This window comes from Panthera leo, chromosome B2 (genome assembly GCF_018350215.1).
Source record: "Panthera leo isolate Ple1 chromosome B2, P.leo_Ple1_pat1.1, whole genome shotgun sequence".
Lineage (NCBI taxonomy): Eukaryota > Metazoa > Chordata > Mammalia > Carnivora > Felidae > Panthera > Panthera leo.
The window spans coordinates 24,248,079-24,392,257 of record NC_056683.1 but is presented as its reverse complement, the minus strand read 5'-3'; the positions used below and the strand labels follow the sequence as shown (position 1 = coordinate 24,392,257).

Here is a 144,179-nt window from a genome sequence, read left to right as displayed (position 1 = left end):
TATCATACTGTTTTTATTACTATAGCTTTGTAATATCCTTTGAAATCAGGGAGGATAATGCCTCAAGCTTTGTTTTTCTTTCTCCAGTTTGCTTTGGCTATTTGGGCTCTTTTGTGTTTCCATACAAACTTTAGAACTATTTGTTCTATTTCTGTAAAAAACAAATTGGAATTTTGATAGCAATTGCATTTAATCTATAGATTGCTTGGGACATTTTAACAATATCAATTCTTCCAGTCCGTGAACACAATGCTGTGTTCTTTCCACTTATTTGTGTCATCTTCAGTTACTTTCATCAATGGCTTATATTTTTCAATGTACAAGTCTTTAAGCCCCTTGGTTAAATTTATTTCTAAATATTTTATTCTTTTTGATGTAATTGTATTAGGATCATTTTCTTAATTTCTATTTCTGCTGGTTTGTCACTGATGTATAGAAATGCAACAGATTTTTGTATCCTAAGTGTGTACTCTGATACTTTGCTGATTTTTTAAATTTGTTCTAACAGTTTTTTGGTCAAGTTCAGGGTTTCCTTTTTTTATTTTTTTTAATGTTTATTTATTTTTGAGAGAGAGAGACAGCATGAACAAGGGGGTGGGAAGAGGGGTACAGAGAGAGAGACACAGAATCCAGAACAGACTCCAGGCTCCAATCTGTCAGCCCAGAGCCTGATGGGGCCCAAACCCATGAACTGTGAGATCATGACCTGAGCTGAAGTCAGCCCTTCAACTGACAGAGCCACCCAGGCACCCCAGGTTTAGGGTTTTCTATATATAATATCATGTCATCTGCAAATAGGGACAATTTAATTTTTCCTTTCCAATTTGGGTTCTTTTATTTATTTTTCTTGCCTAATTTCTGTGGTTAAGACTTCCAATACTATGTTAAATAAAAGTGGTAAGAATGGGCATATGTATCTTGTTCTTTTTTTTTAATTGTTTTAAATGTTTTTATTTTTGAGACAGAGAATGAGCAGGGGAGAGGCAGAGAGAGAGGGAGACACAGAATCTGAAGCAGGCTCCAGGCTCCGAACTATCAGCCCAGAGCCTGATGCGGGCTTGAATTCACAGACTGTGAGATCATGACCTGAGCTGAAGTTGGACGCTTAACTGACTGAGCCACCCAGGCACCCCTGTATCTTGTTCTTAATCTTATAGGAAAAGTTTTCAGCTTTTTACTATTGAGAACACTGTTAACTGAAAACTTTCCATATATGGCTTTTATCATGTCAAGTTAGGTTCCTTCTGTACCCACTTTGTTGACAGTTATCATAAATGAAGGTTAAATTTTGTACAATGTACAATTTGCATCTATGAAATGATCATATGATTTTTATCTTTCATTTTGTTAATGTGGTATATCACATTGATTGATGTACCAATATCAAACCATCCTTGCATCCTTGAAATAAATCCTACTTGATCATGATGTATGATTCTTTTAGGATACTGTTGAATTCAGTTTCCTAATATTTTGTTGAGGATTTTTTGTATCTAAGTTTACTAGAGATATTGGTGTATAATGTTCTTTTCTTGTGGCATCCTTGTCTGGCTTTTATATCAGGATAATGCTGTCCTAGTGAATGACTTTAGAAATGTTCCCTCTTCTATCTTTTGAAAGAGTTTGAGAATTGGTATTAATTCTTTAAACATTCATAAAATTCAACAGTAAAACCATCTGCTCTTGAATTTTTTCTTTTTGGGAGGATTTTGATTACTGATTCAATATCCTTACTAGTAATTGGTCTATTCAGGATTTCTATTTCTTCCTGATTCAGTCTTGGTAGGTTGTATATTTCTAGGAATTTGTACACTTTTTCTCTGGTTTTTCCAATTTGTTGGTGTATACGTATTCATAGTAATCTCTTATAATCTTTTGTTTTCTGTGGTATCAATCATTTCCCTCTACTAACTTTGGGCTTTCTTTTGTCTTCTTTTTATAGTTCTTTGAGGTATAAAGTTAGGTTGTTTATTTGAGATTTTTCTCACATAAAGTAGACATTTACCACTACAAACTTCTCGCTTAGAATTGCTTTTGCTACATCCCATACATTTTGATATATCATATTTCCATTTTCATTAATCGCACGGTATTTTTTTAATTTATACTTAGATTTCTTCTTTGACTCATTGGTTGTCCAGTAGCATTTTGTTTAACTTCCAAATATTTGTGAATTTTTCAGTTTTCTTCTTGTAATTGATTTCTAATTTCATTTCATTGTGGGCAGAACAGAAGCTTGATATGATATCCATCTTCTTAAATTTATTAAGGCTTGTTTTGTGGCCTAACATATGATTTATCCTGGAGAATAAATGTTCCATTTGCATTTCACAAGATGTGTATTCTTTTGCCTTTGGATGGAATGTTCTATTTATGTTAAGTCCATCTGGTCTAATGTGTCATCTAAGACTTATGTTTTCTTATTGATTTTCTATCTGGATAAACATTCATGTAAATGAGGTATTAAAATCTACTGTTATTATATTGCTGTCTATTTCTACATTTAGATCTGTTAGTATTTCCTTTATATATTTAGGTGCTCTTTTGGTTGCATAAATACTTATAGATGTTATATCCTCTTACTGGATTGGCCCCACTTATTATTGTGTAATGCCCTTCTTTGTCCCTTGCTATAGTTTTTTATTTAAAATCGATTTCTCTGATTTAGGAATAGATACCCTAGTTTTCTTTGGGTTCTATTTGCATGGAATATCGTTTTCCAATATTTCAATATTCAGTATGTGTGCTCTTACATCTGAAGTGAGTATCTTGTAAGCAGCTTACATGGGTCTTATTTGTTAATTCATTCAGCCACTCTACTTTTGATCGAACAATTTAGTCCATTTACATTTTTTTTTTACATTTATTTATTTTTAAGAGACAGAGCACAAGTTAGCGAGGGGCAGAGACAGAAGTAGACACAGAATCTGAAGCAGGCTCCAGGCTCTGAGCTGTCAGCACAGAGCCTGACATGAGGCTCGAACTCACAAACTGTGAGATCGTGACCTCAACTGAAGTCAGACACTCAACCGACTGAGACATCCAGGTGCCCCATAGTCCATTTACATTTAAAGTAATCATTGATACGTATGTATTTATAGTCACTTTGTTCATTTTTTTGTGACTGTTTTGTAGTTCCTTTGTTCCTTTATTCTTCTTTTGCACTCTTCCTTTGTGAATTGATAGTTTGCCTTAGTGGTATGCTTAGATTAATTTCTCTTTATCTTTTGTGTATCTAGTATAGGTTATTTTAAAGTTTTTATTTAAATTTCAGTTAGTTAACATACAATATATCATTAGTTTCAGGTGTACAATAAAGTGATTTAACACTTCTATACAATGCCTGGTGCTCAACACAAGTATACTCCTTAATCCCCAACACCTATTTAACTAATCCCCCCCACACCTCTCCCTTCTAGTAACCATAAGTTTGTTCTCTATACTTAAGAGTATGTTTCTTGGTTTACCTCTTATATATTTTTTTTTCCCTTTGCTCATTTATTTTCTTTCTTAAATTCCACATATGAGTGAAATCATATGGTATTTGTCTTTCTCAGGCTGACTTATTTCACTTACCATAATAGCCCCTAGCTCCATCCATGTAATTGCAAATGGCAAAATGTCATACTTTTTAATGGCTGAGTAATATTCCATTGTGTTTATATATAACCTCTTCTTTATCCATTCATCAATGGATGAACTCCTGGGCTCTTTCCATAATTTGGCTATTGTATGTAATGCTGCTTTTAAGATCAGGGTGCAACTATCCCTTTGAATTAGTATTTTTGTATTCTTTGGGTAAATACCTAGTAGTGCAATTGTTGGATCGTAGGGTAGTTCTACTTTTAACATTTTGCGGAACCTCCATACTATTTTCCAGAGTGGCTGCACTGGTTTGCATTCCCACTAGTAGTCCAAATGGTTCCTCTTCCTCCATTTCTTTGCCAACATCTTTTGTTTCTTGTGTTATTGATTTTAGCTGTCATGACAGCTGTGAGGTAATATCTCATTGTAGTTTTGTTTGCATTTCTTTGATGAACAGTAATGTTAAGCATCTTTTCTGTTGGCCATTTGTATGTCTTCTTTGGAAAAATGTTTTTGTCTTCTGCCCATTTTTTAATTGGATTATTCATTTTTGGGATGTCGACATCTATAAGTTCTTTATAGATTTTGGACACTAACTCTTTATCAGATATGTCACTTGCAAATATCTTCTTCCATTTTATATGTTGCCTTTTAGTTTTGTTGTTTCCTTTGAGGTGCAGAAGCTTTTAATTTTGATGTAATACCAATAGCTTATTTTTGCTTTTGTTTCTCTTGCCTCAGGAGACCTATCTAGAAAGAAGTTGCTATGGCCAATATCAAAGAGGTTGATATTGAACACTGTCTGTGTTCTCCTCTAGGATTTTGATGGTTTTCTGTCTGACATTTAGGTCTTTAAATCATTTTGATATATTTTTGTGTATGTTGTAAGAAAGTGGTCCAGTTTCATTCTTTTGCATGTAGCTGTTGACTTTTCCCAACACCATCTGTTGAAGAGGATGTCTTTTTTCCCATTATATTCTTTCCTGCTTTGTTGAAGATTAATTGACCATGTAGTTGCAGGTCCACTTCTGGGTTTTCTATTCTGTTCTATTGATCTCTCTGCCTATTTTTGTGCCAGTATACTTGGTGTTTTGATAGCTACAGCGTTGTAATATAACTTGAAATCCAGAATTGTGATGCCTCCAGCACTAAGATTGCTTTGGCTATTTGGGGTTTTCTGTGGTTCTGTACAAAATTTAGGATTGTTTGTTCTAGTTCTGTGAAAAAAAAATTAATAAGGATTGCTTGAAATGTGTACATTGCTTTGGTAGTATAGACATGTTAACAATATTTGTTCTTCTAATCCATGAGCATGGAATATCTTTCCATTTCTTTGTGTCATCTTCAATTCTTTTCATAACTGCTCCATAGTTTTTAGAGTATATGTCTTTAGCCTCTTTAGTTCAATTATTTCTAGAAATCTTATGGTTTTTGATGCAATTGTAAATGGGATTGATCCCTTAATTTCTGTTTCTGCTGCTTCATTATTGGTGTATAGAAATCAAAAGATTTCTGTATGTTTGTTTGTATTCTGTGATTTATCAAGTTTGTCTTTCAGTTCTAGCATTTTTTTTATGGAATCTTTGGAGTTTTCCATATATAGTATCATGTCATCTACAAATATAGTGAAAGGTTTACTTTATTGCTGATTTGGATGCCTTTTATTTAAAATATAAGAATCTTAAATTTACGTTTATATTTATGTCTTTAGCACTCCACCATTCTAATGTTCACTCTGTGTTACTTAAATTTACACAATGTAGCTTAGATTCAGCATTGCTGGGAAAAAGACAATGTTCCTAAGAAAATTCTACTACTGATAATAAAATATTATCTACTACCTATTATCTATGAGAGCAGTCAGCAAGGTTAAGAAACTTTTTGAAAAAATTATGAACACATATAACCATAGAACACCTTATAATGATTCAATAATCCTTAGAATAATGCCAATATTTCTATGTAACATATCATTTTCTAATTCCTCTGTTGGAGCAGATTACAAGTAAATTTATTCATCATATACAAAAACCTGTCACTTATGTTATAGTCATACCTCTTTCTTAAAATAATAATTTGGCATTATCCAGTTTAATCACTTGTGTTATAAAAAGAATTAACTCTGACTTTTTGACTATCTGCAAAAATCAAATCCAATGTTGGCAGATGAAGATTTATCAACATTGACAATATTTTTAAAAATACACTTAAGTTTCTGAAGGCAATTTCTTTTTTAAAAAAAAGTATTAAATGTTTCAAAAGACTTCAGATTGTTAGAAAAAATAGCCTTCAGCTGGCATTTATTGAGTATTAATATGTTGGTCAATGTCTTGCTGAGGCAAATGGCTCATTCCAGATATAGAAATGTAATTTTATTCATTTAAAAAACAGACCCATAATTTTATGAAATGTTACTAAAGTAAATTTAAAGGGCATAAGTTATTCATCTTTTGGTTCTAAAGTGAAGCTAAAGTGAGTATAGATGCATAATTCAGCTTATACAATAATGACATTGGCCAGAAGTGGACAAAGCATATAGGTGAGCAGGGTAGAATCATTCTGTACAATCCAAGGTCATCTATGAGTAAAGCATTAAACACTTATTCAATCCAGGAACTTCTCTTTCTTCAAACTTACCCTTGATTTTGTGCCAGCCCTGCTGTTGCTATGCTTTGTTGGGTTAAGTCTCCTGCATAGAGGTTCTTTCCCGAGAGTAAAAGAAACGTACTATATGAGAACAAAATAACAGGATAGAAGAACTGGAAAAGAGGAAACAGGAATACAAAAGAAGAACTTTTTATGCAGCTGACTTGTATTTCACTCACTGGATAACATCGGTGTATGTAGATGTTAGTCATGAAACAAATATGTTTTCATTGCATATGGCTTAGAAACCTACATTATTTAATAACTTCATCAGGAAATTATTGAACTCTAGTTAATAATAATAAGAATGTGTTATATACTTGTAATTATTCCTAATGTACCAATAATCTAACCGTGAGACTTCAAGAAGCTGAATGATGCATTCCATTAGCCAATAAATTTATCTCTTGTGTTTTTATAAAAAAAGAAACCACATTTTCCTTCACTAATTAATTCAGATGAAGTGAGATTTTTTCTCCTTAACTAAAATGGTGCTATTGTGCCTTTCAAAGAAAGAAAGAATTAAAGATTTTATATTCATGAAAGCAAAAATGTGACCCAGAAAACTACCGTGTTGATATTATTAACATTATGGAATTATAAATATGCCCAACTCAGTTTATTAACACATCTTTTTGAAGCCCAAATGTCTACATATAATTTCTGAATAAATATCTGTCCTATTTACTAGTCCAAGGACATAATTTCAGATTTTAAAGAGCTCACTTGTGACATCCTTTAGGGCTTTCAACAAGTATGTGCTCATGGGGTAGTTGCTACCCACGTACACAGCACAAGACCACATAGATTCTTAATTATGCTCAAGTTTCTAGCATGTTGATGACAAGTGTTTGTGACAGTACTGAGGAAAATTTATTTTTTCTTGCAAAGTAACTTCCTCAGTTAAAGAAGTATACTAGTTTCCTACAGCTTCCATAACAAAGGACCATAGACCAGGTAGATTAAAAAACAGAAATTTATTGTCTCACAGTTCTGGAGGCTAGGAGTAAAAAATTAAGGTGTCATCAGGGTTGGTTCCTCCAGAGGTCTGTGAAGGAAAGATTTGTTCCAGACCTCTTTCCTTGGTTTGTAGATGACCATTTTCTCCCTATGTCTCTTCACATTTATACATGTCTGTGTGTCCAAATTTTCCCTATCTGTATGAACACCAGTTATATTGGATTACTACTCATCCTAATGACCTCATTTTAACTCGACTACCTCCTTAAAGTCCTTATCTCAAAATAAGGCCAGACTGAAGTGGGGTTAGGATTTTAACATATAAATGGAGGGGGGGGGATGGAAGGGACAAAACTCAATCCATAATAAGGAGCTACAATATCTACAATGCATCTCTTCCAATTGACTATTCCTTCACAATAAACTAGTAATAGTAAAACCTTTTCCTGAGTTGCTGTGAGTCATTCCAGTGAATCGTTGAACCTGAGGGAGTGGGTTTGTGGTCAGTGGGACAGAGATGTGGGTTGCCTGGACACTCCATATATGGCTGGCTTCTGAAGTGGGTCAATCTTGTGGGACCGATTGCCCAATCTTCTTCAGCTTGTAGAATCCAAAGCTTATTCCAGGTCGGTAATGTCAGAAGTGAACTGAATTGTTGGACAGCCAGTTGGTGTCCAGAGAATGGAGAATTGGCTGGTGTTGAAAAAGAGACCACAAATTTGGTGTCAGGAGGATTAGATGGAAGAAAGGGCTTCTGTGACAAGTAAGGGAGGTTGGTGGTGTTAGAGTTCAGAGTACTCCATGGAGTTCCCTGAGTCATTTCAGGTGCACTCATTTCAATTCACAGTCTTGATTTTTCCTAACTCTATGTTCTAACTTTTACTTACATGATGTGGTGGCTTTAACTAATAGAGTAATTTGACAACCCTAAATTTCAAATTTTGAGTTTAGTGTTCAGCTACTTCATCATTAGGTTTCCAGCATATAAAAGGACTTTTGTGTTTTTGTGTTTTTAGAAATCAAAAAATAACATTGAGAGACCACAGCACATAAAATCAAATCAAATCAAAAGGATTAGAAAGGATTGAAGATGACTTTAATTAGAGGATATTACCATTTTAACAGAAAATCACAAAGAATCTACAGACAGGATGCGAGAAATAATAAAAGAATTTAACAAGGTGGGTAGGTATAAAGATTGTTATACAACAGTTATCTGTACTTCTTTATACCAAAAGACAGTCTAGATGTAGACTCAGATATACAGGGCATGTGAATGTGACAAAGGTTGTATCTTATACCATGGGAGAAATAATATTCCATAAAGGTGTTAAGACAATGGTTAATTGTTAAGGGAGAAAAAACATATAAATCTGAATTTAATGTAATCTGTTAACATATACAAAGATTTTTTTTAAACAAGGTCATTTAATCCATTACTTTACCATGATTGCATCATACTTATACAAAAGTTCCTCGTTAGTCTCCTAAGAGAGCATTTAACACATTGCCATTTTACTGCTGCCAATCCCTGAAAAGTTTTGATTCAGTATTTGCAACTCATCTCTTGTAAAATGTTACCACTATGTAGGTTAGCCTCAAGAATTAACAGGATTCCAAAAGCGCACAACACTCAATTTCAGTCAATTGAGTACGATTCCTCATAAATTCTTTCTTGTTTGGGTCATTATTGCACATATTGGAAAGCTAGAAAGGAGAGGGAATGTTAATGGAAGGCATAGATTCATATCTAAAGAACTGCAATGCGTTTACTTGAAGACTGGCCATTGGAGGAGATTTAGGAATGGAACAGTGTGAGCTCTAGATCCATATCCACCCTTCCTGTATCATCACTCTCTTCCACAACTCTTCACAGAATCTTACTTTCCTGGCCTATTTTCACAGACTTTCAAAATAATGCCATGAAACTACAGAGCAAGCCAGGAGATGTTACTTTAACAAAGCAATATTGCCATATCTGATATATTTTCCCTCTTCTTTTGTGGAATATAATTGTGAGAAGTGAGATGATTCATTTTCAGATACCAAATAAAAGCTGTTGTTTAGTTAACCATAGGTTTGCAACCTATTGGAAATATGTATGAACACTGCCCCACCCCCATGGAGTCCCAAACCCTTAGCTGCTTCACTTTCTGGTTCTTCTTCCCCTCACCATTTAGCAGGCTTATTTTTCATAGGCTTTGCAATGAGCATTGGCCAAAGAACTGAAGTCTCTGCATCACTTCAAGGAAAGTACATTGGTTCCAATCAGACTACTTTTTGGCCTTATATGGGCATAAGTGACTTCCCAGTAAGGCCATAACCTCTGTAATACTTAGCCAATGAGGAATCAGGAGAGGGACTTCATGCTAGGAGATACATTGCCTGCTGTAACTGCCCACACGTGCCTGTCCATCAGACGCCTGTTCTTGCAAGAACATTGATTAAAGCATCCCTTCCCTGTGCTCCAAGTCTCCATGTCCCTCCTTTGATTGGGGCAGTGGGCTTATTTCTCACAGTAATTAATCATTTCTTGCCTTAACTTCTGTTGACTGAGCCATGGAAGCAAAAGCTAGCACTTCAGTTCTATAAATAGTTGATTCAATATTACAAAAATGTACTTTGATTCCTTATTCAAATGAAAACTTCACAAATGTAGCATACTTAGAGCTCTTCCTTTATCCATGTGGACTTTATCCAATTACTGCTACCATCGGCATTTATAAATATAAATCCAGCCTATCTCTTTTTCTTCCCAATGATTGTCTGGGTCCTGTGTGTGTGTGGCTGATTTCAGTGTTCTAAATTAAAAAGTGCCATTATGATGCAAATAAGTGATGCCTTTTTCTTTGAAATTTCCAGAGGTCTTTTTCTTTTAAAAGTTGGGTCAAAGTCCATCAAGTTAATCCTGGCAGTCAACTAGTTTAAAATCTAGGCCTCTCCACTTTTGATAATCTGCATTGTGAATATCTCATGGAGCACACTATAATCAATTTGAACTATTACCATTATTTTGATGAAAGGGCCATGGCAAAAAGTTGGGATAATGTTAGCCTGCTATGCCCTTTGTCCTTGAGAACAAAGTATTTTTTAAGTATTTTTAAGGAATTAGTGCTATTTAAGCTGGTGCAAGTGTGAGGCACATAACTGGAGTGGCAGCAAGTTTGCTTTGTGAAGAATATTGAGGGGATGTTTACTTCTATGGAGAGCTTCCATGAAGGAGGAGGAGGAGGAGGAGGAGGAGGAGGAGGAGGAGGAGGAGGAGGAGGAAGAGAGACGTGAATCCTGCCCAAAGATGGGTAGGCTGACCTCTTCAGGTCCATTCTATCTTCTGGTCCCTTTAAATCCATGCAGAAATAAGGCCATAAGTTTTGGTGTTTAACTGGGAGGAAGGTGGAGACTTGCTGCCCCAAATTGACTTATTTTATTAGTGGTTTGTCCTTGAATTCGACTTTGATTAAACTTCATACTAGTCATCATTCTCTCCTGGGACTGCACCTCACCTCCTTCCCTTCTGCCAGCTTTCCCACCTGGTCTTCACTCTGGACAATGTGTGTAGGAAATGCTACACTTGATGCTTAGCTTTGCCTTCCTTCCCCTGTTCTTTTCTGCTTTAATCAAGTCAAGAGCCCAAATTCTCCCTTAGAGATTTATCCTTTTTCCTCCTGGCACATCAGATATTTTCCCAGTACCTTATCTATAGAGTTCCAGCTTAATACTATAAAGTCTGTCAGAGAGATGAGAACCTGAAGCTGGGGTTTTCCATAGGACAAGACAGACCACTACACAAACACTGGCTCCTCTTTTTTCTGGCTTTTTCATATGGGGCACTATTGATGATAGTCCAGCTCATACCCCCTATCATTCATCGAGGCCTATTGGGTACCCATACCAAAGACTTCTAAAAAATATATAAGTATTACAAAAAATAAACTTAAATATTTTTATAATGTTGGAGCAAGGAGATTTTCATAAGCACATCAGGAAACCCAGGAGTCACAAGGGAATCTGACCACTTAAACAATTTGAAGCTTCTTTATAGCACAACAAACACAAACCCTCCTTGAAGTTAAAAGATAAAAGACAATCTGGAAGATAACGTCCTATCACAGCTTGTGGTGTGCATTTGGTTGTCAGTGAGACCTGTTTGAAGGCCAGCTCTAAAACTGTGTGAATTTGGGTAAATTCCTTAATCTCTCTGAACTCCAGACTTCCTCGTATTAAAAGTGAGAATAGGGGCGCCTGGGTGGCTCAGTCGGTTGAGCGTCTGACTTCAGCTCAGGTCACGATCTCGCGGTTCGTGAGTTCGAGCCCCGCGTCAGGCTCTGGGCTGATGGCTCAGAGCCTGGAGCCTGCTTCCGATTCTGTGTCTCCCTCTCTCTCTGCCCCTCCCCCATTCATGCTCTGTCTCTCTCTGTCTCAAAAATAAATAAACATTAAAAAAAAAAAAAGAAAAGTGAGAATAATACCAATATTCTACAAGACTGATATAAGGCTTAAATGGGATCATGTACGTGAAGTATTTAGCACTGGGCATAGCACATAATAAGCATTCAATAAATTCAGGGGAGAAGATCTGTAATATTTGACAAAAGCAATAATTACAAATTAATAAGAAAAAACAGTTCATGTTTTAAAAAGGACAAAGTATGTAACCAGTAAGCTCGAATAAGCAGAAATAACATCAGTTAATAATCACATGAAAATATATATATAAGCTACTAATAAAAATGCAAAGTAAGACAACAATAAGACACATGATTATACTGTTCATGGAGGAAAATAAACTTTAATTTGACCTTTCATCATCCCTTGCTGTGTCTGAAAATTAAATCAGCAAAGACTGATTAACAGGAGAAAAAAAACATGCACATTTATTTAATCTGAATTCTATGTGACATGGGAGCCTCAAAAGGAAATGAAGACCCAAAGAAATGGTTAAACCCATGTGTTTTTATGCTAGGTTTGATGAAGAGTGGAAAGTCATGGAAAGATGTGATAGGGTAAAGATTATAAGTATAGCAAACTGGGGGACATTTAGCCAGGCCCATTGTTTCTCAACATCCCCTTATCTTCAGAGATGAAGATGCTTCTTTCTTCCAGGTATAGAAAGGGCACTTCTCACATAAGGGTTTTATGATTGCTTCCAGAGAAAGGGGCAGGGGGAAGCCAGAGTCACCTTCCTGCTGCTGCCATTTTCTCAGACTCCTTCAGCTTAATCTATTCAATAAACCAAGGTGGTATGCCTTGAACCCCATAAGTACCTAGCAGACTGGCCAAGATTGCAAAAAAAATTGATAATTTTCTGAGTTAGTAAGAATATAATAATCAAATCAAATCAGTCTCTTACATTGTTTTGGGAGTATAAACTGGTATACTTTTCAAGGTAGTTTTTGGTGCTTATTCAAATCTATATTTTTTAAACTTTTTTTTCTTTAATATTTTAACTTATTTTGGGGGGGGGGAAGGGCAGAGAGAAAGGGAGACACAGAATCCAAAGCAGATTCCAACTCTGAGCTGTCAGCCCAGAGCCCAATGTGGGGCTCAAACTCATGAACCATGAGATCATGACCTGAGCAGAAGTTGGCCACCTAACAGACTGATCCATACAGACAACCCTTTGGTGTTTATTCAGCTTAAATGTTCATACAGTTTAATAAAACCAGCCATGAGACCCTTCAGATATATATCGGGGGGGCCATAAACTTGGAGTATGATTGCCAACATATATCTTGGGGCAGTTGAGATAAAAGAAGTAGATTTACAGGATCCTCAAGGTTAGGATAATGTTAAGCTAAGATCCTCTTTTGCTCCTAGCAAAGTGTTATCATCTAGACAGGTAAGTTCCTAAAGGGAGGTCACTCTGCCAGTTTCAAGGACTTATCAATGGGCTATAGGAAGCAAGGGAATTTAATGTTTCATTTGCCTTAGTTTCCCATATTACCATGGCAAGCAATTAAAACCCTTGTCTTTGTTCTTGGGTAGCTGAGAGTGTCTGAGGAATATCACACAGATCCCACCTGGGGCGTTGGGGGGGGGGGGGTGCCAGCCTGTATTTTGCCCTCAGCTTGCCCCACGCTTCTTCATCAATCTCCTTTTGGTCAAATAAAAAAGAATTATAACCTATATGCTAATATACTCATAAAAAATGTCTCTAGAGGTTAAGATTATAGAGTTTTCCCCCTTTTAGTGTTATTTTTAAACTACAATCATTTATAAATTAATAATAATTACATACTAGTGACAATTTATAATTGAATTCAGATGGAAGAAGAGAGGAGATACCAAAGTGTAAGAGGAGGAAAAGAGGAGGAAAAGAGATAGGCTCTAAAGCTCAAGCAAAACGGAGATAGACACCAGGTAATAGAAGTCATTTTAAATACTTGAAAATAAACCTCCAGCCAAGCTGTCTGCATACCAATAGTTAATATTCAAATTAAATGTTTCGTATACTCATTGAAAAATGTAGTGCAAATTAGTCACTACTTTAACTGTAAAAAAAAAGATGCACAACTTTTTCACAATTTAAATTTGCTTTAATTTGGAGGAGGAGGTCCTTGTCTTCCACCCTCATCTTACTTGAAAATGTATCATTCAGTGGAGCTCCGGGGTGAATCAGTCAGTTAAGCATCCGAATTCTGCTCAGGTCATGATCTCCAGGTTCACAGGTTCAAGCCCCGCCTCTGACTCTGTGCTGACAACTCAGAGTCTGGAGCCTGCTTCGGATTCTGTCTCCCTCTCTCTCTGTCCTTCCCCTACTCATGCTCTGTCTCTCTCTCAAAAATAGATAAACATTTAAAAAAAAAAAAAAAATATATATATATATATATATATATATATATATATATACACAACATCAACAAGTCTGTGAAAATGCTTTGCAAATGCTCTGAAAAGTGCTAGATTGTACAGCTATTAGACTAGGCTTGAGTGGAGTGGCAATAAGCATACAAATTGTTCCAGGAAAAGGGAGTTTTACTGCTCCATAGCAGTTGAAGTGCATATGTTTATTAAAATACTTTGACATGAAGCTTTACATTTTAAAAACTGCACACTATATTTGAAAACAACAGTCTTTCCAAATGTGGCATTGATGCTTCACATATGCGTGTGATTACTGCCCAAACCTGCTATTTCATCTTGCCTCTGACATAGTCTGTCCCTTCATCTACTGCACCTCCAAATTCATCTGCCATTGAGTTCAAACCATTAACATAACATAGGCTATACCCTGTTTAATTTGCCAATCCAAGTCATTTATTCCTAATCTTAAAACATGCTTCATTTTATAAACGCATTCAAGGGAATAAATGCACGGAAATGGAACTTGCCCAAGAGTTTCATATGCAGGCAGATACAAAAGACATCTGTGCAGTAATCCAGGAATCAGATTACTCTACTTGTCATCTTTTTTTTTTTTCAAGAATGGTAGAAGGAACGGGTGTAACCATGGAAATGTTCCTTCCAAAAACACAGATCTTAAACAAAACCCAAAGCCTAGGAACATCAAGGAAACCAAGGGCCCTAGACTTTCAACAGAGAATTCAACATTACCATGACACAGAGTAGCTGAAAAGAAATGCTTTCCAAAACAGAACGAAAAGCACTACAAAGACAAGGCCCTTTGCTTTTACTCCAGGCAAGATGCCTTTTATTCTGTAAAACAAAACACTTGTCAGCAACTACAGAAATAAAATACGTGTCTAAAATATTCTAAGAACTATTCTTCAGTAGCTAGGTTCAGCCACTTTCCTTAGATAATTGTGGTGCAGCATCTTAATCCCAAAATAAAGCAGCATATTCCTCATATCCTGGTTGAAATGGGGGTACTCTTTTGGGAGACACGGGTCCCTCTTGATCTAAACTTAATTAAAAACAACTAAAATCTGTACAAATTCATATAAAGGCAATAAAATACTCACTTGCCAAAGAGGTTGGAGTATAAACTAACAGCGCTGAAATTAATTCATTCAACAAATATTCATTGATGTGGGAAACAAAGGCAGAAGGAAATGGCAGATAAAATTAAATTTTCTTATAACCTGCAGCCCATTGACAAATACTTGAGGCTGGCAGAGTAAAACCAGCAGTTTCTCCAGGAACTCCCTCCTGTCTTAATCCTTTGCTAGAGGAGAAGCTTGACAATAGCTAGGCCTCCAGTAACCTGTGAGTCTTCTTTGGCATATGAAACTCTTTGGAAACTTCCCCTAGACTTTACCTCCCCCAACTCCAAAGTACATAAGCAGTCTCTCCTCATGGTCCTGGGGCAGCTCTTTCTGCTCACAGGTCCTATCCCTGTGCTTCAATAAAATCACCTTTTTGCACCAAAGACGTCTTCAAGAATTCTTTCTTGGCCATCCGCTCTGAACCCCCACCACCAGTCCAAAACCTCATCATTTATCATACACTTATTGTACAGTTAACACAGTCAAGTGCTAGATAAACTGTTGCCAACAAGAGTAGACAATATCTCTAATTTTATAAAGCTTACATCTAAGTCAGTGAACAATTATTAATAAAGGGGCAATTGTATATAGTCTTAAGTAGTGAGAAGAAAATCAAGCAAGGCAGTGTGATGAAGAGGGCTTCTTCTTCTTCTTTTTTTAATGTTTATTTATTTTTGAGAGGAAAAGAAACACAGAATCCAAAGCAGGGTCCAGACTCCCAGCTGTCAGCACAGAGCCTTGATGCAGGGCTCTAACCTGCAAACCATGAGATCATGACCTAAGCTGAAGTCAAACGCTTAACTGACTGAGCCACCCAGGCGCCCCATCAAAAGGACTCCTGAGTTAGGGATAGAACATGGCATGATATTAACAAGTTTTAGAAGATGTGGCCTTTGAGCTGAGACTCAAAAGTCTGGAAGACTGACCACGCACAGATGTAGAAATGAGAGCTGTAAGCAGAGGAACAGCACACATAATGATTGTGAGACAGGAATAAGCTTGAAGAATTATAATAAAAGAAAAGAGGGTGTGCCTGAAGCTTAAAGAGTACAAAAGAGAATTTAGGGAGGGCCAAGTCATGTAAAGCCTTATAGACCATAGGTCAGACCACAGGTGGATTTTATTTGATGTATGGTGAGAAAACACTGGTGGATTTTTGTCTCGTTAATGTTCTAAAACATCATTCTGCTGCTTTGAGGGAAAAGGAATTGAAGTGGAGAGACTAGGTAAGATATTTTGATGGCTTACACTAGAATGGTAGAAATGGAGATACAAAGATAAGATGAAATCATGCAATATAAACATATTTTTTTAATTTTTTTTCTTAATGTTTTTATTTATTTTTGAGACAGAGAGAGACAGAGCATGAGCAGGGAAGGGGCAGAGAGAGATGGAGACACAGAATCGGAAGCAGGCTCCAGGCTCTGAGCCATCAGCACAGAGCCCGATGCGGGGCTCGAACTCACAGACCGTGAGATCATGACCTGAACCAAAGTCGGACACTCAACCAACTGAGCCACCCAGGCACCCCACAATATAAACATATTTTATGATAAAATCAATAGGCAGGCACTTGCCTTCCTCTTGATGGGGTTTTGGGGTGATGGTGAGGTTTGGAGCTGATGGCCAAGAAAAAATTCTTGAAGATGTCTTTGGTGCAAAGAGGTAATTTTGTTAAAGCACAGGGACAGGACCCAGGGACAGAAAGAGCTGCACTGGGGTTGTAACAGGTGACTGATTATATACATTCATATTGGGAGGGGGTTGGGAAAGAGTACGTCTCTAAGGTATTTTGGAAGCAAAGTTTCCAGGACCTTGAGGGGCTAGATGTTGTTAGGAAAATGCCATTTATTACCAATTAATAAAATCTCAGTCATGAGACCCCTTCAGATGTATATCAGGGGGCCATACGTTTGGAGTATGATTGCCAGCATATATCTTGGGGAAGTTGAGATAAAGGAGGTTTCCAAAGAGATAAAGGAGGTTTATATGTTTGAATAGATTTAAAGGATCCTGGGGGGTCAGATAATGTTAACCCAAGATTCCCCTTTGCCTCTAGCAAAGTGTTATCATCGAGGCAGCGGAGCTTCTAGAGGGAGGTCACTCTGTCTGTTTCAAGTACTTGTCAGTGGGCTGTAGGTGGTAAGGGAATTTAATTTTTAATTTGGCTTTATTTCCCACATCACCATGGCAAGCACTTAAACCTCCTTACATCTTGATGAGTGTGATGTTAGGGCTCCAGGGAACAGAGTCTATAGGTTTCTGGAGATTAGGCTATGGATAAAATTGCCTTTTTCTTGCAGTTTATTCAGTTATCCATAAACTGAAGGAGACTCCTATCATGCATGCATGACTGCGATTTCTATCAGTCAATCATTTGCTTTTTTTTTTTTTTTTTCCTTTCCTCTGTCCTTGGGCAGCCAGGAGTATCTGAGAAATAGCACACATATCCCACCTGGGGTGGGGCGGGGGGTGCATGCTGTTAGCCTATACTTTGCCCTCAGCTTTCCCCAAGCTCCCTCATCACTCTCACCTAAATTAATTAACAGAGGGAAAGAACATCATTGTAGGAGCAGGAGTGGCTGGCCTAGACCTTATGGTTATTTTAAGCTGTGGTGGCAACAGATCTCACTGTGTAAGAATTAAAGAAAAATTATTCTCCTGGGCTAAAAAGAGAAAACTTGGAAATTTGCAATAAAAAGTTCACAGTCATTTCATAAATACTCTAAAAGCAAACAAACAAACAAGAAAACATTCTGAAGATCTGGGTAAATAAAAATGTGCAGCTTTCTTTCTTTCTTTCTTTCTTTCTTTCTTTCTTTCTTTCTTTCAGCTTAGAATAAAGCTGCTTATGTAAAACAGATGAAGGCTGGTAAGTAACTAGAATGAGGGGAAATGTACAAGGTTAGATTACACAAAATTAACCATATAATGTGATATGAAATTCTAGCTGAGACTGGGAAAACATGAAAGACATTTCAGAAAAAATACATTATGGGTATATTAGGAAAAGATAAGTGAGGAAAGAAAATAAAGAAGTATAAGATAAAGCCATACTGGAAGATGGCGATGCGTAATATACTATTACAGAAAAAAATTATATTTAAAGAGAAATGCATTGAATGTTTGAATTTAAAGTGACATAAAAATAATGAATCCCACCCAAATGCCATGGTTTCTGCTCTACAAAGAAGGAAAAATTTCTGTTCTGGTATAAGTTGGAGCTTATATGTCCAAACCACTGCTCCAAAAAGTTCTATATTATTACACTAACGGTGGTGATATTTCAGAGACCAATTTCCCATGAAAACACATGGATTCCTTGAGATATCATAAAATTTCAAGGAAGTCAGAAGAGACTTTTAAACATAAATGTTTAACAGAAAAGTACTTTCCAATATACAGATGAAATTTCACCAAAAACATGGTAAATTATGATCAATTCAGGGATGCTCTCCAAAACCACCATATGGGCACTGACCACTCAGAAGGCAGGCTGGCCACGGTACGAAAGCAGGATCCAGGAGGCACCTGACATAAGCTGGGCAAGAACGGAAGGAGGAACCCTGAAGGCATATGCTAAGGATTCCACTCACATGAAATAACTAAAATAGGCAAATTCACAAAGATAGAAAGTAGAATAGAGGTTACCAAGAGCTAGGGGGAAGGTGAAATATGGAATTATTGTGGATATGGAGTTTCTGTGTGGGGTAAAAAAAAGTTCTAGAAATGAGTAGTGGTGATGGTTATACAACATCATAAATGTACAAAATGACACTGAATTGCACACTAAAAATGGCTGAAATGGTAAATTTTATGTTATGTGTATTTTACCAATTTTAAAGGATATGGAAAAAGTGGAACCCTCATACACTGCTGGCGGGAATCTAAAATAGCACAGCCACTTTGGAAAACAGTCTGTCAGTTCCTCAAAATATTAAACACAGAGTTGCTATATGATCTAGCAATTCCACCCCTAGGTACCCAAGAGACATGAAAACATAAGTCCACAAAAAAACTTTCACATCGATGTTCGTGGCAGCATTATTCATAATAGCCATAAAGTGTAAAAGTATAAACAACTTAAATATTCATTAGCTGATGAACAAAATGTAGGATGTCCATATAATGAAATATTATTTTGCAATAAAAAGGAAAGAAGTACTGTTGTGAATAATAGTAATTCACGATAGATGCTATTTCATAGAGGAAAGCTTTATTAATTATAAGGGAAAGGAATATACGGAATTAAACAATTAGAGTAAACATAAGGAGGGAGAGAAGTATAGAGAAGAACAAAGAAGGGTTAATACATCAAATCAGGTACTCACAACATCAAACCTTCTGGCAGGGAAAGCCCCACAGTGAACAGCCCAGTTGGAGTCCTAATTGAGGGCCCTACAGTGGAGTGTCCTCCCCTGGGGTGAGACTTCCAACTAACTATTCCCACCGGGGCAATATATGGACTAGCTGTGTGATTCATCTATGGCTAGTCATTAAGTTTGCCTAAGTGCAGTCCTGAGCAAGCTGGGTTTTTTTTTTTTTTTCTCTGATTTCTTTTTTTCTTTTTTTTAATTTTTGTTTAACATTTCCTTATTTTTGAGAGAGAGAGACAGTGACAGAATGCAAGCGGGGGAGGGGCAGAGAGGGAGGGAGACACAGAATCCGATGCAGGTTCCAAACTCTGAGCTGTCAGCACAGAGCCCAACGCAGGGCTCAAACTCACAAACTGAGATCATGACCTGAGCCAATGTCAGACGTTTAGCTGACTGAGCCACGTAGGCGCCCTCTCTGTTTTTCTTATCATATCTGAGAATCTCAGGAGCCTGGACATCTGTATATTTTTCTTCCCTCCCTGATCTATTCCAGGGAGCCAGCCTGGTCTGGTGCAAGGAGGTGAAGCAAGTTAAAATTCCTTTTGGCATCAAGAACAGAAGGGCCAGTTCTGATAGCAAGGCCAATACAGAGTACAAGCCAACTAAGCCCCCCATGACTGTGTATGTGCGGCTCTGGGCAGAAATGCATAACAAGTCACACAAGTTTTAGATAGAACACGTGTTACAACATAGATGGACCTTGAAAATATCATGCCACAAAATGGCGGAACAGCATGGAAGCTTTTTGTATGTCTTGCATCCATGAAATACAGCCAGACCAACACTAAACCATCCTACACACCTAGAAAACAGACTGGAAGATTAACACAACAATCTGCACAACCTGAACCACAGAATTCAGCAGGAACGGGACACGAAGAGATGAACTTGAGGAGCAAGAAGCCTGAAAGGCAGGAAACCGCTTTTGCAGGCAGAGAGAGGATGGAGACTGGGGAGGGGGGGGAGCATACAGGAAAAACACCCCTCCCCAAAAGCAGCTGGAGAGAAAGTGGAAAATTGGAAACAGCCACAGGGACTAAACTAAAAAGGGAGAACGGAGAAAGGACAGGGTTTAAATTCCATTAAGACTGTAAACAAAGGGAGCACAAAGGCTGCAACTCCGCAGCTTGATACCTGGCGGTGCTGTGGTGGGAAAGGTGAATCCCCAGGAACAGAGTGGGGTTCAGGAGGTTCTCAGGCCACATGGGGAAAAGCGGTTCCACTTCTGGAAGGACACTTGGTAGAGACTGTTGAAGCCACCTGGTCCCAGCAGACCCCGGAAGGCAGCCACATTCACCAGTGCTGGAGCAAGGTTGTTGAGGGTGAAGCCTGGTGTCAGATGTATGTTGCGATTTTCCATGGTCCCTGAAATGCTGAGGCTACATTGTCTCGTGATTTTTTGGGGGGGGCAGGCTAGCACCTGGCTGCAGTCTCAGGGCACCGGCAACAGCAGGATCCAGCGGGCGTTCCTGGGTGCAGCTACATTCGGCCATTGCTTGGTGAGACCCTCCCGCAGAGGGGTGGAGCAGGTCAAAACCGCAGTCCTTTGGAAGTAAGGGGCCGGGGGAAAACAGCCACATCTGAGAAAAAACTCGGGAGAGAGGTACTGCCTGGGGCCTGGTCATGGAGAGTGGAAAAGCAGGGAGTGGACAAGAGCTGAAGACGGAGGACTGGTGTGAGACTGCTGATCGGGGAGAACAGACTGGGTGGCTGGGTGGCACCATTTTTCACTGCTCCCACCCATGAGCATGTGCACCTACCAGCACCTCAACAATCCACCCCAGTAGGCTAGCAGCGCCATCTAGGGGAGAGTGGAGCTGTTACACCGAGCCCTGCCCAACTGGGCCAACTTCGCTCTTCAAGAACACAAACCTCACCACCAGCTTAAGCTAGGGACTATAAAGAGCTACATGGACTGACCTCTAGGGGAAAACAAAGCAATTTCAGTCCTACTTCAATCTGTTAGCGGGTTCATCTATTTTTTTCTCTCTTTCTCCTTTTTCTCTTTTACAATTCTCTTTTCTTGAATACGGAAAGAGAAAAAACTCATTTTTATTTTCAATTTTTATTAAAAATATCTGTCTTTAATTTTTATTACTATATTTTTTACTTTTGTGTAAATTTTTTTCAAATTCTACTTTCTTCCATCATTTTATTTTAGTCTACTTCAGTGTACTCACCTTTTCAAACTTTCAAACAATTTCCTTTCTTTTCCTTTCTTTTTCTTTTTCTTTCTTTCTCTTTTTCATTTCTTTTCTTTTTCTTGAATGCAGAAAGAGAAAAACTTCATTTTTACTTTCAATTTCTTTTAAAATATTTTTATTTAATTTTTATTACTATATTTTTTGATTTTATGTAAATTTTTTTCAAATTCTATCTTACTCCCATCATTTTATTTCAGTCTAATACAGTGTATTCACTTTTTCAAATTTTCAAACGATCTTTTTTCTTTTCCTTTTTTCTTTTTTATCTTTTTTCTTTTTCATTTCTTTTCTTTTTTCTTAAATACAGAAAACAAAAAAAATCATATTTCTTTTTAATTTTTATTAAAAATATTTTTCTATAACTTTTTCTACTATAGTCTCTATTTTTGTGTATTTTAGTCTACTTTAATATATTAATTTTTTCAAATTCTAAAACGATTTCCTTCTTTTTTCTGTACCCCCCTTCTTTTTCGGTTTGTTTCTATAATCTGTCAGATTATACACCCAGACCAAAACATACCTAAGATCTAGCATCATCTATTCGATTTTTGTGTGGGTGTGTTTTTAATTTTTAATTTTAATATTTTTTTAATTTTAATTTTTTTAATTTCCATTTTTCTACTTCATTAATTCCTTTTCTCCCTTCAAAATGACAAAACGAAGGAATTCACCCCAAAAGAAAGAGCACAAAGAAACTACAGCCAGGGATTTAACTAACACAGACACAAGCAAGATGTCTGAACCAGAATTTAGAATCACGATAATAAGAATACTAGCTGGAGTCAAAAATAGATTAGAATCCCTTTCTGCAGAGATAAAACAAGTAAAAACTAGCTGGAATGAAATTAAAAATACTATAACTGAGCTGCAAACACGGATGGATGCACTGGCAGCAAGGATGGATGAAGCAGAACAGAGAATCAGTGATATAGTGGACAAACTTATAGAGAATAACGAAGCAGAGAAAAAGAGGGAGATTAAGGCAAAAGAGCATCATATAAGAATTAGAGAAATCAGTGACTCATCAAAAAGGAACAATATCAGAATCATAGGGGTACCAGAGGAGGAAGAGAGAGAAATAGGGGTAGAAGGGTTATGTGAGCAAATCATAGTGGAAAACTTTCCTAACCTGGGGAAAGACACAGACATCAAAATCCAGGAAGCACAGAGGACTCCCATTAGATTCAGCAAAAGCCGACCATCAACAAGGCGTATCATAGTCAAATTCACAAAATACTCAGGCAAGGAGAGAATCATGAAAGCAGCAAGGGAAAAAAAGTCCCTAACCTACAAGGGAAGACAGATCAGGTTTGCAGCAGACCTATCCACAGAAACCTGGCAGGCCAGAAAGGAGTGGCAGGATATATTCAGTGTGCTGAATCAGAAAAATATACAGCCAAGAATTCTTTATCTAGCAAGGCTGTCATTCAAAATAGGAGAGACAAAAAGTTTCCCAGACAAACAAAAATTAAAGGAGTTTGTGACCACTAAACCAGCCCTGCAAGAAATATTAAGGGGGACAGTCTGAGGGAAAAAAAGATGAAAAAAAAAAAAATATATATATATGTATGTATATATATATATATATATATATATATATATATATATGTATATATACACACACACACACATATATATATATATATATATATATATATATATATATATATATATATCAAAAGCAACAAAGATTAGAAAGGACCAGAGAACACCACCAGAAACTCCAACTCTACAAGCATCATAATGGCAATAAATTCTTATCTTTCAGTACTCACTCTAAACGTCAATGGACTCAATGCTCCAATCAAAAGACATAGGGTAACAGAATGGATGAGAAAACAAGACCCATCTATATGCTGTTTACAAGAGACCCACTTTAGACCTAAAGACACCTACATATTAAAAATAAGGGGATGGAGAACTATCTATCATGCTAATGGTCAACAAAAGAAAGCCAGAGTAGCCATACTTATATCAGACAATCTAGACTTTAAAATAAAGACTGTATCAAGAGATAAAGAAGGGCATTATATCATAATCAAGGGATCTATAGACCAAGACCTAACAGTTGTAAACATTTATGCGCCAAATGTGGGAGAACCCAAATATATAAATCAATTAATCACAAACATAAAGAAACTCATCAATAATAATACCATAATAGTAGGAGACTTCAACACCCCGCTCACAACAATGGACAGATCATCTAATCAAAAAATCAACAAGGAAACAAAGACTTTGAATGACACATTGGACCAGATGGACTTAACAGATATATTCAGAACATTTCATCCTAAAGCAGCAGAATATACATTCTTCTCCAGTGCACATGGAACGTTCTCCAGAATAGACCATATACTGGGACACAAATCAGCCCTAAGTAAGTACGAAAAGATGGAGATCATACCATGCATATTTTCAGACCACAACACTATGAAAGTTGAAATCAACCACAAGAAAAAATCTGGAAAGATAACAAATACGTGGAGACTGAGGAACATCCTAATAAAGAATGAATGGGATAACCAAGCAGTTAAAGAGGAAATTAAAAAGTATATGGAAGTCAATGAAATTGATAGCACCACAACCCAAAACCTCTGGGATGCAGCAAAGGCAGTCATAAGAAGAAAGTATATAGCAATCCAGGCCTTCCTAAAGAAGGAAGAAAGATCTCAGATACACAACCTAACCTTACGCCTTAAGGAGCTGGAAAAAGAACAGCAAATAAAACCCAAAACCAGCAGAAGACAGGAAATAATAAAGATTAAAGCAGAAATTAATGCTATCAAAACCAAAAAACCAGTAGAACAGATCAATTAAATCAGAAGCTGGTTCTTTGAAAGAATTTAAAAAAATTGATAAACCACTAGCCAGTTTGATCAAGAAGAAAAAGGAAAGGACCCAAAAAATAAAATCAAGAATGAGAGAGGAGAGATCACAACCAACACAGCAGAAATACAAACAATAATAAGAGAATATTATGAGCAATTATATGCCAATATAGTGGGCAATCTGGAAGAAATGGACAAATTCCTGGAAACATATACACTACCAAAACTGAAACAGGAAGAAATAGAAAATTTGAACAGACCCATAACCAGTAAGGAAATCAAATTAGTAATCAAAAATCTGCCAAAAAATAAGAGTCCAGGGCCAGATGGCTTTCCAGGGGAATTCTACCAAACATTTAAGGAAGAGTTAACACCCATTCTCTTGAAACTGTTCCAAAAAATAGAAATGGAAGGAAAACTTCCAAACTTTCTATGAAGCCAGCATCACCCTGATTCCAAACCAGAAAGAGACCCCACTAAAAAGGAGAACTATAGACCAATTTCCCTGATGAACATGGATACAAAAATCCTCAACAAGATATTAGCCAACCAGATCTAACAATACATTAAAAAAATTATTCACCACAACCATGTGGGATTTATACCTGGGATGCAGGGCTGGCTCAATATCCACAAAACAATTAAGGTGATTCATCACATCAATAAAAGAAAGGACAAGAACCAAATGATCCTCTCAATAGATGCAGAGAAAGCATTTGACAAAATACAGCATCCTTTCTTGATAAAAACCTTCAAGAAAGTAGGGATAGAAGGATCATACCTCAAGATGATAAAAGCCATCTTTTATTACCCAACGCTAATATCATGCTGAATGGAGAAAAACTGAGAGCTTTCCCCCTAAGGTCAGGAACAAGACAGGGATACCCACTCTCGCCCTGTTATTCAACATAGTATTGGAAGTCTTAGCCTCTGCAATCAGACAACACAAAGAAATAAAAGGCATCCAAATTGGCCAGGAAGAGGTCAAACTTTCACTCTTCGAAGATGACATGACACTCTATATGGAAAACCCAAAAGATTCCACCAAAAAACTTCTAGAATTGATTCATGAATTCAGCAAAGTTGCAGGATATAAAATCAATGCACAGAAATCGGTTGCATTCCTATACACCAACAATGAAGCGACAGAAAGAGTAATCAAAGAATCGATCCCATTTACAGTTGCACCAAAAACCATAAAATACCTAGGAATAAATCTAACCAAAGAGGAGAAAAATCTATACACTGGAAACTATAGAAAGCTGATGAAAGAAATTGAAGAAGATGCAAAGAAATGGAAAAAGATTCCATGTTCCTGGATAGGAAGAACAAATATTGTTAAAATATTGGTACTACCCAAAGCAATCTACATATTCAACTCAATCCCTATCAAAGTAACACCAGCATTCTTCACAGAGCTAGAACAAATAATCCTAAAATTTGTATGGAACCAGAAAAGCCAAATAGCCAAAGCAATTTTGAAAAGGGAAGCCAAAGCAGGAGGCATCACAATCCCAGACTTCAAGCTATACTACAAAGCTGTAATCATCAAGACAGTATGGTACTGGCACAAGAACAGACACTCAGATCAATGGAATAGAATAGAGAACCCAGAAATGGACCCACAAACGTATAGCCAACTAATCTTTGACAAAGCAGGAAAAACTATCCAATGGAATAAAGACAGTCTCGTCAGCAAGTGGTACTGGAAAAACTGGACAGCAACATGCAGAAGAATGAACCTGGACCACTTTCTTACACCATACACAAAAATAAACTCAAAATGGATGAAAGACCTCAGTGTAAGACAAGAAGCCATCAAAATCCTTGAGGAGACAGCAGGCAAAAACCTCTTTGATCTTGCCCACAGCAATTTCTTACTCAACACATCTCCAGAGGCAAGGGAAACAAAAGCAAAAATGAACTACTGGGACCTCATCAAAATAAAAAGCTTCTGCACAGTGAAGGAAACAATCAGCAAAACTAAAAGGCAACTGACAGAATGGGAGAAGATATTTGCAAATGACATATCAGATAAGGGGTTAGTATCCAAAATCTACAAAGAACTTATCAAACTCAACACCCAAAAAAACAAATAATCCAATGAAGAATTGGGCAAAAGACAGGAATAGACACTTCTCCAAAGAAGACATCCAGATGGCCAACTGACACTGAGAAAATGCTCAACATCACTCATCATCAGGGAAATACAAATCAAAACCACAATGAGATACCACCTCACACCTGTCAGAATGGCTAACATTAACCACTCAGGCAACAACAGATGTTGGCGATGATGTGGAGAAAGAGGATCTCTTTTGCATTGTTGGTGGGAATGCAAGCTGGTGAAGCCATTCTGGAAAACAGTATGGAGGTTTCTCAAAAAACGAAAAATATAACTACCCAGCAATTGCACTACTAGGTATTTATCCAAGGGATACAGGTGTGCTGTTTCGAAGGGACACATGCACCCCCATGTTTATAGCAGCACTATCAACAATAGCCCAAGTATGGAAAGAGCCCAAATGTCCATCGATGGATGAATGGATAAAGAAGATGTGGTATATATATATATATATATATATATATATATATATACACAATGGGGTATTATTCAGCAATCAAAAAGAATGAAATCTTACCATTTGCAACTATGTGGATATAACTGGAGGGCATTATGCTAAGTGAAATTAGTCAGAGAAAGACAAAAACCATATGACTTCACTCATATGAGGACTTTAACAGACAAAACAGATGAACATAAGGGAAGGGAAACAAAAATAATATGAAAACAGGGAGGGGGACAAAACAGAAGAGACTCATAAATATGGAGAACAAACTGAGGGCTGCTGGAGGGGTTGTGGGCAGGGGGATGGCCTAAATGGGTAAGTGGCATTAAGGAATCTCCTAAAATCATTGCTTCACTATATACTAACTACTTTGGATGTAAATTTAAAAAAATAAAAAACAAAGTTAAACCAAAGCACAAAAAAGAAAAAAGATTACTGAAAAAAAAAAAGAAAGAAAATATCATGCCAATGTTTACAGCAGCACTTTCAACAATAGCCAAATTATGGAAAGAGCCTAAATGTCCATCAACTGATGAATGGATAAAGAAGATGTGGTTTATACATATAATGGAATACTACTTGACAATGAGAAAGAATGAAATCTGGCCATTTGTAGCAACGTGGATGGAATTGGAGAGTGTTATGCTAAGTGAAATAAGTCAGGAAGAGAAAGACAGATACCATATGTTTTCACTCTTGTGTGGATCCTTAGAAACTTAACAGAAGACCGGGGGGAGAGGAAGTGGGGAGGAAAAGTTACAGAGAGAGAAGGCAGCAAACCATAAGAGACTCTTAAATGCTGGGAACAAACTGAGCATTGATTGGGGATAGGGGAGAGGGGAAAGTGGGTGATGAGCATTGAGGGTGGCACCTATTGGGATGAGCACTGGGTGTTGTATGGAAACCAATTTGACAATAAATCACATATAAAAAAAAGTAAAAAAAGAAAAAGAAAAAAATTAAAAAAAAAATCATGCTAATTGAAAGAAGCCAGTCACAAAGGATCACATATTTAATGATTCCATTTATATGAAATGCCTAGAAAAGACAAATATATAGGCAGAAAGTAGATTACTGACTGCATGGTAGGGACAAGAAATGGGGGACAAATAGAGGGCGATAGCTAAGGAGTCCAAAGTTTCTTTTTGGAGTGATAAAAAATGTGCTAAAATTGGTTGTGATGGTGGTTACACAACTCTGAATAGGCTAAAACCCACTGAATTGTACAGTTTAAATGAGTGGATTATAGATAGAATATATGAGTTATATCCCTATAAAGCTGTTATCAAAAAAATCTTCCCATAAAAATGTGAACACTGTTTCTGATCTGTGACATAACTTTATTTGGCTAGAAAAGAACAAGTAATAGACATGAAGGCAGTGATTAAAATTCCAGTTTTCTTACTTTTACAAGTTATATTCTTTTTATAAAATGAAGCCTAGTTTCTACAACAGTATCACTACTTTTCATCACTGTCAAACTTCACTTTGAAAGCTATCTACTTAACAGATTAATTCCGCTAAGAGGAATTAAAAAAAAATGACTAAGTTGGATTTATCCAATGAATACAAAAATGGTTGAATATTAGAAAAATCTACAAATTCGATTCATCGTAATAGATGAAAAGAGAAAAATCATGATTATTCCAATCGATGCAGAAAAAGCATTCGATAAAATTTAACATTAAATTCATAACAAAAGGCCTTAGAAGGAAAAGATACAATGAATTTCCACAGAGAATATCTCTAAATAATCTGCAGTAAAAGCCCTTAAAAGCATTCCTTTAACAAATCAAAAAATAACACTAAGTTGAAGCCCTTAATAGGACATAAAATAATAAAAATAAACTGACGCTAAAATGTTTGCAAAGAAGTACATAAAACTATCTTTATTGGCAGATGATATGATCATTTCTGTAGAAAAAGATCTGCAGATGATTTACTAGAAATAACGAGAGTTTAACAGAGTGGATATAAGGTTGTTGTACAAAAGTCAACTGTATTTCTTTACACTAATAACACATACCTGGAAAATATTTTTGAAAAAGGAAGATAGCATTTTCAATAGTATCAGAAAATACCAAGTACCTACAAATAATCTAATAAAAGATATACAATATCTATGGGTTAAAACTATGACGCAGGTGCCCCATAATTCTTTTTTAAAATAAAATTAGAAATAAGCATTTAAAATAAAATTTTAAGAAGCATAGAGATAAAATAAAGCCATGTAAAGCAAAGGGGAAATGGGCAGAAAATAAAGGAATGACCGAGGTCCCAAATTCAGGTAGGCAAGAAATGAGAAGAGACAGACATAATATCAAGATTCTGGGGTTGAATTGGATAGCAACTTCATGGATGCTTAATCAGTATTAAACAAAGTAAAAAACAAATGCAGGCTTTGCATGGACCAACAGTGAAAATGTCAAGAACCAGATATTAGTGATCTATTTCTGTGCACCACTTGAGGTGCATCTTAAAAAGACACACACAAACAAACAAACAAACAAAAAGTAACAATAATCTTAGACTAAAATTTTAAATTATTTATCAAAATATAATAAGCATGTCACAAAGGGAGATCTAAAAAAAGAAATCAGGGGCACCTGAGTAGCTCTGTCAGTTGAGCCTCTGACTCTTGATCTCTGCACAGGTCTTGATCCCATGTGAGCTTCAGCCCTGCATTAGACTCTGTGCTAGGCGTGGAACCCACTTACAAAAAAGAAAAATCAATCTAACTGTCTTATTTGAGAGTCAGAAGTTAAGATACTCAATAATTCCCACCATTGATAAAAAGATATGTGTCAAATATGGCTAGTAAAAATTTAAGTACAAGAGATCAAAAGAGAACCATACTTAATGAAGTTTCACAGGCAAAGGGGAAAAAATAATCAAGAATGTTTTAAAAAAGAACAACATGAAAAATGTCATAAATAAGAAGAAACAAAGTTATCACAACAAATTTGTGAGAATTAAATCAGGATGAAACAAGCTCACTTATTTTTTTGCTTAGAAAACAATTGGAGTAACCAAATTAAGATATGCTATTTGAGATAGTCCAAGTTTTTTTAATTTATTATTTTATTTTTAATTGAGGTATGGTTGACATACAATATTGTATTCATTCAGGTGTACAACATAGCGTTTAAACAATCACATGCATTATGCAGTGTTCACCACAAGTATAGTCACTATCTGTCACCAAAGTTATAACAATATTACTGTTTCCTCTGTACCTTTCATTGTCATGATTTCTTTTATAACTGGTAGTTTGTAAAAGATTAAATGTATTTAATTGGCTTCAGAAATTATATGAATAAATAATCATTGGTATACAAATATATGTTAATTTAAAAATATAGAAGTAGGGGTACCTGAGTGGCTCAGTTGGTTAAGCATCTGACTTCAGCTCAGGTCATGATCTCATGGTTCGTGAGTTTGAGTCCTTCATGGGGTGAACTCGAACCCCACTGCTGGTGAGCCCTACTTCTCTCTCTCTCCCTCTCTCTCTCTGCCCCTTGCTCATTTTCACCTCTCCCTCAAAAAAAAAAAAAAAAAAAAAATTTCATCAGACCCTAACCAGGATTTTAAGCAAATAGTATACATCCAAGTCTGGTAGGCTATTGGGCTAGTTTCTTTTCTAGTTCCAACTTTTAATTGCTCTTAGCCTTTCCAGGATACAGAAATTTGTGTTTATTAAAACCATGTAAAGTAGGCACTGCCAGTCTTTAACACTGCCCCCTCCTTTTTTAGTAGATGAAGAAACTGAGGTTTAGAAAGGTTAAGTAGTCTTTCCAGGTTATGCAGCTGGTAAGTCATGCTGCAGGCGTTCAAACCCCAACAACTGACCCCATGGCCAACATTCAATCATTAAACTATCACTGATACCACAATCCTTGTGAGATAATCTGCTATGTGGTACAAAAACCATATTATACCAGACAAAAGATAACCTGGAAACTAAGCAAAACTGTAACTATGCCCTCTGTTTTCCCTTTCTCTTGCAAGATTTCCGTTATTTAGGTTTTCTAAGTGAACCAATCTCTGGTGCAAGATTGCATGATAACAAAATTATGCTGGTCCTTTGCTGCCCTCTTATGGAAAATGTACAGAGATACACAAATCCTTGCCAATAACTAGTCTCACTTTTTCATAACTAGTTCACATATACCTAGTTTAAGTGATATCATTCAGCTTCTAGAACAAAGCAACCAGTACAAAAAGGTACTCAATGAATGTTTGTAGAATTGAACTGAAACTTTATCCACTGAGTCTCTGATATGTAGGACCTTGATTTCACAGGAATCCTATAATAAATTACTTAGTTAAATGACTAAATACCTTCCAATTTAATCTTTGGGGTATATGGATTAGCATATATCATGCTTATTTAAAATTATAGAATTGCATCATTTACCAAGTTTATGCACAATAATAAAATCCTAATATTTACAAAATAAATAAAGATCATAATCAAAAATTGTCAGTTCAATCACTTGTTTCAAGTACTTCTACATCTTCTTAAAGCTCAAATAGTCAAAGTGAGTAGTTGAACAAGTTTCTTTTCATTTCCTGCTCTTTGTTTAGTCTCTGTTGGTTGTGACAACAATCTATCTCAGAAGAAACCAAGAGCTTTGAACACTGCAATAGGCAGGGCTGATCAATCCTCAACAAAATCTATGAAGAACAGCATTGCTTGAAGTCTTAATGTAGGTAAACAGTTATCTCCCTAGCTACTTCCTCAAACTCTTAATGATGACACTAAACATGAAAGCCCATAATCATATGACTTCAAAACAGTGAGGGATTTTTGTAATTGTTTCACTAATTCATAGATGAGTGGACTTCCAAAGTCATGGATCATCTCCTACAACGGAACTTCTCCAGGCTTTCCATTGGAATGGAATGATTCAATCCTTAGAATTGAACCTCACCTGACTTTAGTCATCACAAGTAGTGGGAAAGGTTACACACATCACTGAGATGCGTGATGTATATATCATTCATACATATTGGGCAGATACCATAAATATCATTCCTCTGTGTTAGGTAGCTACCACACACACACACCACCACCACCACCACCAACAACAACAACAACAACAACAACTGCTTAGTGTACTCACCAAAAATATTTCTTGAATCCGTCTGGTAGCTGTATCATAACTACCCACTATGAGTTCATCAAGAGCTTTATTACTCACACTTTCCTTCCCATTGTCAATGGTATCATTCTAGTACGGGCTCTTATCTTCTTATATCCATTCATCAAATACTATACTTCTTGAGTACGATGTACAAGTATTGTGTTAGGAGCTAGGTACACAATGAAAGACAAACAAAAGATACATGGCCTGCTGTCATGTAACTTATAACCTAGAAAGAAAAAACAAACACCAAGCAAATAAACATACAAATAAATATACTGACAGTTTGATGGGGCTTCTGGTTGACTCCGTCAGCTGAGTGTCCAACTTACACTCAGGTCATGATCTCATGATTCACGAGTTCAAGCCCTGCATCAGGCTCTGTACTGACAGCTCAGAGCCTGGATCCTGCTATAGATTCTGAATCTCCCTCTCTCTCTCTCTGTCCCTCCCCATCTTGTGCTCTCTCTCTCTCTCTCTCTCTCTCTCAAAATAAACATTAAAAATTTTTTTTAATAAAATAAATATACTGACAGTTTGATTAGGGAAAATAACAGGAAGTTTTAAGAGTCAAAAGAAAGATAGTTCCTGTTATATTTATATTATATTGATATTATATTGATATTCCGACCAGAAGGAACGCTATCACTCAAAGAAAGGCCCCTTTGTGTACAACATCTGAAGAATAGGTTGTAGTAATCAAGGTAAAGAGAGAGAAAAGAGAAATCCAGGCAGAAGAAACAGCAAAAACCTCAGGCCTTAAGATAAGAAAAAGTATGGCATGTTTCAGGATGAAAATAAGGCCAGCATGGCTGAAAGAGGAGAATAAACAATAGAGCCTAAATCATCAGGGTTTTGCATGCCATGTTATGAAGTCTGATTTCAAAATTCCACGGTACCATTACATGGGTTTAAGCAGTAAAGTGACATGATCTAATTCATACTTTTAAAAGCTTACTTCAGTTTCTGGGTAGAGAATGGTTTGAAGCAAAGCAAAGGCGGAAGTAGAGAAATCATAAAAGAGGCAACTGCAGGCATTCCAACAAGACAGAGATCTGGGTTAAGGTAGTAACAAGGGAATAGAAAAGAAATCACTGAATTTAATATACATTTTAAAGTTAGTGGTGTCTGCGTGGCTCAGTTAGTTAAGCGTCCAACTCTTGATTTCAGCTCAGGTCATGATCTCGTGGTTCGTGAGATGGAGCCCCGAATCAGGCTCTGAGCTGACAGTGTGGAGCCTGCTTGGGATTCTCTCTCTTCCTCTCTCTCTGTCCCTCCCCTGCTCATGCTCACTCTCTCTCTTTGCCTTTCTCAAAGTAAATAAATAAACATTTCTTAAATAAAGGTAAAATTAATAGAACAGGATGATGGACTAGATATTAACTGGTTTGAGCAACTCAAGAACAGAGATATCTCCTATACTGAGACAAAAGGAGTCTAAATTGGGAAGGGGGAATGATAATTCAGTTTGAAGCATGTTCATGTTCAGATTTCTGTCATGTATCCAACTAAATGTGTCTATTAGCTAGTACATAAATGACAAACAATGGCAATGGATGAGATCACTTAGAGATCACAGAGAATATGTGAGACTCAAGGCTAAGCTAGAAAGGTAACTTAAGGAGTAGGAGCCCCAGAGACCCATACAGGAGGAAAGTCAGGAGAGTATTATGCCACATAAATTTGTATTCAGTAATTAGAGCTGTTAAATGAACACATGAATAGCAGGTTAGTCCATTTGACCAATTTCTTATAGAAATCCTGCACAAGAATTAAATGCACAAAACTGGAATGTTTTCGTGATCTCACAAAATGGAATAAACTGTATTTAGTGGGAACACAAGTCTTCTTCCTGTCTTTTGAACACATCAAATATACCCCCTTCTCAGGTGTTTTATACTTGCTCATGTTTGGAACATTCTTCTCCCTAATGGCTCCTCACTTTGTATTATTCAAGGCTCAGTTCAAATGACATTTCCTCAGAGAAGTGTCTGAGAGCCATCCTCTCAAATAGCTCTCTCCTACCTCATCATTCTGCTTCGTCTTTTCACAGCACTTACTATTGCATGTTTCCTACCAACTGAATATAAGCTACATGAGAGCAAGGATCTTATGTATCTTAAGTTCACCATCGTTTTCCCAATGCCTAAACAATGTTTAAGACACAGTAGGCACTCCAAAAATGTGTGAAGTAAATAAAATATGTAATAATTTTCTGATAAGAATAGGAGATTACTGTTATTCGTGGTTCAGAAAATGTAATACTAATGACAGACTGCATTAGATAAAAGACAGTATTCTAGAATTCTGAATCCGTTATTGGAGTCTTCATCTTTCATCTGGTCATGAGGACTCCACTAAACAAACCTTCATACTGCACTCCTCCTTCTTGCTTCCCTGAGATCACACTCGACAGCTCACTTCCTCTCCTGATGAGTACACCTAGCATATCCTGGGGCCCATGTCTAGCCTGTATATGACCTCTAAACATGAAACTAAGCCACTGCCTCTTTATCCACAATTACAGCCAGTACTGTGCCAAGGAGTCCTAGATTCTTTCCAATCTTTCCTATGCCAAGGGGTAACTGAGGGCTAATTTTTATCAAACAAATTCTGTGATACTTGATTCACTGAGATATCACTTAATTAGAGATAAACATGTTTCCAAGGCAAATTTTACTAAAAGTGAAGTTAGTAAGTATATAAATATTGTTAGTAAAAACCACATAAATTTTATATTTCTAATTTTTTTTTTATTTCTAATTTTTAAAAATTCGTATGCTTTTATTCAGAAAACATTTCCTAAATACATCAGTCAACCATGTATTTTCAAAATGCAAAAGTGCACAGTGAGAAATAGTCATTTTCATTAAAAACTACAAATTATATTAATGTACAATGGGCTTATTATTGATATTTTAAATTACTTGATCAATAAGCATTTTTAAATTTCTCTATTTTAATATCTATTACAGGAAATATCGATAGGTATAACCCACATAATTAAAAGTTTCCCATTAATTTTTAAGGATATAAAGGGTTACAAAGAACAAAATGTTTGAGATCCACTGTCATAGGTTCAGGAAGAAATTAAAAACAGGAAAGATTAGAAGAATTGTTTTATGAGTATAAATGCCTGATTTAGTATGACTATACAGAGAAAGGATCAAATCTGGGATAATATGGATTAGGAACATTAGCAGCCCTAAAATCCTAAAGGCTAATGGTCATTCCCCTACCATATATTCAAAATAAAATAATATTAATACATAGAATGAATGTAAGGCAGTGAAACAAATTTCTGAGGTTTTCTTATATTTCTTTTTTTCCTCAGATTTATTGAGGTATGATCGGTAAATAAAATGTTATATATTTCAGTTATACATGTGACTTTTTAAAAAATATACAACATAATGAGTTAATATATGCAGACACTGTGAGATAATTATTATAATCATGTTAATTAACACATCCATCACCTTACACAGTTAGCTTTTTTTTGATGGTAAAAAAAATTAAGATCTACTGTCTTAGCAAACAAATGTTGAGTATACAATACAGTTAATTAACAATAATCACCACACTACACATTAGGTCCCCAGAACTTATTCATCCCTTAACTGAAAGTTTGCATCCTTGGACCTTAGCCCCTGGCAAACACTACTGTACTCCCTGGTTCTATGAATGTGACTCTTAGATTCCACATGTAAGTGATCTCATATAGTATTTGTCTTTCTGTATTTGGTTTATTTCACTTAGCATAATATCTTCTAGGCTCATCCATGTCATCACAAATGACAAGACTTCCTTCTTTTTATGGCTAAATAATATGCAACCCCCCCCACACACACACACACCAGGTTTTCCTTATCCATTCATCTGTTGATGGTGAAAGCTGAAACCTTTTCCTCTAAGATAAGGAACAAAACAAGGGTTCCCACTCTTACCACCTGTATTCCACATAGTACTGGAAGTCTTAGCCAAAGCAATTAGGCAAGAAAAATAAATAAAAGCCATTCAGAAAGACATCCATATCCCAGAAATAAAACATGCATAACAGTCAACTAATCTGTGAGAAAGACTCCAAGAATACAGAATGTTAAAAAGATAGTCTCACCCATTATTAAAATTATCTTTTTTTTTTGTTTATTTATTTTTGAGAAGAGAGAGACAAAGCATGAGGGAGGAGAGAGAAAGACGGAGACACAGAATCTGAAACAGGCTCCAGGCTCTGAGCTGTCAGCACAGAGCCCGACACAGGGCTCAAGCTCACGGACTGCAAGATCATGACCTGAGCCGAAGTCGGATGCTTAACCAACTGAGCTACCCAGGCACCCTATTACAATGATCTTTTAAAAATATCAAATAAGAAAATCTTCTGTTCACCCTATAAACTGGTATTCTTGTTTTGACATACTCTAAACATATGTTTCCTCTATAATACTGGGAAAATGAACTCCTTGCTTCTCTAAGTGGTGTCTATGGATCCCATAGATGCTTTTTAGCATTGCAGAAAGTCAAGCCTCAGCCCATACCTACTAAATAAGAATCTATATTTTAATAAGATTTTCCAGATTATTTTTACATACAGTAAACTTTAAGAAGCACTTGACTAACTAACATAGATGCTAAGGAATCAGTGATTAATGTTAGATTCCTAAAAAGACAATGATGTTAAAGTTAAGAAATGATGTTTAATATTGCATTCAACTATCTGGCATAAGAAGTTGATAATTTACTTGTGATATACATAAGAAAATAAAACAAAGACATAGTCTGCAACTACACAGAATTCATACAACAAAATGGATACATTTCAGGATCTATGCAATAAATTTTTAGAATCCAAGCTTATGCTATTAACTATGTTGAAAATTCATTACAGAACTTTTAGTTCCTTATATATTGAATGAGAACTAAATTTATCCTCCTGCCTTAACAAAAAACTCGACAAAATAAAAAACCAACTGTTTTCATATATTGGACAAGAGGAAGCACAGAACTATAGGCATTGAGAAAAGAAAATCAAATGAAGGAAGACCTAAAGCTGCCACAGCTTTTGGCCTGCATATTGCAGAAAAGGAGGGGATCTCCCATACAATGTAGTGGTCCTGCTAAACTAAGTTATCAGCAGTTGGTGTTCTGAGAGTCTGAAGCAGCTGGAAATTGCCAGGCAGAGTCCTGGAGAGGAAGAATAAATGAAAGTAAAACAATTTATGAAATGAATTATCATTTCATATATCAATTATCAAATGAAAGTAAAAAAATTTAAGGATTTTGAATAGAAAACAGAATCATAAATTACTCAACTAAAAGCAGACAAAGCAGAAAAGAGGGGAAAAAACAGAAAGAAAGTACAATAAATAGAATATAATTAAAAACATTATACATATCAATCCAATCATATCAATAATTTAAATATGCATGGTCCAAATACTTCCATTAAAACACAGAGGGAATCAAAAACAAGATCCAACTATATGTTGTCTAAAGAAACCCACATGAAATATAATGAACCAGACTAAAAGGAAAGGGATGTTAACGTTAATCAAAAGAAAGCTGGAACATATATATTAATTCCAGACAAAGCTGACTTAAGAACAAGGAAACTTACAAAAGGTAGAGTGTCATTACATCATAATAAATAAAATTCTCCAACACAGCATAATAATCCTTAATGTGTATGCACCTAACAACAGAGCGTTATGATACATAAGGCAAAAACTGATAGAACTGCAAAGAGAAATAGATGAACCCACTATTTCAGTTGGAGACTTCAACAAACTTCTATCAGTAATTGGCAAATCCAGCAGGCAGAACATCAGTAAGGATGTAGTTGAATTAAACAGCATCATTAATCAACAGGATCAAACTGACAAACTACAGTTTATACTCTAGTATTTATATAATATTTATTCAACAACAACAAAAAATACATATTTTCTCAAGGTTATTTACACCATTCACCAAGAGAGACCACATTTTGAACCAGAAAACACACCTTGAAAAATGTAAGAAAGTAGAAATCACAGAAAATATGCTCTTAGACCACAATAAAATAAAACTAGAAATCATTAACAGAAAGATAGCTAGGAAATCTGAACACATTTGGAGATTAAACTATTTATGGGTCAAATAAGTCTCAAGAGAAATTTTAAAATACTTTAAATGAAAATGAAAATACAATTTATCAATATTGTGGGATACAGCAAAAGCAGTGCTTAAAGGTAAATGTACAGCATTGAATGCATAAATTAGAAAAGAAGAATCTAAAGTTAATAATCTAGTTCCACATTATGAAACTAGAGAGAAAAGAGAAATATAAGGCAGCCAAATTAAAATGAACAATAAAAATTGGAGTAGAATTAATGAAATTAAAAACAGGACATCAAGAGAGAAATATCAAAGAAATCAAAGTCTGGTTCTTTGAGAAGATCAATAAATCAAAAAATTGATATACCTCTAGTCAGACTAAGAAAAAAAGGAGAAGCCATAAACACCAACATCAGAAATGAAAAAAGGGCCATTTCCATTGATCCGATGGACATTAAACAAATAATAAAGGAATATTGTGAATAATTCCATCCCCACAAATATGATAACTTAGATGAAATGGGCCAATTTCTTCAAAGACACAAACTACATTTCACACAAGGATGAATATATGAATATGCCTATATCGACTAAAGAAATTGAATCAGGTGCACCTGGGTGGCTCAGTTGGTTAAGCATCTGACTTAGGCTCAGGTCATGATCTCACGGTTCATGAATTTGAGCCCCACATCGGGCTCTGTGCTGAAGCTTAGAGCCTGGAGCCTGCTTCAGATTCTGTGTCTCCCTCTCTCGCTGCCCCTCCTCTGCTCTCTCGCTCTCTCTCTCTCTCTCTCAAAAATAAATAAACATTTTTTAAAAATTGAGTTGGTAATTAATAACCTTCCAAAAATAAAGCTCTAGTTTCAGAGGGATTCACTGTTGAATTCTACCAGATACTTAAGGAAGAAATGATACCAATTCTTCATCATCTCTTCCAGAAAACAGTATCAGAGGGAAATAATCCCTAACTCATTCAGTTATACACTACTTTTATACCAAAAGTGGTTATACACATTACAAAGAAGGTAAAATTACAGACCAATATTACTTATGAACATAGATATAAAATTCCAAAACAAAATATTAGGAAATCTAACCTAATAATGTACAGAAAGAATTGCAAACCATGACCATGTAGAATTTATGCCAGGACTACAAAGCTGGTTCAACATTTAATGAAATAAGTTAATATAATCCATTACATCAACAACGTAAAAAAAAAAAATCATATCAAAAACTGACCAAAAGATCTGAACAGGCACCTCATGAAAGAAGACACACAGGTGGCAAATAATCACACAAAAAGATGCTAACTATGTCATAATTGCAAATTGAAACAACAATGAGATACTACTACACATCTATTAAAATGGCTAATAACCAAAAACTAACAATACCTAAATCTGGTGATGATATGGAGCAACAGGCACTCTCATTCATTGCTAGTGGAAATGCAAAATAGAACAGCCTCTTTGAAAATTTGGCAGTTTCTTACAAAGCTAAACATAGTTGTTATTTTTCCCCCAGCTTTATTGAGATATAAATGACATATAGCATTAATATGTAAGTTAAAGGAGTACAACGTATGGTTTGATGTATATTCAAAAATGACTGCCACAATAAAGTTAGTCAATGCAGCCATTAACTCACATAGTTATAATTTTTTTGTGTGTGTAGTGAGAAGTTTTAAAATCTACTCTATTAGCAACTTCAAATGTGCAATACAGTATTGTTAACTTTACTCACCATGCTGTACATTATGTCTCCCAAACTTATTCCTCTTGTAACTGAAAGTCTGTACACATTGACCACCTTCACCCATTTTCCCCACCTCCTACCCCCCACCCCAACAAAATCTTGTGGTATATTATAGACTGAAATGTGTCCTCCAAAAATTCTTATGTTGAAGCCTTATCCCCAGTATGACTGCATTTGGAAATAAGGCCTTAAGGGGTAAAGTTTAATTGAGGTCAGAAAGGTATGGCCTTATTCTGATAGGATTGTCTTTATAAGCAAAGGAAGAGACACCAGAGATGTCTGTCTCTCGGGAACAAGTGAGGACACATCAGAAAAGCAAATCAAACCAGAAGGAAAGGCCTCACCAAAAATGAAATTTTCCCACACCTTGATCTTGGACTTATGGCCTCCCCAAAATCTGAGAAGACAAAAAATTTCTGCTGTTTTTTGCAGATGACATGATACTATACATGGAAAACCTGACAGACTCCATGAAAAGTCTGTTAGAACTAAGACATGAATTCAGCAAAGTTGCAGGATACAAAATTAACGTACAGAAATCAGTTGCATTTTTTACACCAATAATAAAGCAACAGAAAGACAAATAAAGAAACTGATCCCATTCACAATTGCACCAAGAACCATAAAATACTTAGGAATAAACCTAACCAAAGATGTAAAAGATCTGTATGCGGAAAACTATAGAAAGCTTATGAGGGAAATTGAAGAAGATAAAAAGAAATGGAAAAACATTCCATGCTCATGAATTGGAAAAATAAATATTGTTAAAATGTCAATACTACCCAAAGCAATCTACACATTCAATGCAATCCCAATCAAAATTGCACCAGCATTCTTCCCGAAGCTAGAACAAGCAATCCTAAAATTTGTGTGGAACCACAATAGACCCTGAATAGCCAAAGTAATTTTGAAGAAGATCAAAGTGGGAGGCATCACAATCCCAGACTTTAGCCTCTACTACAAAGCTGTTATCATCAAGACAGCATAGTATTGGTACAAAAACAGACACATAGGCCAATGGAGTAGAATAGAGACTCCAGAATTGGACCCACAAAATGTATGGCCAACTAATCTTTGACAAAGCAGGAAAGAATATCCAATGGAAAAAAGACAGTCTCTTTAACAAATGGTGCTGGGAGAACTGGACAGCAACATGCAGAAGAATTAAACTAGACCACTTTCTCACATCATTCACAAAAATAAACTCAAAAGGGATGAAGGACTTGAATGTGAGACAGGAAACCATCAAAACCCTAGAGGAGGAAGCAGGAAAAAACCTCTCTGACCTCAGCTGCAGCAATTTCTTACTGAACACATCTCCAAAGGCAAGGGAATTAAAAGCAAAAATGAACTATTGGGACCTCATGAAGATAAAAAGCTTCTACACAGCAAAGGAAACAATCAACAAAACTAAAAGGCAACCAATGGAATGGGAAAAGATATTTGCAAATGACATATTGGATAAAGGGCTAGTATCCAAAATCTATAAAGAACTCACCAAACCCCACACCCGAAAAGCAAATAATCCAGTGAAGAAATGGGCAGAAAACATGAACAGACACTTCTCTAAAGAAGACATCCAAATGGCCAACAGGCACATGAAAAGATGCTCAACATCACTCCACATCAGGGAAATACAAATCAAAACCACACTAAGATACCACCTCATGCCAGTCAGAGTGGCTAAAATGAACAAATCAGGAGACTATAGATGCTGGAGAGGATGTGGAGAAACGGGAATGCTCTTGCACTGTTGGTGGGAATGCAAACTCGTGCACCCACTCTGGAAAACAGTGTGAAGGTTCCTCAAAAAATTAAAAATAGATCTACTCTATGGCCCAGTAATAGCACTGCTGGGAACTTACCCAAGGGATACAGGAGTGCTGATGCATGGGGCACTTGTACCCCAATGTTTATAGCAGCACTTTCAACAATAGCCAAATTGTGGAGAAAACCTAAATGTCCATCAACTGATGAATGGATAAAGAAGTTATGGTTTATATACACAATGGAATACTACTTGGTAATGAGAAAGAATGAAATATGGCCTTTTGTAGTAACATGGATGGGACTGGAGAGTGTTATGCTAAGTGAAATAAGTCATACAGACAAAGACAGATACCATATGTTTTCACTTTTATGTGGATCCTGAGAAACTCAACAGAAGACCGGGGGGAGGGGAAGGGGGAAAAAAAGAAGTTACAGAGAGGGAAGGAGGCAAACCATAAGAGACTCTTAAATACTGAGAACAAACTGAAAGTTGGGGGGGGGGGGTGGGGGAGAGGGGAAAGTGAGTGATGGGCATTGAGGAGGCACCTTTGGGAGCACTGGGTGTATGTGTGGAAACCAATTTGACAATAAATTATATATATATATATACATATATATATATATATATATATATATATATATATATATATATGTATATATATATATATAATTTCTGCTTTTTAAGTCACCCAGTCTGTAATATTTTGCTGTGGCTGCTGAGTATATTAAGACACTGCATGATCCAGTAATTGTTTTCTACATGTTTACCCAATTGAGTTGAAAAGTTGTGACCATATAAAAACCTGCACATTGATATTTTATAGCACCTTTATTCAGAACTGCTAAAAATGGAAAACTCAATAGATGAATAGATAAATTGTGGTACACCCAAAGAAATATTATTTAGCAATAAAAAGAATGAACTATTAAGCCTCCCACACACATACAAAAAGACATGTAAGAAAACTTAAAACGTTTATTGCTGAATAAAAGCAAATCTGCAAAGACTATATATTTTATGATTCTAAGTATATGATATTCTAGAAAATGCAAAACTATGGAGATCAGTGGTTGCCAAGGGTTCAGTGGAAGAAAAGAAGGGATCAATGGGAGGAGCACAAGAGATTTTTAGGGCAATCAAACTACTCTGTATGATATTACAATAGTGGATACCTTAAACAATAGTGGATACATTAAACATGGGTCAAAATGTATAGAACTGTAACTACAAAGAGTTGACCTTAATGTAAACTATGTACTTCAGTTAATAATAATGTATCAATATTGATTCATTAATTGTAACAGGTGTACCACATAGATGCAAGATGTTAATAGCAGAAATTGTACAGGTGGGGAAAGAATATAGGAACACTTTGTACTGTCTGCTTAATTTTCCTGTATTTTTAAAACTTTCATAAGCAATAACATCTATTACTTTAAAAATCATATGACTTGGAACAGAAGAAGTAAAAGTTTTTATTTGGAAAACAAGATGATTATATATAGAAAATCCTAAGAGTTCTAAAGTAAAACTACTAGAAATAATGAGTTTAACAAAGTTGCAAAATATACAGTCAACATGCAAATATCATTTATATTCTACATGTAGCAGTAAACAATTAAAAATAATATTTAATAAATACTATGGCACCAGTAAATGTGAAACACGTAAGGATAAATTTAACAAAGTGTGTGTAACACTTGTATACTGGAAATTAGAAAATACTTGTCAGAAAAATTTTTAAAGAACTAAGAAAATGGAAATCTGGTAAAGCTCACACCTATGGGTCTAAATAAAGTATTTCTAACAGTTGCAGTTTGAGCTTCCAAGCCTTCCCCTAGGAAATAAGAAGGATTGGGCATTATGCTTTCCTCTGATAAATGTCAGGATTACATGAAATGTACTAGAATTTAAATTTTAATTCATTAATTTAACAATGCAAATCTACAAATAGGAAAAAAAAACAGAAAAGAATGTATGAAAAGGCATTTTAAAAGACTGCTGTTAAATCCTTTTTGTTCTCCCAGTTTTATTGAGATACACTTGACATACAAAAGGACTAATGTTCAATCTTTCCTACAAGGCATAAAATTTTAAAAATAATCTATTGTCAATGTGGAAGGGAACCACTAAAAAAAAAAACAAGAAACAAAAAACAACAAACTTAAAAAAAGTGGGGAAAAAATACCTAGGAATAAAGTTAACCAAGGAGGTGAAAGACTTGTACTCTGAAAACTATGAAACATTGATGAAAGAAATTAAAGACAACACAAATAGAAAGGTATTCCATGCTCATGGATTAGAAGAATGAATACTGTTAAAATGTCCATATACCCAAAGCAATCTACAGATATAATGCAATCCCTGTCAAAAAACCAACAGCATTTTTCACAGAACTAGAACAAATAATACTAAAACTGTGTGGACACACAATCTCAAATAGCCAGAGCAACCTTGAGAAACAACAAAGCTGAGGGCATCATAATTCCAGATTTCAAGTTATACTACAAAGCTGCAGTAATCAAAAGCAGACACATAGATCAATAGAACAAAACAGCCCAGAAAAAAACCCCACACTTAAATGGTAAATTAATCTATGACAAAAGAGGTAAGAAAACACAGTGGGGAAAAGACAGTCTGTTTAACAAATAGTGTTGGGAAAACTGGTCAGCTATATGCAAAAGAATGAAACTGGAACTCTATATTACATGATGCACAAAAATAAACTCAAAATAAATTAAAGACCTAAATGTGAGACCTGAAACCATATAACTCCCAGAAGAAAACATAGGCAGTAATTTCTTTGACATCAGCCATCACACAATTTTTCTAGGTATGTCTCTTCAGGCAACAGGAAGTAAAGCAAAATTAGACTACTGAGACACAAAAGAAACAGCTTTTGCAGAGCAAAGGAAACCATTAACAAAATGACAAGGCAACCTAATGAATGGGAGAATATATTTGCAAATTATATGTCTGATAAGGAGTTAATATCCAAAGTATATAAAGAAACCATACAACCTAACACCAAAAAACAAAAACAAAAACAAACAAAAACAAGAATAACCTGATTAAAAATGGGCAGAGCACCTGAATACACATTTTTCCAAAAAAGACATACAGATGGCCAATAAACACATGAAAAGATACTCACAAATCAACAGGAAAATGCAAATCAAAACCACATGAGATATCATTTTACACCTGTTAGAATGGCTAGAATCAAAAAGACAAGAAATAACAAGTGTTGCAAAGATGTGGAAAAAAAGAAATCCTTGTACACTGCTAGTGAATAATATAAGTCGGTCCAGCCACTGTAGAAAACATTATGGAGGTTCCTCAAAAGATTAAAAATCACAAATAGAATGATCCAGTAATTCCACTACTGAATATTTACCCAAAGAAACTTAAAACACTAATTGAAAAAGATATATGCAACCCTATGTTTATTGCACCATATTACAATAGCCAAGATTTGGAAGCAACCCAAGTGTCCATCCATAGATGAATGGATAAAGATGATGTGGTACATATATACAGTGAAATATTATTCAGTCACATAAAAGGATAAGATGTTGTCATTTGCAACAACATGAATGGACCTAAAGGGTACAATGCTAAGTGAAATAAGCCAGACATACAAACACGAATACCATATGATTTCATTCACAGATGAAAATTTAAGAAACAAACAACAACAACAAAAACAGACTCTTAGACACAGAGAACAAATTAGTGATTGCCAGAAGGGAGGTGGGTGGATGGGTGAGATAGATCAAGGGGATTAAGAGTACACTGATTGTGATGAGCCAGAGTAATGTACAGAATTGCTGATTCATTATATTGTACACTTGAAACAAATGTAACAGTGTGTGTTAATTACATATCAATTTTTTAAAAAGTAGGAAAAAAGTGAAAGAAAATTACTAAAGAAAGTAAACTGCTCCATTAGGAAATATTCACCTGATGCAAAATAGTGAAAAAGAGACAGAGGAACAAAAACCACATTAGACACATAGGAAACAAAGTAAAATGGCAGACATAAATCCAACTGTACCAATACATTGAATGCAAATGAATGAAATATTCTAATCAAAAGGCTGAGATCTTTAGACAAGACTAAAAAAAATAAGATCCAACTATGTGCTGTTTATAGGAGACACACAACAATGGTATATCATGTAAGCAACAACCAGTGGAAAGCTGAATTGCTGTACTAATACAAGACAAAATAAACTAAAAATTTTTCAAAAGAGGGACATTTGGAATGATAAAAGTGTCAACCCAAACGGAAAATGTTTATAAACATTAATGCACCAAATAACAGAAATGAAAGGAAAAACAAACAACTCAATAATAATTGAAGTCATTAAGACCCCACTTTCAATTAGACATCTAAGACAGTCTGAAGCATGATATGACTAAAACAGAACCTTCATTTCCCCCACTTAACATTTGCTCTTCCTTCAGTCTCTATCTCTGTAAGCAGCAACTGCCATCCATCTAATTGCTCAAGCCACAAACTGTTAACTCACTGTCCCTTGCACCCCACATCCAATGAATCAATGAATTCTATAGCTTGTCCTTTCAAATTGTATCCAGAATCCAGCCACTTTTTCCATTTCCACCCTGGTTGAAACACCACCATCACTCACCAGGAATACTGAATTACACTCCTAACTGGATTCCACCTTTTGTTCTCTGGTGCCCTGCTGTGTATCCTCATACAGCAGCCAAGTGAACCTTCTAAAATTAATTAAATCAGATTGTTCCTCAACCCTGAACTTACTCTGTAAATCTGAAATGAAATCTAAATTCTACTTTTTTTTTCAGCTTTTTCCCTACTTACTGCACTCTTTGCACTGAACCCCTTGTTTATAATGTAATTCTTAAAAATAACGTATGTATAAAAAGTGAGAAAGAATAGGACCTACTATAAAATGTGAATAATAATTATATATGGGTAAATTATAGCCAAATATAGTTTTTTATTGCAAAGAAGTATTTCTAACTTATGTTTTGATGAATAACTTATGTAGTAAAATATATAAAAAGCTGCATATAAAACCTCTTAGACCCAATGTGGTGATAGTATTTAACCATATACAAAATCTGGAAATAAACCATGCATGTCACTAATTTAAAAAAATTAGAACAAGAGAAATTTTAAAAATCAAAAATCGAAAAAAATTTTACATGTAGAAATGGTAGTATTTACCAATATATATGATCCAGGCACTGTCGTGCATTATTTCAATTAATTCTCATAATAACACTTTGTGATGAGAACTGTTATCCTCATGTTACTGATGTGTAAAATGAGGCTCAGAAAGGTTAAATAAGTTGCTGGAAGTTGCAGAGTGGTGAAGCCCACTGCCTTGAATGGTCGTGTTCTAAATACTATGGTAAATTCGGCTTCATCATAGGCATATACAATAGTGCAAAACTAAAATGACATAGACATCCAGTAACTGAAAAAAAAGGACATCATGTAAAAATGCTTACTGAAACTAGAATTATGTAGAATACATGGGTACGTTACATGAAAAAGCCAACTATCACATTCTACTCATGAGTACAAAAAATTTAATATTCCATATGGAAATAGGTCAAAATAAGCCAATACATTAATGTTGGTCCAGTTTGGGCAATAGAACTTGGGCGGTTTTGTTTTCTTTTGCTATTTGTATTTTCCAGATTTTCGTGAATGCGTCAGAACTGCTTTTAAAACAACAACAACAAAAAGAAAACCCTAAATTACATGGAACAAAAAGTTTTGTTTGTAAAAGAAAAACTCAGCCTCCAGTGTCTTCCCAGCTATAGATTTCAAGTCTGGATCTAAACTAGGTAAAACTTATCTAAAAGGTGATCTACAGTCTTATAATTGACATCTGGGGACTTTCCATGGACCAGTTTTCTTCAAAGGATCTTATGATACTCTATTTTCTTTGTAGCCTACGTTAAAATGAGCCTATTAAGAGTTTATCGGGATTGATGCCCGCGTAGATTAAATGGTCCAAACCTAATTATCTCTTTCCACAGAAAGAACGTAATTCAAAAGCATTTCCAAACTACCTCTGGAGTGTGAATCTTGAACGAAAGTAGTAATACTTAAAAGGAAGGAAAGGTGGTTAAAAAAAAAAAAAGTCAAAAACGCAGGCTTGTTCTCAAAACCTTGTCTCGAGGCCAGTAAACTTTTTTGGTAGTAGGGCGCCAAGCGTTGTGGGTTTTACGCTCTCTGCTGGCAAAACAAAGTCGACCTCTGCTTTTTTGAATTCGGTATTCACGGGGGTCAACAAGGTGTCTCAGGGACGCGGGAGCCCGCGACGCCAGGTCCTCGGGGCCCCCAGGCCCCCAGGCCGCGGCTTCTAGGACCTACTCAGTACCAGTCGGACCAGCCGGGCGACGCCGGGAAACCGCCTTGTCGGTAAAACCGGCAAGAGCGGCGCGTCTGACAGGGACCAAAGAGCGCAGGCTCAAGGCCGAAAGGAGGAGACACACTAGCTGGGCGGGTCAGCCAGGCACGGCGCGAAGGTACCGACAAGAAATAATCAGCTCTCAGCCTGCATCCGCCGCTACAGGGCGGGCTCTGCCTGGTAAGGCGGGCCGCGGCCGCCTCAGGCACGCCCACCCCTTGCCCCTGACGCACGCACGCATGCACGCACGCACGCGCTACCCTGGGCGCGCGGGCGGAGCGCCCACAGATAGGGAAGCGCTTGCTCGCGGAGGCGCTGTCGCGTCAGGGACTTCCGGCGGGCGGGTTCTGCGGCTATGCTGTCCCTTCCGCGCCTGCTAGGTGTAGGAATGCCTGCGGCTCTAAGGTGCAGAGGTTCTCGAATTCTGGGAGGAAAAGCAGCAAGAGTGAAAAGTTGGGTTTAAGTTTCTCTTACTAAACGTTTGCGGAATTATTAAACTAATAAGTGATGTTTGCTTTAATTTTAACTCTGCCTTCCCTAAATCCTGTTCTTCCAAAACTGCAACACAACTTTGGGGGAATCCTTGACAAATCCCTCCTAGTGCGGTCTGAACTGGTAGTAACCGTGCAAGCGAATTGGTGAGAAAATCTTAATGGAAATTTGCCAGTACCATTTTGTGAAGAGTTCCTTCTTTTTCTATGCTTTAAAAAATAACAAAAAAACGTGAAGGGTTTGTCCAAGTCTAAACTTGAGCCAGTCATAATGTGGCTTCAAACCTGAATAATTTAGCGTCTGTTCTGCCCATTTTTACCCACAACTCATATAGCATGGCTAGCACAGGTAACGCATATTAAATTGTCAAATTACTATGTTTTACATTAGAAACTAATGTAACATTTCATGTCAACTATAATTCAATTAAGAAATTTTTTAGAATCATAAAGCAGAGGGGACCAGGGAGATAATAATATGATTGAGGAAATTGGAATTGACCTGTGAGCTCTCTGCTACTCAGCAACAAGGAAGAGACTACAGCCTCTGGACCCAGAGAAAATAAGGTGTATCTGGATGGTAATACAGTGTTCTTTCCATTACCTTTATTTTTTTATTTTTTAAAGGGACCTCCCCCTTATTTTTTTCGCCATTACCTTTAACTCAAAACACATTTGAATATCAAAGAGCTGTGTTGGTGGGTACTCAATAAATAGATGCTAAACAAATGACATTTCTGTGGGAAGCAGCAGAGTAAGAGGGAAAGAGCACAGAATTGCATGTTAGATTTCATTTCATACGCTGGCTTGGCACTTGGGAACTGAGTCATCATAAGCAAGTTCCCTTACCTCCAAGCGCCAGTGTGCTAGGCTTCTTTTGCCTTCAAAGTATATTCTACTTTACATCCAAGATGAGATCTTACAGGTTTGCACTTATTTCCAAGAAGAAATCTAATAGGTTTACACATACATACACTATGTTCATCTCTTTTAACTTAAAATTTTATTTTTAATTTTTTTTTTTTGTTATTTTAATACCTTTGAGCCAATGTGGCTACAAGGACACGTGGCCTTGCCTTCACGTGGAGTGGGACAGAGAATATAATAAACCATAAATATAAGGCTGAATTCATACTATTTGAAAAGGTATACAGGGATTTGAATCTAGAGGCAGGAAGCAATTAGAACTCTGAAATCCCATAGATAGATAGATATATGGTTTAAGATAGAAACCATCCTTAACATATTTCTGGAACCTTTTTCCTCTGAAAAAAAAGTCTTCCAAGTTATTAAACCTGAATCTCATTGTTAAGAACAAGAAAAATCCTTCACAAAGAAAACAATGTAATTAAGGACCACTTAAAGAAATGCTACAATGGAGTTGAGGAGGAAAGGGAATCCACAAAAATCAGTAATTACCCAAGGATTAGTGTTCCATATTAAGAGAGTCCACAAAGGTAAAACGCTGAACATTTTAAACAGGTTAAGAAGTCAACCAACGAAAGACTCATTTTGTACGAATGTTTGTAAATCTTCCCCTCCGAAAACCAAGATATATAACAAGCCAGGTAGTATCAGCTCCAATTTCTATGATTAAACCAAACTCAGTAAGAATGAAAGTGATGGTCACCTGATTTCGGGTATCATAGTATAAAGATATTTTTGAGAGAAGGTAAAAAACTACATGGTGTTAAAAGCTCTCCAAGAGCCAGTACATATTTTCTTATAAAACATTTCATTTAATCCCATTACTGTAGAATTCATTACAGAAAAACAAAATCGCATTAAGTGATTTGGACCAAAAATGTTACTGAACCAGCAAACCTAAAGGCTCCATAATCGTTACTCTTGAACAGTAAAAGCTGAAAGAAATTCAAACGTTTCAAATAAATCTAACAATTAATAATTCCATATTAAAAGACATTTACATTCTAAAACAGCACTAACTTCCCAGTATTCTCAAAATGTCTTTCACCAACTCTCCTTCAATGCCACTTGAGATTGGGTTATCTAACCAGTAACGAGGTATTATGCCTCCAACGCAGCCCCGCAGCCAAATCATATTGTTTGCCCTAGTTGGAGAATTAACTCAACTTGTGGGCCCCACCGTGAAACCAGTTCTCGGAACCGCACACAAAATACCGATATCCCACCCACTCTGGTCCCTTCTCTAGCAAGTTTCCAGAGCCAAACGTTCAGTGCTAATACTAACTACCGGGCAAGCCCCAGTCACTGGTCACTAAACCCTTGGCAGGTGCCGCCTATACTTCCACACGCCCAACCCCCGTCCCGGAACTTGCGTCATGGCGCTCGTGCGCTCTGTCCCCGGATGCACTTTTATATCCGGATTCTTAGAGCGGACTCAGAGCTCCACGGTTCCCTACGCGGTTAGCACATGCGCGACGCCTCTGCTCCCTGTTCCTCCACTTCCACTAGCTTCCACCGTCCGGGAAGCCGCCGCCACCGCCGCCGAGGAGTCAGGAAGTTCAAGATGGCCGCCGCCGAGACTCTGTCGCTGCGGGAACAGCCCGAGTGAGTAGTCTCTGTGAGCTGTGCGGAAGGCCGGAGCCCAGGAGACTGCCGAGTGGGAAACGGCGGAGACCTGCACGGGCTGGCGGGAAAGTTCAGGCCTAACGGCGAGAGCCAAACTTTGCCTTTCCCCGCGCGATACGTTGTTGGGCGGGAGGCGTAGGGGGCGGGCGGGCGGCCTTCGAGCTTCGCTTTCCCGGAGGCCACGGCTGTTGGGTCGGAGGCGGCCGCGGCCTGCCGCGCGTCGTTGCCCTGGGAGGCGTACGCGCGAGCGGCCTCTACAGGTCCCGTGCGCGAGGCGGCTGCCGCGACCGTGCGGTCGCGCCTTCGTATTCCTCCCGCAGGGACCGAGCGGAGCTCCTTGGCTGCAGCACTGAGCGGCATCGGTGTTGGCACCCGAGGAGCAGTGGCGGCAGGGAGGCAAGCGATAATACTTTTCTTCTGCATGCAGTAACCTGCCGTTGTCCTGCTGCTGGTGTCAGTTTTCGGACCTGAAAGTAGGGAGGAGGGGATGCTAGGACCACCTCTTTGAATATCCCAGACCTATATAATAGCGGGGTGCTTCGTTTCCTCACCCCTGTGCTCTTAATCCAGCATCACTCGATATATTTTTCCCCCTCTGCCTAGTGGCAGCTTATTTGCCAACTTGCAAACTTGAGGCAAAGTAAGATCAAGTCCTTGGTTTTGAGGCCTGACGTTTTTGGCCTGAGTTTATAGGGCTTCTTGGGAGTATGAGTGGAAGAAATAGTAGCTCCTTCCAAACCCAAGTGCTTTATGTCTGTAATTAAGGTAATGTAAGAATCGATGCGGCCGAGTGAAAATATAACTTGTATGTGCTGCAAAGTCTGATCTTTGCTTAAAAGCAGCATTTTGTTCCTCTGTTCGTGTTTGGAAAATTCAAACAAGAACCTAAAAGAAAATGGATTTTAAAAGAGTGTTCATATAGCGACCGTTTTGTGCATCAGCATTAGCTTGCCTTTTTTTTTTTTTTTTTTTAAACCCATCTTAGGAGAGAGGTAGATATAGTCTCCCAGCAACTAGAGACTGAGAGGAGAAATTTTTACTACCAGGCAGCCCAACACGTCATTGCTGTGCATCCAGTTTTGGACTCCTCAGTCATTTGCTTTACTCAGAATTACACTGAGTTTTTCATTAAGGGCTTTTGAAAGCTGCTTTATTATCTTTACAATTTTGACTTAGAGCAATTGGGTTGTAAGTTTTACCTAGACTTTGCCTCTTTGTTTCTCATTGAGTTCACAGTGTGGCAGAGTTACAGTATTTATGTCATAGTAAAAATGTTATACAGCTGTTTTTTCTAGCAATCTCTTTAACGTTCTTTAGTATTATGTCCATTTGTTTGATTTGAGGGACCATTCAGATTCATTTTGACGAGTGCTTGAGCCATATTTTCTATGCATATTCAAATACTCGTCTTAGTATTTATTTAGGCCCCTGCAATATGAATGCCACTGAAATAAACCTTGATTCCACATCCCTTCCGCACAGAACTCTTGGTATAACTGGAGTATTCTGTAAGTGTCCCACTTATTTTAAAATGTTTGACAAAGAAAATAAATTTAGTATGAAAGCAAGCACTGTGTGTGCTGCTCATAGTGAATTCTGGGATGTAATATCTACACAGTTCTTTAGAGGACACTGAGTAGTTTACAGTTGTATGGACTCTATTCAAAGTGGAACGTTTGAGAAGAAATAAATATGAAAAACAGCTTTTAAATTCCCTGAAGGCTTTTTAATGACTTTTACGTTTGTCCGTCTCTTTAGCTCCGCCTCTTTGGTGGTTTTAAACATTTAAGTTTTTATCTGCATTCACTTATTTGCACTTACCAAGTACTAGGTACTATTCAAAGCACCGAACGGCTATCTTATCGTTATAATGACCCTTTGGAAGTGGATACAGTTGTTTCCTATATTTTACAGATGATGAGACTAAAGCACAGAGAAATTAAGTGTACTTAGCCAGCCAGGGTCACACTAAGTGATAGACCCAAGATTTAAACCCAGGAAGTCTGATTCTAGAGACCTGTTCCTAACTGTTTTACTATCTGGTCACCCACTATACATTGTGGTTCCTTTTTAAAATATCCTTTAGGGTTTGAAATCATTTTTATTTACTTCCATTGTTCCCAAAAGGTCCATTTTTTTTATGTGACAGTTCTAAATCTTTGAAGCTTAATTTTTCACACCCGATTTGGAAAAGGAGGGGCAGAGGAGTTCATTTTAAGACTACTTGGTCTTTTGAATCATTCTTATTTTTTATGTCTATGTGAATACTGTGTTAAAGTAGTTTAGCTTATCAGAGAAGCAGGCTTAAATTACTTTCTTTGTAAAGAAGTAATGGCATTCACTTTGCTCTCCATTCTCTGTTTCCAAAACATTAATTGAATGCCTCCCAAATAAGATGTCATTAGGAGCATTCTTATGAAAAAATTTGAAAGAAGAAATTAAAATAACACTGGTGGTTTGTAATTAGTCTTTATTTTAAACTTTATTTTAAAGTTGTTTCATTGCTGTTTTCTTTGTGTCAGATGCCTAGAGACCCTTGTTTGAAGGATGAAACTTGTACATTGCATTTAACAAAATAAATGAATAAATACTGTTAAACACCCCTATAGTCTTCACTTCAAATTCGCTTTGTTTCCAAATAATGTGATTTGAAGGATGTTTCTCAGTTCTCAATGAGTATGACAAATAATTGTAGATCGTGTTGGTTTAAACATACACCTGCTAAATGTGTAGTGTTAGGTTGCAAAATGTAAATTTACATTTGTGGGAGTTATATGCCTGTATTTATTATAAATATAAACTATGCAAAAAGACTGAGATTTATCAAGGTACCTTTCCCTAAAGTTTTAGAAAAAAGTTGTTGATAATGGACCTAAATTAGCTGCCTTAGCACAAGCTTGTTATATGCAATATGCCTTTGCTTCATTGAGTTCAGGTTTTCCTGATGTACCTAATCAGACTTCAATTGGTATATTCTATGGAATTTGCATTGATAGAGCCAACTGAGGAGGGTGTAAATGTCTGCTAACCCTAATGTAGGAGAACTCTAGAATTAAGGTTGAATTGACTTAGTAGGCCCTAAGGTGCTTGTAGCATTTTTATCAGTAAGGTAGTCATTTCTTGAGGTTAACAGTCACTAAGATACATTAGAAACAAGGATCACTCATGGGAGTAACTCTTAAGTGACGTTGGGCATCACAGTGATTCTGATTCTCAGAAGCTTTAGGAGCTAGGTTTCCTTTTGAAGGAAATTACTTCCTTTGTGGGTAAACTCCTAAGAATTTTGATTTGAAACTCCTTGGAGACTTGTAACTTGTAGAAGAAAGCATTAGAAAAGTGTTCAAAGGGTAGATTTTTCCTGGGTAGGGAGCTGATTAAATTTTATATTATTTTGAGTTATTGCATTCACCAGATAGGTGTGTGCACTGTGTGAGGCACTGGAGATCTGACTGAGCAAAACCAAATTGTTTCCTGTTAAGAGGTAAGACTATAGTATAGCAACTATAAACCCAACTGTAATCTCATGAATACAGTTTTTATGTGTTATTCTATACAAATTATTTCATTGACACAACAAATTACTTACTGAATACCTGCTTACTATAGGTTAGACAATTTACTAGGTCTTAGTGCAGTGAACTACACAGATTAAAAATCTGCTCTCATAAGACTTGTGTTATGATAGGCAAAGACAAAAATTTGATTGCAGTTACTTTAGAGAAAAAAATAGGAAGGGAATATGTGTGTGGTATAGTGAGGGTTGTGATTTAAATGAATTGGTGAGGAAAACTTGACTGAGAAAGTACTTTGAGCAAAGGCCTGAGTTCAGCAAAGGAACCAGCAATGTATGCATCTGGGGAAAGCATTCCAGGTGGAGAAACAGCAAGTACAAGTACCAGGGCCCTGAGGTAGGGGTGTACCTGTTGTTCAAGGTGAGCGGTGTGGCTGAATGACTGAAGCATGGTGAGTGTGGGACAAAAGTAGGATCAAAGTGTTGGGAAGGTTGGGCAGATAGTGTAGGGCTTTGTAAACAATTTTGGTTTTTACTCTGAATAAAATATGAAGCAATAATCAAGTTTCACACAGAGTAGGGATAGGATCTGACATTTTAAAATCCATCTTCAGTCAATTGGAAGAGCTCTTGACTCTCTTGGAATGTAATACTAGCCTTCTCACTAGCTTGATGTATGTGCGACTGAAGGCAAGACCATTAAACTTCCTTGAAACTTAAAATCTCTGTCGTGGAGACTGAGACAGTATTTCTTCAGTGCTTTGTGTGGTAGCCTTTTACATACAAACTCAACATTCTTAGCATCAGCTCTGACAGCTCCACAGTGTCCTAGTGAGTAAGTAGATTTATCCAGTCTCTAAAGAATAATAATCTCTTACTTTGGGGGCCCTAGGTTTGTTCTAGGCACTATTATGAGCCTTGATAACATCTGTTAATCCATGCAATCCTCAGCTTACTTTGAGGTAGGGAATATTTTCTCCGTTTTGTAGATGAGGTGCCTGCAGACCAGAGAGAACTTAAAATTTGCCTAATGCACAGCTAGTAAGCATTCGGACCAGGATTTGAACTCAGTCTGGCTTTGGAGACTGGCTTCCTAAGACACATTAGAGGATATTTAGATAGTTTTGAGTTTCAGGTTGTTGACTAGAATTTTGTACTTTGGGCACTGAGATTTTATATACCTAAAAATCATTCACAACCTTTAAACAGGTTCTCCATACCTGTCTCCATACCATGAATTAGCCTAATTCAGTTTTCCTCAAATTTGCCCCCTAGAAGTCAAGTTTCAGGAAAAAAGACCTATGCTCCCACTTCCTAGGTTGTGCGATGGGAGATTTCAGGGGAAGGGATGTGGTTACCTGTATGAGGGTATAGTCTGTATAAGGAACAAAGTTAATTCTTTGTATCTTCTACTTAAGTTCGTGATTTCCCCCTACCCATAATAGAACCATGTTGTTTTTAACATAAAGATGTTACACTTTCTTTTTCCAAGTCTTTGAGAAAATTTGACGATCCAGAGAACGCTGCTATATTTATTCTTTTTTCTCATACCCCATTAGAGAGAAGTCAGATCAAACTAAAACCTCTCAACTGGAAGGTACAGCTTTTTCTGCAGCTCTCTTCAGCACTTTCTCCTTTCTCACATTCCACAGTACCAAAATGGAGATTGGCAATCTGACAAAAATTTAAAGTTCTTGCCATGCCGTAGTTATATGTTCTTCATGTTCTCCACATCCCTTCATTGTTGTCAACTAGTAACTTACCAAGTCTACTCCGGTGTGTCCCCTCCTTCCTCTAGCCTTTTCAAGTTTACTAAAGACTGAGACCTAGCTGGAGGACCAGACTTGCCTCCCAACTCCTCTGTAATAGCAGTGTCCTTACAGACCACCTATCCAGCAACCTAATCTTGCAGTTCCTGGGCCTCTGACCCCAATTAGCCTCTAACTATCTCAGCCACTCATTCCCAGAATCTTGTGCAGTATCTCTTTATCTCCTGGAATTGGTCCATGGAGGTCTTAACCACTAGACCAGTTACTTCATGAGTTTTGATGCCCTGGCAACACTGATCTGCTTCTGGTTTGCTATTCATAACTGTGCCTTTTGTCACCTTTTTTTCTATCGAAAATACTCTTTTCCCTTGTTAATTTATTATTATTTAGGACTATGTTACTCAACTTTTATTTTATAATCCATGTACCTTCTCAGTAAACATTCCTTCTCCTTTCAAAGTCCTTGCTTAACACATAGCTTGGGTTTTTCTTTGATCTCCTTGACCATTTTCAAAGTGGTTTTGGGTGATCCCTCAGTGTTCCCATAATGCCCTTATTTATGTTTTTATCATTGCCTTCTTGCAGTGTTTCATGTGACTTTCTTTTCCATTGGCCTGTTATTTCCTTGAGAGTGGGAGATATGGTCTTGTACATCTTTGTTTTCCTGCTACTTTTTCTAATGCCTACATTGTGTAGTGATTTTTAAAAAAATCAAATTCCTTCATTTTTTGGCATGATAATTTTTCTAAAAGTACAGCAGTACATAACTTGAAGGATTTGGACAAAATAATCCATATCTTCCTACAAAAATAGTGTTTTGTTCTGAATCCAGATGATTTAGTGTTTTGATGTTTGTCTCATATTCTGGGGTGTGATGTTTTACTATGGAGTGATTTTAAAGGGGAAAGGTAATTAATGCCATTGTAGCCTGTGTTTAACCTGGGATTAACAATAGCAGGGATTTAGCAAAATAACTTAGCATCATAAACTAAGCATAGCCCGGGCATTTAAACACAAAAGCTACCCCCTTGATGTAATTAAATGTTTTTTTGCATGGTACCTATCAACATGAGCATATTTTGGGAAACTAATCTTTCATTTGAAATTTAAAGAGATTAAATAGCCCAGTGAACTAATATTAGTTGAACCATAGGCTGTTGCTGATATTGGACTGTTGTTCACCTGCAGAAGACCCTTTGATGTCTTTCAGTCTAATACCACATGGTTGCTCATTGGGTACCACAGACTGAAAGTATAGTTCTCAATTTAAAGTGGAGAAAGAGGGGCGCCTGGGTGGCGCAGTCGGTTAAGCGTCCGACTTCAGCCAGGTCACGATCTCGCGGTCCATGAGTTCGAGCCCCGCGTCAGGCTCTGGGCTGATGGCTCGGAGCCTGGAGCCTGTTTCCGATTCTGTGTCTCCCTCTCTCTCTGCCCCTCCCCCGTTCATGCTCTGTCTCTCTCTGTCCCAAAAATAAAAAACGTTGAAAAAAAAAATTTTAAAAATAAAAAAATAAAAAATAAAGTGGAGAAAGAGATTAGTCTCCCAATGTATGTCAGTGTTTTATGGGAAAAAAAAAATGGGAGGGGGATGCCTTTGGTGTTAAATCTGTGTGAAAAATTCTGGTTTAAAAACAAGTTACCGAGTGTTTAAATCAATATTAACGTTTTACTGTACCTGTTTTGGATTTTCTTTTTCTATTCAGTGTAATTATCTTCTGTCATTGTGTATTTCTTCTATGTATTTTAGTGCAACCATTAGAAATAAAGCTAAACCACTATTTAAGTCAGTTTTGCCATGTATTTTGAAATGTCTGAAGCTGTTCTGAAAATATTTCAGTGACTAACTTCATGTATTACATTGAGATGTATTTATCATTATTTTGTTGTGATCAAATCTTGATAAATGATAGGATTTTGAAATGTGTTTGATACATTTATAGGATAGAAGATGCTGATAATTCCGAGAAGAGTGTAAATGAAGAAAATGGGGAAGTATCAGAAGACCAATCTCAAAATAAGCACAGTCGTCACAAAAAAAAGAAGCATAAACACAGAAGTAAACATAAGAAACATAAACATTCCTCAGAAGAAGATAAGGATAAAAAACATAAACATAAGCATAAACATAAGAAACACAAAAGAAAAGAGGTCATTGATGCCTCTGACAAAGAAGGTATGTCTCCAGCAAAAAGAACTAAACTTGATGATTTAGCTTTGCTGGAAGACTTGGAAAAACAGAGAGCCTTGATTAAAGCTGAACTTGATAATGAGTTAATGGAAGGAAAGGTCCAATCTGGGATGGGGCTCATATTGCAAGGTTATGAGTCTGGCTCTGAAGAAGAGGGGGAGATTCATGAAAAGGCAAGAAATGGAAATAGGTCTAGTACCAGATCTTCAAGTACAAAGGGGAAACTCGAACTTATGGACAATAAAAATAGTACAAAAAAGCGAAGTAAAAGCAGATCCAAAGAACGGACTAGACATAGGTCTGATAAAAAGAAAAGTAAGGGAGTTGTTGAAATAGTTAAAGAAAAGACAACTAGGAGCAAATCAAAGGAGAGGAAAAAGTCCAAAAGTCCATCCAAAAGAAGTAAGTCTCAAGATCAAGCAAGGAAATCAAAATCCCCTACCCTTAGAAGGCGATCTCAAGAGAAAATTGGAAAGGCCAGATCTCCTACTGATGACAAGGTTAAAACCGAAGACAAAAGTAGGTCAAAAGATAGGAAAAAATCCCCGATTATAAATGAAAGTAGAAGTCGTGATCGAGGCAAAAAATCCAGATCCCCAGTTGATTTAAGAGGTAAATCCAAAGACAGAAGATCACGATCCAAAGAGAGAAAATCAAAACGGTCTGAAACAGATAAAGAAAAGAAGCCAATTAAATCTCCCTCTAAGGATGCTTCTTCTGGGAAAGAAAACAGGTCACCCAGTAGAAGACCTGGTCGAAGTCCTAAAAGAAGAAGTTTGTCTCCAAAACAGCGTGATAAATCAAGGAGAAGTAGATCTCCACTAGTAAATGATAGGAGGTCTAAGCAGAGCAAATCACCTTCTCGAACTCTGTCTCCTGGTAGAAGAGCCAAGAGCCGATCCTTGGAAAGAAAACGAAGAGAACCAGAAAGGAGACGACTTTCTTCTCCAAGGTAACTTTTGTTTTCAAAATGTTAATGCTTTCTGCCAATACATCAGATTTTAAAAAGGAGAAACTAGAATTTGTGAACAATAAAAAAAAAGTGGTGGTGTTAATATACTTTTAACATAGATCCTGCCCACTAACTATATTAACATTTGTACTTTTGTCAGCAAATATCTTGACTATGGGATTTAAAAATATCGAACTGTTGAATTGAATTATATATTAAAAATATTGAATTGAAATGTTGACAATCAGGTTTTTTTCAAGTTCTTAATTTAGTACCTAATTTGCAGAATCACTCCTTTAAATCCAAATAATTTGGCTGATAAATCTATGTGTACCCATTTATGGGAATTTCTAGAGCAAGGATTATGACTTCATTGGACAGTATAGGCTTAAGATTTTAACTTTAAAAAAGGAGGTATCAATTTAAGGCTTGTGATGTATCCATTCTCTTGAGTTGGCATAATTTTGAGTTCTGACAATGTAAATTGGAACTACCAAATTTTTTGGCCCCCAAAATAAAATTAAATTCAAAGTGGACATTTTTTTTGTTACTAATTCATATACTTATAATCTCAATGTTTAAATAATAGTACCTTTTAATTTTAAGAATAGTGTAAGAAATGATTTTATTTTCTTAATAATAATGAAAGTAATTCATTTTTGCGTAATACTTTTGGCCCATCATATTTTTTCTCATAAATTCTCATGATTCTCTCTCCTTATAAAGTAGAGTAACTCTTATACTCCATTTGTAAATGAGAAAAAAGATTGCAAGATTATCTAACTTACCTAGGATCATAGACCTAATAGGTAATTTAGGCACATGAAAGATTTTGGAAGAGGGGTTGGGGGTTGTTTAGTCTAAACTACTTCAGAAACATTTTTAGTGTCTTTATATTTAATAAGCAGGTGAAATTATCAGCAAAGTTTAGCTTAAAAGAATGTTGGCTTATACAATGTGAAGATATAAATTCCTAGCCATTTACTCTGTGTGAGTATACATACAAGCTGACCTTGAAGTGTAAATGGTTCTCTGAAAAATTTTAAGAATGCTGTTTTCAAAATGCTGTATATTAGGAAATACTCTTGATTTTTCTAAATGACACTGTAATTAAATGGCCCCCTTCTTTCTTTAGCTTTCTAAGTTGAGACGGTTGTTAGTGTTGCTGATTATGTCTTCTAAAGTGTTTCCAAATGATTCTTGTCTCTTTCAATTTTCTTTCCATTTGAAAAGGAAATTCTGAGCAGTTTATTAAGGACTAGAGTTGAATATTTGAAACAAAATTTTGTTTTAATTACAGAAAAGATACTAACTCAAAGAGAAATTCGGATAAGGCAGAAACCTGTAAATTCTCTCCCTTTCCATCCTTTCTGCAGTACCAGTCACAAGAATGTCCTTCTAGCCCTTTTTTTTTTATGCACATAGAATTCTATGTTCTTTCTTACAAAAATGGAGTCTTCCTATTCACGTGAACAGTGATTTTTTTCATGAAACATTTTTGTGACAATAAAGATCTTTTAAGTCTTTATATAACAGCACCATATTTCACAGTATAGATATATCATAATGCAGTTGACCCTGGAACAACACAGAGGTTAGGGGGGCCAGTCCCCCACACAGTCAGAAATGTGCATATAACATTTGACTCTCCCAAAATTTATTACTAGTAGCCTGCTGCTAACTGGAAGCCTTATCAATAAAACTTAGTCAATTGGCATATTTTGTATGTTGTATGTATTGTATACTGTATTCTTAAAGTAAGTTAGAGGTAAAATCATAAGGATGAGTAAATATATTTACAGTACTGTAAAAAATCTACGTGTAAGTGGACCTATGCAGTTCAAACCCATGTTCAAGGATCACCTCTAATCATCCCCCTTTTTCAGATGAAAATTTTGGTTGTTGTCAGTTTTTCATGATTGTATGCTACTATGTCCGTTCTTTACGTGTGAAGGTTCTTTGTAGAATAGATTCATAGAAATGGAATTGCAAAGTCTAAGGTAATGTACATTTGCATTTTAGAAAGTTACTGCCAAATGTCTTTCCAGGAAAGTTACACCAATATGTGTTTCCATGACTAGATAGGCTGTCCTTTTCTCTAAATCCTTACTTATATTTCCTCTGTTTAAAGGTTAACATTGATTGTAAGATGCTATTATATGTAATATATTAAAAAGAAGACTCTATATTGGGAGAATGTCAAAATTTAGAAACAGTCTTCAAACTAAGGAAGTGGAATACTGTTACTCACTTAGGCAAGTTTTATTTGAGTTGTGTATCTGGAATTAGAATCAGTGACTTTAATAATGTGAATAGCCATCATAATTCTTCAGATTGTGAGATGACAGGAAGTATACCATTTTTACTGTGTGCCTACCACAACACCAAAATGTCATTGTGATTTTCTGGATTTAAGTTTTAAAAAACCTGTTAATATTTGTTTACTGTCTTCATGTTTAGTACACCCTTTCTTAAGATGTTCTTTATGTGCAAAACAAATTCATTAATTAGATGTGTTTTTCTATAACTTGGATTTGGTCCCCTTAAGAACACGACCTCGAGATGATATCCTCAGTAGACGTGAAAGATCGAAAGATGCCAGCCCCATCAATAGGTGGTCTCCAACCCGAAGAAGAGCAAGTAGATCTCCCATTAGAAGGCGGTCTCGTTCCCCACTCAGACGAAGTAGGTCACCCAGGAGAAGAAGCAGGTCTCCTCGGAGAAGGTAAAATAATGTTACATATGTTGTCCTTTTGATTCATTAAACTGTATGCTTCTGAAGCCTCATATTAGCTCAGTTGGTAGGTTTTCTTAGAGACCGTTTTTCTCTGAAAAATTGTAGCTGTGATCCCATATAGTTTCCTTTTTCCCAACATGTGATATTTCACATACACTGATTTTTCTTTAATATAGCTTTTTTTCAAATTTAAGTAAATCAGTGTTCATTAAAAACTCATTCTTTTAAAAGGGAAGAATTTTTTTCCCCTACTCAAGATAAATACTACATGAGCTGTGCTTACTGCTTTTTTGTTTCGTTTTGTTTTTTTTGAACAGGATAGATCATAAGGTAAAAAAAAGCCGAGTTTCTGGTCATACAATTTCATTTCTCTGTTTTTCTATTAACTTGTATTTGGTCCCCTTAGAATGTGACTTCAAGATGATAACCTCAGTAGATGTGAAAGACAATCTCAGCAAACACTTATTTAATTCACTGTAGTAGAAACCATTTTATGTGATGCACATGTAGTGAGTTGGTTAATCAAAATGTTGGTTTATAAAGCACAAATCATTTTTAAAATATATGCATTAAATATTTTAACTCAAACATAAGTAGACTTCCATTTGCCAATTTTTAATGTTTTTAAAAGATAGCATACCAAAGGCTTATTGCAATCAGTGGATAGATCTTTACATTATCTGAGTATTTTTGTATACTAGATTCCTTGAAGTAGAAGTGCTTTGCCCAAGGTTGTGTATGTTAAAATTTTTAGAAATTATTATCATATTATCTATTGATTTCTTATTCTGGACAATTACTGTTTTTTAATTCCCCCCCCCCACACACACACACACTTTTCTACCCAATTGTACCATATTTCCCTGTGCTTCCAGTTATAATCATTATGATTATGTGCATATTGCTCATTGCTGAGCAGACGGGAGAAGGGGCAAGAAAAGACCTTCCTTCTAATGCTTCTAGCCTTTGAGCTCCAAACTGATGAATAGGCCTGCTTAAACAGTTATTGTAGGAATTGTTTTCCCTTTTCTGTCATCTTGGCAGTCTCTCTTATTTTGTGATTCTCTTTCCTGTATCCAGCATCTTCATATTTTATTTCCTTGCTTTGTTAATGCCTTTACAATAGCTTCCTGCGAAAAGTACATGAAAAGGACATTTTGGGGGACCTTTGTCTCTTTAAAAAAAGAAAAGGCTTTTGTCTTCACTGCTGATTTGTTAAGGAATAGAATTCCAAGTTGAAATCATTTTTTCCCTGAAGAATTTTGAAATTGTTATTCCACTAACTTCTAGTTTCCAGTAGTTTTCTGGTCACTAAATAGACCCTTTATTTAAATTTACTTACTTAAGTTTACTTTTTGAGAGAAAGTGCAAGGACAAAGAAAGGTTCTACGCTGTATGGAACCTGACTGGGGGCTCTAACCAAACAGATCATGACTTGAGCTGAAGTCTGACGCTTAACCCACCATTGAGCCACCCAGGTGCTCCCTAAATAGGCTTTAAAGCAGGAAGATTATGGCTACCTATTCTGGGAAATTTTCTTTGTTTGCTTTTTTGCCCATTGTTTTCTTCATTCCTGCATTGGATCTTCTGTATTGTTCCACTCATTCCCCCTCTATGCACACTCATCTTTTATGTTTGTCCTTTTGTTCTGCTTTTAGTGTAAATTTTCTTGTTGTGCCTTCTTACCTTTCTATATTTTTTCCTGTGCTCATATATATTTATTTTTATTTCCAAGATTTGTTGGCTGTTTAATTTTTTTCTGCCATTTAACTTGTTTTATAGAAATAGCATCTCCTACATCAAAGATTATAATGAGTTTGCTTTGTGGAGTTTTGTTCTTAATGATTTTCTTTTCTTATACTTTCTTTCTTCCCAGAATCCTTTTGCTGCTCATTTACCTTTATCATTTGAGGACTTTATTCAAACAGCTGGATCCTATTCTCATTTAAAACTTAGCCACTGAGAAAGCTGAATGGAAACTTTCGTCCATTCTGAGAATGTAGAATTTGTGGCTTCATTGTGATCTCTTTAGCATATCCTTGACTATAGCTCTTTTGGGTTAGCAGTTTCCCAGAATCCTCTCGTCTGCTGGAGAATGTAGACATGGCTGCCAGTAGAGTTCTGGTTCTTCATAATGTAGACTTCCCCTAATCCTTCCATTTTCAGTACTGTGCCTCCCTGCTACCTTGGGTCAGTTTTGATAACAACCTCACCTCTATAAAATTTAAGTATTTTGCCAGAATGTTGAAGGGGAATGGTTGGCATTTTCTGCTGAGTCAGGAAGGAAGCAGAATATACAGAAGCCAGCTATTCCTAAAGGCTTTCAACCAGTTTTTATTTAGCTTTTACCTACAGGATATGGTGTCTCCAATGCTTGAGGCTTTCTTTCTGGAGTTCTGTGGCATGGATTTACTTGTTTCTTATATATCTTGTCTGTTCCTGTCAGACTTATGTTTAGATTTGATCTGTTATTACTCTTTTTGTCCAGTGTGCACATCAAGATTTTGTTGACATCTCTGTTGTCCTAATAGCTCTTCACATTCTTTAGTTGTTCCCTTCATGTCATTTTTAGTAAGATTTCTTAAGAAATATGACATAAGCCTGGTAGTCAGATGTGACATTAACAGGCAGTTTGCCAATTCTCTGTAGACTTAGCAGCCTTTTCTGTTTGGAATTCTACAGCATCTTTCCAACATAAACTTTACCTTTAATGCTTGAACCACAGTATCAGTTTTTGTTTAACATGAGGCAAGACCTTCAGGCACTTATAAAGCTGTCTGAGGGCCCTGTTAATTAGACTTAGAATTTTTGTCATGTTTGTATTTTCTGTGCCTTATTAATGGTGATATTTTTTTAATCTCATTTATTGAAACATATTTACATAAAGTAAATAAATTCACCCTTGTTGGTGTAAAGTTATGTGAGTTTTGACAAACGCATAGTCACATAATCACCATAATCAAGAATATTTCCATCACCCCCAAAGTTCTTTTTGTGTCCTTTTGCAGTCCAATAAGAACAGTAACTGTGTTTTAGTTGTCTTCAGTTAAGCTGATTACCCCAATCTTGTGTGTTATTTCACTTTAAATTTTTAATTAACCCCTTTTTAAAAGATTTTATTTTTAGAACAGTTGTAGGTTCACAGCAAAATTGAGCTTTTGAAAAGTACAGAAAGTTCCTGTATACTCCTGCCCAACACACCCACAGCTTTCCCACCTTTAATTGACCTTTAAAGTGTGTGTGTGTGTGTGTGTGTGTGTGTGTGTATGTATGTGTATTTATTTATTTATTTATTTTCCCCCTAACCCAACCAAATAGGGACAGAGGTCGAAGGAGCAGGTCACGCTTGAGAAGGCGGTCTCGATCACGGGGTGGTCGTAGACGTAGGAGCAGAAGCAAAGTAAAAGAAGATAAATTTAAAGGAAGTCTTTCTGAAGGAATGAAAGTTGAACAAGAATCTTCATCTGATGATAAGTAAGAATGGAATCTCCCATAATTTCCTTTTTTCAATTTAGACAAGTACTATTTGACCTGGAAGTCTTTACTTTTCCACCTGGATATAGCAAACGAATCCATTCATTAGGTCCTGAATTGAAAAGTTAATCTTTTGTGTATATTTTATAGGTTATGTGGCAGAGGTCATGGTTTTCTGAATTTAGAGGCTTCAGTTTTCGCTGGAATGAACATTGGGCTATCAATTTATCATGAGCCTTCCCTTCATTTTTATTAGAGACAACAGATATATTAGATAGTTCTACTACCAATCTTGATTACCAGTTTTGCAGTGGTGTGTGTGTGCGGGTGTATACTAATATTTAAACTTTTCACTTTGTGTAAAATGATACCTACTTTGCAGTTGAGGCTATCGGTGGTAGATATGCCTGTTACCATGTGGAAAATGCAAAAACATTTCATTGTCTAACAGAGAATTTTTTTTTTTTTAATGCGAATTTAGTTGTGTAGATGGAACATCTCAAAAAATGAGACTAATCTAGAGCAATAGTTCTTAGCTGGGGGTAATCTGCTTCTCCGGGGACATTTTGGCAATATCTAAAGGTATTTTGATTGTCATCTTGTGGCTAGAGACCAGAGATACTGTTCAATATCTGCCAGGGCATAGGACAATGCCCTCTTCCATAATGAAGAATTGTTAAAATGTCAGTATGCTGAGGTCAAGAAAGAGCTTAGGTGATATGAAAGTTAAATGAAGGTTAAGTGAACATCTGATAACCTTGAGAATGCATTTTGCTTACTTGTTTGCAGTGAACATTCAGCAGATCATAGAAAAGCCTATACTGGGAGGGATTGCAAAGATTGTGGAGTTTTTTTGGGAGGAAATTGGGAACAGTCAGGGCAGTGTCTGGGGGTAGAGCCACATTCCCCTTCAGAGTGTATGTGGATATTTACGTGTGCATTTTTGATAGGGAAAAGATCCATAGCTTTCCAAGGATCTGCAGCTTTCTGTGACCCAGAAAAGGTATTAGTTTGCTTATGTGTCTCACCCTCTTGTTCTATAAAGATTAAAACAGGCTAGTAAATGAAATGACTTTAGCAATACCAAGGTCATGGAAGAGCCGGGAGTGACTTTTTTGAACTTAGGGATCTTTCATTTGTTCCCTAGTTTGGTGCCATGAAACAAGTGAGGAGAAAAATGAGACATAGAAGGTTAAATTACTTGCTTGGTTTCCAAACCAGGCAACTAAGAGAGTTTAGAAACAGAATAGAGTAGGATGGCTTAAGACTTTGGTGCAATTAGCTGATCACTTACGTTTTCCAGCTCTTACTTTTAATTTATGTAACAGTTACTATTTGTGAGTCTCTAAGGATTTTTGAAGTTAATTATGTGTATATATGTGTAAATTTTTTTTTAAGCCTTGAAGACTTTGATGTAGAGGAAGAAGATGAAGAAGCCCTAATAGAACAGAGAAGAATACAGAGGCAGGCAATTGTTCAGGTGTGTGATATTAGTGAAACTTTGAGCAGTCCTTCTGAAATAATTACTCTTTTAGTAAAAACAGTTTTTATTTATAAAGAAGTGATGGTAACAGCAATTGAGTAAACCTTTAAGAAGTGTATGTGTAAAATTATCTTTGTGAGATTTGAAAAGATGATAGTTTCTTAATAAAATTGAAATGGTTGCCTTGTTTTGTTATAGAGAGGATTCTGACAAAAACCTTTTATAAGACATAAAATTTGAAATTTGCTTTTTTTAAAAAATTTAAAGTTTACATATTTGTTTTGAGAGAGAGAGCATGGGGGGGGGGGGGGAGCAGAGAGAGAGAGAATCACAACATAGGGCTCAAACTCAAAAACTGAGATCATGACCTGAGTCAAAATCAAGAGTCAGACGCTTAACCACCTGAGCCACCCAGGCGCCCTTCTTTTTTGTTTGTTTTTTAAGAAAACCCTCATAAGTGAGTATAGAATAAATTGGAAGAATTTCAGTTAGAAGGAAGAATTTCTCTATGTGGGGGCGGAGAACTATTTTAAGGTCTAAAAAAAATGGTAAATTTCTAATGCAAATGTGATTGTTTACATGGAACATCTCAAAAATAAGTTTGAGTCGTTTAGAGCTAGGTGATTAAGAAAGTGGGGTGGGGAAAGGGTGTTATACATAGGTCTTTATATGGTCATTTAATGATTTGGTTACCTGCCTTGGAAGATTGTCAGTTATGCCTCGGCCATCCTGACTTAAAGCCATGGCCACTAGATGCTTTGTGGACGGCAGTCCCTGTAAAGTGTAAAGTTTTCCCCTAATGGAAGGTGAGCAATGAAGTTGAGAATGCATTCTGGAAGAAGTAAAAAATGTTTAGGTGCTATAAGAACATCAGACAAAAGGAAAGGACAGTCATACTAGCTCACTTACACATATGTAGCAAATCATAAACCATGTACTGGTATGTCAGAGCAAAGGAAAGAACTTGAATCATCAGAAGATGTAGGGCAAAACTGGAATTCCAGAGAACCTTTTCTGGGGCACTGATGAAATTGTTGTTATTAAACTGATATCCCTAAAGACTTGGTTGAATCTTTTTTTGTTCTTGCCCAGGTCCACAATCCCTTATCTCCATCCCTTGGGGCCAGATGTGCTTCAGAACTCAGAACTATTTGAATTTTAGAAAGGTAATATGGTGCATCTATGTATATTATTTAGCCCCATCAGTGGGCTCTAGGAGCAGCACCCCGTTATCAAACACAGTAGTATTTCTGCAGTGAGGCATATTCTGTTCACACTGGGGGAGATAAAAATAAGACTACAAATAGCATCACATCTGTTCATGTCAGGTTTTGTCACCTAATGAATGTGCACCGAACATAGAAAATCTCTTTCAGAGTTGTGTGGATTTTGGAATTCTATGTAAGGGATTGTGGATCTGATTCAGTGAAGGCATCAATACTCTTTAAAAAATTTTTAACATTATTTAACACTCTTTTCAGTGCAATACCTCTTTAGCAAATATGCATCAGATTTTATGAAAATAATATGTTGTATTGTTGTTACAGAAATATAAATATCTTGCTGAAGATAGCAATATGTCTGTGCCATCTGAACCCAGCAGCCCCCAGAGCAGTACCTGTACGCGGTCACCTTCTCCAGATGACATTCTAGAAAGGGTAGCTGCTGATGTTAAAGAGTATGAACGGGAAAATGTTGATACATTTGAGGCTTCAGTAAAAGCCAAGCATAATCTAATGACAGTTGAACAGAATAATGGTAAGTTAGATTTTTGTTTTGATCATGCTTTTCTCTGAATTTTTAGCTCTGTAAATAATGAAAGAGATTGTTTTGGAATGGGGAAAAGTGAAAGGGATTAGAAATGTTGCCCCTGTTAACCCCTGTTAAATCTTATGGTAATATAGTATTAAATGAGTCCCAGTGAATGTTCTTTATAAATATTTTTTATTAGTTCACATAACCTAAAACAGTATACGGAATCCCACATTGTTCGTTACCTTCTGTTTGGGGCGCCTGGCTGGCTTAGTCAGTAGAGCATGCAACCCTTGATCTCGAGGTCATGTGTTCAAGCCCCATGTTGGGCACAGAGCTTACTTAAAATAAATACATAAATACATACATACATACATACATACATATATTTTAAAAATGTCATTAGCTTCTGTTTTGCTTGCTAGAATATTCTAAAGCAGATCCCAGCCATGATTTCATTTTGTCTATAAATATTTCATTTTGTATCTCTGCTAGATAAGAACTTTTTTTTAAAAAAACATTACTTAAAAAAATTGATCGCTTTTAAATATCTAATGTCTAATTACAGTTGGCTGGTTTGAATCAGAATCCACATAAGATGCCCATACCTCTCTCAATGTCTCAGAGTCTTTAATATTCTCATCCTTTCCTCCTCCCCCCTTTCCATTTACTTGTGAAGATACTGGGGCCATGTGTCCTATAAACTTTTCTTTGCACTCTGATTTTACCACATTCTTGGGCCATTTATCTTATTTCCTCTATCTTCAGTGTTTCTTGAACACTAACGTGTTGGAGACTTGAGCAGTTTTAAGTTAACTGTTTTGGCAAGAATACTTCATAAGTAGTGGTGTGCACTTGCACAGGTGGCGTGTGGTGTGTGTTTGTCCTGTTTTTATTGACCTTGAGATTGTGTGTCCAGTATGAAGTTTACCTTCAGCTGTTCACCTAGCAGTTTCAGTAGCCATTGGTGATCATTACTTAGATCCATTCTTTCATGAGGGGCAGGGGTGGGGGGGTGTGGACACACTCCAAAGTGGTGATTCTTAAATTATAATTCCTTTTGAATTACTACTTGTAATTCCATAAAAGAAAAGGTTTCCATTCTTTGGTTACCGTGAAACATAGTTTGTACAGGAGAGTTGGGATAAATGCTTCATTATTTTCTTTTATTGACTAATTTTTAGCATAGATAGAGTTTGGTACATTAGCAACCTCCAGAGATAACCAGTGAAATTTTGGTAGTTTTTGTCATGTTTTCATGGTTTCGTATCATTATATACTTAAATTCTCTTTCCAACTGAGGTGGGGAAGAGCCTTTTTAAGTTGGTTTCTAATGTCTTTTTGACCCACACCCTACAGGATTGATTGGTAATATATACTTATTAATATTATTCTTTCTAGGACAGGGGTTGGCAAACTGTAAAAGGTCAGATAGAGAATATTTTAGGTTTTCATAATTTAGACTTTTTTTCTCTGTTCCAACTACTGAACTCGGCTGTTGTAGAGCAGAAGCAGCTGTGTTCCTCCCAAAAAAACCTGTGTGGACACCAAAATTTAAATTTTCAATAATTTTCAAACGTCACAAAATATTCTCATGTTTTTCCCCAAAATCTTTGAAAACATAAAAATGGACCATATGAAAATAAGGGGCCAGATTTGCTTCACTGTAGTTTGCAAAATTAGTTTTACCACAGTGTGAGATTTCACAGGCTCACCTTATGGGTATCTTGTCCCAGAACAGAAACAGCTGTTGATCTAAGGAACGCTGGTGCCATATAATAGGAAATTCCATTCAGAGGTCACAGGGCACGTAGGGGTGCCCATTATTCATGGGACTTTTCAGTGGACAAAGCTAGGACATACATACCTTTTTGGAAGGGGGGGGGGGGTTCGTACTAAAAAAGTGTCAATTCAAATTCGTACTTATATATAAGGTTTTTATTAAGTTCTTTGATTTTATATTTCTATTTTAGTGAAAAACTTGACTCCTAATAACATTATTTGGGTTATTTTGAAGCTTTTATTTACATACTTATCAGTATGATCAATATTCTTTTTATCCTTGGGATACATTCCAAAGTGTAAAATCACTTGAAATACTTCTTTGTGTGGGTGTACCACTCATTTAATAGATTTAGGTTTATTTTTTTTCTTTTACTTGTGATTTTTAGGAATTTTCTGTTTTATTATTAAAATGGTCCTTCATATGTGTGTGTATCTGTATCCTATGTATACAAGAACACACAAAGATATATACACTCCTCGATGTGAAAAAAATCTTCATTCCTTTTTATAGCTGTGTACTATTCCAGTGTAATGAATGTGCCAAAGTTTATTCATTGTCTTCTAATGGTAGATGTTTGGGTTGTCTCCAGTTGTTGAGTATTCATTGGACCATTAATTATAATGCGATTGTGCATTGTCATTTTTTTAATGTGTACCACTCTGTCTTTGAGATGATTTTGTAGAAGTGGAGTTGCTGGGTCTAAAGAGTATGGTTGTGCTGTGTTTCCAAATTTTATGCTGTAAGGCTTACACAGTTTTGCCTCTCCCAAGTAATGTCTGAGTTCTTGTTTATCAGGGCTTGTTTTTGTGGGGGTTCTTGTTGGTTTTTTTTTTTTTGTTTTTTTTTTTTTTTTTTTTTTTTTTTTTTGAGAGAGAGAGCATGCGCATGAGTGAGGGGGGGTAACATTGGCGAGACAGATAATTCCAAGCAGGCTCCACACCAGCAGCGCAGAGCAAGACTCAAATGCTTGAAACTGTGAGATTGTGACCTGAGCTGAAATCAAGAGTCGATTGCTCAACTGACTGAGCTACCCAGCTGCCCCTAGAATTTATTTATTTTATTTTTTTAAAGTTTATTTTTGGGAGAGGGGAAAGTACAAGCAGGGGAGGGGCAGAGAGAGAGTGAGACCAAGGATCTGAAGCCAGCTGACAGGTACCAATACAGAGCTAGAACTCACAAACCGCGAGGTCATAACCTGAACTGAAGTTGGAAGCTTAAGTGACTGTGCCACCCAGGCACTCCTAGAAATAGAATTTTTTGAAGAGGAACTTTGATTTTAATACATAATTATTATTTACCTATTAGCATATTAATTTAACTAACATTGGAGAAAGTACTGATAATTAGGTGTTTCAACTTTCTGAAATGAATCTTTTTAGTAAAGAATGGATGGCCTTATATATGTTAAGTGTTAAAGTAACTTTTGGATGGGTATTAATGAAAAACTCGTGCAAGAGGAAAGAAACTGAATTGTTAGTGATTTTACATTGATGACTGATTTGTGTTTTAATTTGTATCCCTTCATTTTTCAAATATTACTGTTCATTTCCATTTAGGTTCATCTCAGAAGAAGCTGTTGGCACCTGATATGTTTACCGAATCTGATGATATGTTTGCTGCCTATTTTGATGTAAGTAATTTTACTTACGTAACTTTAAATGAAATGTATAAGCATTGTATATATATATAGAGAGAGTAATAGATAAAGCAAATATATGCTAATATTTGGACAGTCTGATTGAAGGTTATCTGGAAACTCTCTGTACTAATGTTGCAACATTTCTCGAAGTCTGAAATTAGGTCAATATTTTAAAAACAAGTATAGCAGAACAGTTTGGGAGGTTCAGAAAAGTTAAACACCAAATGACTTAAATGTGTAGTTATTTTTCTCAAGCAACATTTTCTTGGATTTAAAAGTGTGTGTGTGTGTGTGTGTGTGTGTGTGTGTGTGTGTGTGTGTGTGTGTGTAGGGCATAGTTAGCTGAGACAAGATGGTACCAATAATTTCCAAGCTGGTATTAGAGCAGAGTCCACTTTGGGCTTCGATATTATTGGTGATTAAAAAGTTAGGATTTGGGTCCTAATAAAGTCATTAAAGAGTTCTGAGTGTTATTCTAAGGCAGGGGATTAAGAAATTTTGGCTTTTTAGCCATGTTTCCAGTTTTCTTTTCTTGAAAAAGTCTTAAAAACATACTCAAAAGTATGGAATTTTTTCATTATAAATTCAAGAGAATATGAGAAATAAGGAGGCTTTGGCAAGAAGAGGAAGTAGGGGGATAAACATAAAAAGGGGAAATTAAAAATGGAGTAGGATTAAGCAGTCTGTGTCCAGGACCCGGAAGACTTTGATCATGGGCTCATGTGTCTACGTCTGTATTTTAAACAGAAATACTAAATAATGCCAGGTTAAGGAATGATGAAATGATGATTGAGCCAGTGAAAGTATCAGTGCCCATCATTTGCTTGGGTGACAGGGGCCTTCTGGGTATCATGGAGAGTGGTTTGTAATATTCTTAATTTCCCAGACAAACTGTTAGTACAGCCAGTGACCTTTCATGCATATGTGGGAAGAGGAGCCAAGGGGTGGCAAGTGGACAAGGCAGTATAAGAAATGTGGAATTGGTAGAAGAGAGTGTTGGATACCTATTGTTAACTGAGTGCCCATCTGTAATTTTTGTCTCCCTTTGTCTATTAATAGCTGTCAAAAACCAGACCTGGTTTTGAGTCTTTTTCATTTATAATGCCCTAGTCATATTCCTAAGATTTCTTGAAGATACTTTAACTTTTTTCCTGAGCGTTATTGTGGTATAAGAGACTTTGTTACTCATGTTTCCAGGTGATGGTAAGAGTTTACTTAATTTGGCATAAGATGTTTTTATTGAATTATAGCTTGTTTTGCCCATTTTTGTTTTAAAGGAAGTGGTTTAAATGTCTGCCTGATTAGTAGGTAAATGGCTCTGTTGTTGCCTCCTTCATTTCAGAGTGCTCGTCTTCGGGCTGCTGGTATTGGGAAAGATTTCAAAGAGAATCCCAACCTCAGGGATAACTGGACAGATGCAGAAGGCTATTACCGTAAGTTCACGGTTCTGATTAATTTTAGAGTTCATTGCAATATTTTATAGAATTCTTTTGCTTGATGCAGTCACACATTGGAGAACTCTGAGAGTCCCATCACAGTGCCAGCACTTACAAAGTATGGCACATTGGATAGCTGCATGAACCCATGTCGTAATCTAGTAAGCAGCCCACGAGCTTCATGAATAGACGTGAGGTAAAAACTTGATGTGCAACTTAAATCTATTCAAAGTTGTTTTCAGCCATGAGATAAGCCTCCAGGAGGAGGAGGGGGAACGTCACTTGCTCGTCTTGATCTGAAAACCAAGAAAAACGACATACAAGGAGCTTGGGATGCCAGTCATGCAGTATTTGTCCTGCAGGACTACAGTTGGAAACACTTCAGTGAGCACATTTCTTCCCTACTCAATGTTGAAATCCTCAGCAGTGGATAGGAAGTGGGCATGCAGCTTGAACCACATTATGAAAGAGTGACGAATGATGGAGGCTTGGCTTTGATTCTCCCTGGTGCCTAGGACACCAAACACACAGTAGAGATTTGACACACTTTTTTAAGTGACTGCACTGTTTCTTTTTATTATGTGTATCTCAGAGTTTTCTTAAGTATTTATTGTTTTCAAAATTCCCATTTCTTAATTTACTTTTCTAGGCGTGAACATAGGTGAAGTCCTAGATAAGCGTTACAATGTGTATGGCTACACTGGCCAGGGTGTATTCAGTAACGTTGTACGAGCCAGAGATAATGCAAGAGCAAACCAAGAAGTGGCTGTAAAAATCATCAGAAACAATGAGCTCATGTAAGTTCAGAAGACATATGTAATGAAACCTAAAAACACAGGTATTGACACATGAAGATTTTTAAAAAGTATAACAGTCTATAAAAGTATTGCAGTTCTAAAATGACAGAATGATGGTACTGAATCTGATGCCCTTTTTCTTTTATACAATAGAGGTAATTGCCATACCCATATGTTCTAATAAGCACAATCCATAACCACACACTGAGTTGATGTTAAAGTCAACTTGCCATTATTTTTATTTTTTAATTTACATCCAAGTTAGTTAGCATATAGTGCAATAATGATTTCAGGAGTAAAATCTAGTGATTTCATCCCCTACATACAACACCCAGTGCTATCCCAACAGGTGTCTGTCCTCCTTAATGCCCATCACCCATTTAGCCCCTCCCCCCACCCACAACCCTTCCAGCAACCCTCAGTTTGTTCTCTATATTTAGATCTAAGTTTTGTCCCCCTCCCTATTTTTACATTATTTTTTTTAACGTTTATTTATTTTTGAGACAGAGACAGAGCATGAATGGGGGAGGGTCAGAGAGCGGGAGACACAGAATCTGAAACAGGCTCCAGGCTCTGAGCTGTCCGCACAGAGCCCGACGCGGGGCTCGAACTCACAGACCGCGAGATCATGACCTGAGCTGAAGTCAGCCGCTTAACCGACTGAGCCACCCAGGCGCCCCCATTATTTTTGCTTCCCTTTCCTTATGTTTTATCGCTTGTGTATTTTAAATTCTACATATGAGTGAAATCATGATATTTGTCTTTCTCTGGCTAATTTTGCTTAGCATAATGCACTCTCGTTCCATCCATGTTGTTGCAGATGGCAAGATTTCATTCTTTTTGATTGTCGAGTAATAGTCCATTAAATTATAACTAGAATTTTAGAGGAAAACCAAATATTTAATACTTGGTAAGACATCCATTATTAGACTCTTACACCAGAACTTGTACAGGGTGGTTCTGTTTTTGTTAAAATAACATTTACATCAAGATGTTTTTGAGATAAAATATGTGCAAGATTGAATTCCTTCAAGAAATGTGGGTTTGTTTCTTAGTGTTTCTTTCTGTTAATTGTGGAAATTAACTACGTGAGAACAATATTTGGCTCAGTATAAATTATTGCATTAATGATATACAGACTTGTCAGTCCTCAATAGATTTATTAGTATTTAAAAAAAATTCCAAACTGCTTATCATCTGTAATACATCAGACTGGAACTAGTTAAATATTGTTTGATTTTTTTTTTTAATCTGTATTGTGTTCAGTTTTGATTTTTTTTTTTTACTTTTCAGGCAAAAAACTGGCTTAAAAGAACTAGAATTCTTGAAAAAACTTAATGATGCTGATCCTGATGACAAATTTCATTGTTTGCGACTCTTCAGACACTTTTATCACAAGCAGCATCTCTGTCTCGTATTTGAGCCTCTAAGGTAAGCTGTCAAATCTGTACATTACTAAACATTTAGATAAATGTGATGACAAATTTTCTGTGTGTTTTATTTTTCCAGTTAGCTCTGGGTTTGTCTTTTACTTTTGGTTAAGAACTAGTTTCTTGACAATAGTTAATGTATAAACACGAATTGACTGCATACCGTGTGCCAAACTCTAATCTCCTGTAGCCATCAGTGCAACAGAGGTTCTCCGAAAGTTCAATACTTTTACACCATGATAAAAAGAAATGGAAATAGTGGAGTAGGAAAATACAATTTTGATTGTCAAAAGTATGGCTTTTGTCAAAAGTATGGGCTTTCAGATGTGAACCATTCTGAAATCAATAGGAATTTTACCATTGTATGTCTTCCCTTCTATTTTTGAAAATTGAGTTTTACTGGAAAGTTGTGTTATATACACACAGATTCATGTGCTCTCATTTCAATGTAGAATAATTTATTAAACATCTGAGGAGGTTCTTGAACAGGTACTTTCATTATAATCCAGATTGCAGATTTGATTTTACTTTATGCTTGGACATGATTTTGCCTTTTTTATTTCCATTTTGCATTTTAACCCCTAATTTTGTGTTGTTGCTTTTCTCTCCTAAAAGTATGAATTTACGAGAGGTGTTAAAAAAATATGGTAAAGATGTTGGTCTTCATATTAAAGCCGTGAGGTCCTATAGTCAGCAGCTGTTCTTGGCATTAAAACTCCTTAAAAGATGCAATATCCTACATGCAGATATCAAGCCAGACAATATCCTGGTAAGTCCATCAGTCAGGTTGCCTTGTACATCCGTATAGTTTCTTACCAATGATGTGATTACCACTGTATTATTCTAGAAACGATGTCTTAGAAGAACAACTCAGTATATTAATTACCCATTACAAAGGACTTAACCAGGGTTTACTTTTATGGAAGTTGGTCCATGAAATTTCATAGTAAAGTGTAAAGAAAGGAAATAGGCTATTGTCCCCAATTTTTTCCTTTTATTGATGGATTTAGAGTACACATAAATCTCAGGAGTGCTTTAATGGAGTAATGGTGGGTTTCTTCTGGTATCTAAAAAGAAAAAAATAAAAGATGCATATGTGTTGTTTGAAATTAGGAATGTTCACAACTCTTTGTTCTCTGTGGTCTGACAGGGTTAGAGACACTTAAGGAGAATTATCTCTTAAATCTACGGTTTGTCTGTAGGTGCCCAGGAGGGGGTCCAAACACAGTAACTCAGTTGTGATTACATTGAAAGGTGTCCCTTTCAGTCTTTATCTCCTAAGGACTTCTGGTATAATATGCAGCTTTCACAGAGTACATGTTTTTGAAATTTAAAAGTAATATATCCTGATAGGGGAGTGATGAATGCACACATACCTCTTCCCTCCCTGGCCCCATTTCTTCACCCCTGTTCTGAGATGTTCAGAGTTGCGGGTATGTTCACAACTTGAGGAATTCCTAACTTGTCTGCTAGTAACATGTTCTACACTTTTAAAAGATTACGATCCCATTAAAGTTTAAGGATCCCTTGTCAGTAACTTAGCTGTTAGTTCAGATTCTTCTTTTACTTTTTTAATATCTTAAAATATTTTCTTCCAGACTAGCACATAAATAATGAGACATTCCATCTTAGCATGTTTTGTCTGACTTACAATGTATTGCGTATCCAATATAATTTGGGGTTAGAAGAGCTGAGTAATTACAGTGAAATCAATGAATTGTAGACTTGCCTAGTCAACTTCATAGTTAGTTTTTACCTCAATTTTCTTTAAATTGTGAAATATAACATTCATATCAAAGAATGTGTAAGATCTATAAAACCTAAAGGTAACTATGCATTGAAAATCTGTTTAACCACCATAGAAGTTAAAGAATAAGACCTTTGCTCTTATTTTTAAAACTTCATTTTCTTTGAGTTAATGCTACTCTCATAAGGTTTTCACATGGACTTCAGACACTGAATGTTGTCTCTCCTTCCCAAGAAAGGAGGAAATAGACCTCAGAGATCACAGGGAGCTGCTTGTGAATGAAAATCCAAAACTTCTAGCCCAGGATTTCAACCATCAGTGTGGTAGGAGTACCACATTCCTTGTGAGAGGATAGAAATTGTGTAGCCAAACTGAAATGCACATAAGTGTGGCTCCCCTGCTATCATTTAAGGCATGTTAGCCAGCCCAAGAGTGGAACTCCTGTCAGTGGAACTGGTAGATTGTAATTTTAAAATTGTCCTGAGGTTTCTCTGGGTTTTAAACTGCTTCGTTAATTAAGTAGCTGAATGCAGTTTATACTTTTTAAAAAGCTTCACAAGTACTTTTCCATTTGAAGATCCCTATCTTCCTGAGACCCCAGATGAAGAGAATGGTTACGGATATGGCAGTTAAAAATAATCATTTCCATTATTAGCTTAATTCTGTGGATATCAACTGTAATGGGCCAATCTGTAACACTGACCAGACTTGGATATCCCAGTAGAAAGTGTTTATGTTAAAGTGTTATGTTTCTTTGGGGTGGGAACTATAGGCCAAGTTCAAGTCCCAACTCGGAATTTGTGTGTGTCTCTTTTGAAGGGGGGAAGGGACTCTGGAATATGAATTATCTTCACTTGTTAATCCTGAACATGCTTCTGACTCATGAGTGGCAGCAGCCATGGGAGCAGCTCCAGCCTTTCTCAGCAGATGTCACTGTTACTGTGTATGTTGAAGTATTTACAAAGGAAAAAAGAAACAAATGACTAATATAGAGTTCATATTTATCAAATATTGTGCCAAATATATTTAACATTTTCTTGACTAATACCTTTTTTATATTTAAGGGATTTAGTATTTTTTAGACTTGAAGTGATTGCTAAATTTGGGATGGTCTAGCAGCTTCCGGTGAAGAATGTTTTTACTCTGATTTTGTCCAGATTTAATCTGAATCGTCCTCTGCTTTCATTGCTATCATAATTTTCTGGCAACTGAAAGTTAACCTCAGTCAATTGAAAGTTAGAATCTAAATGTGATCCCTTCTTAATAAACGTGTTCATGTTCCTTTAAATTAGTAACTTGACTTTATTCAGGTATTCTGGGGATTTTTAGAAGATGCTTTGCTTCAATGAGATTTTTCTATTACCCCTCCCTTTTCAAAGTAGCATAGGTTAAAATTGTACTTGGTATTATTCCATATTTCCTCACTGAAAAAAGTTCTTTTAACTAATTATAATCAAATACTTGATAGCTCTTAATTTTCTATAATTAGGAAATTGAGTTCTAAGATAATTAGAAAAGGAATTTTTAAATGGGTAACTTTGTTTTCAGTATTGGAAATAACTTCTCAAAACCCATTGTTTTTTATCTGATTATTTGTCTTAATTCTTTCTGGCATGAATTAAACTTCCATGATAAAATGTTTTGCAGGTTAATGAATCAAAAACTATTTTAAAGCTCTGCGATTTTGGGTCGGCTTCACATGTTGCGGATAATGACATAACACCTTATCTTGTCAGTAGATTTTATCGTGCTCCTGAAATCAGTAAGTCTCTTCAGCTGTTCTTTGACCTGGGCCATCATATGCAGTGGAAACAGCATATTTAATGTCTAAGTACTGTTTTCCATCGCACTTCAGCAGCTGCTCGAGGTCATTCATGAGGAAGGGAACCGTAGCAAGTTCATCCTCCTCAGGTGGAATGGTGGTAGTTGTGACAGGAGTCTTGATCATGTCTGGCAAGAGTAGCAAAACAGTTCTGGAAAATCCTCGGCTTTAGAAGACTGCTCTTGATTACTCAAGGTCTGATTATCAAATTTATGGATTATATGGGACCTTTGTTTTTTTCTCTTCCTATTGCCTTGGTTGAGGCTGGTTAGCACCTCCACCAAAGGTGAAATGAAAAAAGAAATACACACTTTCTTCCACACCCCCCTTCAGTCCCTTCTGCATTTTGTCATTTTTTAAGGTTTTTAAGTTTAAGAGTCTACTAAGAATTAGTGGGGAAAAAACATAAAGCTAATGCCAAAGTGAGGTATTAAGATTGCAGTTATGGAGGCCGAGCTAAATTAATCCCTCATTAATGAAAATAAATTGTAGTTGATTGTTTTTATCATCATGTATTAACACTCCCATTTTGTTTTCAGTTATAGGGAAAAGCTATGACTATGGTATAGACATGTGGTCTGTGGGTTGTACCTTATATGAACTCTACACCGGAAAAATTTTGTTTCCTGGCAAAACCAATAACCATATGTTGAAGCTTGCCATGGATCTCAAAGGAAAGATGCCCAATAAGGTAGGACATTAGTGTGAGCTGCTTTTTGTTTTTTGAGGTCTTAGCAGTAGTTTATTGTAGACCAGTAGATTGCTGACACTTAGTCCTCAGTAGTGTCTATAAAACAATTTCAGAAAGGCAGGTATATGGCTACTGTGATTCCTTAGTTCTTTTTCATTTCTGCTGTTTAAGTTAGTGGTTCTAATCAACCAAGAGCTGTCAAGATAAGAGAAGTCCATTTTCCTCTTCCCTCTAATGTCTCTCTTTGCTTTTCTTTATTCTTTTAAGCAGGAGGGTAGGGGCCTAGAGTTTGGAGTAGAATTGGAATTGAGGAAGAGAGATTGATGAGCATAAATTTGTTCAGCACCATACATGTGTATATATATGACTGTTTCATATCTTTGTTCTTCCCTTGTTTGTTTATTGTCCTTTAATGATGGGCAGAGAAGCAGCCTTGGGAGCACACCGTATATTGATAACAGCACCAAACATGCTTGAGAGGTGGAATGAAAAAAGATGCAGGTCAGGTTAGTTCAGATGTGAAGAAGGGCTCAGTTGTCAGAATGATGGGGGACTACTGGAAAAGGAACTTGATGGCCTTCAGTTTATTCAGATTAGAAGTTCTTTGGGAAAGGAAGTTACAAAGAAAACTCCCTTGAACTTGACATCTTTATAACCTAAAATTCACCCTTAATGCTTCAGCTACAACAATTATTTCAGAAATGAAGCAGAAACTTGAGGCATTTATAAACCTGAGGGCCATATGTTAGACTTTGATGATTTCAGTTTATTTGCTAAATTTCTGAGAGATTACAGATTTTTCCACGTATGGGTCAGAAGCCATTGTATTTTTCAGGTACTGTCCAAATTCTATTATGTTGGGCTTGGTTAGAAGAAGTTACACAAAAATTAGCCATGTTGGTATTTGTTTTAATGAGGTCTCACCTATATCCTCTTTGGACCATTGGAACATAATTTGTGAAATTTCATTGGGTTTCTTAAACTGCCAAGAGAAAAGGGTCCAAATGTGTGATACTTTTACTTTCTAAGCATAAATTATTTTGTCTTTGTTTGATCCTCAATTTTGAATAATGAAAGCACAATGTGATATTATAATTGGTTTAAGTCACTGCCTGGGAAAATTGAATTTCATGATATTAAGTAGTTTCAGGCACAGCATTTCTATTTGCTCTTTCAAAGGGGTTAAACTCTCCAGAGCAAGGACTCTAAGATTCCTAAACAAGGAGACAAACCTAGAGAGACTAAATTAATATTATTTGTGACTTGTTTCGTATTAAATTGTTAGTAGGCCAGACTGTTTCATAATAGTTCAAAACCCAAGTTTTGTTTTGCTTTATTGCCAGATGATTCGGAAAGGTGTATTCAAAGACCAGCATTTTGATCAAAACCTCAACTTCATGTATATAGAAGTTGATAAAGTAACAGAGAGGGTAAGTCTCTTTTAGCTGTGCTACATTAAATGATTTTCTTACTGTGAACAAACAATGCTGGGTGGTACTAGGAGCAATGAATATTTAAAACACTAAAAATAATTCCTTTTGCTGTTGGCCAATTCCTGAATAAAACACAATCAGGTTATGAAAAAGATGAAGGAATTTAAAAATGTTTAGTATAATGAGTCTATTTTTATTATAGGTCACATTTAAATGGCCCTCTTCCTCTGTTCTTTGGATTCTGGCCTCCCATCCAGCTTTTGTGCTGCTTGCCAGAGTGATCTTTTTGAAAACAAATCTGATCATGTTATTCTCCCTGCTTAAAAACCCTTCTTTGGGTTCCTCTCTGATGAACTCTGCCATCTTCAGCAGTTCCCACCCCCTCGCAGTACTCTGTAAACCCCACCATGCCACACTTGGCAGTTAGCCAAAGGGCCTGCTGTGTCACACCTCTGTGCCTTTGTTCACAGACTGTCCTGACCTTATCTGCCTCCTGTACTTCCTCATCCCCTAAAAATAATTTGTCCAACTTCAGGCCTCAAGGGAAATACACATTCTACATGAGCCCTTCTAAAACCTCCAGGTTAAAGTAAGGACTTCTTTGTTTTTGTTTGCCCCATTATATCGGCTGTTCCTAACTTCATCGGAGCACTTAACCACAAACACTTTTTGGTATGGACTTGCTTCCGTGTCTGTTTGTTACCACTTCAGGATAGGGAAAGTACAGTTCAAACTCAAGTGTTTACTGTTAATTATTATTAAACTGTTTTAGGGTTTTCACAGACTTCTTTCTTTTGACATTTTCTCTCTTTTTACAAAATTAAATTACAGTGTTTTTTAAAAACTGTCATTGCTAACTTGGGGTTGATTTTTTTTTTCCCCCATTGAAGTTTTTTGGTTGCTTCTTAAAAAGATGTAGACTAGAGGAAGCTGTGTCAAAGTTTTCAATGAGTAGATGATAATCTATGTTAGAAGTCTTGATGAAGCAGTCTGATTTAAGTTACATATGCTTAGTAACTCATTTAGACATACACATTTTAAAAATTATTTTTAGGAGAAGGTTACTGTCATGAGCACCATTAATCCAACCAAGGACCTGTTGGCTGACTTGATTGGGTGCCAGCGACTTCCTGAAGACCAACGTAAAAAAGTACACCAGCTAAAGGACTTGTTGGACCAGATCCTGATGTTGGACCCAGCTAAACGAATTAGCATCAATCAGGCCCTACAGCATGCCTTCATCCAGGAAAAAATTTAAACGAGATGAAGAAGCTCCAAGGGTTTGAGTAATTAAATACAAAGACTGAAGAAATTTCACAGCAGTTTATTAATGTATATAAACTTATAAATATTTCTCCAGCAAATTTGAGGAAGCATGATATATTTGAATTAACACCAAGGGTGATATTTCTTTTAGAAATGTTAGTTAATCTGTTTTGTGTCTTATGTGAAATTTCACTGTAGAACTGTTTTAATTGCCAAGACTGCACAGAATTACAGTGCAAATGTATATGGTTGCAGTTCACATAAAAGACAAAAGCATCTGTTATAAAAGGAGTAGTAATGTTGGGTGGTTGATTTATTTTTAGCAAACTTGGCTTCATATTGGTCTTCAGATAAAATGGCCAGCATAAATGCTGTTTATATTCACATTTTCCTAGGTATGTGTGTGCAGGCCACAGCGGCATGCCCTTGGCGTAGTCAGTGCCGAAGGGGGTCTGTTCCTTCTTGAGCCTGCCTGCAGGGACGGCCTCCTCTTTTAAAGCAGGTTGTGTACAACATTCAGTACACTGAAGGTAAGCTAAACCATCAACATCACTGGCGTTTTAAGACGTTATTTTATTGGAACAGTTGACAAATGAGGGATATTAGCTTTGTGGCGGAATTCCCTGCATGTGTGCTAACTGATCTCGTTTTCTTTTTTGGCATCGCGACTGTGGCATAGTTACAATTTCTGTTCTGTTCATCACATTTAAAATTGGAAGAGTGTGCGCTTGATGGATAGAGCGCCTTCAGTGTACTGTTTCTTATTAACTTTAATTTTTTTAAATCAACTTGCTATAGACTTTATATACATTTTGTTAAATACAGTTCGTAGTGACATAGAAACAATGCGTAGTTTTCATTTACTAATTACAAATGTTGAGGCCTAATTCTGAGAGTCCTCATATTTAAAAGTTAGACAACATAATGAAATTTTTAACTATTTGTATGTCATTTTGAAAGTGTACTGCTTTATGGTAAAAGTGTTTTTTCATTTGTTCATTGTTTTCATTATTTGTGATCATGTTGTCTTTCAATACAGGCATAAACCTTCCACTCTTGAACAAAGCAGCTGCTTTTTAAAAGCGGTAATTGCTTCTTTACCTTTTATTTCTTTTGTAAATGAAGCTTTTCTTTAAGAATGTGACTTTAAAGTGTTGTCTATTGCATAAAACAGTTGACACTCACTTATTGTAAAGTGAAGATTGTTCTACTGCATGTGAAGTGGACCATGCAGATTTCTGTATGTTCTCAGTATGCATCACTAGATAATAAAGTCTTTTGTGAACAAGGCATTTGTAGCCATTTTTAAAAGTTTTTGTCTTCAGTGCTGGTAAGTCAGGTAAACCATAACTAGTTAAAAGCAACCTTTCATTTCTTCCTTTAAGTCTTTAAAAGAATTATTTGTTAAAGATGTAAAGCCTAGCCACAAGTTTATCATTTTATTAATAATCAGGATCCTAATTATTTCATCAAAAGAATCCTGCAAATATTGTCAGCTTTCAGTGTAGTGAGATAATTCCTGTAGGTTATGGGGTATAATTCAGGATTTAACTAATGTTTCTGCTATTTTCTCACTTTTCCTTCTGATGGTGCGGAAAGAGAAAAAAGGAAAACGGGGCACAGGCCATTCAACGCCTTCTCCAAGGGGTCTGATTTGCTGAGACACCAGCTTCACCTTCTTAACAAGGTTATTTCTGACAGCATGTGTAGATAAACATTTAGCCACAATTTAAGACAAAATCATGTAAATCAGCTTGGTTTTGCAACACAAAGGAATTCGTATTTTTAAACATGGTAGGGGAGCTTTTTCAGAAATGCATATGAATCTTTTCTGTTTGGGTGGTAAAATTAATGCTTGTCTTCCTGAGCAATGTGGAAAATAATCAGATTTTTGGGGTTTAAATAATATTTTTAAATTGTAAATGGGATTTTTTTATTCACCCAGGCACCTAATTACAACAAGATGCACGTTTTGGTGCATTCAAGAATGGAAAATCAGAATAGCAGCATTCTTCTGGTGGGTTTTGCTCCATTTAAAGACATGAAATGAACTACAGCCAGGAAGGTGATAGATGATATAATAAGCCAACTTTGAATCTACACCCCGTCTCTTCATGGTTTAGACTTTACTAAAGTAAATACAAGCTGGTTTCCATCTTCAGGTAGAGGGAAGCCTTTTACAAAAGGCTTCACAGGTGCAGCTTTTCTACCTTAACAAAATGGGTAGTGATTTTCCCACCATGATTTACTTTATTTTGGTGATCATATGCTGCATATTCGAGTCTTTTGTAGTTATTTTCACTCAAAATAGTTAACATTTTGATGCTTCTGGTGATTTTTCATGGCTTCGTTTTATATAATTATTTAAGTAAGTTAACTTCCACTAGAGACAGTTCATCTTATGCCTTCAAAACTATTACCTATTCTTTAAAAAACAAAGTTGCTTGTTACTTGTTCTTTGTGTTTTAGGTGCAGTTCAGTGGAAGATGATGACAGCCAGAAGACATGAGCTAAGGTTTCTGTCCTATAAAAGATTAAAACAAACAAACAAAAAAGAATCCTCCATTTAATTTTTGTCTAATTTTTTAGTTTTCAGCCTTATCATTTGGGTTTCGTTAATGTTTGGCACTTAGAGTAGTAGTGCTGTTGTGTTCATCTGTACATGCTTGTTTTATTGTGCTTCCTACCTCTCCCCTCTCTTCCCTCCCCTACAGTAAAAAACAGTGGTCATTGAGTGGTTGGTAGGAAAGACTCCTCAATGGCGAGATTCCACATTAAACACGTGGCCGTCAGAATTGGTCCCTAGGGGTTATTAGGAAACTAGAAACCACCAAAACCTTGTACATCAAAAAGCAGTCTTTAGCTTTAGGTATCTAATCTCCTTGGCAAATGCAAAAGAATAGCAAGTCGTGGAATTTGAAGAACACTATTATTCAACTCCCTTAATCCTCTTTCCTTTTAATCCAGCTTTCCTTTTAGTCCCTTTGTTTTCACAAGTGCACCAATCATGGTCTTAAAATAGACACAGTATTTAGAGTCACTGTCAGTTTTTCTTCTTAAGGGAAATGAGAGAAGTCAATCTTCCCAAATTTAGCATTCCTAGATTTGTCTATTTGAAAGGAACTCTGTAAACATTCTTTATATACATACACAGGATTTGATTAGAATTTGTAATTTTGCAGAGGCAGAAATTCAGAACTTGGTAAGACCTGTGTGTTTGATTATGGTCATTTAGTTGAATTACCTTTAACCTACATTCATATTTCACAGTAGCTGTATAGTTTTCAAATAAATTAATCTCTGGTAAAGCTTTTTGTTTTATTACACTTCACAGCAAAATAATACCGTGAATGTGTCGGACTTCAGGGTTCCTAAGTCTTAGGACGCAACCCTCAAAAAGGTCCTACTTTCTGTAGTGAGAGGGTAGGTGAGATCCAGAAAGCACATACATTGGAGAGCCCATTCTAGGTGGACCTTATTCTCAAAGGTCTCAGAATTCAGGTTGGAATATCCAAGTTTTGAAGGAAGGGAGCATCTGGTCGTAAACTTTGAAGACCTTCCCAGCATTCACTTTCACCCTTAAGTCCTTATTAATAGCATCCTGTTTATTCAAACCCAGTGTATAACTCATTCCACTCTACTACTTCAAAATAGTTTTGTATTTGTAAAATACTGTAACTTTTTTTTCCCCCATTATAATAACCACCTCTTTAAAACAAATACTCAGGGCATTTCTACAATACGAAAAACGTATGTTTTATGGTACGTGGTAGAGCAGAGAAATGTAATGTTCTCACATTTGTTTCATATTTGCATCCATCCTGCTTTGCTTTACCTGTACTTGATCATCATTTGGTTACTGGAGCTGGCTAGGTAGAAATAAAATCTCTGAAATGACACAGGAATCACATCTCTTCAAACTTAGGCCAGGCAGTTAAGGAATGCCCTTTTTAAATGGTGGAGATAGGAAAGTAGATATTCAAATAAGTAATTTCCTTTCATGAGTTATGATATCATTAGAAATTGGGCTTCGTAAAGTGTTTCTTTCCTTGTAGCATACTAGTTCAAGCATATATTATGCAACACAAGTTTTATCATTCTCCTAGATGGAATGTCTTCCTTTTGGAAGTGTTCACTACAGATTCATTTGTGTTTTTTTACATGTCAATAATGTACACTAAATTGACTTAAAATGTTTTCCAGTTATTTGATAGGTATCATCATGGCATCTTTAATTGTTTTCTTCTCCTTCTGTATGTAGGGTAAGGGACTGTTCTTCTGAAGAATGTTTCCATTTAGTGATCAAGATATGGAAGCTGGTCTCTGAAAATACTCAATGTGTATCCCAATTACTCATGGTATCATTTGAATTGTAACTTTCATTTTAAATAGAAACAATGTTTCCAATTATTGGGAAACTTTAATAAAATATGCCTCTTGTTACCAGGTTGTCTCCTGATTTTTTCCTTTGCTCCAGTTTGGTATTTTGTGTTTAGTCTTAAATTAAAACACCATTTCCTACCTAAAGTTTCTTAGATGCTATTTCACTGGTGTTCATAGATCTGCCTCGAAAGGTATTCTGTGCTCAAATCTGATTGACAACTGCCGGATTAAGTTAGAGTGGTATTTACAGGTTCTCAGAAGACATCTGATGTGCATCCCAGTGAGGGCAAAGGTATAGAGAGAAGTTTACCAAACCACTTGGCAGAATATGCCCTTTCACAGAACCTGCTGTTTGGAAACAGCCTAGTATCTTCCTTACAAACATCAAAATCCTTCCTAGTGACTAAGTGCACAACACACACCAAACGAACGGTGTTGGATTCCTATTGGTACATATAGTTCTGATTTGGTTTTCCTAATAGAAACATTGTAAGTAAGGAGAGAACTCCCTCTTCTGTAATGATTTCATTCAATTGGTTCATTGCAGATGGGAAAGGCTGGCAAATACTGGACTTTATCTTTAGTCTGTCCATTTTCATTTAAGGAAATGTCCTTAACAAAACAAACAACATGTAAAATGCTTAAGAGTGGCAGCAAGGCTGAGTGGCTCTTTAATACACAAAGCAGGACTGGAGAATGGAAGACAGCCAGAATGTGTGGCTGTGTGAATACACTTGACCTAGCTGATGCTCCCTTCTCTCATTAGCAGTCGATTCCTGATTTTGGGAAGAAATGGGCCAAATGGCAGTGGTTCTGGGTACCCTCCCCCCCACCCCCAAAGGCCCCAGTTGTTTTCTGCTTGGGCTAGCAGACGATTAATGACCATATGCTATTCCTCTAAAGTGACATGAGAGTCTTGAGATCCTATTTTTTATCAGAGTGTATTGGGCTTGGGAGGAGGTTGCTGCAAACTTTAAAGAGAAAGATGTGCTTTCTCTCATTGAAGAAATCGAAAGATCCAAAAAGGAGCTAAGACAAGGCTTCAATACTAGAGAGCTAAACATGGGGAATTTATGAGCAAGCCATTAAGCCAAATTCAACTAAAGTTTACTGGACGGAATTAACTTCCAATTTAAACATGTCTGTTACAAACTGCCAGATGTTTCTTCAAAATTAGTAGTAGAAGTTGGCTATTTCTCAAGCCCGTTGGAAGTCAAGTCTTTTGACTTTGTTGGTAACTACTGTGCCCCCACCCCTCAGTGGTGAGTTTTCCTCGTAGGGGTAAAATAGGCAATGTTTGGCTATCCTTTTACAAGATGAACTTAAGATGGCTACATCTTCCTATGTACATTATGCCCCTTCCAACCTCATTTTAGAGACTCCATTTAAACACAAAATATTTTGGCAACTATTTTTACAAATGATCATGACGTGTTAAAATTAGTACCTTTGCCTCATAATTGAAATCTGCACTGCTGCAAATGTGTTTTTTACATAGTTACATTGAACACAATTAGGGACTGGGGCATCTGGGTGGCTCAGTCAGTTAAACAGCTGACTTCAGCTCAGGTCATGATCTCGCAGTTTGTGAGTTCTAGCCCAGCATTAGGCTCTCTGCTGTCAGCACAGCCTGTTTTGGAGCCTCTGTCCCCTCTCTGCCCCTCCCCTGTCGGTTCTCTCTCTCAAAATGAACTTTAAAAAAATAAAGCAATTTGGGACTAATTGAAAACTGGTGTTTCAGTAGCTACCTCTTTTTTTTTTTTTTTTTTTCAGGTCTAATGACATCCTAAATAAAGTGGCCTGGTTATGTTTGCAGTAAGAAATTTGCCCTACCTCTAAGACATTAAAGCTGAGAATCTGTCTCCTCCCACCTCCCAAAGCAATCCTATTCATGGGAATCTATTTCATGGAACTGCTGACCGTGATCTTTTACTACCTCTCCCTCTAAAATACCCCCCATTGCCCATGTCCCACTCCCACTCCTGATCTTGACAACCAGGGACGGTGTCTGCATCACTTCATACCGTGTCCCTGATGCCTGGTACATGCCTTGTAAGATGTAGGACATTAATAATCTTGAGTTGTTACTCCAGTGACAGTGAATTCAGTGCTGAGGCAGCTCATTCCATTCAGTGTGCTCTCCTGTGTCATTCCTCTTTTCCCTGATCTATTTTGTAATTTTCCAGGCACTTTACTCAATCCTCACATGATTATATGAGATAAAAGATAACTCTACCCACCTTACCAATTAGGAAAGTGAAGAACCAAGGTTAAGGAACCTGACTGAGGTGTATAGCTGTTAAGTGGCAGAGCCTGGGTTCAGACTCAGTCTGGCCTTGGAGCCAGCGCCTGTAACTGCTGTGTCACCTAACAGTCCTCAAGGCTGGGTAAAGTCCTTTCCTTATGTACTGTGAAGGGTATCTACATGCCAACCAATGATAGTTCGGGATACAGTGGTGAACAGAACAGGCATGTCCCTTTCCTGAAGCTTTCACAGATAAAAATTACATCATTACAACCCTAAAGGTGAAGGGATAAAATGCAAAGCAAGTAAAGAAGGTAGAAATGAGAATGGGTACAAGGGTTGGCAAATAAGGCTCAATACTCAGAGCTGTAAGAATGAGAGTAAGGATGGGGCGCCTGGGCGGTTCAGTCCATTGAGCATCTGACTTCAGCTCAGGTCATGATCTCACGGTTTGTGGGTTCGAGCCCTGCATCAGGTTCTGTGCTGACAGCTTGGAGCCTGGAGCCTGCTTCAGATTCTGTGTCTCCCTCTCTGCCGCTCCCCTTCTCACACTCTGTCTCTCTCTCAAAAATAAACATTAAAAAAATTTTTTTAAATAATGAGAGTAAGGGTGGTTGAGAGGGGAAACCAGAAAGATCATTCGTTGCAAGCTGGAACAGAGTGAAAGCTGGAGTCCATTTTTGTATTCTATCAAAGGCATGTTCTAGTACTTTGGATAATGACACCAACTGTGTGGGATTTAGGCAAAATTCTGTTCTATGACAAGGGATCCTGAACAGTTAATTTTCTATTGCTGTGTTGATGCAGTTCCAGAAAATTCTTGGAAACTAATCTAAAAACTAAGCATGCTCTCTTTGACCTCTGCTTCTAAGCAAACTCCTTGAGCCTTATTCTTTGACTACAAATAGCACAAAGGAAACTGAGCTGCAGTTGCTGTCTTCAGAGTGTATTTGAATCGTCCTGAAAATTCACTTCGCCATCTGGATCTCATGTTATTTCATCTTGGGGGGGGGGGGGGGGGGGCAAGGGGGCTGGGGGATGCTACACAAAAATGCAATATCAATTGCCTTGGTGGGGGGCTGGGAGCGGGAACAGGCCTTTTATTTCTCATTTTCCTTTGGGTAACCTAAAAGTTTTAATCCTGTGTTACTTTTTTAATGTTTAAGAAAAACTCATTTGAATTCACCAACCATCAACTGAAAACCAAAGCACATGATCCCCACAAACCAACCAACTCTGAGCATTTTGCATCAAGTTTTTCCTTCAGGTTTTTCAAACTGGGATCCAAGAACCACCTGCATTAAAATCACCTGGGAAGTTTACCAGGCAGGTTCCCTGGCCCCACTCTCAAAAGATTCTGTGTCTGTGCACCTGCGGTAGAACCCAGGACTCAGCTTTTTTGTTTCCCTGATTCTTAGGTGCACTAAGTTGTGTCCATCACATAGTCCCCCTGCCTCCAATCCCCACACACTTTTTTAAATAAGAAACTTCAGCTGTTTGAGTTTCAACTAACCAGGGTTAAGACTTCCAGCAACAAAGAACTTTGGGGAAAAGTTCCACTAACAGATTTTGGCTGCTCTTGTGGACAGCAACCTTTTCTCATTTTCCCTTTGACATTTTAAAACTACTTAGTCTGGGCGCCTGGGTGGCTCGGTTGAGCGTCCGACTTCGGCTCAGGTCACGATCTCGCAGTCCGTGAGTTCGAGCCCCGCATCGGGCTCTGGGCTAATGGCTCAGAGCCTGGAGCCTGCTTCCGATTCTGTGTCTCCCTCTCTCTCTGCCCCTCCCCCCTTCATGCTCTGTCTCTGTCTCAAAAATAAATAAAATGTTAAAAAAAAATTAAAAAAAAAATAAAACTACTTAGTCTGAGTGGAAGAGGGTTGTTTCGTGTCTACAACTATAGTTAGTCTCCAAGGGAACTGATCTTGCTTTCATGTATATGACCAAGGACCTGGGAAAGGAACATTTTTTAAGATTCACAGGAGGACCCAGGGGCTCTCGCATATTAACTTAACAAAATAGCAAGTATTTTAGCTTTTAATGGCCAAGCAAATACTCAAAAGATTGGTCAAAATGATAGACAAAGGAGATTTGTAGAGGCAGTAAAGGAAAGAAAAAAGGAACCAGAGTGGGAAGAACTAAAAAGAGGTAACTACACTCTTCAAACTATAATAGAACACAAAATATACCAGCAATAAGTTGATTATAGCGTTCGTTGATGATGGAATTACATTAGGAAACCATCACAACAAAAGAGAATATTCTTTTGAAAAGAACAGTTTACTAAGTGAAACATTCCTTTGAAACATAACATGCAAAAGATTGCCAAATATGTCAGTATGGAAGCCCTTGAATTTATATTTACACATCTCAGCAATGATTTTTACAAATTCCACTCCACATCAAATCAAGTTACTCATGCATGTGTGTAATACCTGTATCTCGGAATGATGAACCACGTTTTAGCCAAGCTTCTTGGAAACAGATTTGCTCACATTGAGATGTATGAAAGAAAAGTTATTTTTGGTCAATAGGTGAACACTTATCCTTAGCTGTAAAGGAAGGTGATAAACAGTTCAGCTTCTGAATATAGAATGGTCTGTTCAGTGCTATGTTTTTTTGATAAAGTTTCTTTTTGGTCCTTGGTACCTTAATTTCTTCTCTCTGATTTTCGGGAAAAGACAGAGGTATAGATGAGACTGGTATTGGAGACTTTGGTGGCAGACATCTTGTTGAGACCATTTTAACCAATGATTGAGTTGTTTGGGAAGGAGTAGGCTTGGTTGCGAGTTCTTGGCATGGATTTAAAATGGAGCTTTTGAGATTCCTAAAGTCATCACAAGTTGCAACCAATTGTTTGGTGGTGGATGAACTTTTTAGAGATGTTGGTCTAGAATTCCATTTATATTTGCCAGCATTGCTCCAATTCCATTTTGAAGCATTTTGTTCAAGCTTGCAAGATCCAGAATTGCTTTTTCTTTTTTCACGACTTTTATCTACACAAGTCGTCTGAAGACTCAAAGGGTCTGAAAGTTTGGGCTGTCTCACTTTGGGTATAGCTTTGGAGGAAGAGGGTCGTTCAGTAGCTGCCAGAGTACAGAAGGTAGTTTGTAGTCTGGGCCTCTCTTTTTGGATAGTCATGTGTTGCAATCTTTCCATTTCTAGTAAACGAGTTATCAGACGTTCAACAGAGCTTTCTGGAGGTTCTACTGTCACTTTCCAATTTTCAGATTTTGAAAGGGCTAATTTGTGCAAGTCCAGGGTATTGAAAGGAGAAGGGAGAAAATCAGGATATGGAAATACTTCACTTGGTTCCTCTGTGACAGATTCCTCAACGTTTACTATTGTTTCTGGCTTTAAGTTCAGGTCCATCTTTTTAAAGTAGCTGAGCAAACTATCACTTGCTTTTTCATTTTCTGATAAATCACTTTCATCTGTTAAGTTTTCTTCCACACTGCTGTTTCCATATTTCAAGTTCCAATTTAAAGCAGGTAAAGTTTCACCACTATTGTTTTCTATAGTTGAACATAAATTAATATAAGGCTCATTTCTGTCCTTCAAAAAGTCTCCATCAGCATAGGGCCAGCAGAGAACCGATGGTATCTGCAGTCCAGGGTAAGAACCAACTTGCTTCTCAACTGAAGCACTTGTTACAAGTGCGTGGTTCAGAGTAAAGAGCCTTATGGGATTATTGGTTACATTAAAGCCAGTTTCCACGGAAGATTTTCTGAAATCCCTTCAAAAAATGATTTAGTTAATGAATGGTTTGTTGACTGGAATTAAAATGCTATTAAAATAATCAAAAAGTAAAATTATCAAAGACTGGTTAATGTTTAGTTTCCAATGGCCTATGTGTATCTATCTGTAACTGACAGATGTTAACTCCCAAATATGCTCAAGTACATAAAACTATATACATTTTTAAACGTATAGATTAGAATATTAACTGGATATCCCTGTGTGCATTCACAGGAAACTAGATCGTTATACCCACAAATGGCTGTGTCTATGAATGGTCACTGGGTTGAAAGTGGCTAATTACATCTATTTACCTATGAATAGATTGTATCTGCACTGATGATGTCGGAGAAGGGGGCTATCCAACTCAAACTGAAATTGCATTGACATGTTTATGACCCAGGATTAGATAAAAGGAAGCTCAAAGAATGTAATTAGGTTACTCAATAAAGCCTTCTACATTAGCCATTGTGGTCTAAAAAAAATTATGCCCATATAAAAGGAAACAAAACAATGTTCATCAAAAACTATCCCATAGTTTAAAAAAAAAAAAAAAAGAAAGAAAGGAACCATACAGGTAAAAAAAAAAAAAAAAAAAAATTATCCCATTGTAATTTTCACCTGGAAGTGCTCTTTTATTTTATGACTAATGCTTCTAGGTATTATATTAGAATGAAAACTGCATAAGAGCCAGGCCATGGAACACTGAGTTTATAATAGTTCATTTTTTTAAAGCTTACTAGAAGTACTGACATTGAAAGAGTTGAAGCATTAATTGACATCTAAAGTCTCATTATCTTCTTGCTTCTTTTAATGCCAGTTTATATTAAAGACAGCAAAGTATTCTTGAAGGATTTTGAAAAATACTTTTATTTCTACAGAAAAGAGTAAAAATTTATTTCTTTAGCTAAATATTAGTTATACCGACTTGCCTTTATAAAACCACAGGAAAGTCTCCTGAAATCTACAATTGATGACAGACACAATCCACGTTGTTTAGTGAAAAGAGCATGGAATCTGGGAGTGGGGACGTAAGTTTGAATCCCTTTGCCACCAGTGATCAGAATGGTAAGGACAATACCGACCTTGAGGTGGTCTGAGAAGCCAATTACATGAACGTACTTTGCAAAATGTTGAACCCTAAATAAAAAATATTACTTTTACTCTCTTCTTGATGGCATATTGAAGAGAAAAATCTCAGTAATAAACTATTTCATTGATCCTGGGCTTCCAACTCTGCAACATCTTAGGGTTTCCCAGTATAAATAGCAAATACCTATCAAACACATTGTTCTGCTTAGTCCCCAGGAGACAAGCACTTTTATTGTTTACCTTTTATGGGTAAGGAAGCCGAGGCAGAGTGGTTAAGGTCATACATGTGGTAAGTGGTAGAGCCAGAGTGGTGGGACCGGATGTTTGTAATCCTACCCACTGCCCTCTGCTGACTCAATTTGTTTGCTCTGTGTTAGTGTGATACAATTCAATTCATTTCATTTGACCTCTTACCTTGAAATCCTTGTTCCCAGCTGAGTTCCTTCTAGTAAAAGTAGCCTTTCTATCCCCCTCAGCACCGACATTCCCTTAGGGCATTAGTCACTAGGGTCCCTTTAGCATTTCTTGGATTCACACCTTGAATTTCAGCTTAGGGGAGTTTCATCCTAAGTCTCACAGAGGTAAAGTCCTCTGGGAGACTGCTATCAAGTGAGCCACACCCACTGTCAAAACTGGGCACAAAACTGAGGAACAGAACTCAGGATCTCCATGAAACAGCACACTGTGTGTAAAAGTGACCCAGGGTTCAATAAATGTAATCTCCACATAGTAGTACCCTGTGTTTGTAAGAAGCATTCTAGCTGGTTCTGTTGGATGCTTAAGTTTAAGAACCAAAAAATAAGTAAAGTCTGAGAAGTGATACACTGTAGTGCTAATGAGCATGAACCAAGCTCTTCTTACATCCTGTTTCTACCATTCCATTCATTGTATGACTTTAGGCAAGTTACATATCTTGTCGCCCTGACTCAGTGTTCTCATCTGTAAAGTAGGAATGCTGACACCAGTACCTTATACATAAGGGATGGAAATCATTCTTGCCCCATGGACTATTATTTTCCTATTACAGTTTATTTTCCCTTCGATGAGAAGCCCAAACTCTATCCATATAAACTCTCATTTAAGGGCACAGAAATTCTTAATTGCCCATACACTGATGATCTCTGTAGTGTAAGCCAGCCACTTCCTAGTTTAGAGTTTCTATAATTCCCCCATATTTATATGCAATACTTTTTATTCAGGTTGTTTTTCTTCCTAGTATCTAAGATGAATAGTTAACTCATTGTATTTAGATATATTTCACTAATTTATGGGTTTACAAAAATAAATATTCTCTCACCTGTTCTCCATGGTACTTCCTTCATTAAGTGGATAACTCCATAACTGAAACATCCCTTGCTTACTATTCTGATAACAGAAAAACCATGGACAACATTTTAGTAACTGAATGCATTAAAAAAAATACTTTAGGAGTATGATGAATAAAATCCCACCTGTGTTCTTTTGTGAGCATGCTCTGACAAATTAAGTTCTAGCATCAGTTGCTCTATTGAAATTTCCAAATGGTTCTATAAAGCAGCAGAAGACTTTTAAACGCAAGACATCTCTGTTCCCTGCTCTTGTTCTAAGACTGTATAATTCTTGTTCTAACCAAGAATCATTTGTTTTTACTGACTTCAGCAGGAACTGGTATAATCTGTTGCAAGTACCAGCTAAACAGCATTAACTAATAAGCCTTGAATATCATTAAGATTTACTGATAGTTAAGTGTTTTATATCCTGATCAAAAAAAGTAAATGAAAGATTAATTTCTTCACTACTTCAACTACTTAGTTGAAATGAACCATTTCAATTGCTTCAATAAATCTCAAGGGCTGAAACTACTTCTCTTTTGGCAATGTTAATTTCCATTTATGGTATTATTTTATTGAAAAATACATAATAAAATATTAATTTAATGACCAGTTTGCAGCCCTATAGAACAGAAAAGGCTTTGACTTGTTTGAAGAACTCTACGGAAATGAAATTGATATTTTTAAAGAAAAAAATTTTTAATGAGCATACATGTAATTTTAAAATAATGTTTTGTGAATTATTTAAAACCAAACATTTATCCTTACCTTGTTAATTGAACCTGAAAGAATGTGTATGGAAAAAATGACAATTAATAGTTACATAAAACTGGTTGCATTAAAAACAAACCCCCTTTAATATAAGTGGCTATTTGTATTACAAGTATGAATATAAATTTTTAATATTTATAAGTATAAATACATACATCTAGGATTTCTTACCACCTGTTGCACTATCCTTTCCAGGTGGGAGATTTTTATTTTCAGGAGCAGGTATTTCTGAATCCAAATTCCAGTGACACAAGTTCTAAAACAATATTTGTTTTAGGATAAACAAGAACACTTTAATAAAAGCTCAAGTACATAATTTTTCATGTCTGTAGATAAAGTCTGACAAAAAGCACAAAGTTTCTTGACCCATTGTCCCTCCTATAAGTACACTACCAGCATTTTTGAGAAGCAGGTAGTATTCTCTTATCAAACTGTTAACAACTTGATGACACCTATTAGGAAATAGAAAGGCTTTTATAATGATTTATGGCTTCATTCCCATTTTGTTAAAAATTATGATGGGGCACCTGGGTGGCTCAGTCGGTTAAGCGTCCGACTTCGGCTCAGGTCATGATCTCGCGGTCCGTCAGTTCAAGCCCCGCGTCGGGCTCTGTGCTCACAGCTCAGAGCCTGGAGCCTGCTTCCGATTCTGTGTCTCCCTCTCTCTCTGACCCTCCCCCATTCATGCTCTGTCTCTCTCTGTCTCAAAAATAAATAAACGTTAAAAAAAAATTAAAAAAAAAATGACACACAGGTTTTCAAAACTGATTTTAAAAATACAATAAAATATCCAGTTCTGTGTGTCCCTGGTACACCATGGCACATTGGCCAAATTTTCTGTATCCGAACACGGGATCTGATATCCTATAAACTCTTTCTATCGACCAAAAAAAATTCTCTAATCCTCACATCGTACTCAACACTGACAAACTCACCAATCATTCTAGACTCCAGATATTGAAAAAACACTCAGGAAGTATTCAAAAGCAAGTCAAGAAATGAATAGGGGAAGATATTAATATGTACTGAATATTTTATGTTCCAGACATTGTGCTATGCCATGGGGGGGGGGGGGGCGGGGATGTGGGATGCGTGTAGGAGAGGATTGTAACAATTTATCTTGGAATAGGAAAAATGAGGAGGTGGAATTTATTTATTTATTTTTTAGTAATTTTTTAGGAGCAAACTCAGTTATTTCCTATCTCAAAATAAGAAAACCCTTTGTAAATTAAACTCTAAGCAATACACAAATAAAACATTAGGTGTCATCCCAAAACTAAAAGAGGAACAGGGAGAATAAGCTTAAATACAGTCTGAGGATTTAACTGGCCCACAAGAAAATTATCTCCTGACAGGAAAGGTAGTTGAACATTGGGAAGGTAGCCTGCAGATTATCTTTCTCTGGAGGTTAATTCCCTGCTCCCTGAGATAACATATAATTAGGTCTAGTCTCCTGAGAATCACCTGGGGACCTTTTTAAAACTAATGCTTGAAAAAAAAGTTACAAGTTCTGACTCAGTAGGATGAAGGTAAGGCTCAGTTATTTGTATTTTTAAAACCTCCCTGACAGATTATCAGGCTTCTTTCAGCTCTGTGATCCTGGTCCACTAATGCACAAGAGAACATGTGAGAGAAACATCCTTACAGTGACACCTTAAAGGGAAGCTGTTAACTGTGGTTGAGGTCATCCAATAATATTAATATAGGAGCACCTGCGTGGCTCAGTGGCTTAAGCATGGGACTCTTGATTTTGGCTCAGGTCATGATCTCAGGGCTGGTGAGTTAGAGCCCTGGGATGTGCTCTGGGCTGACAATGTGGAGCCTGCTTTGGATCCTCTGTCTCCCTCTTTCTCTGTCCCTCCCACGCTCACGCTTGCACTCTCTCTCTCAAAAATAAATTTATTAAATAAGAGATTAATATAAACCAATTTGTCAACTGGTAAGGAAAGCTATTAACTCCGCACGACATCAGCGGGATTGCAAACTCCTTACAGGTTGGGAACGATTAGGCTCTTTGATATTCCACCTGCCTTACCAACACTTTTCATAAAGTTATGTGTGAGAAGATTTTACAAGGTGAGCACGGCCTGATGGATCAAGGTGGTGTCTTTCACAAAGTCCAATTGCAACAGGAAGCGTTTTGAGGTTTGGAGGGAAGCTGGTGAATTTCTCCTTCATTAAGAGAAATAACAATTTTCCCTTTGCTATTAGTGCAAGTTCCCAAGAGGAACATCCCACACAAACCGCTCACAATGACAAAGCAGCAGGGGTCTCAGCAGGAAGACTCAGCAGGAGCTCTGTCTTAGCAAAGCAGCTGCCTAACGCTCAGGTCACTGCCACAGGCCGTACCTCCTGCGAGATGCTGGATGCACGCGGGGTGGTGCCATTGTTCTCTCCATTTCTTCTTCCCATTTTGCATCTCTGTTTCCTTAAAATCCTACACAGGTTGTGGGACAGGCACAATAGATGGGTAAGGTATAACAGTGATTTTTTTTTTTTTTTCAAAGCTTGTGCTTTGGCTCCTCATCTAAAGGAGGTTGCAAAAATGTTTAGAATGGAGGACAAAGGAACTATGAGGACAGGGAAGAGGTAACAATAGGAAATCAACCAGAAATAAGGTGCAAGCCAGACGAAAAAAAAAAGCACCGACAAAGCAAATTCTAAAATCTAACTGACAGAAGATTAGGAAATTAAGGTTTTAAGTGAGAAAGGAAACATATCAGATAGAAAGATAAAATACAAATTAGAGGGGCAATTGCGTGGCTCAGTTGGTTAAGCATCTGACTCTTGATTTCAGCTCAGGTCGTGATCCCACAGTTAGTGGGATTCAGCCCAGTGTCAGGCTCAGTGCTGACAGCTCAGAGTCGGCTTGAGATTCTCTCTCGCCTCCTCTCTGTCCCTCTCTCACTTGCACTCTCTCTCTCACTCTCTCTCAAAATAAATAAATACACTTAAAAAATACAAATTAGAGGGGCACTTTGGTGGCTCAGTCCATTGAGTGTCCAATTTTGACTCAGGTCATGATCTCACAGTTTGTGAGTTTGTGAGCCCTGTTGGGCTCTGTGCTGACAGCTCAGAACCTAGAGCCTGTTTCAGATTCTGTGTCTCCCTCTCTCTGCCCCTCCCCCACTCCTGCTTTGTCACTCTCTTTCAAAAATAAATTAACATTAAAAAAATTTAAAAAAAACAAATTAGAAAAAATACATCAATTATCTGGAACTCATAAAACAGGGCCAGGAACTCTTTGGCTTTTCATTAGGCAAAACAGGTGCTCCAATTGAAAGCCGGATGAACCTTATAGCCCCCCATGCAGTTCTGGGGACACTAGAAGGCCCAAAGGACCAAACACTATTTTCCATGCCCAACTATCATGGTTTCTAAGCCCACTACTGTATAAGGTAGAAGTATCAGAGAACATAACAGACAAGACAATCACTGGGCTAATGTATGACTATGTGGAATCACAAATTAAAGCCACCGCAGTAATCAGTATATTTCTTAATCATTTACAATTTATTGTCTCCTAGAAGGAGAGGCAGATCCTGAAGTAATAGAAGAGTACAGTTCAGGTATCGATCCACCTGCTCCATGCCAGGCCCTGGGATGGAACAATGAAGGAAGAGGAAGGAGTTTGCTGAATAGGTGGCACAGCCTGGGGACCCCCCAAGTGTATGCCACGGAGTAGGGCCTGGGGTGCCTGGAAAAGGCTACCGCACCTGGAGGAGGGGCCCAGAGACAAGGAGGCCTTTGTGACAAAGCTTCGGCGGCGAAAGGAGCCTCAGGACAGGAAAGGAGGGAGAGAGGTGCAGGTGGGAGGCACAAAGCCCGCTAGTGAGCTACCCCTCCTGACCCTTCCTTCCCGGGCCGGGGGTGGCTCGGTCCGGGGCAGGGAGCAGGTGACAGCAGGTGGGGCTCGCGGGGGCGCCCCGGGCCGCGGCCTCTTACCCCATGGCGCCGCAGGCCCACGTGTCGTCGTCGGCGTCGTCCCCGAAGGTGCTGCTGCTCCGAGGCCCGGGTCCCTCCGCGTGCGGGGCGAACGGCTTGACGGGCGCCCCCTCGGACTCGGCCTTCCTGCAGCAGGAGGACAGGGGGGGCAGCGGACGGCGGCTGGCCGCGAGCGCGGCCCCCTCGGCGCTGGACGGCCTGCGGGGCGCAGGGGCCCAGGCCGGGCCCAGCGAGGCCAGCCTGGGCTGGGGCTGCGGCTCCGCGGGCCTCCCCAGCGGCCCGGTCGCCCGGCAACTACCATCGAGCGGGGGCGCTCGCGACGGTCCCGCGTTCCACCGGGGCCACCGGTATTCCGGGGCCGCGGGCCGGTCGGGGGCCGCCTGGGCCCAGAGCCTTCTGGGGGTCGCCAGGCCTCCAGCCCCTCGGGACGAGCCGCGCCGCCAGGGCAGTGCCTTGAGTCCGGGCCCCTGCGCCCCTCCGCTCCTCCTCGCGGGCGGACAGGCGCACTCAGCCATCGCAGGTGGAGGGGCCGCCCCGAGGCTCCGCAAGGGCGGAGGTCACGGCCGCAGGGACTTCTCGGGCCTTCCTGGGCCCTGGCCCTGACCCTGACCGCGAGCTAAGAGATATCCGCAGATCCCTGGCACCTGTTCGAATGAAGCCAGGGGGTCGGGCTGGCTAAATGTACGTATGTGCACGGATATATGTACAATTCTATCCATGCTGATAATATGTAAATTTAATTAAAATGGAAGAAGGAAGGTATCCCAGCTGAGAGCAAGCCCACCTCTGGTGGTTCCAGATCAGTCATTGGTCTTACAACAGAAGAACAGAAGCTGATTTTTTCTTTTTCTATCTAGGATAAATTTAGATGATAGGAGACCAGTTTGGCCCTCCAAATGTATATCTCTTACTTCAGTTCCATGAAATCAATGTGTGGGGTGGGAGAGGAAGGAGCGTGTATGCATATATATGATATGGATATATTATTATATGTGCAGTATTGTGTATATACATGTATAACAAGTAAATATGTAAGTGAATATTTACATATTTATGGCTGATATATGTGTATGAGTAAATGAATAAAGATATATATGTATAAATAACATATAATAATATATAAAGATATATGTGTATAAGTAAAGAATGTTTAAAGAAATCAGCGATATTCTTTATAAGAAAGCATTGACATTTGAGAAAGACATTTTTGCAATCCTTTGCTGATGATACTATTGTGTTCTGTTGGGTTGAACATCCAACTATAGATTCGAACCCCAAAATGTTTCATTAATCATCTAAATGCACTGGTTCTTAACATTTGGGGGGAAGAGACGTCATGCTCCTTTGAGAGTCTTCCCAGAAAATGCACATATAAACCAGATGTCCAACAGAATTTCAAGGGTTTGTCAGCTCTTGGAACTCCCACCCCCACCCCCTGCCCAGAGGTGTCTGTCTCCTTCTGCATGTCCATTTTCCTCTCAGAAAGGCCTTTCCTGGCTCGGCTTTCAAGAAGCCTTCCCACCCACTTTACTCTTTCATAAGACCCTATTTTTATTCTTTCACTGTATGCATCACAGTCTTGTTAATCTTGTGTGCTTTTCTATTGCCTGTCTCTTCCCATTGGAGTATAAAGCTCTGTGAGGGCGGAGGCCTTGACTGTCTAGTTCACTGATCTACCCTATCACTTTAAAACTGTGCCTAGCACATAGTAGAAGGACAATAAATATAAGAGAATGAATTTCACATTGGTCTCCTTGGAAGTCTCCCTCTTAGGCTATGTCCTCCAGACTGTTTTCCATACTGCTGATATAAAACATAGACCTGCTCTAATGCCTTCCTAATCCCAAAGAATGAGGTCCAAATTCTGTAGCCAGGCTTTAAGTATCTGCTTATCACTCCTGGTGCCTGCATGTCCAACACCTCAGACATTTTGCAGTTTTCTTAAACACTCTCTCTCTGCCAGGACATACATCATTTTTCTTTTTCTTTAATAGTTCCTCCTTTTTTTTCTCCTCCCCCCTTTTACCTGCCTAGTTAAGTCCTATCCATATAAATCTAGTTCACAAATCATCTTCCTTAGCCCCTCAGGAAGAATAAATTGCTACCTCTTCCAAGATTCTTCATTTGGGTTATTCTGATTTGCTTACAATTCCCTACTCACTGTTACATTCTAATTCTTCATTTCATTCATATCTCAGTCACTATCTTTTCAATGCCTTAAAGACAAGGCCTGGACTTATTCTATCTGGCCTGGTCCCTGGCATATAGTAGGCATGCAATAAATCTTTGAATCAATTTAATTACTCCACAAATAACATTTGCTAGAAATAACACTTGCTAGGATAGGGTTCCCATGTGGCAGGCATAAGGCTGAACATTTTATATAGATTATATAGATTAACCAATTTAATACTTCTAATAACACGATGGGAATAGTTATTCCTATTTTATAAATTGGTAACCTGAGCCTTAAATATATTGTTTTCCCAACTTACAATTATTTTAAAAATAGTGAATTGGGTAAATATTTAAGTCCAGATACTCCCAGATGATACTTTCTACAAATATATTTAGCTGGGAAATTTTTTTTTCTGCTGTCGGGATAGAAGACAAAAATGATGTGTGTATATGTGCACGTGAGCATGCACATCACTTTTCTAGCTCACACATCTCCTGTCTTCCTTGGTTTATGTTTGTTTCTGTGTTTTCCTTTTGTTTCAGAACATGAATTGCTTCCCGATCCCTTAAGCTCCCTCAGATTTGTCATCCTTAAATACATCCTCTAAGATTCTTTTTTTTTTTTTTTCTTGACAGGACATATTTCTAAAAACCTTCTTATCAATTTGACTCTTCCCCCCTTTCTCTGGAGATTTTTTTAATGCTTTGACATTAGCATAAAAATCATGCCCCCCCCAATCACTTGTTGAATTGATAGTTTTTAGTACTACAGGTTTATAACTATAGTCACAGCAAAGTCCCTGGACACTATCTATGTGGGAGCCCCAGTCTAGGTGGCGAGAAGACAAGAGAAAAAGTGTGAAATGATGTGCCAGTGTGAAATCTAAGGGAAACAGCTAAGAGAATCACACCCTCTCCAAACCCCTCAGTCTGGTTTGGCTCTAGTCCTGCCTTGAGAGCAAGGGGATTTGTTGGACAGGGGTTTTCCATAGTAGCTCTGATGCATCTCTAACATCACTCCTTAGCCCAACAGAGTGCACTTTCCTTATAGGCCATCCCAAGGCCACTCCAGGAATTCAGATTTTAGTGGCAGCATCAGACTTGCCTTACTTTAACACTTCTTTAGCTAATCCAGTGAAGGAAGGTAAGGGAGATGTTCTATGTCTCAGGGCATTTAACAAGCTCTTACATTCATTGCAATGGAGGTGGTCTGAATTGGTAGAAAGAAGGAACGCCTTGGGCCAATCACTTGGCAGGTAAGCATGGCTTGCTGATCAAGTCAGTTTCTCCTACTATGACAAAAGTGACAATTTTGACCAACAGAAAACTATTTTGGAAAGCCCTTTAACATACATTCCTTTTTGTCGTCCAGAGTTATGTAAAGAGATGTCAGTGACAACACTGCTTAGCTTCTAATGATTCTTCAGGGAAACCCTTCTATTTCCATTCACCTCTTTCAAGACCTTTCATATTTTTACATTACTCATGTATTTGCCTCCACTTCCCTTTATTCTTCCCTGCTGTATGGTCAATGTCACAGCTGGTTATTTACTGCAGTGGAATCTTGTTCAGTGTAATTATGTAAATATTTTCAGAAAGTCAAGGCCATATTTTCTAATTAGTAATATGCATTTTTGTTCCCAAGTACATGAGATGCTATTCAGTGGGAAACATTTCAGTTCAATTCTGGGCAATTTGTATTTAGTGTATGATTTAGATAACTAGTCCTTTGCTTCTCCTTTTCTCCTGCTTTCCCAGCTCCTGCTTTCTGTTTCAGCCATAGCCAATTATATTCACCCCAACTTAGGACTCCATTTCTGTGAGCCTTTACCTTAAATGTCCTAACTTTCTTGGATTTGTCTAATTTATTTTTAGGAAATAATGTATAAAAATATTTTTTTGGTTAGAAGTTGCATTTCTCTTTTAAAAATTAACCTTGAACACTTTGCTCCCTTATGTGGGAGACCACCATTTTGTTGCAAAAACATAAAAAATCTTGTTTAAGACCTATTTATTCTTAGAACAAATGTGATAGTGATCCATAGGGATATATTTCCAAAAGCTAAGCAGGTACCTTCACAAATTCTACACCTGTATATGTTGCAGCCCATACTGTTGAATAAATTCTCAGTCATATATGTCTAACTATATTTAGATTTTCCTGCAAGACTAGATTTCTGCAGTTTGCATAGCTTTATGGCTTCCTGTCCTTCAGATGCCTATGCTCTTAGCCTTGTATCCCAAATGTACTTTGAATGTTTAAGTTTCCAGAGCAGGACTTACTTTCTGGTGCCAGGAAAGTTGTCGCTTAGGTCCTCATTCTGGTAGCTGGAGCCCTCCCACCTCATTTGCTTTGAACGGAACACTCTCTTTAGAATGCTTTCTTTAAGAAACTTGGAGATGATCTTTTCCCTTTGAACATTACTGAATATTTTGCCTTCTGGAAGCCAGCTGATCTTGTCACATCCACCATGGCAGAGGGGAAGGGGAAGGTGTTCGGGAGACACAACAGCCCTCTTTGGAACAAAAAAAGGAATTGCCGTTTACCTAAAAGTCATGAAGAAGAGATCAGCCTAACTAGAAAAACAACGCAGCGTCCTGCAGGTGCTGTGCTGTGGGATCAATTTAGTTAATAATACAGTGCTACTACCTGAGCGGCACAGCTGGCCCTTCATAGCAACTCATTGTCACAATAAGAAAGAAAGAGAGCACTGGCTTAGGAGGATTCTCTCTCATCTTTCTTTTGAGAAAATAATCATATATTACAAATGTGGTTTTGGAAATGTAGATTTTTTGGCCATGGAAGAGCAGAATTGGAAATAAGCCAAATTCAAAACAAGATACAAACTAGAAGGATGTTTCGTCAGAGGACATTAGTTCTGTAGGGTGAGACCTGGCTGGCTGAGATCAAGATCACACAGCTAGTCAACAGCAGCGGGGCACCAGCCTCCGACTGCTGACCCTGGTCCTGAATGGTATTCTTTCCACTGCACCACACATAGAGTGAATGAGATGGATTCCTTGAAGCAGTCTTATCCATTGCAGAAGACATTTATCCATCAGAGCATTTATTTAAAAATAAAATATAATCCCGTGGCCTACTTCTGATTTCAGCCAAGGTAAATAAGCCAAATAACTGGAAACATTCCATCAGTTGCTATTTAGAGCAATGATTAAGAACATATGGCGGGGATGAAAGGTATAGTACAGGGAATATAGTCAATGGTATTGTAACACTAATATATATATACATATATATATATATATATGTATATATATATGTATATATATGTGTGTGTGTATATATATATATGTATATATATATGTATATATATGTGTGTATATATATATATATATATATATGTCAACTTACATGCAATATATCACTTCCTTGGCCTGTAGAATAGCTTAAAACATGGTTCGTTCTTATCTATTTATATAAATAATATTTAGTGTAACATATTCAAGTTTGCTTGGAAGAAAGAAGTCTCCACCTATCAAAATATCCTACCCCCCTCACTTCCACAAGCTCCCTTCTGTCTCCAAAAACACCCATGAAATCATGAGAATCACATTATATTCGAGTGATTCTGATTCTCTAACATATTTTAAATATATTCAAAGTAAACCCTTTTGTTTTTTTTTAAAGCCTTACTCTTTAAGTTTGCAAATTAAAAACTAATTTGCAAGTTCAGAAATAAAATTTTGTATCTTCTGCTCTGGGCACTAATGTATGACATGATATAACCATGATGCTACTGTGGTCCTGACCAAGGGCTTTGAAGTTTGTTAAGAAGCTGGCAAGCACTACCAGCTGGCTCGTAGCGTGCTTGGCTCACATGGATCTCCTCATTTCTGATCACTTTGCAGTGCGGTTGCCAGCCAGTTCATGGGATACAGCAAAGTGGTGACCCTGGCTCAGGTGGCGAAGCAGGCTGAGGTTAAGGAGTAGCTAGAACAACCCTAACTGTTCGCATTTTGGCCTCAAATCTGGGAGGAGTTCTTGACACCTTCTACCTTGCTCAGGGCTATGCTATCAGCTATGGTGGGTCAAGATCATTTAGTACTTCTGCTCTGGGTCCACAGTGAGGACTGGCTTCTGTCAGTAAAGCTAGAATGGAGCATTTGGTTGACTCTGTTAGTTCGGATAAGAGAATAAGAAGCAGGTTGGCCTCCTACCTGTGTTAATCTGGACATTTCCTCAGTTGTGGACAATGAAGCTCTTCACTCAGTTCAGCTTGAGGACTGTATGGAGGTAATCGCTTTCCCTTGGGGCCTAGTAGGTCTGCGGAGTCTCAATTATGTACACACAGACCTCCATGAAGTGCCAGATGGAAAATCAACACTGGATGTGTGCACAGTGGCTTCCCCTCTTCCCTTTAGGAAAGTACTCTGTTTGCCTCAGCTGTTGTCCACGTTCAGACAGGAAATGAGTTTCTGCCTGAAATCCCCATAAGAGTTGGCAAGATCTTTTTGACAGGCTGATCTCCTCTGGTTTGAAGATAGGATGAGCATTCAGGGTTCCAGGCTAAGATCTGGGCCATTGTGACTCTCAGAATGCTAAGTGATCTGAGACCAGAAAATAGATTCTGTGATACCTTCTCCGAGATGGAGGAAAGCGGGGAGAAAGAACAACTGTGGGGCACTCTACCCTTCTGATTCCTTATTTGTTCTTCTCTGTAACTCAGTGGGTCATCATGGGGACAGCCAAGAACAACCACACTGTACTGAAACTTCCCCTCCTTGACAAACCCAAGACACAGAAAAACTATGCCCAACCTGAGGTTCTGTGTCACACCTTTGAGACCCTGTCTAACCTTCACAAACTGCTGCCAAATCATATGATGGAGACACTCTACTTCTACAAGAGGGAAGAGGACAAACAAAATTGTATGTGGGCAGAGGATGGGCGTGAACTCTGTTTAGTAAGCATATACTTCGTCTTGGTGTAAAACTGCCTCTACTTTTATTTATTTATTAAATTTTTTAATTTATTTTGAGAGAGAGTGCAAGCAGGAGAGGAGCACAGAGAGAGAGGGAAAGAGGGAATCCCAAATAGGCTCTACACATCAGCACAGAGCCTGATGAGGGGCTCAAACTCACAAACTGTGAAATGATGATCTGAACCCAAATTGAGTTGGTCTCATAACTGACTGAGCCACCCAGCCACCCCCTGCCTCTGCTTTTACCATGACTAAGAACTGACTCTTTATATGGCAGGTGTGGTCAGTCCTTGGCATGCTGATTATGCTGTGGGGGTCCATGCTCTCTGAGCTCCCTTCTTCCCTTTCGTTTATTGGACTGGTCTTTTATGAACCAACTGAGGTCTGTCACTGTTCTTCAGGCAAAGTCTACCTGTGGGATGATGGAAAGTGGATTAAGTGGGAAATAATCTCTAAATTTACAGGTTCAGATTTGATTTGAAGATGAGTAAGGGAATGTCAAAGTTGAAGGTCAGGCTTCGAAGCTTATTCCTTTGCTCTATTTCCTGGTGTGCCTTCCTCCTACTGTTCCACCCCACAGAGAAGCCGGATATTCCCTCTCCCTCCTGCCCCCACCCCGCCACCAAGGATTATAAATGCCCCTCCCTTTCTGGAGTTTGGAGCAGCCCCCAGTCCTGGAATTCTCTCAGAGCTGTTTATAACTGGACTGATTCGCAGAATTGGGTGGGGCCTGCCTCCTGAAGTGTTTGTTCCTGCTTCAGTGAAAGACAAAGGTAGCTGGTAGCCACTTGTGCCCATGAATTTAGAAAGGAAAATAGCAGCTGCCACAGTGCTTAAGACACAGTCCTGGGGAGGAAGGTTTAATGGCAAATTTGTCCATTTATATTCTGGTTAGTCCCAAGTCCCTGAATGCACAGTATTGTGAATTGATCCCAATATCCAGATTACACTAAAGATTACATAAAAATAATCAAGGAAAATAAAAGCAACCTCCTAGAGTAGATAAATATAGACAGACAATTCACAAGATGAAATACAAATTATCAGTAAGCATGAACGCTGTTCAAACACTCTGGTAGTCAAGGAAGTAAAAGATAAATCAAGGCAATATTTTTTTAGGCCATCAGACTGGTCAAGTTTTAAAAGATCAATACTGGTGAACATGTGGGGAAATTAATGCCCTCATAATCATTATTAGAATGCTATTGATTCAGGCTTTTTTGAAGATAATTTGAAAGTCTTTGCCGAAATTTAAAATGTATGTTACTGGCTTATTAAATGAGTTGAACTTGGCAAAGAATAAGTAGAAAATAATTTTCTTTTTTGTCATGGTTTCCCCTGTGACCATTCTGTTGCTCTTCAGTCATCATGTTTGGGTAAAATTACAAGCAGATCTCATAGGTTTCCTGGTCATATTCTGTTTAATACATTCTCCAGACCAGTTTTCTCAATGACTGGTACCAAACCAAAAAGTAGGAAATGGGAGGAAGTTTGAAGCTTTTGTGTATTGTTTTTAACGCTTAAGAAGCTACCTCTCTTGGTTAATTCACGGCTTTTCCCCACAGATACTTTGGGAGGTTGCTTAGTTGGATGCAGTGAGGGGCAGGGAAAGCAGGAAGAGTGGATTCCACAGAAGGAGCGGGCTCGGGGAGGAGATGAGCGGGGCAGCTCTAGAAGAGGCGTGCGTGTGTGCATGTGTGTGTGTCCGTGTGTGTGTGTGTGTATGTCCTGTTCATGTGCCAGCTGGAGACTTTTGTGTGTGCCTTAAAGACAATTCTGAGGTGAAAAAGCAACAAGTCATTTTAAAGCCTCCAGTTTTAAGTTACCTATTTTCTGCTGTGTCTGGTACACACACACATTGGCTTGTGTACTGGTTTATATACATTATCTATGCTGATTTGTATTGTGATTACAAACTCATCCATCCATTCTTCAAACCATCCACCCATCTAACATGTACTGCATTCCACACATTAAAATAAGAAATTGGGGCACCTGGGTGGCTCAGTCAGTTAAGCATCTGACTCTTGATTTCAGCTCAGGTCATGATCTTACAGCTGTGGGATTGAGCCCTGCATTGGGCTCTGTGTTGGGCATGGAGCCTGTTTGAGATTCTCTCCCTCTCCCTCTGCCCCACCTGCCTCTCTCTCTCTCTCTCAAAAAAAAAAAAAAAAAATAAGAAATCAAAAACCATTCAAAGCAGCTCACAGTCCAATATATCTAATTTTCATCTATAAATTTATAATCAATATCATTTTATTTCCAATAATTTCTGGAGGCATAACTATACTTTCTGTACTTTCTTTCAAAACCAGGAAACTTGCTTATAATTTCAGATAAGGCTGGCAGTAAGACTTAAATATTCAAAGTGAGTTCTGAGTTTTTATCTTATTTTGGTGTGCAGTGCTAAATATAAATTTTATGCTGGAGAATATGAGAATTTGTTATATTTGTTAAATGTTATCCTTTCTAATTCATCCTTGATTACTTACATAAAGGATTTGAGGCAGTTTAGAATACCAAAGTATGTGTACACAAGACAATAAAAAACAATTCATTTAAGGCAAAAATTATTTTTAGCTGGATGTCATCAAATACCTGAATTGGGTTTATTATTTCGGTCAAATACTACATTTTGCTTCCAGGAGTGCCTGGGTGGCTCAGTTGTTGAGCCTCTGACTTCGGCTCAGGTCATGATCTCACAGTTCATGGGTTCAAGCCCTGCATCAGGCTTTGTGCTAACAGCTCTCAGAGTCTAGAGCCTGCTTTGGATTCTGTGTCTCCTTCTCTCTCTGCCCCTCCCCTGCTCACTCTCTGTCTCTCTTTAACATAAATAAACAGTAAAAAAATATAAACAAATAAATTAGCTTCCAAATTCTGACAACCAAAGCAAACCATGCTATTCCTATCATTAGAGTGTAAGGGCTTCTGAGTTCGGCATCCCTGCCCCCGCCCGCCATGGGATCCTGAGCTAAAACTGCTTCTAGGAGCAGTATGTGAATGCTGTCTGGGCCAGGCCCGAGACCACTGGGCAGGAGCCCCAGATTCCTGTTTTTTACTCACTTAGAATGATTTGCAGGCCTCTAAAGATTGATCTGTTAATCATTACATCATTTAGATTGCCAAGAGATGGCCTCTTGAGTCAATTCTTGGTTCTTTGGAGTCTGTGCCAATTACCTTGTCTGGGATGGACCATCAGTGGTTCAGTCTGAGAAACAACAGAGGCTGGCTGAGTTGGGAACTAATTTCTATGCAGGGTCACCCTGAATCACTGGGGCTCAGTTTCTCTTCTTGCATTAGGTTGATCACGGCACTCTTATTTTCTAATACACCCAGCTGCATTGCAGAGCCACTCACAGTGTAGCCGGCAAACTGGTTTTGGTTCTCAACTTGTTACCAGTTGGCAAAGAGAGAAGCTTACACTACAGTGTATGTATGGTGGTATGTCACCAAATCCACCATGCAGTTCTACTGACTTCCTTTCTTTCCCTCCCTCTCTCCCTTCTTCTCTCCCTCCTTGCCTCCTCCCTCCCTCCTTCCCTCTCTTCCTTTCTTTTGGTAGCAGGACTGTTTTGATGAAGGAAGCAGTATACTGAATTATATTCTGGCACAAGCTCTTTGTCCCACAGCAGACGAGAGATTTGGTTAGGGGCCAAACACGGGCAACGTGAAGTGGTGGATGTGATGTAAATACAGGGTATGGTTAATCTCTCTGAAGATTGAAATAATGGAACAGTAAATTGCCATTAATTTGAGAATCACGCACAAATTACTTAAACAAACTTCAATATTTGTGGTGGTACCAGCACATTGGTTTGTTCATTCATTTATTTATTTGTTGTGCATCTATTAGATGTCTAGGACCAGACTAAGGTCTGAATGTCATCAAGTAATACTTTTGCAGTGAAGGAATGGCAGAGCTCAATAGCAATTATTAAATGGTATAAATATTCTTTCTGAAACTAATGCCATGTTACTCTTGCTATGCAAAGATGGAAAGGAACACTGAATCGTATGAATGTTTATTCTATTACTAGGTCGGAATTCTGAATTCTCTGGCTTAGAAAGGATCTTAGCAAGACATCAGTTTCCAAAAGAGATTAATCTGACTCCCAATCCAAGTAGCATGCCCCTGTGGAGAAGAAAATGCATCAACAATGCAAATCGTGGGTGGAAGAAATGTCAATTGTGGAGTAAAAGCCTTGAGGAACCTCCGATGTCAACCATAGTTGTCAGGTAGGCATCTACTTTTAGTGTGATCACAAACTCTTCATGCCTTAGCCAAAAAATGTCTTAATGTGCTCTTTGAGATGTATGATGAGCATGAAAACAAGCATTGCTATGTATAAAAGCATATAAGCCCCATTTTCTCAGAGACAAAACTCATGGAGACAAAATTCTGAGAGAGAGAGAACTCACGGAGATAGGAGGTGTGTAGGTCTCCCATGGGCCATTGCATTTCATGTTAGTAGGCAGACATCTAGCTGGGCTGGGCTGGCATTCTTGGGAGAGGGACTCGACTACAGAGCTATGGGGCTTTTATGCTGCATGAGTCAGGAAGCACCAGCGCACCCCTAGCATGACTAGGGGCCTAGGATACAATAGTATAAACAGTGGAACCTTAGCGTTATCTGTATAGTGTGCAGGTTTTACACTGACAGAACTGGGAGCCGTTTCAGGGTCTTAAAAATAAGGGCGATACAATCTCATCTGAAACCTCCCTGGCTCCTAGGGGCACCAGGGGGGAAGCAGGAGAGGGATGGTAGGTCTCAGACCAGTAGTAACAGTGGGGATGTAGAATTAGTTGGATTCTGGCACTTAAAGTTATAAGCTTTGGTTTCCTTGGAAAATTATCTTTGTTGGTACACTTCCTTCCCTGATAATGCCAGAGGATGTTTCCAGATTTGTTTCTTCAGTATTGCTGCATGTATTGCTATACAATACCTAATAAGTGATTTCTACATGTAGCACTTAGTAGGTATTCAAAAAATGTTGTTGCCAGGCTGACAGGAGAATATATAATTTTCTATAAAGACAGAGTTCTCTCTGCTTTGAAGGTAACAGGGAGAGATTTCCAGCTCATGAATTTTACCTGTACTGGAAGCTCCCACTTGGAAAGAATTTCCTTGTCTACATTTTTCCCCCAATGTCCTCAGTGGCATAACTTGACAATTGGATTTAAAAATCCATTTTCAATGAAGGCAAAGATATGTTATAAAAGAATTAGAATGATGGTATTTTCTTCTTGAACAATACAAGGCACTAAACTTGTGTTCAGATTAAGGATAGAAGTTATTTTAAGTGATGATTCCTGATTACTCAAGTTAAGATTATTTGACCATACTTTGGAGGCCTATAAAGAAAGAAAACAACAGTTTACACACCTCAATTTCAGGCCATAATGTCTTGATGTGAACTAATATATTTTACTTTACATCCTAGTTTGTTTGGTTTCTGAAAAATATAGCCAGATTGTTAGAACATAAGAAATGACATATTTATTCATATTTTCTTCTACAAACATTTATTTGCTTTTCTTAAAAACTAGGACTGGTAAAAGCAGGCATCTTTTCATTGTTCTTAATGTCAGGAAAAAATAATTCAGTATTTTGTTGGCTATTGGTTTTTGCAGGTTACTTTTAGCAGTTGGAAGAAGTTCACTACTGTTGTTGGTTTGCTTAGTTTTTGTCATAATGGATATTGACTTTTGTCAAATGCTTTCACTGTATCCACCAAGTTGATCATATTTATCTTTTCTATTAATACGGTGAATTATATTGTTTTAAAAATATTTTTATCATGGTAGAATGTACGTAAAATGTTCTATTTCCCCCATTTTTAAAGTGTACAGTTCAGTGGCTTTAAGCACCTCTACACTGCTGTGCAACCATCACACCATCCATATTTCCAGAACATTTTCATCTTCCTAGACTGAAACTCTGCACCCATTAAACACTAACTCCTATTTCCTGGTCTCTCCAATTCCTGACAAACACTATTTTTCCTTTTGTCTCTATGGATTTGCCTAATCTAGATACCTCAAATCAGTAAAACCATACAATATTTGTCCTTTTGTGTCTGGCTTATTTCACTGAGCATGATGTCCTCAAAAGTTCATCATGTTGTGTGTCAGAAGTTCCTTGCTTCTGAAGGCCGAATAATACTCCATTGTATGTATATGCTACATTTTGTTTTATCCAAACAAAACACCCAGCATTTATTGAAAAGATCATCTTTTCCCTATTGAATGGTCTTGGCACCTTTGTCAAAAATCATTTCATCATTAGAAATACAGTCATGCAAAAGTTTATTCTGAGTTTTCTATTCTATTCCATTGGTTTATAATGGAATCATAAGATTATATATTGGAGCTCTAATATTTGGTGTGTTTATAAAATGTTAATACATGTTTATAATTGTTATATCTTCTTGCCTCATTGACCTTTTTACCATTACATTATGTCTTTATCTATTGTAAGAGTTTTCTAGTCTCCTTTTTTTTTTGTTTTTAAATGCGTATAGCCATCCCTGTTCTCTTTTGCTTACTATTTGCATGGAGTATTTTTTTCATCCTTTCATTTCTAACCCAAGCATGTCCCTAGATCTAAAGTGAGACTCTTGTAGGCAGTATATAATTGAATCCTGACTGGCTTTATTATCTATTCTATCAGTCCATGTTTTTTGGAGCATTTAACCCATTTGCATTTGAAGTAATTACTAATAGGGAAGCACTTACTTTTGCCATATTGTTTTCTGTATGTTTTATATATTTTCCCTCATTTTCTCCATAACTGCTTTCTTTTGTGTTTGGTTGATTTCTTGTACCAACACATTTTGATTCTTTTCATTTCTTTTTGTGTATCTTCTATGGATATTTTCTTTGTGGTTACCATGGGGATTATATATAACATCCTAAAGTTGTGACAATCTATCTTAAATTGTTACCAACTCAACTTCAATTGCATAAGAAAACTCCTTTAGAGCTCTGCCCCTCTGTTATTGATGTCACAAACTAAATCTTTACATATTGCATACCCATGAACATAGATTTATAATTACATTTTATGCATTTGTCTTTTAAATCCTATAGAAAATATGGGCTCCTGGGGCACCTGGGTGGCTCAGTCGGTTGGGCGACCGACTTCGGCTCAGGTCATGATCTCGCACTCCGTGAGTTCGAGCCCCGCATCGGACTCTGTGCGGACAGCTCAGAGCCTGGAGCCTGTTTCAGATTCTGTGTCTCCCTCTCTCTCTGACCCTCCCCCATTCATGTTCTCTCTCTGTCTCAAAAATAAATAAACATTAAAAAAAAAAGAAAAAAAGAAAAAAAAGAAAATATGGGCTCCTGGGTGGCTCAGTCAGTTAAGCATCTGACTCTTGATTTTGGCTCAGGTCATGATTCCAGGGTTGTGAGATCTAGCCCCCCATCAGGCTCTGCACTGAGCATGGAGCAGGCTTGAGATTCTCTCTCTCTCTCTCTCTCTCTGCCTCTCTCCCCTGCTCATGCTAAAATAGATAAAGACAAATGAATAAACAAGCAAATAAATCCTATGAAAATAAAAAGTGGAGTTGCAAACCCAAATATCAGAGTACGATTTTTATATTTGTGCATATATTTACCTTTGCTGGAGAACTTTATATTTTTACGTGGCTTTGAATTACTATCTAGCTCCCTTTCATTTCAACTTGGATGCTGTTTAGTATTTCTTGTAGGGCAGATCTAGAAGTAATGAATGCCCAGGTTTTACATTGGAAGGTCTTAAATTTCTCCCTCATTTTTGAAGGGCAGTTTTGCCAAATGTAGAGTTATTAGTTGACTTTTTTTTTTTTTCTTTTCCTTTGAGCGCTTTAAATGTATCCTACTGCCTTCTGGACTGCAAGGTTTCCGCTGAGAAATCTGCTCATTATCTTATTGGTGATCACTTTCTAAAATGATTTGCTTTTCAGGGCGCCTGGGTGGCTCAGTAGGTTGAGCATCTGACTTCAGCTCAGGTCATGATCTCACGGTTTGTGAGTTCAAGTCCCGTGTTGGGCTCTGTGCTGACAGCTCGGAGCCTGGAGCCTGCTTTGGATTCTGTGTCTCCCTCTCTCTCTGTCCCTCCCCTGCTCATGCTCTGTCTCTGTCTCAAAAAATAAATAAAAACATTAAAAATAAATTTATAATGAGTTGCTTTTCTCTTGCTGCTTTTAAGATTCACTCCTTGTCTTTGACCGGTGTCATTATAGTGTGGCTCAGTGTAGGTATCTTTATGTTTATCCTACTTCTAGTTCACTGAGCTTCTTGGATTTGTATATCCACATCTTTCCTCAAATTTAGGCATTCTTGTTTTCAAATGATCACTCTGCCCTCTCTCCTCCTCTTCTACCTGGGGATCCCATTGTGTGTATAGCAGTCAGCCTGACGGAGTCTGTCCCCTAAGTCTTTTAGGCTCTGTTCACTTAACATTCTTTTTTTTGCTCCTCAAGCTTGATCACTTCAAATGACCTCTTTTTAAGTTTGCTGATTTTTCTTCTATTTGTTCAAGTCTGCTGCTGAACTGCCCTAGTGAATTTTTCCAATTATTGTAATTTTCAGTCCCAGAATTTGTTCAGTTTAAAAAAAAAGTCCACCTCTTTGTCAATACACTTTTATCTTCACATGCTGTTTTCCTGATGTCCTTTTGTTCTTTGTCCATATTAGCCTTTAGCTCTTTTGAGGTATCTGACATTTGTTTTAAAACCCTTGTCTAATAACTAGGTGCCTTTTGCTTGTTTCTGAAATTTTTGCTTCCATGTTTTTCTGTTTCTTTGCATGCCCATGACCTTTTGTTGAAAAGTGGGCATTTGCAAAAACAGGCCCCTCGTACACTGATGGGTAAGACCTTCTCTCATTAGTGGGACCATGAGTCTTCAGAGCATCCCGGGCCTTCTCAGGTCTTTTCTGGGCATGCTTCCTGTCCAGGTCTGTATGTTTTAAAAATTTCCCTCAGCTTTTAAATGTCTTAATTTCCTGAAGAATCTCCACCTTCTTCTTGGGGCCTTAAGTATTGTATTGTATTCCACTGTTTTGTAATCTTTCTCATCTGCAGTCAGCTTGTACTTTTCATGTGTTCCATTGACTGCCACTGCCTCTTGTGGTTTCTTGTCTCACATCCAAATTATGGCAGTGTTTCCCTTCTGAACTTTGACTCCAGCCAAGACAGCAAACAGTTCCTCAGACAGTCCACAGATAGGTCAGAATGTTGCAAACAAGTTCCACTCTGCTCCTTTCATCCCAAGGGAGGGAGCCAAGAATCAGGTGAATTCCTTCCAACCGCACCATGCAGGGAAGTGGTGGGCAAGGGCAAGTAAAAATGCCACACAATTTCTTACAAAATTCAATGTGATTTTGTGTTGGACATTCACTTGTTTAGGTGTTCAATTTCTGTAGTTATTTGATGTTTCTATGGAAAAATGAGGCCTAAATCTTCCTAGCTTGCCATCTTGCTGATGTCACTGTTTATTCATCTTTTCCCAGTATTTTCTTCTGTGTTTTGCTCTGCTTAATTTCTGTAGATCTACCTTCCAAGTTTATTGACTCCTTCGTCACCAAGTCTGCTAGCAAAGCCCTTCAGATCATCTTTCTTAAATTTCAGATTTTCAGTTCTAAAGTTTATATTTGCATCTCCTTTGGTAGCTTGTTCCTGCGCTGAGAAGCCACATTGTTTTCATCATTTCAAGTGTGCTTTACCTTGTAGAACAGTCACAAAAACTAGTTTAAAAACTTTGTAGGACAATGGCATCTAGGTCATCTCAGGATTGACGTGTGCTTTTTCTTCACCTTTTTGCATTTTCATGGTCTTCTGCATGTCAAATCATTTTGTGTTGTACCGTGGACACTAAATATTACACATTGCATGGATCCTGGGTCCTGTTGACATTGTCTGGAGAATGTTGTTTTTGTGGGTCCTGCTACAATTGTTTGGAGAATGTTGCTGTTTTTGTTTTAGCAAGTAATCAACCTGCTTAGAGACTATACACTCTATCTTGATCTTGTGTGGGTAATGATCAAAAATCCCAGTGCAGTCTTCAAAGCCTTCTGTGTGTTTTGTCCACTCATGAACCTGAGACTTGTGTGTGTTCATACAGTTAGGGGAACATGTCTCTCTCTCTGCTCGGGGATTGTCCTCATGCTTACTCTCTACCCCCCAGGGAATCCTTTCTCTGATTAGAAAAAGGTTTTCCTTTATCTCAGATTTTATTTGGCCAGGTGTACTGTTGGCCACCACTGCAAGGATTAATGGGGGCCTGCCTTTGGGTGGAAGTCACATGCTCAGGAGGGCCCAGCAACTGTTTCGTTTCCCACCATCTGAGAAACTCATCCTTGTGCAGTTGCTTCTTTGTATTTTGATGCCCTAACACAATCCATCTGCTTTCAATTTCAGCATCTCCAAGGAATTGTTTCACATCTTTTGCCCAGAGATTTTAGATGAAATTAGTGGGAGGGTAGGCAGTAGTAGGCTCATGGTAACACAGTGGAACTGTAACTCTCTGCAACACTTCCTGTGAGTTTGACTCTGGAAAAGCTCCTTAAATCCCCGTGCCTCTACATCCCTACTTGTAAAATGGTAGAAGCAACAGTACCCACATCATTTTCAACTTGTAGCACTGCTTTTTGAGGATAAAATGTGGTTATGGGCCATCTAACACTTGTAACAAACAGTAAGTGCTCAAAACAATGGCTATTACTATTCATATATTTTCAATAAGACTGAACATTTTGGATTATAATACTGGAATACAAAAATGAAGACCTCAAAAGTTATAGGTTCAGTGGGCTGGCTACCTGGATACTGAGGCTTGAGGGACAGACTGAAAAGGAAAGGGGGTATTTAGAAGAGCAAAATATTCCATGATGGCTTTGTAGCCACTGGAATGACACCCTCATCCTTGTCAACTAATAGATATGGCGCCAATCAAAGCAGAAAGTTCCAAGGACAGGTAAGGTAGCTTGTAGGTATGCCTTTTATAGCCTAACACGTTAAACAAGAATGAAGACTATGTAATAGTTAAGTATGTAATTACGGATCCAGAACGCTGCTTTTATGTCCAATGAAATAACCCAATTTTCCCTTCATGCCTTTTTTATTAAATTATGGGGGAAAAAAAGGAAATAAGATTCTTACTTATTTTCTAATAGTACTACTGCTCCATTTGCTCCCTTGCTAGATGGTTGAAAAAGAACATGCAACCCGCCGAAGACCTCCAGTCAGTAATCCAGAGGCTGTCAGTGTTCGGGCCAATTAAGTCAGTCACCTTCTGTGGACGGCAAAGTGCTATCGTGGTGTTCGAAGACCTGACTTCAGCTTGTAATGCTGTGAATGCTTTTCAAAGCAGGACCACAGGCACAATGTTTCAGTGTTCCTGGCAACAGCGTTTCATGTCAAAAGATGTAAGACTCGCTATGACCAAAAACCTCTGTAGATTCTTGTTTTACGTGTCATTTGTTTTTCACCAGGGCTTTAGTGAAGTAGGATAATCGTAAGTGATATTTCAGCACGGTTTATTCAGTTCAAGTATTGGAAATCACAAATGATAGCACATCCCTTCCTTTGAAATGTTTAACGTTTCTGTGATAGGCATCACAGTTTGGCTTTTCGGGTTAAGAAGTTCATGACTGCATTTGTGCATTCATCTGACAGCCATCTTTCCTGGAGGACTCTGCTTTCTTCGGCATTAATAGCATGTAGCTTTTCTTTCTCCCTATTCCTGATGACCTGTTTTGAAATTCTCATGGCCTGAAAACACAAAAGCAACAATAAGGTTAAAAGGCATTGTAACAGGGTACCCTATAGTTCTGATTTTTGTTTCTCCATTGTTCATTTAATCCTGTCACACGTTCAGATACAGGTGTAACGTAGGACAGTGTTTCTCAAACTACAATGCACATACAGATTACTTTGATGGGTGTGGGAGAGAGCCTGGGATTCCACATTTGTAAAAAGCCCCAGATAGATACTAAAGCTTTTGGTTCCAGGACCACATTTTGGACAGAAAGACTATAAGAGCAATCAGTCACCAGTTAGCTGCATATAAAAATGAAAGTGCAGGGTGCCTGGGTGGCTCTTTGGTTAAGTGTGTAACTCTTGGTCATGATCTCATAGGTTGGTGGGTTTGAGACCGATGTCTGGCTCTGTGCTGTCATCATAGAGCTTTCTTGGGATTCTCTCACTCTCCCTCTCTCTCTGCCCCTCCCCTGCTTGTGCTCCCTCTCTCAAAATAAATAAATAAACTTAAAATAAAAACAAAAACCAACCCCCCACCCCCACAAAAGTGCTGCATGATAAGAATCTCCTCAAGGTCAACCTATCTGGTTTCTCACCTGGATTCAAGAATAAAAGTGCTCAGCAAATAATGCCTATCATCCTCCTCAAAGTCATCCCCAGAAAGAACTGCCCCTCTGCCTTCCTACATATCAGAGAAATGAAATGTCTATTTGAAAAGTTTTATAAAAATCAGTGCTTCTAACATTATTATGGTTATTTTTAATCTCAAATTTAGATATGCTCAAAGCTAACCAAGATAGGTCTTGTTTTTTAAATTCCTTATTCTCTTAAGGCAAATACATTATTTCCATGGTTTCTACAATTAAAAAAGAAAAAAAAAGAACACAAACATTTGGGGGCAACTTTGAATATGCTTTCAGCCTGGTCCAAACTTCCTTCTGAAAAGTGCTATCAGGAAACACTTCAGTAACAAGTCCTTGAGCGCATGCCTCTGCAGCGGTTAACTTCTTTCCGAAAATAAGCATCTCGGCTGCCTGAAATGAAAAGTAGGATTGAGATATTAACTTAATAAAACAAAGGTCAGTTAACCTCAGAACAGCAGACATAGGGAGATTCCCCTGTGGTCTTTTCAGGTTGCCAGGATTTCTTGTTCAGGGAGAAACTGAAGACCTCAATAGGCAATGCTGTTGCAAAATGTGCTGAAGCCATCTTAGGCTCTCTAGAAGGTTTGCAGGTGTTTTTGCTTCTGGATGTATCTATGTTGGAGAGGCAAGAGCAGGGAGCCCAGGGCAGAAATGACTTGAAGCAGATGCTGACTTGATAACCCATGCAGCTATAATTTTTTATTTAATATACCATAAACAACTATATAAGAAAAAAAGAATTAAAAAAAAAAAAAAGGAAAATCATGGTCACAGTGAATGCCAACCAAACTTTAGACACTCTACCTCTCTAACTTCCTCTCCCTGGAGATTTTACCCAGTGGTCCAGCTCTGACAGGTTTCTTTACCTGCACAGAGACTAGTACTTAGCTCTACCTGGCTAAAGGAAAGTGAGGACTAAGATTGTTTCTAACAAACTGAGATCCCTAAGCAGATATCCTCTGTATTTCCAATTTTTCTTCTGGAAAAATAGTATTTTCATAGTCAAATGCCCTAAGCCTTAGAGTTGGTTCTGCCCAGCTTTTCAAAGTTAAAATCTGTAGAGTGACTCAGGGTCTATGACAGAATAATGAGATTTAAAAAATACGTATTTACAACAAAAACCTAGCAGTCAGTGAAAACAGGCTCAACTCCAACGCCAGCCCTTTCATACCTCAAAGAGTGTAGGCCGAGCCATCCCCTAGCCCCTGCTCTCCATGCTCCAGTCTTGTGATCACCTTGCAGTCATGCACACTAAGCCTGCACAACCAAGTTTCCAGACACAGTGACAGACCTGAGCAGCCACTGAACCACTCAGGGAACCTGAACACACAACTAAAACCACCCACGAAGAGGCTGCTGTGACTGGAAGTGGTTGTGGAAGAGTATCTCCCGTGACTCTCCAAGTAAAGGTGTCATCTTAGGGCTTCCAGAGGATGACACTCATCTGTACAGAAACCAGGTGGCGCCCTGAGCTGGGCACAAGCCCTGGTCTTTTAATGCTTTTAAAGCCCTGGTCTTTTAACAACACACAGCAGCAGAGAATGAGCTAGGCACCCAGCTGCAAGAATAGATCCTAGTTTGGGGAGTTATGGAGGGTTTCTGATTCTCCCTCATACCAGAAAGACCATTTCCCATAGCCCAGCTCCTCTATATTTGAAACTTTTAGAGTTCAAACATTATCAGCAAATGTTTCATTTTTCTCCTGTCTATATTATAAAAAGAGAGAGTACAGAGTTGCCTTTGGAACAGAAGTCACTGTTACAATTTATTCTTGAGGTTTCCAAAAGTTACCTTGGCTGGGCCCATTATCTTCGGAAAAGTGTAAGAAGAACATCCTTCTGGACTCTGGCCTAGGTGACTAAAAGGAGTATGAAATGTTGCCTATTTGGAGAAAAAAGAAAATAAAATTATTTTTTGTATGGGATAAAAAAAACCCCACTATTGTCTACATCCTCACAATACTTAACTGAGTAACTTGCTTTACAATTAGGATTTTGGTGGAATTATATACACAGAAAGTTCACTACTAGGTATGCAGCTGGTAAGTTTTAACACATGTATACAGTTCTGCAGTCACCACCATGTCAAGGTGTAGACTATCTCCATCACCCCAAAGGGTTCTTTTGTGCCTTCCATTCTTGTCACCCCTAAACAACCACCGATCTGTTTTCTGTCCCTCTGTTTGCCTTCTCTAGAAGGTAATATAATGGAATCACATGTTCTGTAGCCTTTGGTCCTTAGCCTAAGATTTCTGAGAGTCACCATGCTGTAGTATGTATTAGTAGCTTGTTCCTTCTTGTTACTGAACAGAAGAATTCCATTGTATGGATGTTGTAATTCGTGTATCCATTTACCAGCGGAAGCCATCGGTGTTATTTCCAGCATTTTGGCTATTATGATTACGACTGTTAATGATAATTTTATGCAGGTCTCCGCATGAACGTGTTTTCAGTTCTCTTGGGTAAATACCTAGGGGTGGAATTGCCAGGTTGTAGGGTAAATGGTGGTTTAAAACTTTGTAAGAAGCTGCCAAAAGATTTTCCACCATGGTGTACCATTTAGCAGTCCCACTAGCAGCACGTGGAGTTCCAATTGCTCCACACCCTCGCTAAACCTTGTTATTATCAGTCGTTTTATCTTGAACCATCCTGGTAGGTGTGTAGTAGTGTCTTGTGGTTTTAACTTCCATTTACCTAATGACTAATGATGTTGAGCTTCTTTTCATGTACTTATTAGCTCATTTTATATCTTTTTTGATGAAGTAATCATTCTAATACTTTGCCCATGATTTTTAAGTTAGATTGGTTGTCTTTTTATTATCAAATTGTAGTTCTTTATGTATTCTGGTTGCAAGTAATTTTCTTAATAGTGTCTTTCTCCTATGTTTTTAAAGAGGCATTTATACTTTATTTTCTGCAGATTATGTATTCCTCTGTTGCCCATTTTTACATTAAGTTGTTGATCTATCATTTTATAAATGTATTTAAAAAATGTTAGGAAGATTAGCCTTTATTGTGTCAGTTGAAAAATTGTTTCCTCAGTCTGTCATCTGTCTTGATTTTACCTCAGAGAGGTTTTTAAATTGGCTTTAAATATCAGAATCTATGACTAATACTGGTTATTTAGACTACAGAGCCATCTTTAATTTTTTAAATTTATTTAAGAAATATTTTTGTGTATTTCTTGATGAATGAGAAGTCCTTATGAAAGGAAATTAATTTATAATTGACAATATATACACAGAACATTTAGACTTCGTTTCCCCTAATCAGATATGGTGCTATTTCATAATGTATATTGTTAGAGGACATAAATATATAATGTATGCAGCACATAAACCAAAATAAAAATATAAAATACTAATGTCACCTATCATCCCCCTCCCTCCAAAAGAAAACATGTTCAAGAAGATATACTGCAAAGTCACAGCCTAAGGATTACAAGCAGGAAATTGAAAGAAAAGGCTAATCATAGCTAAGGGGACACGAACAGGTATGTGTGGAGCCAACAATAAAGCACCATTTAACTTATTTACAATCATTATTACAAGTAAGCATTTAGCCCATTTTCATAAATAGAGCAGTAGATGTGACTAAGGGTCAGGCTCTGCATCAGACTGCTTGGTGATGCTGGGAGCTTCTTAACCTCTTTGTGCCACAGTTTCCCCATCTGTAAAATGGAGACAAGAGTACCTGTCTCACAGGGCTGTTGTAAGTGTTATGTATGTACACTGTGCATCAACAGAACACCCAGTATGTGGTGTACTCAAATATGATTTTTAGGATTTCTACCTTTTTATTACCTCATGGGGAAATGCACTATTTGTTGACAAAGAAGCTAACAGACAATGTTAACTACTGCCCATAATAAAGAATCATTTGATTATATGAGTAAATGTTAACCCACGTTTAGTATGGTATTTGTTTATGAAGCCAATAATGATAAATCCTATAAAACAAATTCCTCTCCACAGGTTCTTTCTTCTGTGTCTTTCTCTGATTTGAAATTGAACCTTGGTTTGATTCAGTTGGGTGAACTCTTAGCAGTGGTCTCTATTTGTTTAAATATTTTACTTTGAGCCAAATCTTTTAGCATTTTTGATTACATACATGTGTTTTCTTTGATTTCAATTATAATTGGTATTGTTTAAGATGGAAGTCCTAGAAACCTATAAAAGGATGATGGATAGGACAGTCATTTTGAATTCTGAGAGAGAATCAGGAAAATATTCAAAGAGGATGATATATTTTCCCTCTGAGTACTGAAGAAGGAGATCCCCAAGTTCATGTCAGGAATTCCTGAACCCACCCCTTTCTGGGCTGGCTGATTAATGAGTCCTCTAACACACAGTGTGACCAAAGGCTACTGATTTCTGCCTTTGGGCAGAAATTTCCACCTGTAAAGGTTAGACATCCTAGCACCTAGAATCTCATTTACTATTTTCATGGAAAAATTATTAGTAACAATTAGGTCTGACAATATGCCCAATCCGATCAAACTGAATCTGGTAAAAAATGAACCCAAGAGATTAGGATCTTAAAATATGGTCTTGTCTATCAGTAGGGAAAACACCTCCAAACAAAACTAGAAATCTCTTCAGTGATAAAAACCAAATGTTTCCCATGAAGTGTAGATCAGGAAATCCTACTACTGCAGAAGCAAAAATAACTCTAAGAATCTGGTAACCGTACAAGGGATTATTAGTTCTACAGTACAAGTTCTAAGGTAAAAGTTCTAAGCTAAATGGTCATCACATCTTTGTTCAAAATGAAAGACCTGGAGTTCCAGCACCCAGGGACTGGTTATCTCTGAGAGGTAAGATAAGGAGTGTTTTTTAATTGAACCCTTTTCTTTGTGCTTTTCCAGATTTTTCAAAATTTTATTTTCTACTATGACATACACCACTACTGTAGTAAGAACAGAAAGTAAAATCAGTACAATTCAATGATAAACACCAGGCTGAACTGTTTTGGCAAGTAACTTCACTGAGCTTCAGTTTACTTACCTGCAAAAAAGGGAGTGAGGGCAGAGAGTGCTTGAAAGTTCCTTCTTATTCAAAAATTCTATTCTAAAATTCTAAACTCTAGAATTTATTTGGAAAAAAAAAAGTATTAAGTGATCCACTTGTGTAACATGCAAAAATGCCACTCCTATCTTAGATTAATTGGAAAATTAGAAGTTGAGTAACTGTTATGTAATCTGACTAAAGAACTGAAAGAGTGGGGACAAATGTTCACAACAATACTGGTGTTTAGGAAAACCTAAGTTAATAATGAAGGACAAATAAAACAAGTTGAATTACATTAGGGTAATTCGTTAGGAAAAATTTTAATTTAGTCCATTCTACCATAAACCATGTAATCTACTTACTACTAGCAACAATAAAGGAAAGTTCAGAGGACCTCATTTTTCCCTCAAGACTTTGTAAGTTTCTGGGGGCTAACTTACCCTGTTGGATGCATACACAGTATCAAATAGCCCAAGAATGGTGACAGAGATTCCCACAGCTGGACCATTTACCACTGCAATCAGAGGCTTAGGAAAATCTATAAAACAGTCTACAAAATCCCTACAGAAACAGAAATACAAAAGCACATTTAAATGTTCCAAGGCAGCATTACTGAAGTATAGGAAAGACAGCATGAGCCTGAAATAAACTCTCTGGCCAGGCTGGACATCCATCTGAATGGCACTTGATGGAAGCTCATAAAATGAGTCCCATAAGCTTGACCTTGTTTCAACCATGTATTCTGGGCAGCCAGGTCAGGGCTGTATGTCAGCCACAGACTTAGAGATTAGGGTGGCTGGCTGAGCATATGCTGCAATTTTATAGCTCAGTGGGAATGAGAAACCCAGGAGGGATAAATGAGTTAGGAAGAGAGAAGCCTTCCTGTCCTCTAGGCTGAGACTACTTCCCATATCTCATTACCCGCAATCATAGAAACCATGCAATCCTCTGGCCAAAAAGAGAATTTGCTAGATCTCTCTGCTTCAATACGAAAGAAGTTTTTTTTTTTTTTAAAGAACTGTAGTTTATTACATTGACACAAAGAAGTATTTATCTTCTGCTCGACTAAATACCACTTTAATGAATAAGAATGTGCCCTTTGGGATCAACAAATGTCACTCTTACCTCAGTAAAATGGCACTACTTTTAGCTTTCTCCTCTATTCCCTCAGGGGGAATATCAGTGAAATTAGACAGATCATTCCCACTAGAGTAATAGTCACCATTTCCTGTAAATAAAACAGCAGATTCACCATTCATTCCGTAATTACTGAGCATCTACTAGGTAAGGCTCTATTAGCAAGCAGTGGAAATGCACTGGTGAACCAGCTATGGCTCCTGTCCTAATTTACAGACTGTTGAATAAGCTGGACATTGATTTCAAAACACATAAGCAAATGTAGGTAACCTAATTCTGATACAGAGAAGTACTTGACGATGACATGAGAGTATGTAACAGAATTTGTTCTAATCCCGTTTCAGAAGGACATTCCTAAAGAAGGAATAGCTGAACTGAGATCTGAAGGAGCAAGGTTAGCTAGAAAAAGAGGGGTAAGGCAGAATTCATGCAGAGGGAACACCATGTACAAAGGCTCTGTGAAGCGGGTAACCATGGTGTACATGACGAGCTGAAAGAAGCACCACTGTGCCAGAGCAGTAAAATCCAGAGGGGGAGTTGGTGTATGTAGGATGTGGGCAGGCAGGAAAGACCATGCAGGGCTTTGCTGAACCATTAAGAAGTTCTGCCTTTTATTCTAAGAGCCATTGAAGGTGTTTGTTTTAAAGTATAATTTACACACAAGAAATGCTTGTGTGTTTCAATGCTTTTTTTTTTATGCTAAATGCTTTTGTTTTAAATGCTCGGTTAAATGATTTTCGGTAACTGTAAATAATTGTGATCGCCATTTGAAACGGATATAGAACATTTCTACCATCCTAGAAAGTTCCATTAAGCTCCTTTCCAGCCATCTCACTCCACCCCACCCTGCCCCAATGCAATCACTTTCTGACTTCAATCACCACAGAACGCTTCTGCCTATTTTAGAACTTTCATAAATGGAATCACATAATGTGTACTATTTTGTGTCTGTGTTCTCTTTGCTGAACTGTCTTAAAGATTCACCTGTATTCTCGTATCAGTTCTTCATTCCTTTACATTGCTGAGTAGTACTCCATTGTGTGACTAAGTCAACAATTTGTTTATTCATCTGCTGAATGGATATTTGAGTTGTTTTGGACTACTGTAAATTGGATTATAAACTGTTCTGTGGATATATGCTTTACTTATCTTGAGTAATTGTCTAGGAGTAGATTGGTGTGCCACTGAGTTGGTATGTTTTTAAATCCATAAAAGTTGCCAGTTTTCTGCAGAGTTCTCATATTAGATGTGTAAGAGTTCCAGTTGCTCCACATCATCACCAGTCTTTCATATTGTCTGTTCTTTGGATTTTAGCCCTTCTAGTGCATGAAATATCTCACTGTGATTTTAATTTGCATTTGTTTGATGGCTAATGATATTGAGCACCTTTTCATGTGTTTACTGACAATCTGTATATGTTCTTTTATGAAGTATTCAAGTCTTTTATCTAGTTTTTATTCTTTTATTATTTTAAGTTTGTTATTTATTTATTTAGCAAGAGCTCATGTGTGAGTGGGGGAGGGGCAGAGAAAGAGTGAGACAGAGAAATCTTAAGTAGACTCCCCGCTCGGTGCAGAGCCTGATATTGGGCTCGATCTCACAAACCGTGAGATCATGATCTGAGTGGAAATCAAGTGTTGGACGCTTAATGGACTAAGCCACCCCAGCACCTCTATCTAGTTTATAAACCTGGCTGTTGTTAATTTCTACGAGTTCTTTATATATTCTGAATATTAATCACTAATCAGATTTATGTATACATAAATTTGTATATACAAATATGCCCCCCCCTCCACCTCGTGGTACTTGTATATTCATTTTCTTACTACTGACTTTGATAAACAGATATTTTAAATTTTGATGAAGTCTAAGTTGTAAATAGTTTCTTTAATGGTTAATACTTTTTGTGTTCTAAGAAATCTCTGCTTACCCCAAGGTTACAAAGATACTGTTTTCTTCTAGAAGCTTTATGTTTGTGGGTTTTATGCTTAAATAACTTTTAAATTTTTGTATAGGGTGTAAGATGGGGTTGAAGTTCATTTCTCTACATATGGACCTAGTTACTCTTCCATATATGGATATCTAGTTGCTCTGGCACCATTTTTCAGAAGATTTGTCTTTCTCCACTGATTTATCTTGGTGCCACTGAAGAAGTTTCAAATGGGGGAAGAATAAGATTTTTATTTGGAAAAAGAATTTTACTGGATGTGGTAAGATTGGACAAGGCATGGGAGAGGTGGACAAAAGGGTATCAGAGAGATTAGATGGGGTTGATTTCAGTTCAGACAAGAGTCCACGGTAGCTTGGACTAGGTCAGAGGAGACATAAAAAAAAAAGTACAAGTCCAGAAATACTGATGAAGTAAAATTGGATTGGACTGGACATAGGAGGTAAGACAGGGACAAAATCAATAATGAATGTTAGGATTCTGGTCTACACAAAGGGTAGATGTGAAGCCACCTACTGTGATTTGGAACACTAAAAGAGCTCCAGAGAGATGTGGGAGGTGACACCTCTGAAGAAGTGCCAGGTGGGTACACCAGTTGGGAACCCCGTGGAACGTCCTCAGAAAAGATACCAATGGGGGAATCACCAGCATGTAAATTTTTGTTGGAGAGTAGGCATGGATGCAGGGTCCAGAGAGAGCTAGAAGCAAGAAAAGACTGCCTATGGGTAAACCTTCAGGAACTCTCCCATTTGATGACAACACAGAGCATGAACTTACAAAGGAGACCAGAGCCAGCAACTTGGGGCAGGCTGTGCCACTGAAGCCTAGGGTAAGAAAGGAGGGAACCAACCAATGAAACAAACAAACAAAAAAAACTTTCTGGAAATTTAAGGAACTATCATTATTATGTAATGATTGGATCAAAGAGGAAACAGAAACCCAATGTGAAGAATATATAAAAGATAACTATAGCAAAAGCACTATTTATCAAAACTTAACCTTTGAGTTTCCCCAGCTATAAAAGAAGAATAATTACAGGACCTAACTTCACTGGGTTTGTTCCAAGAAAGCTTAGAAAAAGTTAAAATAAAAAAAAGCTTTAAAAAGAATCCAAGTGTTTAGAAGAGCACCTGGTGAAGAGAACAGAAAGTATGTGTGTGTGTGTGTGTGTGTGTGTGTGTATATATATATATATATATCACCTATCATTATTAAATTAGCAATTTGGAATAGAGCCTGTAGATATGATTGCACGTTAGCCTAAAATCATACATCTAAAGACATTCACTGAAGCACTTTAATAGCCAAAGACTAAGTACAATCTACATGTTCATCAACAGAAGAATAATGAAGTAAGTTATGGAATCCAAAAAATGTAATACTCTGTGGCCCTGAAAGGAAACACTGAGATGTGTAGGTTGCTAACAGAACAGTTTTTCAGGATGTGTTAAGGTAGGTAGGTGGATATAGTATGTGTGTATACTGTCTTTCTGGTTGTTTTTAAAAACATGAAGAGAAACACACACACACACACACACACACACACACACACACACACACACACACACGTATATACATACAGTTTCTAAAAGGCATGGAAGAAAAATCAAATTTTTCTCGGGAGCAGGACTGGGGTTCCAAGAATTGAGATTTAGTTTTGTTATGTTGCCTTTTCATATTCTTTAGATTAAAAACAAAACAAAAACCAGGACGATCTTCAGCTCTTCCCTTCCTCTGACCCTCTAATCAGCTATGAGATTTCTCTCTCCTGACCTCTTTTCTCACAAAGAGCTGTGTGATATCTCTATATTATTTATTTTACAAACTTTAGCAAAAAATAAAAGAAAGCAGAATCACTTCTGTTTCTGCTAATGCCAACAAACAGTAACAGCTACCATCTACCACATTCCTGCTGTGTGCCATGCCCTTACCTGCATGATCTCATGTCACCATCGCAACCCTTCAATGGGGTTAGTAAAACACTGTCTTCTCCATTCCAGAAGCAAAGGTCACCCACAGGTAGGTGAGGAATGAAGCCAGGATTTAAATGTAAGTTGACCTGAGTCCTGAGACTTAGCCCCCTACACACACGTGGTGTCCCTTCCAAATCCAACTTCTATTTTCTATGTTCTCATCAGTCCAGGTTCATGGGCATCCATGATATTTTTCAGTGATTATCATAGAACTGATATAATTTTCACTGTTTAAAAATTTTTACTGTTTTTTTAATTATATCTTAAATATTTTCTATATTGTTGGTCTTTACAATTATAATTGTTAGTGCTTATGCAATAAACAGTCCAGTGGATATTCTAGAATTTGCTTTATTATTCTATTATGGCAACATATTTAGAATGTTTTAACATTTTTGCAATTGCAAGAAATTCTGCAAAATACCTTTCTTGCCTCAAGCCTTTAACCTTTTCTTGGATAATTTCCTTAAAATAAACTTCTACAAAGTGGGATTCCCATGCTAAACAATTTATATATTGCCAAAATGCCCTTTTCCTTTGCTATTTACACTTTTTACAGCCATTTTCACTGCTGCCAGCAAGACATTAAAGTCATTTATTCTACCATAACCTTGTCAAAGTAGGGTATAACTAAAAATTTTGCTAATTAAGAAGTACAAAATGGTATCTCATCATTCTGATCTGTATTTGTGATTATTAATGAGGCTGCATTTTTCCTTGGTATCTAATACCTGGTCTTTATCATATAAACTGTTTATTCATTCTATTCACCAATTTCTCTAGCAGATCTTAGTACTTCTCTTACCAGTCTGTATCTCCTTTTTACATGATAAAGATACCAATCTTATGCCTATTGTGTTTTTTATATATTAAAGAATTAGAGTATCTCAGTACTGGAAAAGACCTTAGAGCTATTTACTCAGTTTCCTATCTGGTAGGAAATCCATCCCCCCCCAAATAGAAATTTAATTATTAAGAAATCCAAGAGAATGTCTTACCTGTTAGAACAGTTATGGCAGAGTCATCCTTGCTGGCAGCTTTAAGTGCAAGCATGATTTCATTATACATCTATGTGAAAGGGGAGACGAGGAAAAGAACTTTGAAAATAATAACTGCCACCTGGTGGATTGACTAAAGTCAGTCTGCAAGCCTGCTCTCTGCAAAGTGCCTTCTGTTTATGTTGGTTGTATTTACATAATCAAAAAGGCAGTTGGATACACTTGAAAGGATTCTCATTCTTTTTACAACTACTCCGTGTGTATAATGGTACCATGTGTTATGGTGGACACTGGGGGATTTGTCCACTTTTTCCCAAAGTAAGCAAGACACATTTCTTGAGCTTTTGGAATTAATGCTGGCAGGGGGGGGGGGGGGGGGGGGGGGGGGGGGGAGGGAGGGAGGGGTCCAGGAAGCTCTACAATGGGTGGAGGGTACAATGCAGCTGGAAGCTCAGAGGAAGCACTGATGCATCTGGCATGGGTGGGAGGGGAGGTGGCCATAGAGTTTCATGAAGCGGTTTTTCAGCTAGGACCTCAAAAAAGAGCCCAAGTGTCCCAGGCAGTCTGAAAAGCGTTAATGAGTGTTAAAGGCTGGGATTTCAGGACACTGTAATGGTAACCAAAGACAACAGGACAGTATTTCAAATCAGCAACATCTCTGAAAACCTCAGATGTGTAGTTGTTATAGCTTTTAATGCACTGGTGCCATTTCTACCTCAGATGGGACATCACTGTGGGTGGGAGAGAATGATGAAGAGGGCTGATATTTATGCACACGCAGACACTGAAAAAAAAGATAGACTTTACATAATATATGAGTAAAAGTGAAATCATATTCATTGAGGGAAGAAATGAAGAAGTAATGCCAATATTATTACAGTTATGATGACATAGCATGATGGGGTAACTGGCAAGAGCTGGGATTATGAGATGGATCTATTAGGGTTTCAATTTAGGTTTTCCAGCTTATTTGAGCAAGTTACTACTTAACCTAATTATTTTATTGTTAGGTAATAATAGCAGTAGGCTCCGTATGGGAACTAAAGAAACCTGTGTGGAAAGTGCTGACACTGTGAAGAGTACCTACTATTCGCTATAATCATCACCAGGATTATACAGAATTGAGTGAAGGGCAAGGGAAATAAAGTTTTGATATTCAAATGTTTTACTAATTGGATGGCACATACCCAACCTCATTGAATTTTTATTTAAGACTATTTTAAAGTTAGTGTGCTCTTTCTGCTATAAAGCATATGATAAACCCAACAAAGAAGGTTATAGATAGTCCTCTCAAATTTTAATTGCAGTTCAGCACGAAGCATCTAATTAATTCCCTATAATTTTTTCAAGTGGAAGGGGTGGAAATAGTTATTTTTATTATCATTCTAGTTCAATGAAAGATTCAAAGATCAAAGTTGCTCTTATAAAGCAGCTCATTTTAAGCAGAGCTGGGTTATGCTATATTTAAGAGGAAGGCCTTATTTCCTTTCTCCCTCTACTTGTACAAAATAAAGCCCCATGCAACTAGAATAGTACTCCCTCTCAAGTCTAAGTGACAGGACCAAAGTCAGGGGATGGTCTATCCTGACCTTAGAGAGAATCTCTATGCACATTCACTTATATCAATATATACTTCATTTATGTTAATTTATTTGTGCTTCCATCGTTAGGAAAGTTGCAGTGCTTTTTGGACATGCAGAACCTACCCGAAGCCAACAAGTTCTAAATAATGAATGCCCAACTTGGTCGTGTGAAGTAGCAGCCACCATTACTCATCTTACTACACCAAATCAAACGAGAGATCACAAAAATAGGAATGATGCTGAAACACTACAGCTTTTGAGTGAAATAGGGGAAGAACAGAAAAGCAGGACAAACTCTCACGGCAGGTCGCTTTACCTGAGTTGTCATTGCATTCTTTTTGGCTGGCCGGTTCATCATGATCTTTGTGATGCTGTCTTCAGAGGTTACCACCAGGGTTTCATATCCTGGCTGTTTCCTGTCTGCTTCAGGCTTCACTTGGCTGGAGGAGTCAGAGGAAGAACTCAAACCAGACACCAGATCCACATAGTTCTGCCTCGCAGTTTCCTGAAGAGAAGATGACAAATAACTTCAGCCCACGGTCAACGAGTAAGCATTTTGAGAAACTTACAATGCTAAGAAACAGCACCTTCCAATGAAGAAAGAAAAGAGGTTCTGACTCAACAGAACACATCAAGATCTCACAGGTTCCATCTGCAATGGCTTAATAATGAGAAGCACCCAACTTCCTTCAGGAGTATAGCAAATAAAATAATAGCAAAGTAGCAAGTAAATTTACCTTGGGCAGACTGCCAAGGGCATTCCATGCATCCCATTTGGCCTTATTGATCAAGTCGAACACCCCTGGTTTGGGTGTATTACAAGGTCCTTCAGTGGCCTGTGAAAAGCAGAGAGGCAATTATCAAATGTCCATGCAAACTGGAGTGTTAAATATTTAAGATCCATAGAATGCACAACTAGCATGAATGTGCCTTCCACTCCCAAATACTTTCGGAAGGTACATAAATTCATCTGAATTTTCTCCTTGCCCTCCCTTTGACGCTATTACTAAAAATACACAACAGAAAAAATACTGGAGAGAGAAAATATGCCATGAGCTATTAGCCCCTAAAATAGGTTATAAATGCCTGCATGTGAAAATAATGCAAGGTAAGGGTTCTGGGAAAGTACTTTTTTAAAAATTCCAGTAGTCCATTAGTTTTATACTGATGATCACATTTTTCACACACACTCAAAATATTCAAGCAAATTATCTTCAAACGTGACTAGCCAAACCTACAGCATATTCTGAAACCCCACTCGGAGGTACAAAAAAATACCACTCATTCAGTGGTGGATTTTTACTAACTAGAGTTGTGCCTAGGGTAGCAGGGATGGGGGGCTGTCAGAGCCACTCACCCTTTGGAAGCTGAACTGAAGGGCATGCAAGTAGGAAGCATAAAAACAACTAAATTTTACTTATTTGAGAACAGGTGGAGTGTTTTAAGATGAATAAAATATCCCAAGCAACTGCTTTCCACTTAAATAGCCACATTTAAAAACTTTAAATTCCATAATTAGCCAAAAGAGGAAAGAAGAGGCTTTGAAAAACAAAGGCAGTAAAAGAGTCTGAGACTTTCCCAAGACAGAGAGACTGGAGTCACCCTGCAATGGGTGATACCTGAGAAGCTGGAGGCAACACAGTTCACAAGCCTCCTTCCCCACACCCACCATGGAGTTAGGATAGCAACACTTCTCCCACAACACGTGTCTGACTACACACGTGGAGTACTGCTCACCAGGGAGGCTCACTCAAGACTCAGTGTTCAAAATTTTCATTTGGGGCTCCATCACATGGGTATGGTTGACTAACCAGAAGCCCCCACTCTAAATCACATTGTTAGACTCTCCAGGCGGGCAAAGATACTCTGTACCAGGCATGGTATCTCAAGGGCTGAGGGATTACCTCCCAAAAATCAAGGGCAAAGGCTACATACTTTGTAGGCTCACTCCTACATACTTAGCGTACATTCCTAAAGCACATCAACATTTTATTATATAGCCATGATGCCCTTAGTAATAACTCCCAGGTATCACCCAATATTCTATCCATATTCATTAGCTCTTTCTGAGCTAAGTCAAATTCTTCACTATACACACCCATATGAAAGTAAGGGAGGCTCATACCAATCACAGGAAGAGGAAAATAGATCACACCCAGGAGCTCAGATGAGCTGACTTCTCAAGGTAGTCTTTAGACATCACAACTTAAAAACTGAAGTTTAAAATTTTTGTTATAAAAATTTTCAAACAGGCACCTAGGTGGCTCAGCCGGTTAGGCAGTGGACTCTTGGTTTCGGCTCAGGTCATGATCTTAGGGTCATGAGTTTGAGCCGTACATCAGGCTCTGCACTCAACAGTGTGGAGGCTGCTTCAAATCCTTGGTCTCCCTCTGTCTGTCCCCCACCCCCACCCTGCGCACATGCACGCACTCTCTAAATAAACATTAAAAAAAATAAAACATACACTAAAGTACAATATTCTAATGAATTCCCAATATTCAACCTAACTCAATAACTAGCATTTTTTGGTCATACTTGCTTTGTCCATCCTTTTCTCCCCCCCCCCCCCTTTTTTTTTTGCCCATTTTAGTGATTCCCAAACACATACTACTTCACTCCTACATACTTAGCGTGCATTCCTAAAACACATCAACATTTTATTATATAGCCATGATGCCCTTAGTAATAACTCCCAGGTATCACCCAATATTCTATCCATATTCAAATTTCCCCAGTAGTCTCAAAAAAACTACCCCCCCCCCCCCCCCCCCCCCCCCCCCCGCGGATATTTTCTCAGCCAGATAAGGTCCACACCTTTGGTTGTTATCTTTTTTAAGTCTCTCTTACTCTGGAGTGATCCTGAGGGGTTACTTTTTGCCTTAACAGTACTGCAAAGGCCAATAATATACAAAAACTCTCATGTATACAGGTTTGAGAGGCAAGGCAGCAACCTCAAAAACATGAGAAACAGATTTTAGTAAAACACACAGCGTATCTATTTGAGAGCCATCTGCTCAAAACGTCTCTAAATGATATGAGACCTCAGGGAGTTACCTGCTTATAGAGCGCATAGAGTTTTAGCTTCACTTCATTTCCTGGATCCTTCAAGAGTTTCACCTGACTCAGTGCACTTTCAAAGTCCTTCTGACTGGCTCTCATTGCTGTTTTACTCACGTGCAGCTGAAGTGCTGGGACCTGCAGGGAACTACAAACAGGCACACTGATTTCTAATTGTTCCCAACCGTTACATACCAAAATGCTGTTTCTCCTTAAACATGTTCCCTATACCTGCCCTATACAAGTTGGCTGCAAATGGTTAGTGGTGTAGGGGCCAAGGGCAGGCAGCCCCAAGATGGGCCACTTTGGCATGAACAATATTTTGAGTAAAAAGCAAGCAAAAGCCAGCAGATGTAGGAAAATCTCTCTGCCTCCCCACCAACTGCCTGAGTTTACATTGGAAAGAAGAGCGGTTGAAGAAAGCCACTAACAGAGATTCCTCTTTATCTAACAAACTTTACCTAACAGGACCATCTTTGTTTTGCCAACATTCTCTCACCTTCCTGCTACTGGTCTTCTTCCCCTTTGTATCCTCAAACCCATACCCCTTCTCCTTAGCTCAGAATGTAAGCTTCAAGATACAAGTCATACAAGCCTCATGCTGCCTATTTTTGGAAATTCATGTCATGTATTCCCCATATGTATGAAACTAAATTTGGTTTTCTGTGAATCTGTCGTATGTCCATTTGATTCTTGGTCCAGCTAGAAGGATCTTGAAGGGCAAAATAAATTTCTTCTTCCCCAACAGTGATTTCTAAAAATCAATACAGAGACTAACTGTAGTCATCTTCAAGTAAAGGAAAAGGGAGCTACAATACCGCAATGCATTTGTAGCAACTCAAATTAAATACTGGTAAGAACAGCTAGAACCTGAACTGCCACAAAATTTTGCCACTGGCAAGAAGTAAATGAAAGGCATGCAAAATGAAAGTAATCAGGAGACTGAGTCAGAACAGGTCAAGTGAACAGAACCTGGTCTTTTGCACCCTGTGCGCCAGAAACCCTGTCTGCCCTTACTGATTAACAAAGTATAAACTACTACAAGGCCAATTCTTCCTATTCAGCAAAATGTGTGTCTCAACATACAGATGAAAGGAGGGGAGAATGAGCTAAAATACAAGAAATGTTCAAAAAGACAAATGAGCTGTTGCTGCCATCCAAAGAGCCAGCCACTTCTTAGTGAAGTAAGGGACCCACCTAGGGGAAATCTAACTGATGTGGATGCTAGTCTGTGAAACTGGGCTGAACAGATACAACTAAATACTCACCCCAGGAAGTTTAAGGAGCCAGCTAGAAGCAGAGCAGAAACAGCAAGCACAAACAGGTAAGTTTTTAGCAGGCAGAGGGGAGAAAATTTCAGTGCATAGTATTAAGGCAACAAGCAAAAAAACAAACAAAAAGGGTGTTCACAATGATGACTCTGGCATATAAAGTTCAAGTTAATGGGATCAAAGATGATTAAAACATACAATTACTAATGGAGCCCAAACCTAGTATCACTTCTTCTGCAATAACACAACTTTCAAAGAGTATAATGAACACTATGTTCAAACCCTTAAATATTAGTAATTCAATAAGTCTTCAACAATTTTTATATTAAATAATTGAATTAGTTTCTTTCCAAAATGGGGGAAAAAACTGCATCCTACGTGAATCTGGCACCTGCGAAGTTCCAAACAAAATGAAAGGAAAACAAAATGTCCATTAGAAGGCCTAAATAAATGTGCAAGTGTTCACAAAATATAGTACACACTTATTTTAAGCTAAAGTTAAAAAAATTACAAAACACTACCATTTAATATACAGAATCAGGAAAGTCGTTAACTCCATCACATTACCGGGGTTTCTGGTTTCTTACGCATAGCGTCCTTTTTGTGTGTGCCATTTAAGATTTTTTTTTTTTTAAGTAAACTCTCCCCCCAAGATGGGGCTCAAATCCACAACCCGTGGTCAAGAGTCACGTGCTTTACCGCCTGCATAGCGGGCGCACCCCCCTCCTTTTTTAGTTTTTACATAGTTTGTGTATCCCGCCATTTAACATTATTCTCCAAGTGTTCTCCAAGAAGAGAATAGTTGATAAGGGTTTGCGTTTCTACAGCGTTCAGCAGAATAAGCCAAGCGTGCTTACATGTTCGACCTCATTTTAGCAAACTACGTTTGTAACCCAGAAGCAGCCAGGGTGGCGGCGTACAGGCCGGATATTTGAGTGCTACGCACTCCTGCAGGGAGTGTGGCCCGAGGCGCGCGCTGAGCGCGGACGCGCGCGGGGAGAAGAGTCGCAGCTTAGGCCCGGCGGCTTCCACCCCGACTCTTTCGCGCCCAGCTGAGGAAGAGGGCGCGCGTTTCAGGATACTTGCTGGCACTGTGTTCCTGAAAAACCATAAAAGCATAGCCCTGTTGCTCTCGGGACAAGTTAAGAGAGAGGGCAGCTCCCACAGGCGGCGACTCTCCCGGGACGGAGGCGTCGCAAGGGCGACCCTGGACCCCTGGCTCAGCACTTACCTCCTCAGCACATTAGGGTAACAGCGCCGGACGACTCTACCCGCTGAGCCAGCCATGGCTACCCCGAGGGTATGGGCGTGAACGGAATGCCAGGACCAATCAGGGACGGGGGCGGGGCCTGCGCGGGGGGCTGGGGGAACGATGCGCGGGGGCGGGCCCGGGGCGGGGAGGAGGTGGGGACCCGATAGGTCAAAGCGGGCGAGACGGCGTGTGAGGCGGGGCCAACGCGCGGGGAGGCGGGGCGCGGCTGGAAGTGAGTGGGGGAGGTACAGCGCCCGAAGGTTCTGCGGAGGCTTGGGGAGATGCGGGGAGGCGGGCGGAGGCGGAGGAGGAAGAGGGAAGTTGGGGCGCGGGGGCAACGACTGGCGGGAAGCCGACAAATGGAGTGGGAAACTCAGGCTGTCCGAGCTCCAGGAGGTGCGTTAGGAGGTGCGAAGGTGTGTATTGGGTACACTGGAACTCTGCCAAAGTTTGGGCTACCTGCTAGAGGGCCCGAGGAGGGGTGGTCGCTTCCCTCTCCTACCGCCCAGCTACCTAGGATGGGCCGTGCGTTAAGGAAGGAAAATAATGAGGGTGTGTTTAAAAAAAAAAAAACAGAACACGCCTTATTTAATGCAAAAGATGAAAGGTTTACAGACCTGGTAGAGCACCTGGGCATCAGAAATTGCTGACTATTTTAAACCCATCTTTTCACATCAGTAACTCTGGATAGTTGTCAGTTTTGCCAAAGTGTTTAACAAAGTATTTTCTTTGGGAAAGAATTTTTTTTAAATGTTTATTTATTTTGAGAGAGAGCACAGAAGCAAGGAGGGGCAGAGAGAGAGAGAGAGAGAGAAAGAGAGAGAGAAAGAGAGAGAAAGAGAGAGAAAGAGAGAAAGAGAGAGAGAAAGAGAGAAAGAGAGAGAGAGAAAGAAAGAGAGAGAGAAAGAAAGAGAGAAAGAGAGAAAGAAAGAAAGAAAGAAAGAAAAAGAATAAATGAATGAATGAATGAATCCCAAGTAGGCTCTACACTGTCAGCAGAGAGCCCTATTCAGGGCTTGAACCCACTAATCATGAGATCATGACCTGAGCCGAAATCAAGAGGCTATTAACTGACTGTGCCACCCAGGTGCGGCTTTGGGAAAGAATTCTTAAGAATTGAAAGGGCCTTTGGCAGTCAGCTCCTCCAGTCACAGGAGGACAACAAAACTCACTGTTTTAAATGGGGTTAAAAAGAAAACCACAGGTCCAGAATGGAGTCACTTATGTTAAGGGCTCAGAGTCAGCAAACTAAGACTTAATAAATTAACCTGATTGCAGTTTCCTACACTGCCCCTCCTACTTTATAACTGTCAATAGGGAATTTCCTGATCAACAGCAGGAAATTTACTGATGACTTCTGTTTCTATCAGGAGGTTGACCTTGCCTAAAATGATGCATTGTTTGCTAATAATTGCCTTCTTTCTGCTCCCTCTCTGCCTTTTCTACAGTTCAACAGCATGCCTGATTCATGAATCATTTCATAAAGCCAGTTAGCTCTTCAAATTTACTGTTTAAATTTTTGTTATTTATAGTGCTCAAGGTGTAACATCCAAGTAGGCTTGGATTACCTATATATAGTGAGCCAGGGTAGTTGTAATTCTTTCTGTAATCACACAAGAAAAATGGTGTTTCCCCATTTTGCTGTTGTGGAAATTGAGGTCAAGAAAGAGTAATTAGGTGGCTTGCCCAAAGACCTGTGACTTGGAAGTGATTAGAATGTTTCAACTCAAAGCCCAGAGTTGAAGTCCCAAGTAATTTTATTATTCCACGCTGATGGTCCTTTAGTATTTGTGCCTCATCAGGCAGATATGGGTAGTAGTTCAGCTGGGAGCAAGACTGAAGGCCAGGTAGAACAATTTGGACTTCTCCTAAAACTTCAGACAGTACAAAGTTATGGTTGGTAGGCTGAGCTGTTTTTCAAAGGCATTGGTCCTGTCATGGACTGAGTTAAGTGACCCTCTTAGGCAGTGGAAATACACTAGTCGGAAATTGCAAAAATACTGGGAGATTCTCTGGACTCCAGAAGATGAAACACTTCTCCGAAATATTAGTATTTTGAAAAAGTTCTTTAGTGGTGAACATATTTGGATTATGCCTCCTATATTTCAACAGAAAAGTGGGATATGGGAAAGTATCTTTGCCAAAGTATAATTTTAAAAATATAGAGGGAACATTGGTGAGAGGTTTACTTAACTCATTAATTAGGGAACTAACAGGATGGTAAGAAAGAATTTGAAAGGCTGGTTTATATCATTACTATAAAAAAGAATGCTAGAGTAGACTGCCAGGTTATATACAAAATTGGTTAATGTCTTACAGAGCAATAAAACCATAAACTCTGGAGTGTATTTTTTTTTTTACCGTTATTCAAATAGTTTGCATCTCCACTGGTTGTATTTACTAAAGACCACTATATGCCAGTGAATGAGTGAGGGGAGATGATTGAGAAGATAGACATTCCTGACATCTTGGGTCCACCTTTGGTCTATCAAATTGTTACCGGAAGTTCAGGCCATGCCATTTAAACATGGTTATGATGGCCTCATGGGTAAAAAGACCAGTTCTCAGCTAAAGGGAACCACTGTGAGTTGGTTAGAAGCTCCATGCTAAGCTGTTGGGATTTTGTGTTGAGAGCTTTGGAGAGCCACTGAAGATATCACTGGTATGTCTGGTTATCAGTTCTTAGTGCAATAATACACTCCCTCTATATCCTCAGGGTGTAATGAGTCTAGATAAGAGTAAGCAATGCAGAAGCCCAGTCAAGACCTCACAAAGTTCTAATCTCTAGTATATGATCAGGTTCCCCTGGTGCTTCTGAAGGCATTGGAAGGGGAATGTCCTATCTGATTGGATCCCATTTTAGAGTATTGATTGCGGGGGGGGGGGGGGGGGTGGGGGGGGTGGGAAGGGTCTGCCTGGAAGGGAATTTGATGCTGTTCTGTGTACGGAGAATCCCAGACTCCCCTGGAGGTCACAGGTGCCCACTGTGCTGTAATGACGCTTAGGAGCCAGGATGCCCACTTCACACTGTTGTGCTCAGTGGTAGGAAATTTTTATCTTAAAAATATTTACTTTTTTAGAATCGCAGAGTAACATCTACCAATTGTGTGTCTTCTGTCAGTCATAATGATTATTTTTATTTCTGATTTTCAAGCCATCAGATACTGTTATGACATACAAGAATTCTGTCCCATTCAGTCATGATGAGCTATTTGGGAACTATTGTCCAATTAACAGTGCATGCTAGGAGCCTGGAAGCATCTTGGAATCTCTCTGTCTCACTGAGACCTCACTTTTATCAGTTGCTACATCCTAGTGACTCTGACTTCTAAATATTTCTTCACTTCTTTCCTTTTCCCCTCTACCACCGTCTTAACATAGACCCTCATGGTGTGTGATTACTGGTTTTTGGATTATCATTAGTTATGTTACCATAACAGCCACTTACCAGTTTTGCTGACTTCAGCCCCACATCTGCAGCCCATTGTCTATCTGCTTCCTAACTGGTTTCCCTAAATTGTAAACCTGACGCTACACTCATAATTCTCCCCAATCTCTCCTCATAATTGAAAATCTTCTGGTGGGTCCCCATTGTCTTCTGAAAAAATTCAAACTTCTTAGTCTAACCTAAAGGCCCTCAAGATTTGGCCCTTGCCTACCAGTTTAGTGTATCTCTCACCGACCCTATACTTGAATCTTCCATTGCAGATGAACTTGGGATACTCTGTTTCTCTGAGTCTTCATATCCTCATCTTATCCAGAAAGTCTCCTCTGACCTCCCCCCCCCCCCCCAATCAGGTATATTTCTTCCTTCTGAGCTCCTATAATCCCCCCTGTCTTCTCTTTCTCATAGCACCTGTGTCACTGTATATGTCTGGTTAGTGATCTGTCTCCTCACTCACCCACAGGCACACACTGAGAATTCCACACTTACAGTAAACCCCAGGCCCCACCTCCTAACACACTGCTTGACACAAAATAGTCTGTAAATGTGTATTGAATGATGGGCTATTGAAAATGTCTATCTAGGCCATATTTTTCCATGTTTGATAATAAGCTATGAGTAAATTGCTATGTTTTTATGAAGTTTCAGAAGGAATTAACATCAATGTTTTTGTGCTTTGAACTATTTCTTTTTCAGTCAGTGGTAGTTTAAGGAGAGGGAAGTTAACTGTTGCCAGTTTCCTGTGTTAAAACAAACTAGGGGCACCTGGGTGGCTCAGTCATTTGAGCGTCCGACTCTTGACTCTTGATTTCTGCTCAGGTTATGATCACAGGGTTGCTGGATCAAACCCCACATGGGTGCTCTGAGCTAAGCGTGGAGCCTGCTTAAGATTCTCCCCCCCCCTTGCCCCTCTCCCCTGCTCATTCTGTCTCTCTCTCTCTAAAATAAAAATAAACAAAACTAGAAAAAGTGGGATTAAGGAAACTATGGTATTTAAATCTATAAATTTCTGGGATGGGGTAATATATTATCTTCAATTAGTCATTAAAGATTATTAGTCCATGTTCTGTACTCAGTATCAAAGCTGTTTCTTGGCTTGAGTTCTATAACATTGCTTGAGACCAGTTAAACCTATGCTGCTATTATGTTTTCTTTACTAAATTAATCTTTTTTTTCTACGTAGGCTTTGTATCATCTTTCTAAACTGTCTTATACGTGATTAAAATATAAATATATTAAAATATATTAAAAATAACATTCTGGAATCTTATATGTTTTTGCATGTTATTTCTATTTCTATTTTCATTTCTATTTCAATTATTATAATTTAGAGAAGAAAGACATTTCAGAAGTAAACATTTGACTCACTGTATCAGCTGTGCCTGAGTTCCTTATACTTGAATGATTCATTCATTCATCCATCCATGGCTATTTTATCCACATTGTGTGTGGGGGGGTGGGTGGGTGGGTGGGTGTGGGTCTGGGTGTGTGTATTGCACAAACATAAACCCAACCTTTTGTTTGAGGATTACCTTTCAATCCTTTTTCTCTAGCAAAGAAATCTCCCTCAGGTATCCTGCTCTGAGAATGATTGGAACTGATACATATTACTGTGTAAGAAGTGGCTGTTGTTTCCAGAATAACTCCAATTTTTCTTGTTCACACCAAAGCTTATCTTACAACTTGTCCAAATGCATAAAAAAGAACAAGAACAATGGCCACGATAAAAAATGAGCCAAGAGAGTCACAAAAAGAATCATAAGCTATGGATTCAGTACAACATTAAATAATTTACATTGATTCCAGGGCTTAGAAAGAGGTCAGAGAATGACATCCACGGTTGGGGAAGCAGATGACATCCTTGTTGACTAGCAAAGGTGATATGGCCTCTTCTTTCTGTATAAAAAAGAAGTGAATTAAGATTTCTATCCATAAGTCACTGAATGAAGACTTTAAAAAGACACAGTCAATCCTCATTATTCTCAAATTCTGTATTTGAGAACTCACTCGCTACAAAATTTATTTGAAACCTCCAAATCAGTACTCCTGGGGCTTTCATAGTTATATGTCTATTTCATAGACATGTGTAGAGAGAGCATCAAAACATTTGAGTTTCAGTACATGCATGTTCCCAGCTGAGGGGTAAACGAGGAGATGATCTGCTGTCTTGTTCCAGCTCTCATACTGCAAACAAGTGTCCTTTTCATGGTCTATTTTGTATCATGTTTTCCACATCTGTGTGTGGGCATGTGGG

The 144,179-nt window shown here is 37.8% G+C and overlaps 4 protein-coding genes across 22 annotated transcripts; 2 read left to right on the top strand and 2 right to left on the bottom strand.

Annotated features, from left to right (window-relative positions):
* The first annotated feature begins 51,143 nt into the window (after nt 1-51,143).
* On the top strand, nt 51,144-87,704 carry PRPF4B (pre-mRNA processing factor 4B). Of its 13 annotated transcripts, none has more exons than XR_006202483.1 (17): nt 51,144-51,326; nt 58,568-59,767; nt 62,316-62,492; nt 65,823-65,978; nt 67,377-67,458; nt 69,009-69,219; nt 72,556-72,629; nt 73,981-74,071; nt 74,724-74,871; nt 76,165-76,302; nt 76,917-77,070; nt 79,696-79,810; nt 80,410-80,561; nt 81,905-81,991; nt 83,049-83,790; nt 84,300-84,345; nt 84,860-87,704. XR_006202483.1 is itself a non-coding variant. In XM_042938042.1 (15 exons), exons 1-15 carry the CDS (start codon nt 51,190-51,192, stop codon nt 83,250-83,252), a joined length of 3,126 nt encoding a protein of 1,041 aa, XP_042793976.1. In that variant the 5' UTR covers nt 51,144-51,189; the 3' UTR covers nt 83,253-87,704. The 13 variants fall into 13 exon arrangements, 2 of the variants coding, with proteins under 2 accessions (XP_042793976.1, XP_042793977.1); XR_006202488.1 differs by having other exon boundaries at nt 83,049-84,947; nt 85,730-85,775; nt 87,522-87,704; XR_006202484.1 differs by having other exon boundaries at nt 83,049-84,947; nt 85,206-85,277; nt 85,730-87,704.
* Nucleotides 87,705-92,149: 4,445 nt separating this feature from the next.
* On the bottom strand, nt 92,150-107,439 carry FAM217A (family with sequence similarity 217 member A). 6 transcript variants are annotated; one of them, XM_042938037.1, is made up of 8 exons: nt 107,102-107,439; nt 105,206-105,469; nt 100,745-100,870; nt 99,149-99,236; nt 96,971-97,055; nt 96,797-96,810; nt 96,016-96,083; nt 92,150-93,624 (listed from the first exon to the last, which is right to left on the bottom strand). In XM_042938037.1, exons 2-8 carry the CDS (start codon nt 105,268-105,270, stop codon nt 92,406-92,408), a joined length of 1,665 nt encoding a protein of 554 aa, XP_042793971.1. In that variant the 5' UTR covers nt 105,271-105,469; nt 107,102-107,439; the 3' UTR covers nt 92,150-92,405. The 6 variants fall into 6 exon arrangements, with proteins under 6 accessions (XP_042793971.1, XP_042793970.1, XP_042793972.1 ...); XM_042938036.1 differs by having other exon boundaries at nt 105,206-105,438; XM_042938038.1 differs by lacking the exons at nt 99,149-99,236; nt 105,206-105,469.
* A 58-nt stretch (nt 107,440-107,497) lies between these two features.
* On the top strand, nt 107,498-133,668 carry CB2H6orf201 (chromosome B2 C6orf201 homolog). 2 transcript variants are annotated; one of them, XM_042938040.1, is made up of 5 exons: nt 107,498-107,812; nt 111,903-112,101; nt 119,053-119,275; nt 123,647-123,745; nt 132,988-133,668. In XM_042938040.1, exons 1-4 carry the CDS (start codon nt 107,620-107,622, stop codon nt 123,719-123,721), a joined length of 690 nt encoding a protein of 229 aa, XP_042793974.1. In that variant the 5' UTR covers nt 107,498-107,619; the 3' UTR covers nt 123,722-123,745; nt 132,988-133,668. The 2 variants fall into 2 exon arrangements, with proteins under 2 accessions (XP_042793974.1, XP_042793975.1); XM_042938041.1 differs by lacking the exon at nt 123,647-123,745.
* Nucleotides 119,370-138,536, bottom strand: ECI2 (enoyl-CoA delta isomerase 2). Its single transcript, XM_042938039.1, has 10 exons — nt 138,460-138,536; nt 135,955-136,105; nt 133,638-133,736; nt 133,217-133,405; nt 131,318-131,387; nt 126,387-126,489; nt 125,702-125,822; nt 122,045-122,134; nt 120,500-120,643; nt 119,370-119,621 (listed from the first exon to the last, which is right to left on the bottom strand). Exons 1-10 carry the CDS (start codon nt 138,513-138,515, stop codon nt 119,466-119,468), a joined length of 1,179 nt encoding a protein of 392 aa, XP_042793973.1. The 5' UTR covers nt 138,516-138,536; the 3' UTR covers nt 119,370-119,465.
* Between the last annotated feature and the right edge of the window lie 5,643 nt (nt 138,537-144,179).

What these genes read in the sequence shown, in the direction of transcription:
- PRPF4B (XM_042938042.1), top strand. Translation starts at nt 51,190, where the DNA reads ATGCGCGACGCCTCTGCTCCCTGTTCCTCCACTTCCACTAGCTTCCAC. An exon ending in CTCGTATTTGAGCCTCTAAG is followed by an intron (nt 76,303 to 76,916) that starts GTAAGCTGTCAA and finishes CTCTCCTAAAAG; the next exon opens with TATGAATTTACGAGAGGTGT. An exon ending in TCAAGCCAGACAATATCCTG is followed by an intron (nt 77,071 to 79,695) that starts GTAAGTCCATCA and finishes AATGTTTTGCAG; the next exon opens with GTTAATGAATCAAAAACTAT.
- FAM217A (XM_042938033.1), bottom strand. Translation starts at nt 101,259, where the DNA reads ATGGCTGAGTGCGCCTGTCCGCCCGCGAGGAGGAGCGGAGGGGCGCAG. An exon ending in TGGGCCTGCGGCGCCATGGG is followed by an intron (nt 97,056 to 100,744) that starts GTAAGAGGCCGC and finishes ATATTGTTTTAG; the next exon opens with AACTTGTGTCACTGGAATTT. An exon ending in GGAAGTACCATGGAGAACAG is followed by an intron (nt 93,625 to 96,015) that starts GTGAGAGAATAT and finishes CATTTTTTGAAG; the next exon opens with GGATTTCAGAAAATCTTCCG.
- CB2H6orf201 (XM_042938040.1), top strand. Translation starts at nt 107,620, where the DNA reads ATGGGGACAGCCAAGAACAACCACACTGTACTGAAACTTCCCCTCCTT. An exon ending in ATGTCAACCATAGTTGTCAG is followed by an intron (nt 112,102 to 119,052) that starts GTAGGCATCTAC and finishes CTCCCTTGCTAG; the next exon opens with ATGGTTGAAAAAGAACATGC. An exon ending in AGCGTTTCATGTCAAAAGAT is followed by an intron (nt 119,276 to 123,646) that starts GTAAGACTCGCT and finishes TCCCTCCAAAAG; the next exon opens with AAAACATGTTCAAGAAGATA.
- ECI2 (XM_042938039.1), bottom strand. Translation starts at nt 138,515, where the DNA reads ATGGCTGGCTCAGCGGGTAGAGTCGTCCGGCGCTGTTACCCTAATGTG. An exon ending in CTGTGTATGCATCCAACAGG is followed by an intron (nt 122,135 to 125,701) that starts GTAAGTTAGCCC and finishes TTCTCCAAATAG; the next exon opens with GCAACATTTCATACTCCTTT. An exon ending in AGATAATGGGCCCAGCCAAG is followed by an intron (nt 120,644 to 122,044) that starts GTAACTTTTGGA and finishes TTTTCATTTCAG; the next exon opens with GCAGCCGAGATGCTTATTTT.